The sequence below is a fragment of the Rhinoraja longicauda genome, chromosome 14 (assembly GCF_053455715.1).
Source record: "Rhinoraja longicauda isolate Sanriku21f chromosome 14, sRhiLon1.1, whole genome shotgun sequence".
Taxonomy (NCBI): Eukaryota; Metazoa; Chordata; class Chondrichthyes; order Rajiformes; family Arhynchobatidae; genus Rhinoraja; species Rhinoraja longicauda.
Genome location: NC_135966.1, coordinates 11,719,499 through 11,863,677, shown reverse-complemented (window position 1 = coordinate 11,863,677; position 144,179 = coordinate 11,719,499). Strand labels below are relative to the sequence as shown.

The 144,179-nt window shown below is 41.9% G+C and overlaps 2 protein-coding genes across 4 annotated transcripts in view; one reads left to right on the top strand and one right to left on the bottom strand.

Moving 5' to 3' along the window:
* Positions 1-20,606, top strand: part of LOC144600054 (rho GTPase-activating protein 26-like) — a 133,790-nt gene extending 113,184 nt beyond the window's left edge. For both annotated transcript variants that reach the window (XM_078411415.1, XM_078411416.1), the window contains exons 23-25: positions 7,996-8,100; positions 16,629-16,720; positions 19,002-20,606. In XM_078411415.1, the coding sequence (XP_078267541.1) occupies positions 7,996-8,100; positions 16,629-16,720; positions 19,002-19,090 (286 nt within the window). In that variant the 3' untranslated portion in view covers positions 19,091-20,606. The remainder of the gene's footprint in view (positions 1-7,995; positions 8,101-16,628; positions 16,721-19,001) is intronic.
* A 7,211-nt stretch (positions 20,607-27,817) lies between these two features.
* LOC144600053 (glucocorticoid receptor-like) lies at positions 27,818-95,217 on the bottom strand. 2 transcript variants are annotated; one of them, XM_078411413.1, is made up of 9 exons: positions 95,081-95,217; positions 89,486-90,492; positions 55,395-55,567; positions 50,494-50,610; positions 44,662-44,934; positions 43,362-43,506; positions 38,532-38,662; positions 37,147-37,304; positions 27,818-33,047 (listed from the first exon to the last, which is right to left on the bottom strand). In XM_078411413.1, the coding sequence occupies exons 2-9, from the start codon at positions 90,466-90,468 to the stop codon at positions 32,892-32,894; spliced, it is 2,136 nt and encodes a 711-aa protein (XP_078267539.1). In that variant the 5' UTR covers positions 90,469-90,492; positions 95,081-95,217; the 3' UTR covers positions 27,818-32,891. The 2 variants fall into 2 exon arrangements, with proteins under 2 accessions (XP_078267539.1, XP_078267540.1); XM_078411414.1 differs by lacking the exon at positions 95,081-95,217 and adding an exon at positions 93,959-94,092.
* Positions 95,218-144,179: the final 48,962 nt, after the last annotated feature.

Genomic DNA, 144,179 nt, shown 5'->3' with positions numbered 1-144,179 from the left:
ACTCTCTTGCCCCGTCTTCCTCTCTTCCCCCCCTCTTCCTCTCTCTTTCCCACCTCTTCCACTCTCTTGCCCCCTCTTCCTCTCTCTTTCCCCCCTCTTCCTCTCTTCCCCCCTCTTCCTCTCTCTTACCCCCCTCTTCCTCTCTCTTACCCCCCTCTTCCTCTCTCTTACCCCCCTCTTCCTCTCTCCCTCTCTCCCCCCCTCTTCCACTTTCTCTCTCCCCTCTTCCTCTCTCTCCCCTCTTTCTCCCTCTCCCCGTCTTTCTCCCTCTCCCCTCCACCTCTCTCTCCCCCTCCCTCTCTCTCCCCCTCTTCCCCCTCTCTCTGCCCCCCTTCCTCTCTCTCCCCCCCTCCCCCTCCCTCTCCCTCCCCTCCCCCTCTCTCTCTCCCTCTCTCTCTCTCACCCTCCCCCTCTCTCTCCCCCCTCTTCCTCTCTCCCTCTGTCCCCTTCCTCTCTCCCCTCATCTCTTTCTCCCTCCCCATTCCTCTCTCCCCCTCTTCCCCTCTCTCTCCCCCTCCTCCCCCTCTCTCTCCCTTCTTCCCCCTCTCTCTCCCCATTCCCCCTCTCTCCCCTCCCACTCTCTCTCTTTCCCCCTCTTCCTCCCCCCCTCTCTCCCCTTCCTCTCTTTCCCCATCTTCCTCTTCCGCTCTCTCCTCCTTTTCATCTCTCTCCCCCTCTTCCTCTCTCTCCCCCTCTTCCTCTCTCTCCCCCTCTTCCTCTTTCTTCCCCTCTTCCTCTTCCCCTCTCTCTTCCTCTCTCTCCCTGCTTCCTCTCTCTCTCCCCACTTCCTCTGTCTCCCCGCTTCCTCTCTCTCTCCCCCACTTCCTCTCTCTCTCCCCGCTTCCTCTCTCTCTCCCCGCTTCCTCTCTCTCTCCCCGCTTCTCTCTCTCACCGCTTCCTCTCTCCCCCGCTTCCTCTCTCTCTCCCCCCTGCTTCCTCTCTCTCTCCGCTTCCTCTCTCTCTCCCCGTCCTCTCTCTCCCCGCTTCCTCTTTCTCTCCCCGCTTCCTCTCCCCCGTTTCCTCTCTCTCTCCCCGCTTCCTCTCTCTCTCCCTGCTTCCTCCCTCTCTCCCCGCTTCCTCTAACCCCCCGCTTCCTCTCTCTCTCTGCTTCCTCTCTCTCCCCGCTTCCTCTCTCTCTCCCGCTTCCTCTCTCTCTCCCCACTTCCTCTCTCTCTCCCCGCTTCCTCTCTATCTCCCCCTCTTCCTCTCTCTCTCCCCGCTTCCTCTCTCTCTCCCGCTTCCTCTCTCTCTCCCCACTTCCTCTCTCTCTCCCCGCTTCCTCTCTATCTCCCCCTCTTCCTCTCTCTCTCCCCGCTTCCTCTCTCCCCTGCTTCCTCGCTCTCTCTCCCCGCTTCCTCTCTCTCTCCCGCTTCCTCTCTCCCCCTCTTCCTCTCTCTCTCTCCGCTTCCTCTCTCCCCTGCTTTCTCTCTCTCTCTCCCCGCTTTCTCTCTCTCTCCCCGCATCCTCTCTCTCTCCCCTGCTTTCTCTCTCTCTCCCCGCTTCCTCTCTCTCTCCCCCGCTTCCTCTCTCTCTCCCCCACTTCCTCTCTCTCTCCCCTACTTGCTCTCTCTCTCCCCTCTTCCTCTCTCTCCCCGCTTCCTCTCTCTTTCCCCGCTTCCTCTCTCTCCCACCGCTTCCTCTCTCTCCCACCGCTTCCTCTCTCTCTCTCCCCCGTTTCCTCTCCCTCTCCCCCGCTTCCTCCCTCTCTCCCTGCTTTCTCTCTCCCCCGCTTCCTCTCTCCCCCCGTGCTTCCTCTCTCCCCCCCTGCTTCCTCTCTCTCCCCCGCTTCCTCTCTCCTTCCCCCTCTCTTATTCCTCTATCTCGTCTTCCTCACTCCCTCACTCTCGTTCCTCTCTTCCTTCCTCACAGAAGCTGCATTACTAAGCCCATTTACTGTTTTGCAAGACAACATTATATTGCAGAAAGTCATCATATTGTGTTAGAGCAGATACAAGCTACATATGTCCACTTTTATTTTTGCTTCTAATTTATTGAGACATGGCATTGTTACCTTTTATTTTCTTTCTTATAAACTGGAGAATATCTGAAAAATGTGTACATGTGTCATCAGTAATATCATCCCCTTGCCATATATATTAAAGGAATGCAGCCAACTATAAAGGCTTAACTATAAAGTTTGATTTAGGATATTGCCATCACTTTGGAAGTTCCACACATATTTCAAGTGCGGACATGCCTAATATTCTGCATAGTTGTTAAAAGAGGCTCATACTTACTGTTTTGGTAATGCGCAAACCCAATAAATATCTCAACTAATTGAATGCAGGTGACTTTTATTAATATTCACTGAAACAGAAAATTAAGAGCTGTTTTTTAATATCTACTTGTCAGTACTCAGTTATAATGTATGTATTTTTAAACATTTAAATAGAAACAATGTAGTTTTGTTTACACTAGTCATAGATAGAGCCTAAAACAGACCCTTTCTCCAACTTGTCCTGCATGACCCATATCCATCCAAAACTTCCCCATTCATGTACATATTCAAATGTCTTTTAAATGTCATTATTGTAACCACCTCTACCACTGTCTCTGGTAGCTCATTCAATGTACACATCTTCTCTGTGCAGAACTTCCCCCTCAGGTCCCTTTTAAATCTTTCCACTCTCACCTTTAATCTATGCTCTCAAGTTTTAGATTCCGTTCCCCTGAGGAAACAATTGTAACTATTCAATATATCCATGCCCCTCATGATTTAAGATAGCTCTATAAGGTCACCCCTCAGCCTCCTACTCTTCAGGGAAAAGAGACATAGCCTATCCAGACTCAAGCCCTCCAAACCCGGTAACATCCTCGTTAATCCTTTTTTGCACTCTTTCCAGTTCAAGGACTTCCTTCCTGTAGCAGGGCGACCAGATCTATGCACAGTACAACATAAGCAGCCGTACAAACATCTTGCATTAATCAAAATCTGGCTGAACGTCTGCCAGATGGCAGGCCTATTTACCAATTAATGAATAAAGGGTGAAAATGTAACATTTTAGTAGAAATGGGTAAACCTACAATAACTTTCAGTATCCCACTCTGAGCTGGAATAGGTTATGATGGCAAATTCCACTTATATGCTTGGGAATCAAAGTATGATTGAGATAATGCAGGGATGATAAACCCAGTGCCATCTGTCTAGCAATAAATCTTGGACTTCTGCACTTGACAGTATGTTTGCAGATGTCCATGGCTTAGGTTTAAACAGCTGAAAGCCAGAGGTTCCAACAGGAACCACCAATTCCAGCCAGGAAGATTAGCCCCGTTCTACACTGTGATTTTCTAAGTTAGTTACTTATTAAAACTGAGGAATAGGTTATATTGGGTCCATGCAAGCTCTCAACAGAACAATCAAGTCCTCCTTAGTTCCTTGTAACCCCACAACATATTCTCGCTTGTTTCCCCATTCATTATTTTACCACTTGCCTACACTGTTTTACAGTGACCAGTTAAACTACCTGTACAACTCTGGAAGGCAAAGGGAATTCCCAAGCATATACATTAATGACTTGGATGAAGGGATTAAAAGTACCATTAGCAAATTTGCAGATGATACAAAGCTGGGTGGTAGTTCATTGAACTGTGAGGAAGATGCTATGAGGTTGCAGGGTGACTTGGACAGTTTGTGTGAGTGGGCAGATGCATGGCAGATGCAGTTTAATGTGGATAAGTGTGAGGTTATCCACTGGTGGTAAGAATAGGAAGGCTGATTATTATCTGAATGGTGTCAAGTTATGAAAAGGGGACGTACAACGAGATCTGGGTGTCCTAGTGCATCCGTCACTGAAAGGAAGCATGCAGGTACAGCAGGCAGTGAAGAAAGCCAATGGAATGTTGGCCTTCATAACAAGAGGAGTTGAGTATAGGAGCAAAGACGTCCTTCTGCAGTTGTACAGGGCCCCAGTAAGACTGCACCTGGAGTACTGTGTGCAGTTTTGGTCTCCAAATTTGAGGAAGGATATTCTTGCTATTGAGGGCGTGCAGCGTAGGTTTACTAGGTTAATTCCCGGAATGACGGGACTGTCATATGTTGAAAGACTGGAGCGACTTGGCTTGTATACACTGGAATTTAGAAGGATGAGAGGAGATCTTATCGAAACATATAAGATTATTAAGGGGTTGGACACGTTAGAGGCAGGAAACATGATCGCAATGTTGGGGGAGTTCAGAACCAGGGGCCACAGTTTAAGAATAAGGGGTAGGCCATTTAGAACGGAGATGAGGAAAATCTTTTTCAGTCAGAGAGTTGTAAATCTGTGTAATTCTCTGCCTCAGAAGGCAGTGGAGGCCAATTCTCTGAATGCATTCAAGAGAGAGCTAGATAGAGCTCTTAAGGATTAGGGAGTCAGGGGGTATGGTGAGAAGGCTGGAACGGAGTACTGATTGAGAATGATCAGCCACGATCACATTGAATGGTGGTGCTGGCTCGAAGGGCTGGATGGCCTCCTCCTGCACCTATTGTCTATTGTCTATTGAACTGAAGCGCGAGGAGAATGTGCAACCTCCACACAGATGATACCCAAAGTCAGGCTCGAACTCTAGTCCTTGGAGCTGTGACGTAACAGTGCTAACTGTAGCACATTGTTACTGGATCAAGGCGATGATATCAGTAGACTTGTGTTGTCCTCCCAGTTGACAGGAACATTATTCTCAAAAAATTAAAAGCTGCCAATGATTGAAATACAAAATAAAAACAGTGTTTACAACATTTATGCAGTGCTTATAGAGAGGCAAAAACAATGATGTTTGGATTATGGCCCCTTCCTCAGCATCTGAAACAGTAATGTCTGTTTACTCCATACACACCACTTCACCTTTACTGCTTGTGTTTCAGAATTCTACCATCTGATTTTTGTTCATGTTGTTTAATTCATTGCCATTTTTCTTCCAGGAACGCATGCCTTGAAATGCTGTTCCTTACTTTGCTTTGGCTTCTATTATCTGTTTGCCGTCAATACTCTCTTTCATTTCTAGTGCTTTCATAACCATCTCTGCTCTCAGCACGTATTTCCAGCTCTGACTCATTTTGAATTAATTCTCCTTTGTGCATCCTTACTGTAAAAACATACCACATACTGCTTCTGTGCGTTTTTAGAATCAGCTTTCACCTCAACTTTATCAGTCTCGAACATTCTCATTTCAATATTTTCCACAGGATAAAATTTGATCTATCAAAAAGTATTATATTCCTTTAACTTATTGTCACAAGGGACGAGGGATTTAACATTCCAACATGTTCTCTCACCAGTAGGTTCCTTTGTATTTATCTATGATGTATTGTATGGATCTTTGCAAAGATGTAATTGATTGGCTAGTTCCTCTGAACCAATACTGTTTCTTTGTTGTTATGACAACAACACAAAGAATAACATAAAAATCCATCACATATTTCATCAGGATTACATGCTCCTCACCTACCTCTTAATTATTTAAAGTCACTGATTCAATGTTTTGACTTTGTGCTTATTTCTAATTTGTCTCAAAAATAGGAAACACTGGAACTACTCATTGGGCGAGGCAGCATTGGTTACCATTTACTATAAATGCTGAAATATTAGCTTTGATCCTTTCTCTTTAGATGCTGCCTAATCTGCTGAGAATTTCTAGCATATATACTGAACTTTCCAGTTTCTGCAAAGTCATAATTTATCACCTGACCATATTAAAGAAAATGTCTTGCATTACACTCCTGACACAATCCTTTCTTCACTTTGAAATTCCAATTTTTTGTTGTTCCCATATACATGTTTTGCAGTTGTCAGGTAATCTTTAATACTAGTCTTTTATTTTTTTTAAAACACCATCTATTGTCGGTCACATCCACACTTACTCACCATTGATTATTAGCCCTACTTTGAAGATCTGATCATCCTTCTTTGAAGTTCTACCCACTTCCTTTCAGCTTTGTTTTGTCCTTTGTTATACACAAGAAACACTGGTTAATGTCATTCCTACCCACCAGAGGAATTTTGAAATTTCTTTGCTTCTTCCTGACTTAATAGAAGCTCTTTCACAACCTCAGATAATCACCCCTCCTTTTTGTACCTATCATACTTTGATCCAGTTTCTTTTAATCCAGAAAGCTTGCACTTTCCTCTGTAATAAACCCAATTTAGAAAGTCCAAGGAATGCCTGTACACAATGCTCAGAAGAAATCATTGTCACTTCAGAAAGGATTCACCTGGATTTTGCAGTCAGTAGTAAACAAGCAAACCTTGTGCTGTCCACATAGGTCTTGTCTTCCCTGACATGGGCTTCCTCCTACCTAGCATTGGTAGGTCAGGTATCCGTTCAAGGAATCCTGGCATGTAGCAGCATGATCTCATGAACCTCTGGACCAATGCAAAGCGCAAATCAAAAAGGACAATTTCTAATTATTTAAACATCTTAAACAACTTCCATTAAATATGGATGGAGGTTTGTATATGCACACAAACACAAGTGATTTCATAAGCAATACATTTTTTTAAAATGTCTGGTAATTTAGTTATGGTTTAGTACTGCTTTTAAAAGCATAACATGTAATGTTTTCAGCATTTCATAATATTGACCAGTTCTTAGATGCTTTTATGTTCTCATTAATTTAAGTGATGATCTTGATTTTCTTGGAGAAGGCTGTAACCAATGCAGCTTGTGGCAGAGGGGTGAAACATTAAATGCACAATTAGAGCTTGTGTGTTAAACATACAAGTGGAAATATTTGATCAATTTTACATCGTATTTATGGTAAACTATGTAAAGCCATAATTATTAGTTATGATTTTTTAATGCCCAAATAAATTAATTTGTGAATTTTTAGCTTACTTTATTGTTGCTGATTGTAATTATTGAAACTTCCGCCCTTAATAACGTTGTGCGAATAGTTTTAATCTGAAGAACTACAGTGCACACAAAGGCGGCACATCATTATGTTCTATCATATCATATATATACAGCCGGAAACAGGCCTTTTCGGCCCTCCAAGTCCGTGCCGCCCAGTGATCCCCGTACATTAACACTATCCTACACCCACTAGGGACAATTTTTACATTTACCCAGCCAATTAACCTACATACCTGTACGCCTTCTTGAGCATAGTGGATGGACAGTAAATGTGGCTCTCAACACAGAGGCCCAGATCGTGAAAAATGACTAACAAAATAGAGTCATGGCTTCTGGTCAATACTGCTAAAACGTCCAATTATTTTGGTTGTGCCATGTTATTTAAATCACTGCTACTATTGGAGGGAGCATTCTCTGATTCTTGGTCTCTCTGCTTTGCTATTCATTAGTCATCCGATACATAACTAAATTAATTTAGTATTTCATTATTTGAAGAAATCTGACCTAATAAGAAAATACTAACCATTTCTGTTTCGGGCCAGTTTTGAGTCTACACCCACATTGGGGAGCTCAAGGCAGAGCTTGTCAAATTCTCTGGAGTAAGTTTGTTCAAAATGCCTCCAACTTTCCTAAAGATCCAATCATGCTAGAGTATTAGAATTGTCTTATTGTACTCTTAGGAAGAATCAATGTTCTAAGACAGTAGTTGCGAACATGATGGTAAGAAGACAGCTTTGTTGTATTGCTGTCAGTGAGACGTTTCACAAGATAATGAACAAATGCAAACATAAAGGGGACAATCCCAAATGCTTCCTTTCCTTCCCCTTTGATGCATTAAGCAAATAATAAGACAGTGTACTGGTGGTAATTGTAATAACCTTTTCTAATAATATTTTGGATCAGAAATTCCAGCAAATGAGCAGTTAACATGTGATTCATGCTCTGTGAATGTGTCTTTGGACCATATTTGGAGCTCAGTGTCCTGTTGAAATTAATCATCGTTTAGGCTGCAGTGAGAAGTCATCAAGATGGGATGCAGTCAGAAAAAGTCCTTAATTAGGCAGGCTAACCCGAGTCTTTTGCTTGATTCCCTAAAGCCATATCCAGTGCTTGCTAACATTATTTTAATTTGTTTTTCAGTTTTTAATACTCTTGCTTATTTTCTAGTCCTCTTCCTCCCAGTCCCAGTTCACCACTATCACCCACATCGCCTATGGTTTCAGCACCCTCAAGTCCAGTTCCTGTTTCCTCCAGCGACTCTTCCCCTCTCAGGTTTGGTACCAGTTTATTTTATTTTCAGCTTTGTTAATTTTTATGCACTGGGCAAAACTCAACCTTCTTCCAAAAATGTTTTTTTTTAACAGTTTTGTTCAATTCTGCACTTTGGGTTATAGTTTTGCATTGATATTTTCTGTCACAGAAAGTTAAGCTTGTCACTTAACGGGAAATGTCTAAACTATAACATGGTGCATTTTACCTAATTTATATTATCTTCAAGATTGAGATTGTATTTAAGTGGAAACTTTTGGCGATTTACATTCAAATATTTATGACTTATTCATTATTGCAGTTAAATCTTCAGTTCAGTGTCATAAATTGGTTCAGAAACAATTTCTAATTATATTAAAATACCTTGTTTGATAATGTGCTCTTGTTTTAAATTTCAGGTTGGATGTACAAAGAAATTAGCCTTAAGCTTTCTTACCACTAATTTAATACATGTTGGAATTCAATCAATTTCACAGCAACCTTTTCACCCTTGAATCCTCCACGTGTGCATAAATTAGGGAATAAAGAGTTTATTTGTACAAGCATTATTTCAAGTGTAGTTGTATTGTTATCAATGACATTCTGCAGTTGGTCTCTGTGGCAGTCATATATACCCTTGATTACTAAATATTCATTCTGTGCAATTTTGCACACTATATTAGAATGCAAGCTGTTTGTTAAAATAAGCACATCTGGCTGTCATTCCATCTGCAGGCAATTCCTGTTTGTAACATTCCTGCAGAGTGCCCTCTGACATTGTGTTGTTTTGTGTTTATATATGTCATCTTTTCTGTGCGTTTTGAAATTATTTAAAAATAAGCCGAAGAGTGATTTAGTTAGAACACTTGGTGGGTATATAGAACAAGCTGCCGGATGAGGTGCTTGAGGCAGGTACTATAACAACATTTAAAAGCCATTTTCAAGAGTCAAGAGTGTTTTATTGACATATGTCCCAGAGAGAACAATGAAATTCTTGTTTGCTGCAGCACAACAGAATATGTAAACATAGTAAACAATATGATAACTGAGAAAGAAAAAAAAGGTCATTTATACATATATACACACGCACACAGAGGTACACACAAAAAACAAACAATAGTAGTGCAATAATAACAATAATAATAATAGTCTATTGTAGTTCAAAGCAAGCTTATTTGAGGTTGTAGTGTTTAATAGCCTGATGGCTGTAGGGAAGAAGCTGTTCCTGAACCTGGACGTTACAGTTTTCAGGCTCCTGTACCTTCTTCCTGATGGGAGGAGTGAAATGAGTGTGTGGCTAGGGTGGTGTGGGTCTCTGATGATGCTGGCTGCCTTTTTGAGGCAGCGACTCTGATAAATCCCTTCAATGGTGGGGAGGTCAGAGTAGGTGATGGACTGGGCAGTGTTCACAACTTCTTGCAGTCTTTTTTGCTCCTGAGCGTTCAAGTTGCCGAACCAGGCCGTGATGCAACCAGTCAATATGCTCTCTGCTGCACACCTGTAGAAGTTCAAGAGAACCCTCTCTGACATACCGAATCTCCGTAATCTTTTCAGGAAGTAGAGGCATTGATGTGCTTTATTTATAATTGCATCAGTGTGCTGGGTCCAGGAAATGTCTTTGGAAATCTGTACGCCCAGGTATTTGAGGTTTTTGACTGCACCATCATCCTGTCGATATAAACAGGATTGTGGATCCTCATCCTTCCTCTTCCAAAGTCCACAATCAGTTCATTGGTTTTACTGATATCCAGAGCCAGGTTGTTGTGCTGGCACCATTTGGTCAATCGGTCGATCTCACTTCTATACTCTGACTCATCACGATCTGTAATTCGTCCAATAACGGTGGTGTCATTGGCGAAGTTGAAGATGGAGTTCGCACTGTGTCCGGCTATACAGTCATGAGTATAGAGTGAGTAGAGCAGGCTGAGCACGCAGCCTTGAGGTGCTCCCGTACTGATTGTTAATGAGGAAGAAGTGTTTCTGCCAATTCAAACAGACATCAGTTCTGCAGTGGATGTTGCTAACAGAGTTTTGAATTTTTTTAAGGTAGAGGTACATACTTGATAAGCAAGGGAGTGAGAGGTTACTATGTGTAGATAGAAAAGCAGAGTTAAGTTATAGTCAGATCACCTATGGTCTTATTGAATGACAGAGCAGGCTGAGGGACCAGATGGTCTCTTCCTGCTGCTAATTTGTACACACATATGTATCTTTACCTTATATCTGGACCGATCTAGTTTCAAATCGGCAGCCTGGTCATAGATTGGAGGTTCTTTCAATATTCTCGGTGGTAATGAAGATAAAAGAAACTGAAGATGCTGGAATCTTGAGCAAAAAAACAATCTGCTAGATGAACTCAGCAGATCATGCAGCATCTGTGGAGGGAACGCACAGATGGCCTTTGGGTCAGGGCCCTTCTTCAGACAGATGGAGCTGTCAGAGTAGTGATAGGATCTACAATTACTTGCCAGACTTTGTCCAATCAACACCTCTCTTTTCCAGCTTTCTCCCCCTACTGCATCAATCTGAAGAAGGGGCCCAACCCAAAATGTCTGTCCATTCCCTCCACAGATGCTGCCTGACAGATTGTGTTCTTCCACCATTTAAAAAAAAACTTCTTTCAGACCATGTTTTCCATTTGCAGAATTCTGAAATTCCTTGATTTAAGAATAAAAATGATAGACCTTGAGTGAATAAAGTATGAACTCATAGAACTCACTGTGAACTCTATTCTCAGTGGTAATGAAAAGCAGCCAACATCACAAGATTTTGCATTTATACATACACGTAACACTTTTTGCAGTTTTTAAACAATATTTCTCTGATGGATTATCTTTTCAAAAAAGTTCATGTTTCATGAATTTATTTTGATTTTTAAATCTCTTTTCTGGCGTACCATTTTAACATTGTTCTTTATAAAGTTATGTATGCAATATTGAGTTACTTAAAGCTGTATATTCTGAACCCTTGCCAAAATAAAATATTAAAGAAATATTGATCAAGGCAGCAGAATAGTTTTTTTTGACCAAGGCTGCAGACAAGTTTCCTGATCCCTTTAGAATTTTTTCAGTCTACTCGAACAACAGATGGAGCCTGGGATTAATTTTCCATTGAATATGGCAGCTGTAAATGCGTAATGTTCCTTTATCACAGCAGCAACATGTCAGGTCAGGTTTTGGACTCTGACTTGAACTCAGTCCATTCTGTTTCGGAGGTGGGAATGCTGAAAAAAAAGCCAATCCTTCAAAAGGAAATAATAATAATAATTTTGGTGCATGTTTGTTAATAACATGCACTGTGGCTTTTGATTTTTGATGGTATGCCATAAGAATATTTCTTGTAACATTATATTGTAAGAAAAATGTTCTATGTTTCTTGTTTAGAGAAATGAAGGTAAAATAAGCCTTCTCTCTGTAAAACCCAATAGGAAATAATGTCTATTGCTCAATATCAATCAAGGTATTTTTACATGAAAGGACATATTAACAGAATAGGACATTTCACAACTTGCAAGGAAATAAGTTCATAAATTATAGGAGCAGAATAAGGCCATTCGGCCCATTGAGTCTGACATTCAATCAAGGCTGATCTATCTTTCCTCTACCCCATTCTCCTGCCTTCTCCCCGTAACCTTTAATGTTGAAACTTTGAGAGTCATCATAAGGGTTGATCTAGAAACAGATCTTAAACTAAATAAATGTTCAGGAGTGGTGGTAAGAGTCATTAGCACTTCACTTTGTACCTCAATCTGAGTTATAAATAAGGCTCGCAAATGATGACCTTGCTGAATCAATACACACTGGGCTGAGTCTGGGATTAGGGGCCATAGTAAAACTGAAGGTCATAAGACTCGGAGGAAAAACTCTCTATTACCTGGAGCCAAGCCGTGAACAATAATAATAATAATAATAATAATATTCATTTATTGTCATTGCAACGAGTACAACGAAATTAAAAAATAGCCAATCCTGACGGTGCGTACAAACATATATGCAATAAATGCAAAAAACAAATAAATACATAAATACAATTAAATACAATTATATGACCGATTTTTTAACGGTGTTGCCTAGTGCAAGGTAGTGTTCAGTTCTCGTATGGCCCTGGGGTAAAAACTGTTCTTAAGTCTGTTTGTTCGGGATTTGATCGACCTGAAACGTCGACCAGAGGGCAGATGAACAAACAGACGGTGGCCAGGGTGGGATGGATCTTTTATTATTTTGCCTGCTCTACTGAGGCAGCGTAGGCTGAACAGGTGCTCCAGGGAGGGCAGTGAGCAGCCGATGATTTTCTGGGCCGTCGTGATGACCCTCTGAAGGGCCTTCCTGTCCTTTTCTGAGCAGCTGGCATACCATGTGGTTATACAGTATGCCAGCACACTCTCGATGGTGCAGCGATAGAAGGACAACATGAGCTTCTCCTGCAGGTTGGTTTTCCTGAGGATCCTCAGGAAGTGGAGTCTCTGCTGTGCCTTCTTTACTGTGGTGATGGTGTTGGTAGACCAGGTGAGATCCTCTGCGATGTGCGTACCCAGGAACCTGAAAGCTGGTACCCTTTCCACACAGACCCCATTGATGTAGAGTGGGTCGTAATCTCCACTGGTTTTTCTAAAGTCAATTATAAGTTCCTTTGTTTTGGAGGAGTTCAGGACCAGATTGTTCACTGAACACCATGCTGCCAGCCTTTGGATTTCATCCCTATAGGCTGTCTCATCTCCTTCTGAGATGAGTCCAACCACAGTCGTGTCATCCGCGAACTTGATGATGGTGTTGGTGGGATGGGTGGGGGCGCAGTCGTGAGTGTAGAGGGAGTAAAGGATGGGGCTCAACACACAGCCCTGTGGTGAGCCGGTGCTCAGTGTAATGGTGGAGGAGAGGTGAGGGCCTATTTTGACTGTCTGGGGGCGGTTGGTCAGGAAGTCCTTGATCCATTGGCAGATGGTTTGGGAAAATCCAAGGTCGGAAAGTTTGGTGACCAGTCTGCTCGGGATGACCGTGTTAAAGGCAGAGCTGAAGTCGAGGAAGAGCATCCTCACATAGCTCCCCTGGTGTTCAAGGTGGGTCAGTGCAGTGTGAAGAGCAGTGTCGATGGCATCCCCTGTAGACCTATTTGCTCTGTAGGCAAACTGGTGTGGGTCGAAGGTGGGTGGGAGGCTGGCTTTGATGTGCTGCAGGACCAGTCTCTCGAAGCACTTTGTGATGACCGGTGTGAGTGCTACCGGACGGTAGTCGTTAAGACCGCTGATGACAGACTTTTTCGGCAGTGGGATGATTATGGCGGACTTCAGGCAGGGAGGGATGGTGGATTTTAAAAGGGACAGGAAGATGGTTATAATTTTTCAAACATTTCATTCTTAGGATATTGCCCTTGTACAGGGAGCTGCTGTAGAACCTTCGACGAGACAAGTAACCTGTTTAAAGATTAATATTTACTTAACAAGTATCTAGTAATGGCAATTTTCATCAAGAGGAAAGTGCAGTATTTATGTTGATAGCCTAGTTAAGTTTCTTGCCTGGAGTAGCATCCAAACTTTTATGGTGGAGATATTGAAAGTCTTCGTTACTGTCAAATACTCCTCCATAAAAGCTAGGCTTTAGTCTGGGAAAGCAACGGTAGCGCAGCGGTAGAGTTGCTGCTCTACAGCGAATGCAGCGCCGGAGACTCAGGTTCGATCCTGACTACGGGTGCTGCACTGTAAGGAGTTTGTACGTTCTCCCCGTGACCTGCGTGGGTTTACTCCGAGATCTTCGGTTTCCTCCCACACTCCAAAGACGTACAGGTATGTAGGTTAATTGGCTGGGTAAATGTAAAAAATTGTCCCTAGTGGGTGTAGGATAGTGTTAATGTGCGGGGATCACTGGGCGGCACGGACTTGGAGGGCCGAAAAGGCCTGTTTCCGGCTGTATATATATGATATGATATGAACTTAACTAGGCCATCCACATAAATACTCTGCTTATTGGAGAAGTGTATTTGATGTATTACCTACTTCCTAACACTGTAAACCTTTACGTCATTGACAAAACAATAGGAGTATACAAGAATCAAGTCCACTAATAGGTTGATTGTAATTGCCAACATTTAGTTGAGTTCCCTCCAGCACAAAGCAGCTGGATTGATTACACATCTATCATTTAAACATTTACTCGCTAATCTACCAGTGCAATATTGTTGTACTGTTTGCTACCATCCAATGCTCCGTGAAATCCACCAAGACATCTTTGAAAACTCCTACCAACCCGAGGCACTGGCTTGTAAATATATTTTCCAAGATTTCAAAGTCATTATGTGGCCACCTTTGCTAGCTGCTGATCTATGGAGTGAGAATGGACTTAATCAGTTTGATTTCAGCAATTTGAATTTATTAGATGAAGACGCTATCTCAGTAATGATGATGCTGATATAACTGAAACATCAGATGTGAGCCATCAGATGCGACCATGTTTCACCCACAAAACTGCTGAGGAAAATAAACTTTAAAATTCAGCCTAACTGCACCCATTGACTGAACAGGCTGTTGAAGCGAATGAAGGCTAGAAACATATAAAATTATAAACTCTTGAAACAAGAACAGTTCAGAATATTAAAACAGTAAATGTCTAATATTTTCTTGTAATTATTCCTTCCTGTTCAAAAATAAGCAGCTATTTTATCTCCACATAATTGCCCATCAATACTTAGAACTTAGACCACATTTTAATGGAGAGAAGAACCAATTAATTATTTATAAAAAATAACTGAGTGCTCGGATGATGGTAATGCAGGTTTCAGTTGACGAAGTTGAATGCTTTTGTTAATTGTGTTTAGTGTCAGAGCAGCTGGTAAATGTTTTATGGGTCATGATGAAGAATATTATGCCAATTTCTCTTGTTCATGCAGATTTGGTTATAGACTTTGTATAGATAGTGGAAAGATATTTCATGATTTTACAATAGACAATAGACAATAGGTGCAGGAGTAGGCCATTCAGCCCTTCGAGCCAGCACCGCCATTCAATGCGATCATGGCTGATCACTCTCAATCAGTACCCCGTTCCTGCCTTCTCCCCATACCCCCTCACTCCGCTATCCTTAAGAGCTCTATCCAGCTCTCTCTTGAAAGCATCCAACGAACTGGCCTCCACTGCCTTCTGAGGCAGAGAATTCCACACCTTCACCACTCTGACTGAAAAAGTTCTTCCTCATCTCCGTTCTAAATGGCCTACCCCTTATTCTTAAACTGTGGCCCCTTGTTCTGGACTCCCCCAACATTGGGAACATGTTTCCTGCCTCTAATGTGTCCAATCCCCTAATTATCTTATATGTTTCAATAAGATCCCCCCTCATCCTTCTAAATTCCAGTGTATATAAGCCTAATTGCTCCAGCCTTTCAACATACGACAGTCCCGCCATTCCGGGAATTAACCTAGTGAACCCACGCTGCACGCCCTCAATAGCAAGAATATCCTTCCTCAAATTTGGAGACCAAAACTGCACACAGTACTCCAGGTGCGGTCCTACAAATAGTATCATATGTATAACATGAGGTGATTGGGAAGTTTAGTTTAATTTAGCATGGAAACAGGCTCTCCGGCCCACCAAGTCCGTGCTGACCAGCAATCACCGATACACTAGTTCTATCCTGCATACTAGGGATAATTTACAAAAGCCAATTAACCTATAAACCTATACATCTTTCAAATAGGAGAGGAGAAAACCCACGCTGTCAAAGGGAGAATGTACTGACAGCACCCGTAGACAGAATCAAACCCGTGTCTCTGGTGCTGTAAGGCAGCAACTCTACCGATGTGCCACTTTGCCTCCCAAGTTATTGGAGAAAATTCAGAGGGAAAGGATTAATGATCACTTGGAACAAAAGGGGCTAATCAGAGAGAGCACACATGGCTTTGTCAAGGATCAATATGTTTAGTTTAGTTTAGAGATACTAAACAGCGTGGAAACAGGCCCTTTGGCCCACCGAGTCCGCACCAACCAGCGATCCCCGCACTTTTAGCACTCTTCTACACACATTAGGGACAATTTAAATTTATACCAAGCCAAACCTGGCTACAAAGTGATAACAATGTGTTGGTGAAATGAACTGAGAAATGGCAAAAAGGTAAATGTGAGATGATACATTTTAGAATTACTAGTGAAGCTAAGACACATAACATTAATAATAGGGTCAAAAGGAGCATTAATGAACAGAGGACCTTGGAGTAGAAGTCCAGAGTTCCACAAAAACTGCAGCACATGTAGAGAAGTGATTCGGAAGGCATATGGGATACTGGCCTTGGTTAGTTAGGGCATTGAGTACAAAAGCAGGAAGTGCATGCTCCAACTTTGATCATGGACAATGAGCACTTCAGCACTATCCAGCCCACAACACAATGGAAGTACATTCATCACGATCGAAGGAGACCTACAATCTTCTGGGGGAAATGTTAATTTCCAGTCATTACTGGCTTTCCCGATATTGGAATGGATCAGAGTGAACATGGTGGGCTGGTAATTCAGCAGGTTACGATTAGAATGATATTTTATAATAATACTACTACCAATATTATTTTACAGTACACAAAATCGCAAAGCTAGAGCCCTGTATGCATGTCAGGCAGAACATGACTCGGAACTATCCTTTAGTGCTGGAACCATCTTTGAGAACGGTAAGTGAAGTCAACTCTACTGAAATGAAGCTCGGGTTATTCATTCAAATTTCTTGAACACAGCTGTTTTAAGAGCAGTAAGACTTTACCATAAAAAGAATATACTATATTTTAGCTGAATATTTCTTTGTAGTTGAGTTTCTGCATATTTCTAGTAGAGCACTCTAAATTAAGTAGAATCAACCAAACTGGCATAAAATAGAGGAAATCTGAAGATGCAAAAGTTACATTTTAAATGTACAAAGAAATTGAATGCCATTGAATGGGAATTTTGCACTCGTGTGAATTTTGTACCAGGTTATATTGTTTTTCAACAATTGAAAAGCTTCCAATTGATTTCCAACCTTAGGCCTTGCACTCCCTAATGGCTGGGATAGGTTATATTGAGTATGATGAAATAGAAGACAAAAATTGTCCTGGCCATCTCCTAATTTACCATAAAAATTGCTGCAGGCTATAACATCATTAACAGATGTTGTAGAATTTTTCATTGCGAGTGGGAAAACAATGTTGTTTTACAGCTGGTGTCACCAACAAAGTATGGAAGATAATTAAGTTTGATTTAGGAAATGAAAACATAAACAGGGCTTTAAACACTTTCACCTCAATATTTCTGAGAAATGCTACTGCTTCCCTGTTAAGTGTGAGTGGTGTCAGGATTTCTGCATGTACATGCGTCAACAGGGAATTCTGAACTTCTACCACTGCGTTTTTTTGATTACACATTGTCATTGGACTCTGTGGATTTTTTCATTCTACTCACAAAACATGCACTAGGTTAGATGGGTGCAGTTACAGTTGTCCTGTTCATTTTAATGAGCAGACTGGATGCAGGGTGAGTATGATGTGATCGAGGGACATGAGATTGCAGGTACTGGAATCTTGATCAAAGCACAAAGTGCTGTAAAAACTCAGCAGATCTGGCAGCATCAGGAGAGGGAGTGGACAGACAACGTTTTGGGTTGGGACCCTTCTTCAAATTCAATATAGAAGGCGGCACAGTGGCAAGGTTGCTGCCTTGATGCCGACTATGGGTGCCCAGTTTAGTTTACAGATTCAGCGCAGAAACAAGCCCTTCGGCCCACCAGGTCTGCACCGACCAGCGATCCTTGTACGTCCGGAGAAAACCCTCAAGGTCACGGAGAACGTACAAACTCCATGCAGACAGTACCCATAGTCAGGATCGAACCCGGGTCTCTGGCGCTGTAAGGCAGGAACTCTACTGCTGCGCCACCGAGCCTGTACAGAGTTTGTATATTCTCCCTGCGACCACATGGGTTTTCCACGGGCGCTCTGGTTTCCTCCCACACTCCAAAGACGTACAGGTTTGTAGGTTAATTGGCTTTGGTAAAAATTGTAAATTGCCCCTAATGTGTAGTGTGTGCTTTGTAAATGTTATTTTAAATTATAAATGACAAATCTGTTTATATTGTTACCAATAGACGAGCCAGTTAATCCAATAAAGTAGTTTAGCTGGCAGTCAAAATGTTTCCAGTACTTTTTTATAATGGGAAGAACTTGCTGACCCGGCCCATTGTCGTATTTACAGCTGGAAGGCAATTTGTTGAGCCACAATGTGTAGCAAAGCTGCTTCCATAAGAAGGTTGATGCCAACAAATGCACACAAGTGCAAGGTAGCTGTTACCTGAATATACAGTAGGAATATAGGAAACAAATTGTAATAGGAGGTGTTAAAGATGATCTAATGAGCCAGTAATGTGGAGGGAGGGAGGGAGGGAGGGAGGGAGGGAGGGAGGGAGGGAAAGGGAGGGAAAGGGAGGGAAAGGGAGGGAGGGAAAGGGAGGGAGGGAAAGGGAGGAAGGGAGGAAGGGAGGGTCGGTCAGATCAGATGATTATTTGGTAACCTCACTTGCCATATCCAGCTTAGGCTGCTAATGAAACCATATTATTCCCAAGAGTGCAGTGTCACATTTGGGCCCTTGGTCAATGTGGTCAAGTTCTGCAATGCTTTAAAAGAAATCACTTCATGCACTCTGGACCCAAAGACCCAGCAATGCTCTACTCTGGGGACAAAGCTAGTGGGTAACACTTTTCAGTTGCACAATGCTGAAAAACAAAGATATGCAATTGAATTTCCAGTCGATCCTGCCAAAGGTGTTGTGGGTCTAAATTAGGAGAAACAATATGGTTCGTTGCTATTGTAAATGTGGTATATTTTATTTTATTGAAGCCCAGACTCATTATAAAATGATTTGTTTGGTTATGGTGTTGACCTAACAAAGCATATCTGCTTCTTTAATAACTGATGTGCATTTTTCAGTTCATTCATCTAGGGAACCTGGTTGGCTTGAAGGGACACTGGATGGAAAGACCGGTCTAATTCCAGAAAATTATGTTGAGTTTCTATAGCCAAAGGCATGCAACGTTGTTACTGAGAATTACATGGTATCCATGACAATCAATGAAGATATGAACATTATTTTAGTTTTTGGCATTTTATTCTATTGCAGAAATGCAATGAGGACATTGTAAGAACCGGAAATGAATTTCAACTCAAGATTTTAATGGCCTGTTTGGATAAGATGCACCATTAATTTATCAAACCAGAGCCTGTAATTACTTCTTAAGGATTTTGTTTTTAATTCAAACACTTAAGTTTCTGAAATTCTGATTTATTTTATCTGTGGTAGGTAGTAGAATGTATAAAGTGTTGATAATCATTCTACTTAACTGTTGCAAATATCTGTATGATGTATGTATTATATGATATGGGTTTTTTTAATTAGGGGAAGTGTATTATCCTTAATTTTGCAATTTCTTCCACCTAAAGTATTGAATTATACAATTGAAATATTGCAACACAGAAGGGACTTGACAATGGTGACATTAATGGCCAAATTTTAATGAAGATGTTATTGTCGATATTTGTTTTAATGTTAATCATTGACATTGGAAGCATTACCTCTATATTTCTCAAAATAAACAGTAATTTGGCAATAAAAAAACTTGACATAAAATTGACATGATGCAAAGGAAGAAATGGATTTTAGGCATAAGTATGCAGGTTTGAATGGAAGTGTTTCTTAAAATTGACAATGAGAAAGCAAGTGGAAGACATTTCTAACGACCTTGCCATTTCACTGTTGAATAAAATGCTTTGAGAAGGTAGCAGCACACATTTGCAATAACCACTATATTTCCTTCAGCAGCTAATACTGATTTGTAAAGGTGAAAACTGCTCAGAACTGATCAAATTTAACACAAATGTTGTGCTTTCAACAAATCACCTTTTGATTTTAATCACCTTGAAGCTTAGAATTTCAAATCTAACAAACATTTGTATTATAGAACATTTAATGTATTCCAAAGTTCAAATGCAAGTAGTACCAAAGGTTATCTACGAACAATTGTTGAAAAGCTAAACCTGCTGCCTTGGTTTGACTATGTGCGTTGAAACAAGCTTCTTGCTTATCTATTCATTCTTGCATATTTAATGTTTTCAGGGGACAACAGATTATCTGCTGCTGGTTGGAAATGATTTGCTTTGAAACAAACAAAATACTTGTATCCAGTAAAACAAAGTTTGGCTTTTTAAATTTTAAATCTAAAATGGTTATTGTGTTTTAAGAAGTGGCTTTGCTTTTAATTTTTAAAAAGTCATTGCTTCTAACTTAAACTACTAAGGCTATTGAAGCTAGTGGATTGTGATAATGAAATACTTTTGGGGCAATGGTTGATGTACATCTATATTATTGACTGTAACAAATTGCAGCCTGTTAGATCATCTCTTAACAAATTGTTTTAAAATATATATTATCAGATGCCAATAAAAATGTTTTTTTGGTAAGTGATAATTAGTTTGATTTATGCAGCGGAAGAGGATTCAATGTTCCTGATCAGGGCAGCAGTACAGACTCAGAGTCTATCTTTACTCAGTCATTTAAGTAGCATTACTCATTACATTTTTTTAAACATTGAAATCCTTGCTCTTTAAAAAAGTTTGATGATTATTATATATATATATTTATATTATATTATATATATATATATATAGCACCATTAACAGATGATACAAAGCAGCTAATTATGGGTTGCCAAGTTGGAGGATTGTAGAGCTCGTACAGATTGTAGCTCTTAGAAAAGTTGAGGAATTTGAAAATAAGTATGAAAAAATTAAAAATCACTGTGTGTTTAATTGGGAAGGGGCATGAGCAGGCTAACACAAAACAAAATTCAGCCTCTGTAGGTGAGTTAATGTGACTTTACCTTGATGCTGGAAAGACAAAGTGCTGGAGGAACTTGGAGGATCAGGTAGCATCTCTGGAAGGAATGGATAGGCCACATTTTGGATGTTGCAAAATGTGAATTTCAGGTTTGTATTAATGGGTACAGCTGAAAAAAATCTTGTGTGTTGTTACGAGATCTAAAGTATGTTTTGATTTACAAAACTTGCAATTCCTAGGAAAAAAATGGTATCTGTAATGTAATTCATTGGTGTTGATGCACAGGATGAGCTATAACCATACCGAGGGGCAGAACAGGTTTGAATATACGCATAGCCTACTCTAACCTAATAAATTCTTCAAAATGAAGTTACATTTTAAAATATGCCTACAGATGTTTCATATCTTAAGCAAATATATGTATTCAATCTTTACCGAACAGTTTACATAATCTTTACTTAATAAGGTTGGGAGAATGTGAGCTTCCCACTCACTTTTCTTGAGGCATCTGAGCTACTCAATGTGGCAAATGGCATCAGCATCCCTAATCAAGTGCGCAATGTCCTTAATTTTCTCTGCATGCCTAACTCCTTCACACAAAAATAGATGATTATGTCTGGGTTATCAGTAAGTGAACCAATTCAAGTGTCAAATGTGTAATTGTCATATACACTTGACAACAGAAAAATAAAATTCTTACTTGCAGCAACTTAACACATAAGTGCAATACACACAGATAAAATATAAAACTTTTTCAAATTCAATAAATTAATAATCGCAATACTAGGTAGCCATAACAGTGCAATAACCAAGGTCCATAATGCAACCAAAGACACGGTAGAAAAAAATTCAAAGTTACTGAGGTTGGTTTTCCAGAGCCTTATGATTGCTGGAAAGAAGCAATTTGTGAACCTGTTGGTTACAATTTTCAGGCTCCTGTATCTTCTTCCCAATTGCAGGGGCAAAATGAGACTATAGCTAGGGTGGTGTGGGTCGTTGATGATATCAACTGCCATTTTGAGGCAGCACTTCTGGAAGATCCCTTCCATGGTGGGGAGATCAGTACCTGTGAAAGACCGGGCAGTCATCAAAAGCCATCCAGGTTATTTCTCGTGCTTGTTCATTTTACCACTTTGGATGACTTACTGGAGTCCAAATGCTGAGTAGTATCCTAAACAAGATACACATTCACTTTGCTCCTTCCACCTTTCATTTGCTTGGTCACAACTTATTATCAGAAGCAAGACTTAACATCCCAAGCTGGTGTGTTCTAGAGTCCCTGCTGAGAAACAAGATGCAAGTTCTTAAGCAGAATTAGGCCATTCAGCCTATCAGGTCTCCTCTGCCATTCAATGATCTATCTCTCCTTCTCAACCCCATTCTCCTGCCTTCTCCCCATAACCCCCGACAACCGTACTAATCAAGAATCTACCAATCTCCACCTTAAAAATATCCATTGATGGCCTCCACAGCCCTCATTGGCAATGAATTCCACAGATTCACCATCTAACTAAAGAAATTCTTCCTCGTCTCCTTTCTGAAGGCACATCCTTTTATTCTGAGTCTATGTCCTCTGGTCCTAGACTCTCTCACTAGTGGAATCATCCTCTCCACATCCACTCTATCCAGGCCTTTCACTACTCGGTAAGTTTCAATGAGGTCCCCCATTGTCGTACTAAACTCCAGCAAATACAGACCCAGTGCCGTCAAATGCTCATTATATGTTAACCCAATCATCCCTGGGATCATTCTTGTAAAAGTTTGCAAGTTTCCTTTTATTTTGCAGTCAGCTGTGAGATTTCAGCTGTTGTACTTTCCTGGGTCGGGACTGATGTGTGGAAATGATGACCTTGGTCATATGGGACCAAATCCCTTTGCTTGAGTGTAAATGAAACCCCTTTCATTTAGGACAGTTGGCAACCTGTTGTGCAGCAGGAACAGGAAGTGGTAAATTAATCATGTAATCCAATTATTTTAACTTTGAGATTATTTGAAGATATGCATTGATTCCTCCTCAATGCTACCCAAGAGTGCTCAAGACCAAAGGTGGTGCAATGAGCTTGCAACCCTAAATCAAAGGATATAGTACTCCTAGTGAGCCAAATCTGAATGGGTCCATGGGATTTGGAAATTCTAATTCCCATTAAAAAACCTAGGGCCCAGATTCCACCTGACAGTTTTGTCAACTTCTCTTGTCTTGAGAAAGCTGTGGATGTGAATCAATATTGTTAGTTTCTCTACCAGCTGTTTTCAATGTCCAATCAAAAAATAGATGTCTTTTAAGGAATAAATAGATGTCTTTTAAGAGAATAAATAATGTCTGCATATTATGCATTACAAACTTGTAAAGAATCATAATTTATATCCCTGAATGTGATGTAATGGACCACATTTTTTTCTGGAGGAAGTTACTGAGGTCACCCCTGCCCACACTTACCACACAGCTTTTCCACATCCAGGAGTCCGGTTTCATGTCTTTGATGTCCTACAGCCAAGTTCCCTGGCTATTAACACCAGAAGGGCTTTCAATGTTAAATAATCTTGTGCCAACAAAACATTGTAGTAGCCTTTAACAGCTGGCAAAAACCTACCGCCAACTTTGGCATTTATCAAAACAGTTTCAAAAGTTTATAATTGTTAAAAGCAAATCTATTAAATAAAATAATTAGTTAAAAAAATAAAACCACAAAGTATCATTTAAATAGATGAGCTTACAAAACAAAACAGGAGCAAGAGAAAGACACTACACTCCTCAAATCTACCCACCATTAACTATGATCGCACTACTCCCCCATAACCCTCTATTCCTCCATCCTTCAAAATATTTATCTATCCGCATCTTAATTATAACTAATGATTTGGCCTCCATCACCCTAAGAAGTGAATTCCAGAGTCACTGCCCTCTGAGACTTCAACGCACCCGTTTTAAATAACTGACCCCTTATTTTGTAGCCTCCCCTTGTTTGTGACTCTCCCATTTGTGGGAACATCTCAGCATCCACCTGTTGAGACATATTACATGTTTGAATAAATCACCTGCGATTCTGCGACACTTTAAGGAATACAGGCTCAAACTGTCTAGCCTCTCTTGGTAGGACAACACTAGGCATCCCAGGAATTAACCTAGTTAATTTCCTTTGTCCCCCAAATTAGTAGATATAAGCCCTTCAGCCCTGCTTGCCTATGCTGACCAAGATGCCCCATCTACACTAGTCCCACCTGCCTTTGTTTGGTCCATATCCTTTCAAACCCTTCCTATCCATGTACCTGTCAAAATGTATTTTAAATGTTGTGATAGCACCTGCCTCAACTACATCCTCTGGCAGCTTGTCCCATACACTCACACCCTTTGTGTGGAAAATGTAGTCCCTCAAGTTCCTATTAAATCTTTCCCCTCTCACCTTAAAGCTATGTCCCCTGGTCTTAATTCCACTATTCGGAGTAAAAGGCTCTGTGCCGTTACCCTATTCCACACTATTCTTCTTTTTTTTAAGGAAGCGGACCAAATTTCTGCACAATATGCCAGACGTGGCCTTACCTTGAATAACTTTATCTTGCATAACTTTAACAAAGCCACGGTGGCACAACGGTAGAGTTGCTGCCTTACAGCGAATGCAGCGCCGGACTCAGGTTCGATCCTGACTACGGGTGCTGTACTGTAAGGAGTTTGTACGTTCTCCCCGTAACCTTTCTCCGAGATCTTCGGTTTCCTCCCACACTCCAAAGACGTACAGGTATGTAGGTTAATTGACTGGGTAAATGTAAAAAATTGTCCCTAGTGTGTGTAGGATAGTGTTAATGTGCGGGGATCGCTGGGCGGCGCGGATTTGGTGGGCCGAAAAGGCCTGTTTCCGCGCTGTATCTGAAATATGAAAATAAAATATATTCTTAAATTCCAGCTCCATGCAGTGAAGGCCAACATGCTGCTTGCCATTTAATTGCTTATTGCACCTGCCAGCTAATTTATTGTGATCATGCAGCAGATCCTATCCTCATTCATTTGTAGTTACTCTCCATTTAGATAATAATCTATTGTTTGATTCTTCTTGCCACAGTGAATGACCTCTCCATTCTCCACATTAAATGTCATATACCAGGTCCCACCACCTCCCATAATCTCCAATCTCTTTATCCATCTATATGTCATTGTAGAAACACAGGCTTATGGATCGTTCACCAGCTTCAACTTTGCACAGGATCTGAGCAGAATCCCCAGTGTAAATGTCAGGGGAAATCTCATCAAGCTGCTCCTCTCCTGGATACTAGCAATGGAGCACAACTTGGAATTTGTTGCAATTTCAAGCCTTAATGTTTTGCAGGAGTGCTAATGCTTGGCCTTGTAACCTTTGTACTTTATATTGCAGTTCCTTGTGCCTACTTTATTGATGGCTTTACATTATTAATACACTTATGTATTTTAATGGTATCACAATATCTTTTTTCTTGATAATTATTGATATTTAAAAAAAATTAATGGTTTTTTAAACCTTTATTTCGTGAACAATGCATTCTCGGCAGGGATATATCCAGGATAATTCCCAAATGGAACAAAATTTTACTAACTTACCTGACAACCACAATCAATCAATTCAATGTCTGACCAGATGATGAAAATATCATTAATAAGCACAGAAAAAGATTGCATGTACATTGACAACCAATATAGTTGCAATTATTGATGAAACAAGGAACTGCAGATGCTTATTTACACAAAAGAACACAAAGAGCTGGAATAACTCAGCAGGTCATACAGCATCTCTGGAGAACATGGGAAAGGTGATGTTTCAGGTCTGGACCCTTCTTCAGACTTATGATCAGTCTGAAGAAAGGTCTCAACCCGAAACATCACCTATGCATATTCTCTAGAGATGTTACCTGACCTGTTGAGTTACTCCAGCATTGTGTGTCCTTTTACGATGCAGTGATTGTTATTTCTAACATTGTCTTACAGATGTTAAACCATAGCCCAATTTGTTACCTTGGACCTCAATCCTATTATTGTATTTTGATTGTGCTTTTTGTGTCTTTCATTTGGTCATCCCGTTGAACTCAGATTGGTGTATTTAAAAGCAAACCAATTCGTTGGTCACTATTTCCTGCCAGACTGGGCAATAGGCTAACAAAAGATGTGCAATCCTCTCTGAATCTCGTCATTTCTTTTGATATGTTATTGAGTAGAGGATAATTTCCTGCTGTCCTGAAGATGCACATAGTTCACCTGCACCCCATGAAAGTTCATTCTTAGTTAGCGCTGTCCTACCGATTGCAGGGGCAGTTTGTTCATCGCACATAACTACTGTTCTAATCATTCAGAGATTTATAACTCACACTGGCAACATGCCAGATGATCATATTACAGGTTTATATATCAGCTCTGCATTTTGGCCCAATAAAGCATTCTGAACAAATCACGATACTACAAGCATGTTGTAGATAACTATACAGTAAAGTGCACTTTGTCAGATTTTAATAAAGGCCATTTTTACATTTTGGTTTCACCATGCAGAAATTACAGCAGTGTTTATACATAGGGCACCATAATGTTTGGGACACAGCAATGTCATGTAAATGAAAGTAGTCATGTTTAGTATTTTGTTGCATATCTTTTGTATGCAGTGACTGCTTGAAGTTTGCGGTTCATGGACATCACCAGTTGCTGGGTGTCTTCTCTGGTGATGCTCTGCCAGGCCTTTATTGCAGCCGTCTTTAGCTTATGATTGCCCCTTCAGTTTTCTCTTCAGCATATAAAAGGCATGCTCAATTGGGTTCAGATCGGGTGATTGACTTGACCATATTTTAGCTTTGAAAAACTCCTTTGTTGCTTTAGCAGTATGTTTGGGATCATTGTCTTGCTGTAGAATGAACCGCCGGCCAATGAGTTTTGAGGCATTTGTTTGAACTTGAGCAGATAGGATGTGTCTATACACTTCAGAATTCATTATGCCACTACCATCAGCAGTTGTATCATCAATGAAGATAAGTGAGCCAGTACCTTCAGCAGCCAAACATGCCCAGTCCATAACACCCCCACCACCGTGTTTCACAGATGAGGTGGGGGTATGCTTTGGATCTTGGGCAGTTCCTTCTCTCCTCCATACTTTGCTCTTGCCATAAGTTAATCCATCTCATCTGTCCACAAGATCTTTTTCCAGAACTGTGGTTGCTCTTTTAAGTACTTCTTGGCAAACTGTAACAGTTGATTTTGGTAAGCCTAAGGTTTGGCTGATGTCTCTAACAGTTTTAATCTTGTTTCTCAGTCTCATAATGGCTTCTTTGACTTTCACTGGCACACCTTTGATAAACAGCATGTTGATAAACAGCAATAAAAGTTTCCAAAGGTGATGGAAAGTCTGGAGGAAAGACTAGGTGCTGAGAGCTCTCTTATACCTGCATTAAGCAGGCAATTAAACACCCCTGAGCAATTACAAACACCCGTAAGGCCATGTGTCCCAAACATTTATGTGAAATGGGGGGGAACTATGTATAAACACAGCTGTAATTTCTACATGGTGAAACCAAAATGTATAAAAATGGCCTTTATTAAAATCTGACAATGTGCACTTTAACCACATGTGATTTTTTCTATTACAAATCTCAAATTGTGGAGTACAGAGGCAAATAAATAAACAACGGGTCTTTGCCCCAAACATTATGGAGGGCACTGCAGATTAGTGGGTGGGCATTATGGCATGGGCGGGAGTCACGTTCACCCTGCATGGAAAATGTCTTCTTGACATTTGCAGCATAAAGTATTTGCTAAACATTTGAGCCGGGATATTGGGACGGAGTCAGATGAGAAGTGGACTGGGAGGGAAAGAGGTAAATGAAAGGAACAAGAGGTTAAAGACATTTGCTGATAATCCTCCATCATAAAATTGGTACATCATTTTATTGTTCCAATAATGCATCTGAAGCTTCTACAAATTAACATCAAGGATTTTGTAGGTAGGAAAGTATCCGGACCAAGTAACAACAGTAGGCAGTTAGTGGAAAAGCAAATTTATTATCCAATTTCTGTCCATTATCTGCATTGTTGAAAGCTATTCACAATTATTGGACTTTAACACCTGCACAATTATGCAAATTTCATCTGCAACACTATTAGTAAATGAGACATGACTCCAGAAGTACCACAAAGCATAATAAGGGGAAGCAGGACCTTGGAAAAACATTCTAACAAAAACACTTGCCCGTCGGATTTACACAAGTCAAATAAAACCAGAAGTTTTTAAAGAAAGCCACATACAGTTTTTAATCCTACCGATTGGTTTTCTGACATTGAGAAGATGAGAGATCATGGGAGGATAAGCAACCTCGCCATAACATTCAGCATATTTTTTTCTACTCTCAAATGATGAAATTGGTAATATTTGTTCATTCTTTCCCTCCATATTTTAAAAATGGCACATCATGAATGAACTATTAACACAATCCTGTATATAATCTACACAAACAAATTTATTTGAGGTAATAGAGCCACATTTGATTGTCTGGTCTTTACATTATCTCAGTGCATGCACATTAAAATTATACAATCAAAATTAGACAATTCTGAAAAATATTGAATTTAAAACTCTACAAGATGGACTCATGTTCTTCTGTCCTGTAAAAGGCACACTGTTAGCATTTGAAGTGACAGTGTCCTTATTTTATGTTTATAGTATTAAAATTTAGGAAAGTATTAAATTATGGTAAATCATTTTTAATTAATCTTACCAAAATTGGCACCATTTCTGAAGGACTTTACATCCTTGTAAACCTGATTATGTCAAAACAATGCAATTAGTCAGATTATAGAAACTAAAGTCATATTAACAACTTATATTATTCATTTTCTTAAAAAGAAATATCTGAATCGATAAGCTGTATTAAATTTATTCACTGAATTAAATTAAGCGTTTAAAGATTTGACTAATTTATTTAATTCTTCATGATGTATGCGTTCTATGTTTCTAATAATGTTTTTGTGAGAATATTAATCCATAAACTTGCATGGATGTGCACATAATTTTATTAAATGTAATTTTACATCCTCCAGTTCCACCTATTTACTATTTGAAAGGTGTAACTGTGTTCTCAGAACACATTCTGCAGCACACCTTTGAGTGGTCTGTCTTGTGCTGTTTTATCTATAATTTGTTGGTTTTTTTTGTATTGTGACAATGACTTTCCAGTTGTCATCAGAATTAATGAACAGACTTAACTAGCAATTTGTAAAACTAATTTAATTTTGTGAAGCCAGGTAATGTTAAAAGCTCTTATCATCTCCTCCCTCCATGTACCATCTCAAACCCTTACAAATTTCTTCCTATTATTTCCCATGGTCTCATTCAAATTCAATCCAAGCACAAGATGTTTTTATTGTAGTATGTTGTTATAAAATACTGTATATTTTTTAATTTCATTAACACCAGATGCACTTCCTTTCAAAATTTGTTCCTTGCTACTTGGCCAGAAACATTTGAATTATCACTCACTTTGAATTAAATCCAAATCATTTAAGATTGGTCAATTCCATGTAGAACTGCAACAACCTAAGTTACACATGGTTTGAGGGCACCCTATGTACTGAAATAATATCAAAAAGCTTTAGTTTCTGTGAGAAGCTGGGTACATTCAACTTTGCTTCATAATTACAACTCGTATAAATCCTCCACAATTATCCTTGTTAAAGAAAGTACGATGCGCAAAGATATTGTTTCTAAACTGATAAAGGAACTAAAATCAGCCTATAACACCAGAAACTGCATATTTAAAGGATCTGCTTCAAATTTGAAAAATATATCTATGCATTTGTTACTTGGTTATCTATATATATTGCGTAGCTAAATACAAAGACAAGGTTATGGTTGTATTCACGAGACAGCATCCAAAAAGAACTATGTGATATTTACTCATCTTATTTTAATAGAGGGATGTAGTGACATGGTCTGGAATTGGCTGGTGTTAGAATATATTTTTGCTTTTGCTCAGTGATAGCTAAAATAGAAACACACCTGTTTGGTGCTGTAGACATAATTCCCCTGTTTCTCTTAAGTTGCAGAGGGCAGAAATAAAAATATATATGTTGTTCTCCTCTCAAAGGGTTCAGCCCAAGTAATATAATTTTTTTTAAATAAAGCACCTTTTGCAAAGAAAAACCTTGATTAAAAACAGCTGGGCTTTAAGTATTTCTCCTATTATTCTGCATCCTGGCAGGTATGGTGCAGAGTAGGTGTCAAATCTTACATGAAAACTATGAATTGTCAGCAACTTTGCACCAACATGCAAAACTATTTAAAATCAGGCCTTTGCCTGCAGTATAGGTAAAATGGTTAAAATCACGAGTCACAAACTACACTGAAAAACTGTAGCCATATTTCTTTCCTAATAAAAGTACAACCAGATATTAAAAGAGCAAATGTTTTTGGTACTTACTATCATCATGGAATCCGATTTATCTAATTGTCCATAAAATATAAAATCCTCAGAAAAGGACTAGCTAAATAGTAGCCCATACATCCATCTTAAATAATACTTTCATCCCAGCTATGAGCTATAAATACTCTACTCATTTTTACTGGACTCTTCAAGTCACAGAAAACCAGGTCAGCACCACTTTGAGTGGCTCAATAGCAGAAAAACCAAATAAACAAACATCTCTTTCCACTTGTTTAATGGCAAGGGCTACTTACAGAATGGGACTTCCACAGCACCAGGCCCAATTCATTATTACACACAGGCTATTAGTGCAGCAGTTTGCTGCAAATATAGGTGACTGGGGATCAGAATTTTTTAGGTTTAGTTTTTAGAGATACAGTGGAAACAGGCTGTTCGGCCCACCGAACCTGCACATTAACACTATCCTACACACTAGGGACAATTTACATTTATACCAAGCCAATCAACCAACAAACCTGTACGTCTTTGGAGTGTGGGAGGAAACCAAAGATCTCGGAGAAAACCCACGCAGGTCACGGGGAGAACGTACAAACTGCATACAGACAACATTCGTAGTCAGGATCGAACCCGGGTCTCTGGCACCATAAAGCAGCAATTCTACCGCTGCACCACCATGCTGCCCCATTGTTAAAGAGCAATGGTTCAGGGAAAAACATAAATTAAAAGCTTAAATCTCTGGCATTAGAATGCAGTGAAACTTTTACTTTTAATTATCTTTTACTCAATATATTGTGCTAATATACAGGATTGATATTTTTCTAATCCCTCCTCACTCAAAGATACCACTTTGTTACACCACAAATGTAAAATTCATACATATGCTACAGTTGGACATACTCACCAAAATGAATTGTGGTTACATTATTGCTGGCAAACCAGCAATGTGGAATTTTGTTGTAGTGGTGGAAATGATGTCCAACACACACATCACCACCCCATCTCCTACATTCAACTCTACCAACCTCTCATGCCAATTTTCCAGGCTGATCACCACTGTATCACAGGAATCAAACAGTTTTAAGGGTTTTATGGCTAGTTTTACATGATGATTTAAATGACCTAAACAGGTCCAAATCGATTTAAACACACAATTTCAACATTCTGTTAGCTGCAGTTTGAGCTCTTGGTCAAATCAATGAATAGGATTGGTATGCCAGATTTTGATGAAAACAGCAAGAAACAGATTTAAATTATTTTGTCTGAACCACGTTTGATGTTCAAGCACAACTGATTGATGTATAAATTCTAGGACAGAGCAGAGAACAGTAGTTTATAAATAAGAGGGGATATTTATTTCACCTTTTTCATTCTCTGGTTTCTTTCCAAAGAGTTCCTCACGATTTCACCAAGTCTACAAACTTAACTGCAATAATAATTACAATATCTTGAATTACCATCCTATCTGAGTAGAAAACTCAATTTCTCTGCATTATGGTGGTATTGTCTCCAATATATTCCAAACACTACACCCAACAGAACCATGAACATGACTGACAAATCAACTAGAAATTTACTGACTACATAATGTAACTGTAATCTACCTAACTGTTAAAAAATTGAAACTTTGTTTAATCACCAGAATTAGTTCTATTCTACTGCCTCTTTAAACGCGATAAGATGCTTACATTAAGGAATGCGTCATCCCCGCAGAAACTAAAAGGAGATTTTCCTAATTAATGTCCTGGAGTTAATCACAGAAGCCATGTTGGCTCCATTATGGAGCATGAACATAAAACTATCAGCGTTGATGAACCAACAAGCACAGGAACTGAACAAAATAAAGTTATAAAATATCACATTGCCAAAGGCAATTAATTGACACGTTGTCAAATATGGCCACTGTAAATTCCTATAAGTAATGTAACACAGGCTGTATTTTCATAGAGCATGGCACACATTATCCACACTCCACAAGTCAAATAATTTCCAGAAATATGTTTCCCTCTCAAATCACACACCAGATTATTTTTTTTAGGTAGTTCAAACACCAGACCATTGATCAGTATATTACAAAATGATCAATTTTTACACATTTACATTAGAGCAATGGCCAAGTTTACTTGTACAACACAGAATTCAATGATGGTTATAAAGTAAAACTTAATCAGGCTCAAATTCCACTTATATATAAAAAAACATACAGATAAAGAAAATACTAAGCATGTTACCAGTTCTCCTGCATTAATAATAGAGTAAACTGTCCAAATTGGCTACATTAAAAAGCTTAAAAAAGGCACAATTTTCCCTTTTCTGATATACACTGTAAACTTCTCATTAGAATACATGCATAAAATCAAACTGGTATCACAGTACACAAAAATAAAAGTTCACCACAAAATACATGCAGAATTTTCCAATATACAGTCGTCAGGCTGTAAAACTGCTTCCTTTTCACTCCAGCCCAGTCCTAACCCTCTGTAAACCACATGTAGTGCATATGATATAATGGCAAGCATTTGTAGGACCAACATTTCCAAAATTCCATCACATTGCGAAGAGCTATGGTGGGTAATTTTAAGGCAATTTGCTTTCCTGTTTTAAGGCAGTCACTTGTGGTGAAACCGGAGGTGTTTGGCCATTCCAGCCACGACTTTTGGTAACTGGTTGCTAATAATCTCCACCAACATTTCAGGGAACTCCACGCTGAGTGTCTTTGATTGCATAAAGGTATAAAAACAAAACTGCAAGAGCCCTTCAACCAACTACAAGAGAAAATAACAAGAATATTAGCAAAACAAAACACAGTACGCGTGAAGTCAACAGTTCTGAAGGGGGATTTTAAATTGTGAAAATGCAAAAAGTATTACACAGTAGACCTGCTAACAGTGGACATGCTGGATTCCTGAGGTGTTGTAGTTTGGAAAAATATCTTGAGATAGAGAACACCTGGTGAGCAATCTTATTAGATTGATTGTAAAATACATGGAAGCAGGCCCTTTGGCCCACCAGGTCCATGCTAACCATCTATCACATCATGTTATCTCTTATTAAAAAAATGATCTGATGTGCTGGCTCTGACACTTGGTGATTTACAGTAACTACATGAAAAAACCCTTCTTTATATTCGCCACCCTGATCCTAGTCAAATTTACCATTTTGCTGTGTGGAAAAAAGAAAGTTTCACAACACAACTTAAAATTCACTATTCCGTTTGATGCTAAAATTCATTAATTGCATTATTGTCAACTCATTTAATGCTCACATCTATAGATTATAATAATTTGTATGTTCAACCCCACCTGTTAAACTAAGTGAACATTAAAATTGTAAAAGCATTTTTTGAAGGAGAATGGCAGTATTTTAGCAGGCACATTAACCAATCAATGCCAGCATTGGTGATTTTAAGATACACAGTGATATAAAGTAGTAAACCTTATTGAATGTTTTGATGACAGGATAAGGAATGAAGCGAATACATTATTTTTTGTGTAGCTCCGAGGCCAAAATGGTAAAACTTTACCTCATGAAACAGAGAACAATGCAGCAGATGAACAGGCCCTTTGCCCACGATGTCTGTGCCAACTGTGATGCCAATTTGAATTAATTCCATCAGAATGCACATGGCACTTCATAAATGCTGCTATTGTTTGTTTCCACCACCTCCCTTGGCAGCACGTTCCATGCACATACCACTCTTTTCTTAAAAATTTGTCTTGCAAATCTCTTTTAAACCTTCTCCCTTTCATCTTAAATTTATGCCCTCTGGTATTACACATTTCCACCCTCGGAAAAAGACTATCTACCCAATCTATGTCTGTCATACACAAGTATACATCCATTCGGTTCCCCTTCAAACTTCGACACTCCAGGGAAAACAATCCAAGTTTTCCAACCCCTCGTTGTCGCTAATTTACATATCATTCAGGTGAACCTCTTCCCCACCCTCTCCATAACCTCCAAATCCTTCATGCAATGTGGTGTCCAGAATTGCACTCAATACACCAAATGTGGCCCAACCAAAGTTATATACAGTGAGATTTTTATTTACAAAGAGTGGTGGGTGCCTGGAAGGCGCTGCTGGGGATGATGATTGAGGCAGATAGGTTGGTGGCATTTAAGAGTCTGTGGATAGGTACATGGAAATGCAAGGAATGGAGGGATATGGTTTAGGTGCAGGCAGATAAGAATTGGTCTTGCATCGTGTTCGGTACAGACATGGTGGGCTGAAGAGCCTGTTCTGGTGCAGTACTGCCTTATGTTATAAAAATACAACCACTGCCAGAGAAAGAGAACACAATTTGGCAAGGCTGAGGCAGTGGAGGCTCAGTGGATGGTGAAGCTGAGGCAGTGGAGGCCCAGTGGATGGCGAAGCTGAGGCAGGCGGACGTGCACATGTGAGGGGCAAAGCATGAGGTGGGGGAGGGAAGAAGCAGAGACAGTCATGAGGGGTAGACAACCACCTTGAACAGTGCAGGTGCAAAAACAACACAAGAAGCTTGACACCAACTAGGAAAAAGCAGCCTGCTTGATTGGTACCCCATTCCCTTCACGCCAGCTTACAATGGCTGCAGTTATGAATGATCTAAGATGTGCACTGCAGTTCCTTATCCAGCTCTGCCATGGACAAGGGCAGCAGGTGGCGGGGAACACCACCAAGTTCCCCTCCAAGTTGTTTATCATCCGGACTTGGACATTTACTGTGGTGGTGGCGGATTACAGGAGGGAGAGAGAAAATAGGAAATTATAGACCAGTTAGTCTGACATCAGTGGTGGGGAAGATGCTGGAGTCAATTATAAAAGACAAAATTGTGGAGCATCTGGATAGTAGTAACAGGATTGTTCCGAGTCAGCATGGATTTACGAAGGGAAAATCATGCTCGACTAATCTTCTGGAATTCTTTGAGGATGTAACCAGGAAAATTGACAGGGGAGAGCCGGTGGATGTGGTGTACCTTGACTTTCAGAAAGCCTTTGACATGGTTCCACATAGGAGATTAGTGGGCAAAATTCGAGCACATGGTATTGGAGGTAGGGTACTGACATGGATAGAAAATTGGTTGACAGACAGAAAGCAAAGAGTGGGGATAAATGGGTCTCTTTCAGAATGGCAGGCAGTAACTAGTGGGGTACCGCAAGGCTCGGTGCTGGGACCGCAGCTATTTACAATATACATTAATGACTTGGATGAAGGGATTAAAAGTACCATTAGCAAATTTGCAGATGATACAAAGCTGGGTGGTGGTGTGAACTGTGAGGAAGATGCTATGAGGTTGCAGGGTGACTTGGACAGGTTGTGTGAGTGGGCGGATGCATGGCAGATGCAGTTTAATGTGGATAAGTGTGAGGTTATCCACTTTGGTGGTAAGAATAGGAAGACAGATTATTATCTGAATGGTGTCAAGATAGGAACAGGGGACGTACAACGAGATCTGGGTGTCCTAGTGCATCAGTCACTGAAAGGAAGCATGCAGGTACAGCAGGCAGTGAAGAAAGCCAATGGAATGTTGGCCTTCATAACAAGAGGAGTTGAGTATAGGAGCAAAGAGGTCCTTCTGCAGTTGTACAGGGCCCTAGTGAGACCGCACCTGGAGTACTGTGTGCAGTTCTGGTCTCCAAATTTGAGGAAGGATATTCTTGCTATTGAGGACGTGCAGCGTAGGTTTACTAGGTTAATTCCCGGAATGGCGGGACTGTCATATGTTGAAAGACTGGAGCGACTAGGCTTGTATACACTGGAATTTAGAAGGATGAGAGGAGATCTTATCGAAACGTATAAGATTATTAATGGGTTGGACACGTTAGAGGCAGGAAACATGTTCCCAATGTTGGGGGAGTCCAGAACAAGGGGCCACAGTTTAAGAATAAGGGGTAGGCCATTTAGAACTGAGATGAGGAAAAACTTTTTAGTCAGAGTTGTGAATCTGTGGAATTCTCTGCCTCAGAAGGCAGTGGAGGCCAATTCTCTGAATGCATTCAAGAGAGAGCTGGATAGAGCTCTTAAGGATAGCGGAGTCAGGGGGTATGGGGAGAAGGCAGGAACGGGGTACTGATTGAGAATGATCAGCCATGATCACATTGAATGGTGGTGCTGGCTCGAAGGGCCGAATGGCCTCCTCCTGCACCTATTGTCTATTGTCTATTACCATGCCTTCTCAGGTATGGACAATAAACACTGTAGTTGTTCAGGTCCCGAAAAAATAAAAGCTATTACATTTCCAATTTTCATTGAGGTGAACAACCTCAGCTACTTGCAAGCCTGCTGGTGGTTTGATAACCAAATAATGGGTGTCTTATTACTAGAAAAAATATTTGAATTAACAATAAAAAAAAGTAGAGTTAGAAGAAATGCTGAAGCTGGTTTACAAAAAAAGAAAGTGCTGGAGTAACTCAGCGGATCAGGCAGATCTCAAGAGAACATGGACAAGCAACGGTTCTGGTCAGGACCCTTCTTTCAAATACTTTTTTGGTATATGTAACCTATGCAGCAATCATATCCCTTTCTCATCAGTTTGTTGTGTAGGAAGGAACTGCAGATGCTGGTTTACACTGAAGATGGACACAAAAAGCTGGAGTAAATCAGCAGGTCAGGCAGCATATCTGGAGAAAAGGAATAGGTGACATTTCCGGTCTAAAGAAAATGGTCTCGACCAGAAATGTCATCTATTCCTTTTCTCCAGAGATGCTGCCTGACCCGCTGAGGTACTCCAGCTTTTTGTGTCTGTCATCAGTTTTTTTTTTGATAAACGTTTTAATATTTGGTCTGCCTCTGCAGGAAATGTTTACTCAACCAATAATTTAATTGATGTTAGCATGTCTGCTGGGATACTTGAAACATTTACTTTTCCCCAGAATTTTACTTACATCATGCATTGAATCCAGAAGTTTAGTCAGCTGATAAAAACGATGCCAGTTTTGACTCGAGTTTCCCTCTTTCTTCACTATGGCTTTCCCCAGCTCTTTTATGTACGAGGTTCGAATCTCATCAAATGTAGCCTGGCTCCTCAAGCCTTCTGTTGGTACTGTGGGGGAGGAAAAACACCTTTTGTGAATTATGCAGTGAAAGTAAGTATAAGCCATAACATGTCAATAGATTATATGGGAAATATAGACTCGGTGGGCCGAAGGACCTGGTTCCATGGTGTATCCATCCATCATTAATCAGTATTAGCTAAGTCCAAGTGCTGGAGTGTGGCTCCAATCTATGTCCTTCTAACGTAGACCCAAAATTAGTGTTATTGAACCAAATTATGAATTGACTAAACCGACAAATTTAGTTTATTACATTGATGTACACAAACTTTCTATTTGTGTACAATTACTTTAAGGTGTTGATTGCACACTAACTGATTATTTATGTCCAGGATATGGGCACATTGCTAGCAACGTTACCAAATATTGCCCATCACAGGTGCCCTCAAGGTGGTGGTGGTGAGTCACCTTCAATAATCGCTGCCATCAAGTGCATTTAATGGATGCAACTTGAGAAAGCTAGTTATTAGGATAAATTGCCCAGGGCACTCATTAAGTAGTTGTGACCTTGTCGTGATTCGGTGCTCGATCAAGCATGAACAGAAACGGCATGAGGATTTTTGTTTGGTTTGTGGGTAAATCTAATGGCAAGATCACTGTGGGAATTTTAAAGAGGAAATAGATCAGGCAATTTATGCAAGATCAGGAATTTGAGAGATGTGAAGAATTGGCACAGAAGAGGCAGTGTTCAGGAGCAGATGAGTATGATCAGAATGATGGCAGGAAAAGTTGAAGGGGCCAAATGGCATACTCCTGCTATTTTCTTATGTTCTTGTATTCTCTTTATAGTTTTTCTTTCATGGCATTACAAAATTAGAAATCAGTTCAGTTCAGTTTATTGTCACATGTGTCGAGGTACAGTGAAAAGCTTTTTGTTGCGTGCTAACCAGTCAGCAGAAAAACAATACATGATTACAATCAATCCATTTATAGTGTACAAATACATAGGGGGAATAACGTTTAGTGCAAGGTAAAGCCAGCAAAGTCCGGTCAAGGATAGTTCGAGGGACATCAGAGGTAGAAATCATCAAATAATATTCAGATAATCATGACACAATGTACTGATATAAGAAACTGGCCACGTTGCCTTAACCCTTAATAGTTTATATATATTTATAGCTTCGTGGATTTGCTGCACTGAGACTAACATCAAAAAATTAACTGAAGGATTCACATGATGTGCCCAATCTAGTAATATTACCAAGATAAATACCTACTTGTGCCAAGCAGCAATAATGCCTTCATGCATAGATATTCTTCATAGGCAACCTTAAGGTTTCTGAAATCTACTGCAATGTTGCTCATTCCTTTGCACAAACTGTACATCGTTGACTGCTGCATCCGCTCCCTTTAATTAAAAAATGGCAACATGTACATCATTCCTGTTACATTTGTCATTGAAAGAATTGCATGTTAAGTTTTTTACCCTGAGGGCTTTTTATATTCAATATTTAGCTGTTCATGTCCTTTTATGCAATGATAATAGTATGTTTGCTGCTAAACCCCTCTTGTGCCAAGAACATGTTATTAAAGATGTGATAGCATCACATTTGGAAAGTGGTGAAATCATCGGACAAAGTCAGCATGGATTTACCAAAGGCAAATCATGTCTGACGAATCTTATAGAATTTTTCGAGGATGTAACTAGTAGAGTGGATAAGGGAGAACCAGTCGATGTGTTATATCTGGACTTTCAGAAGGTCTTCGACAAGGTCCCACATAGGAGATTGGTGTACAAACTTAAAGCACACGGTATTAAGGGTTCAGTGTTGAGGTGGATAGAAAATTGGTTGGCGGACAGGAAGCAAAGAGTAGGAATAAACGGGTCCTTTTCGGAATGGCAGGCAATGACTAGTGGGGTACCGCAAGGCTCAGTGCTGGGACCCCAGTTATTTACAGTGTATATTAATGATTTGGACGAGGGAATTGAATGCAACATCTCTAAGTTTGCGGATGACACGAAGCTGGGTGGCAGTGTTAGCTGTGAGGAGGATGCTAGGAGGCTGCAGTGACTTGGATAGATTAGGCGAGTGGGCAAATGCATGGCAGATGCAATATAATGTGGATAAATGTGAGGTTATCCACTTTGGTGGCAAGAACAGGAAAGCAGAGTATTACCTGAATGGTGACCGATTGCGAGAAGGGGAGATGCAACGTGACCTGGGTGTCATGGTGCACCAGTCATTGAAAGCAAGCATGCAGGTGCAGCAGGCAGTGAAGAAAGCGAATGGTATGTTGGCATTCATAGCAAGAGGATTTGAGTTTAGGAGCAGGGAGGTTCTGCTGCAGTTGTACAGGGCCTTGGTGAGACCGCACCTGGAGTATTGTGTGCAGTTTTGGTCTCCTAACCTGAGGAAAGACGTTCTTGCCTTAGAGGGAGTACAGAGAAGGTTCACCAGATTAATCCCTGGGATGGTGGGACTTGCATATGAGGAAAGACTGGATAGACTGGGCTTGTACTCGCTGGAATTTAGAAGACTGAGGGGGGATCTTATAGAAACATATAAAATTCTTAAGGGGTTGGAGAGGCTAGATGCGGGAAGATTGTTCCCGATGTTGGGGGAGTCCAGAACCAGGGGTCACAGCTTAAGGATAAGGGGGAAGTCTTTTAGGACCGAGATGAGAAAACATTTCTTCACACAGAGTGGTGAGTCTGTGGAATTCTCTGCCACAGAAGGTAGTTGAGGCCAGTTCATTGGCTATATTTAAGAGGGAGTTAGATGTGGCCCTTTTTGCTAAAGGGATCAGGGGGTATGGAGAGAAGGCAGGTACAGGCTACTGAGCTGGATGATCAGCCATGATCATATTGAATGGCGGTGCAGGCTCGAAGGGCCGAATGGCCTACTCCTGCACCTATTTTCTATGTTTCTATGCTGTTTCCCATTGTCATTTGTCTGGCATTAAGGCATCAATCTAAGAACAATGCATTTCAGATATTGTGATGATATCAAGTTGGGCTTGAGTTTATTCAAGAATGATCTCAGGCAGCTATCCAAGAAGTACAACACAACTTTCAACTTGCGGTTTAATTATTTTACTGAGTGTGAAATGAACACTGAAACATGCACATTGAGATAAAAAATCTTAAATAGAAACATAGAAAATAGGTGCAGGAGTAGGCCATTCGGCCCTTCGAGCCTGCACCGCCATTCAATATGATCATGGCTGATCATTCAGCTCAGTAGCCTGTACCTGCCTTCTCTCCATACCCCCTGATCCCTTTAGCAAAAAGGGCCACATCTAACTCCCTCTTAAATATAGCCAATGAACTGGCCTCAACTACCTTCTGTGGCAGAGAATTCCACAGACTCACCACTCTCTGTGTGAAGAAATGTTTTCTCATCTCGTACCAGTCTTGCAATTAAGGGTCTCAGCCCGAAACGCCACCCATTCCTTCTATCCAGAGATGCTGCTTGTCCCGCTGAGTTACTCCAGCATTTTGTGTCTATCTTCTTGTAATTAATAAGTCACTTAACTATAAAGATCTTAACCATTTTTATGTCCAAAGAGAAATTACAATGTCTCTTCAAATACTGTTTTTATCAAAGAGATACTGTGCCTTGTTACTGACTAAATATTGGCAGCGTTGTGCAAGATTAGTCAAGATCATCTAAAACTAATCTACTGATGATTCACTGTAATTGCATGAAGCACTGTCCTTAATCATACCACTCAATTCATTAACAGTGAACAGAAACATCAAGCAAAAAACAAAGTGCTAGATGAACTCAGCAGATTAGACAGCATCTATGGTGGACTAAACAAGGAACTGCAGATGCCGATTTACAAAAAAGACAAAAAGTGCGGGAGTAATTCAGCGAGTCAGGCAGCATCTCTGGAGAACATGGATAGATGACATTTTGGGTCACGTCTATTATGTCTAAAGAAGGGCCCCAACACGAAATGTCAGCCATCCATGTTCTCCGTTAGATGCTGCCTAACCCGCTGGAGGGAATGGACAGACCAAGGTTCAGACTGGGACCCTTTCTTCAGACAAAGACTAGGGTGAGAAAGCTGAAGCGAAGTAGGAACGAGGCAAAGCCTGACAAGTAATTGGTTGATTGGTAGATCAGTAGAGACAGTGACAAAGGCTAGAGGTGTAAAGGAGACAAAATTCTGTCAGATAGGGAAAGAAGGGGTGAAAACAAACTTTCCCCTGGCCAGAACTAACCATGGCTATCATTAGAGGCCATCAGCACCTTTATCAGCCCTCAAGAAGCAATGATAAAGCAAGGACAAATCCAAGATATCTTTGTCCTCATCATTCTCCCTGCTGATTGGCACAAAAATTGATGAGGACACATGATTTTGGTGCAATTGCTTAAAAGGGAAAATTATATTGCGAGAATTATGCATGGTTATTAACACTGCAACATTCTGGAAGTTTCACAAGAGGATGTGGTAAAATTTTGTGTCACCATTCATTAATTATATCTCTATTGTGTCCTAAATAGCAATCAAGACTTCCATGAGAACGCACTTTTGCTACCAATCTGTAACATTCTGATGACGGCATATGATAGACTGCAAGCTTGCATCTCTTTTCCTTTACAATGGGGCAAAGTGGATCCTGGCCAAAATAGGATATTCATCAGATTTTAGAAATGAATAGGAAACCATTGGGTCCCCTGTTCCATATATTTACCACCTTTCAGATGAAGTTAGCCAGCTTAGATTGATCTGAGTGCAAGTAATAATCCACATTAAAACTAGTCTATGGTTTATATTTTTTGTAATTATGCATTCCACCAGTTCTGTTATACCAGGGTACACAAGCATAACTTCCCTTTGAATCTTAACCCATTTGCTTTTTAAATTCTATCTGTAGAGCTTTGTGAGCCGGTTTATCTCATTGCTTTATCTCATTGCTAAAGTGATCTTGCGGTTTTTCACTCCTTTGCAAAATTTCCCTTCTCTTTCGTCACAGAGCTGTACAGTTTGGAACGCAGCAAGTTACTACCAAGTAACCTCCAAACTAGAACATGAACTATAATGATTGGAGCCATCTTCTTTTCCAATATCCTTCCTAGCATGTAACACAACTATCTGTTCTGTTGAGGGCGTTTGACCTGAAACACAAACTGTTTTTCTTTCCACCTGACCTGCTGGATATTAAACACTTTCTGTTTTTGTTTCAGATTTCAGTAAAGCACATGGTTTCCCTAATCGTGAAATTCTTCTGAAATACCACACAAGCTTTGTTTCTTTTCTCCTGTCTGCACAGATCACCTCCTCCAAACGAAGCATTTTGACAAGCCTAGCAAAGGGTAAATATCTGTGTGTCCTTGTGTTCCATCCCATTTGTATTTCCCTTATCCTGCACATTACCAATCATGTCAATCTTGTTCTGATCCTTCATCTTTGTACATGGACCATGGTGTTGGTGGAACGAGGGTAAATTACTGACATGGATTGAGGGATTAAATCCCTTATTTCTAGGTTTGGCAGACAGCGACACATGGTGAACCATAAGTATCTGTGCTTGAGCCTGAGATGTACACAATCTGTACACTCAAGTAACAGGCAATTGAACTACAAGGTAATCAAATGTATGGGGAGAGCACAGGGGAACTGTTTTAGAGATTGGGTTAGCCATGACCACATTGAATTGCGGAATGGGATTTAGAGATGATGACACAAAGTGCTGGAGTAACTCAGCGGGTCAGGCAGCATCTCTGGAGAAATAGAATAAGTGACTTTTTGGGTCGGAACCCTTCTTGAGACTGATTCAGGTGATTGCAAGTCTTTTTCCTGTTTCTTTTGCAGATTCACGTCACTTGGATCCCATTTCTCCTTTTCATAAACAAAATGCCACTCTATAGTAAAAAATAGAGTACTACCACAACTGTGCGATGTACCGTCAGCTATCCATTGCTGTCACTACAAAGGGTGAAGCCTACTACTGCCCAGCTCAGGTATGCAGCAATATTATGTTTTAATTAAAATAACTATCACCATATCATCATTTTGTTCTTTAGAAGGCAATTTTTTGGAATTGTGAATATTTTTTAAGAATCACCTATGCCATCTTGTGATGCAGTACTTACTCATTGAAGATGAGATCCGGTGCAAAGAAGAGCATGCTACTATTGGAGTGTTTGTAAGATCTCCAAGCAAGACTGAAAACCATAAGGGACATCCAAGAATATTGCAGTAACATCATTTGGTCATCCAGGTGTAAGGATCTGAATCCTGCAGAAAGAAAGCAATACTCTGCATGATTCCTCTTGGATATCTGTTAACATTATCGGACACTATCTTAGGTATGATCTTCTAACAAAAAGTTTCATTTCCCAAACACTGTTGCTCCAACAAAGTTAGAAATCTATGGATACCATCTTAAAAACCTGCGTCACAGCTTCAGATTAGATTCCACTGGATGTACTAACTTATTCCTAACAGGTGCTCCAAAACAAAGATGGTCAGAGACAGTAGAATAGTCATTAATAAAAACGCAGGTAGTTCAGAAAATGTTAACACAATAAACCAGAGCATGATGGAATTGTCTCCTCTTATTGCCTGAGTACAGCTCCAACAATACTCGAATAGCTCAACACAATCCATAACAAAAGCAACTTGTTCGGCGACACATTTAGCAGCCGCAACATTAATTCCCTTTGCCACTGATGCACCATTGCTGCAGTAAACACCATCGTCAAAATGGACTGTAAATACTCAGCTAGGCTACTCTGACACACAACGTCCATCACCAAAGATTGATCTAAAGAGGATCTTAGCATGACCTTTTGAGGTGCATAACGAAGCTGGACCATTTCAGGAACAGTGCTCCCACAATTTTCTATAATTCTCTTCTTCATGGTCTCTTTTAGACATTAAAAGGTACAACGCAGAAACAGACCCTTCAGCCCACTGAGTCCATGCTGACCAGCGATCCCCATATACTAGCACTATCCTACACACTAGGGACAAATTATAATTTTACCAAACCTAATCAACCTACGTCTTTGCAGTGTGGTAAGATACCAAGGCACCTGGAGAAACTCCATAGTGACAGGAAGAATGGACAAATTTCGTACAGGCAACACCCGTAGTCAGGATCAAACCCGGGTCACTGGCGCTGTGAGGCAGCAAATTACCACCTCACCAGTCAGGGCTCGCAATCTTTAAAAATAATAATTTATGTGCCTATTTCACAACCCACATACACAATTGTGACAATCTTTGTGATTAAATAGTTTATAAGCACCTGGCTGTTGTGAATCACAAGCATATGTTAGTCATTCAGATGAAGTATGACAAATGGTATCCATGAAAAAGTATGCTGGTAAAAGGACTTATTTAAGAATGGCTATGCCTATTTTCAAAGCACAATGCATTATCACTTACCTGGTAGCGTTTTTGCCCATTTTACAACCGAAATCATCTGTAGCCCACCCAAGTTATTCAATCCTGACAGCAGACGGTTAGGCGTATCGGGCAAAGAGCTGTCATATCCTGCATACAACAGATCTGGCTCAATCATCTCAAGGATCGAGGTTACAGATAGACTTAAACCAGGCAATGCAGGGCGCACTAGAGAAATGTCCTGTGATACTGCCTTTGTTGTGGTTTCTGAGGTGCTGGTATGTGGTGCCTTCATCTTCTTCTTTGTTTTCCGAGCTATAAATAAAATTTTAGATTTACTGCAGTGTTTCAAAATATTTAATCCCAAAGAGGTGTCCCATCTGAGAGCGAAATCTTATTGGAAAGGCCATTGCTGTGACTGATAACATGGTATCAATCGATTATGGTTTAATTATGAGATAGAGTCATGGTCATAGAGCGTGGAACCCTTAAGCCCAACTTGCCCACGACCAAAATGCTCAATCTACATTAGTCCCACCTGCCCACGTTTGGCCCATAATCGCTCCAAACCAATCCTATCCATGTACTTATCCAAATGTTTTTTAAACATTGTGATAGTACCTGTCTCAACTAACTCTTCCAGCAGCTCATTCCAAATACCTACCATTCTCTGGGTAAGAAGGTTGCCCCTCAGGTTCCTATTGAATTGCTGAATTGGCGGCGCCTAACGGCTGCGGCTCGCTAGCAGTCTGTTCGTCTTTTTTCCTTTTTTTTTTGTTGTGTGTCGGTGTTGGGATGGGGTTTTTTTTTTTTTGGTTGTGTATGTGTGTATGTGGGGGGTGGTGGTGTGGGTGGGGGAAACCTTTCTCTTTTAGGTCTCTTCCTCACGGCGCGGGGTGCGGCTCGGCCGCGGGGCCTTCCATCGCCCGGTGCGGCTCGGCCGCTGGACTTAACATCGCCCAGCGCGGCCGCTGGACTTAATAGTGCCCGGTGCGGCTTGGCCGCGGGGCCTTCCATCGCCCGGTGCGGCTCGGCCGCGGGGCCTAACATCGCTGGTGCGGCTAGGCCGCTGGACTTAACAGTGCCCGGTGCGGCTCGGCCGCAGGGCCTAACATCGCTGGTGCGGCTCGGCCGCTGGACTTAACAGTGCCCGGGCCGCGGGACCTAACATCGCCCGGCGCGGCTCAGCCGCGGGACTTTTCATCGCTGGTGCGGCTCGGCCGCTGGACTTAACATCGCCCGCTGTGGCTTGGCCGCGGGGACTTCCATCGCCCGGTGCGGCTCGGCCGCGGGACCTAACATCGCCCGGCGCGGCTCGGCCGCGGGACTTAGCTGCGCACGGCTCGGTCACGTGGCCTTCCATCGCCCGGTGCGGCTTGGCCGCGGGACCTAACATCGCCCGGCGCGGCTCGGCCGCGGGACTTAGCAGCGCACCGTACGGCCGCGGGGCCTTCCATCGCCCGGTTCGGCCGCGAGACGTCTCAGCGCCCGGTGCGACTCGGCCGCGGGGACTGTGCGGGTCGGTCGGGGACGCGCTGTCTGTCCGTGGGCGTGGGGAAGAGAGTGGAAGTTTTGTTGCCTCCATCACAGTGAAGGGGTGTTTGGAGTCACTGTGATGGACGTTTGTGTTGGGGTCATGTGTCTTGTGTTCTTTTTTGTGTGTGACTGCTATGTAGTTTCGTTCGGTACCTTGGTACCGAATGACAAATAAAGCTCTGTTGTTGAACTGTTGAATCTTTCCAACCCACACCTTAACCTATGTCCTCTGATTCTTGATTCCCCTACATTAGGTAAAAGATTCTGTGCATTTACACTGTCTATTCCTGTGATATTCTTATACACCTCTATAAGATCACCCCTCATCCTCCTGCTCAGGACTTTGAGTTCCAACATCCTCGTAAATCTTCTCTGCTCCCTTTCCTATTTAACAACATCTTTCCTATAACGGTAACAAGGCTGAACATAATACTCTAAATGTGGCCTCACCAATGCCTTGAACAACTATAATGTGACCTCCCAACTTCTATACTCAATACTCTGACAGACAATGGTCAAAGTGCCGAAAGCCTTCTTGACCACGCGATCTACCTGTGATGCCACTTTCATGGAGCTCTGTACCTGCACTCCTAGATCCCTCTGCTTTACAACACTCCCCAGAACCCTGCCAATTATTGCATAGGTCCTGCCCTGATTAACCTTCCTAAAATGCAACTCCTTGCACATCACTATATTAAATTTCATCAACCATTCCTCAACCCACCTACCCAACTGATCAAGATCCTTCTGCAATTTTTGACAGCCATCTTCACTATCTACACCACCACCCAGTTTAGCACCATCTGCAAACTCACTAATCATGCCTTGTATGTTCAAATCCAAATCATTTATATAGATGACAAACACTAATTGGTTCAGCAATGAACCCTGAGGCACACCACTGGTCAAAGGCCTCCTGTACGAAAAACAACCTTCCACCATTACCCTTTGTTTTCTTCCATTATGCCAATTTTCTCTCCAGTCGTCTATCTGTCCTTCGATCCCATGCAATCTAACCTTCCAGAGCAGTCTACCATGTGGAACCTTATCAAATGCCTTGCTGAAATCCATATGTCTACAGCTGACCCAACAATCGTTTTGGTCACATCTTCAAAAAACCCAATAAGATTTGTGAGACATGATCTCTCATGTACAAAACCGTGCTGTCTGTCCCTAATCAGCCAGTATCCATCTAGAACAGCAATGGCAGGTATTCCTGGGAATATTGCAGAAGTTGCAGGATTAATTTATCCCAAAGAGGAGGAAAGATTCTAAGGGGAGTAAGAGGCACCCGTGGCTGACAAGGGTAGTCAAGAACAGCATAAAAATAAAAGAGAAGTATAACATAGCAAAGAAGAGTGGGAAGCCAGAGGATTGGGACTCTTTTAAAGAACAGAAGATAACTAAAAAGGCAATACGGGGAGAAAAGATGAGGTACGAGGGTAAGCTAGCCAATAATATAAAGGAGGATAGTAAAAGCTTTTTTAGGTATGTGAAGAGGAAAAAGATAGTCAAGGCAAATGTGGGTCCCTTGAAGACATAAGCAGGGGAATTTATTATGGGGAACAAGGAAATGGCAGACGAGTTGAACCGATACTTTGGATCTGTCTTCACTAAGGAAGATACAAACAATCTCCCAGATGTTCTAGTTGCCAGAGATCCTAGGGTGACGGAGGAACTGAAGGAAATTCACATTTGGCAGGAAATGGTGTTGGGTAGACTGATGGGATTGAAAGCTGATAAATCCCCAGGGCCTGATGGTCTGCATCCCAGGGTACTTAAGGAGGTGGCTCTAGAAATCGTGGATGCATTGGTGATCATTTTCCAATTTTCTATAGATTCAGGATCAGTTCCTGTGGATTGGAGGGTAGCTAATGTTAGCCCACTTTTTAAGAGAGGGAGAGAGAAAACGGGAAATTATAGACCAGTTAGTGGGGAAGATGCTGGAGTCAATTATAAAAGTCGAAATTGCGGAGCATTTGGATAGCAGTAACAGGATCGTTCCGAGTCAGCATGGATTTACGAAGGGGAAATCATGCTTGACTAATCTTCTGGAATTTTTTGAGGATGTAACTAGGAAAATTGAGAGCCAGTGGATGTAGTGTACCTTGACGTTCAGAAAGCCTTCGACAAGGTCCCACATAGGAGATTAGTGGGCAAAATTAGAGCACATGGTATTGGGGTAGGGTACTGACATGGATAGAAAATTGGTTGGCAGACAGAAAGCAAAGAGTCGGGATAAATGGGTCCCTTTCAGAATGGCAGGCAGTGACTAGTGGGGTACCGTAAGGCTCGGTGCAGGAACCGCAGCTATTTACAATATACATTAATGACTTGGATGAAGGGATTAAAAGTACCATTAGCAAATTTGCAGATGATACAAAGCTGGGTGGCAGTGTGAACTGTGAGGAAGATGCTATGAGGTTGCAGGGTGACTTGGACAGGTTGTGTGAGTGGGTGGATGCAGTTTAATGTGGATAAGTGTGAGGTTATCCACTTTGGTGATAAGAATAGGAAGGCAGATTATTATCTGAATACTGTCAAGTTAGGAAAAGGGGATGTATAACGAGATCTGGGTGGCCTAGTGCATCAGTCATTGAAAGGAAGCATGCAGGTTCAGCAGACAGTGCAGAAAGCCAATGGAATGTTGGCCTTCATATCAAGGGGAGTTGACTATAGGAGCAAAGAGGTCCTTCTGCAGTTGTACAGGGCCCTAGTGAGACCGCAGCTGCAGTACTGTGTGCAGTTTTGGACTCCAAATTTGAGGAAGGATATTCTTGCTATTGAGGGCGTGCAGCGTAGATTTACTAGGTTAATTCCTGGAATGGCGAGACTGTCATATGTTGAAAGACTGGAGAGACGAGGCTTGTATACACTGGAATTTAGAAGGATGAGAGGGGATCTTATCGAAACTTATAAGATTATTAAGGGGTAGGACACGTTAGAGGCAGGAAACATGTTCCCAATGTTGGGGGAAGTCCAGAACCAGGGGCCACAGTTTAAGAATAAGGGGTAGGCCATTTAGAACGGAGATGAGGAAAAACTTTTTCAGTCAGAGAGTTGTAAATCTGTGTAATTCTCTGCCTCAGAAGGCAGTGGGGGCCAATTCTCTGAATGCATCCAAGAGCGCTAGATAGAGCTCTTAAGGATAGCGGAGTCAGGGGGTATGGGGAGAAGGCAGGAACGAGGTACTGATTGAGAATGATCAGCCATGATCACATTGAATGGTGGTGCTGGCTCAAAGGGCCAAATGGCCTACTCCTGCACCTATTGTCTCTCGATGCTTATATCTTATAAATAACGCTCAGAATACTGTCCAGTAACTTTCTGACCACAGATGTTAGACTCACTGCCCTGTAGTTCCCAGGCTTTTCCCTGCAGCCCTTCTTAAATAGAGGCACAACATTTGCCACCCACCAGTCTTCTGGCACACTCATCTTTATTTAATGACTCACAAACTTCAAGCAGGGTATCTGCAATTTTCTCTCTAGCTTCTCAGTGTCCTCCGATATATCTGATCTGATCTTCCCCACATTTAGACCATTTCCTCTGTGACCTCCCCCATTTCCCTCTTCCACTCCTACCAACACTCACTTCCCTTCTCACAGCAGCTTCAGATGCAACTACATGAGATATAACACCTATCCTTTACTTCTTCCGACTAATCAGGGATCCAAAGATTCTATCCGAGTGAAACAGTGACCCTCTTGTGCCTCTTTCAACTTTGTGAACTCATTTTGTGTTCACAATGTGCAGTGCAAAATATATTTGTTCAATCTGCAATGACAACCATGAGCCTCCAAGTTAATTCTCCATCTCACCTTTCTACCTTTGGTCTCCTACACTGTTCCAAAAAAGCCCCACATAGGTTCAAAGAACAAGCTGCAAGAGAAGGAAGTATTGAGTATTCTTGTCAGATCAAAAAGCAAAGTGCCAGAGGAACTCAGCAGATTAGACAGCATTTGTGGAGGGGAATGGACAGTCTGGTTCAGAGAAAAGCTCTCAACCCCTAACATTAACAGACCATTTCCCTCCACAGATGCTGTCTGGTTCCTCAGATGGTTTGTTTTTGCTTCAGATTCGAGCATCTGGTCTTTTGTGTCTCTACTATGTTCCTATATAATTTTAATAAAAAAGCTTTGTTCCTTTACTCCAGTCCCTTCATTATCAGGATCACGTCATTTGTTTTCTTAATAGGTTGCTAAAGCGATGCACTACATTTCTCTAATTTTAATGCAAGGACAACCAGATATCTCCAATTATCAACTTTTCCCATAACTTCACCATTTACCCATTTGATCACAATAGTCTTAATGGAGATAGTTTAACCAAATTTACCATCAAGGTTCATCCCAGCTTGGAGGCACTTTCTGAAACGACAAGCTGGGCAGTTCTTTCGGCGAATCTTGTCAATGATGCAGTCATTCCTTCCAGCACAGAGGTAGTTATGCTGCCCTACAAGGAAAAGTGTATACTTACATGAAAATATAATTGGCACATCTAACATTAGAACTTTCCAATGGTTCAGAGGCAACACACTGCAAAAGACATGCACTTACTTTGGACAAGACAGAAAGATAAACATTTCAAGCTGTACTATTTTTGGAAGACTGCGAAATTTTGAAAAAAGCAAGAATGGTAATATCACTAAATGACACTTATCTCAGTAAAACAATGGAACTTTCAGTTTGAATGATCAAGGAATGGAAACACCAGGAAAAGGATTAAAGATACACAAAGATGCGAGACGTGTAGGAAAGAACTGCAGATATAACACATATAACATATAACAACTACAGCATGGAAACAGGCCTGTCCGGCCCTACCAGTCCACGCCGACCATTCTCCCTGACCTAGTCTCATCTACCTGCACTCAGACCATAACCCTCCAATCCCCTCCTATCCATATACCTATCCAATTTACTCTTAAATAATAAAATCGAGCCAGCCTCCACCACTTCCACCGGAAGCCCATTCCATACAGCCACAACCCTCTGAGTAAAGAAGTTCCCCCTCATGTTACCCCTAAACCTTTGTCCCTCAATTCTGAAGCTATGTCCCCTTGTTGGAATCTTCCCCACTCTCAAAGGGAAAAGCCTACCCACGTCAACTCTGTCCGTCCCTCTCAAAATTTTAAAAACCTCTATCAAGTCCCCCCTCAACCTTCTACGCTCCAAAGAATAAAGACCCAACCTATTCAACCTCTCTCTGTAGCCTAAGTGCTGAAACCCAGGCAACATTCTAGTAAATCTCCTCTGTACCCTCTCCATTTTGTCGACATCCTTCCTATAATTTGGCGACCAGAACTGCACACCATACTCCAGATTCGGCCTCACCAATGCCCTGTACAATTTCAACATTACATCCCAACTTCTATACTCGATGCTCTGATTTATAAAGGCAAGCATACCAAACGCCTTCTTCACCACCCTATCCACATGAGATTCCACCTTCAGGGAACAATGCACAGTTATTCCCAGATCCCTCTGTTCCACTGCATTCCTCAATTCCCTACCATTTACCCTGTACGTCCTATTTTGATTTGTCCTACCAAAATGCAGCACCTCACACTTATCAGCATTAAACTCCATCTGCCATCTTTCAGCCCACCCTTCCAAAAGGCCCAAGTCTCTCTGTAGACTTTGAAAATCTACCTCACTATCAACTACTCCACCTATCTTAGTATCATCTGCATATTTACTAATCCAATTTGCCACACCATCATCCAGATCATTAATGTAAATGACAAACAACAGTGGACCCAACACAGATCCTTGGGGCACTCCACTAGACACTGGCCTCCAACCTGACATACAATTGTCAACCATTACCCTCTGGTATCTCCCATTCAGCCATTGTTGAATCCATCTTGCAACCTCACTATTAATACCCAACGATTTAACCTTCTTAATCAACCTTCCATGTGGAACCTTGTCAAATGCCTTACTGAAGTCCATATAGACAACATCCACAGCCTTGCCCTTATCAATTTCCCTGGTAACCTCTTCAAAAAATTCAAGAAGATTAGTCAAACATGACCTTCCAGGCACAAATCCATGTTGACTGTTTCTAATCAGGCCTTGATTATCCAAATAATTATATATATTGTCCCTAAGTATCTTTTCCATTAATTTTCCCACCACAGACGTCAAACTAATAGGTCTATAATTGCTAGGTTTACTTTTAGAACCTTTTTTAAACAAAGGCACAACATGCGCAATGCGCCAATCTTCCGGCACCATCCCTGTTTCTAATGACGTTTGAAATATTTCCGTCATAGCCCCTGCTATTTCTGCACTAACTTCCCTCAATGTCCTAGGGAATATCCTATCAGGACCTGGAGACTTATCCACTTTTATATTCTTCAAAAGTGTCCGTACCTCCTCTTCTTTAATCCTCCTAATTTCCATCACTACTCTACTTGTTTCGCTTACCTCACATAATTCAATATCCTTCTCCTCGGTAAATACCGAAGAAAAGAAATTGTTTAATATCTCCCCCATTTCTTCCGGCTCAGCACATAGCTGTCCACTCTGACTCTCTAATGGACCAATTTTATCCCTCACTATCCTTTTGCTATTGACATATCTGTAGAACCCCTTGGGGTTTACTTTTACATTACTTGCCAAAGCAGCCTCGTATCTTTTTTTCGCTTTTCTAATTTCCTTTTTAAGATTCCTTTTACATTCTTTATATTCCTCAAAAACCTCATTTACTCCCTGCTGCTTATATTTATTGTATATCTCCCTCTTTTTCCGAACCAAGTGTCCAATTTCCCTGGAAAACCACGGCTCTTTCAAATTATTATTCTTTCCTTTCCACCGAACAGGGACATAAAGACTCTGTACTCTCAAAATTTCACCTTTAAATATCCTCCATTTCTCTATTATATCCTTTTCATAAAACAACAATTTCCATTTCACTCCTTTTAAATCCTTTCTCATCTCCTCAAAATTAGCCTTTCTCCAATCCAAAATCTCAACCCTTGGTCCAAATTTGACCTTCTCCATAATGATATTGAAACTAATGGCATTATGATCACTAGACCCAAAGTGCTCCTCAACACATACCTCCGTCACCTGACCCATCTCATTTCCTAACAGGAGGTCCAACACTGCCCCTTCTCTGGTAGGCACCTCTACGTATTGCTGCAAAAAGATGCAGATTTAAAGGACCATTGAAATCGAAGGTAGTCACAAAATGCTGGAGTAACTCAGACTTGAAGAACGGTCTCCACCCAAAACGTCACCCATTCCTTCTCTCCAGAGATGCTGCCTGTCCCGCTGAGTTACTCCAGCATTTTGTGCCTACCAAAGATACAAGACCATTGCAGAGTAATCCACGGTCTTGATAGAAGTAATGTAATGGTTATAAAATATGGAGACTAGAAGAACAAGTAGGAACATTTTTTTTGTGAGAGATTGCAATTTCAATATAGGACAGGGAAAATCTGAATAGCTTAGTTCTTATAAGCACCAAAAATATGAATGCGCAAAATGAAAAAATGCTGGAGAAATTCAGCGGTCCAGGCAGCATCCATAAAGCCAAAAGGATAGTTTTTTGGATGCAGTCATGCATCAAAACAAGTTGGTAGAATTGGAAATTGACTCTTTATAGACAAAAGAACAACCATATTCTGACAAATAACTTTACCAATACGAGGCAAGGATTGAGTCCATTCAAATCTTTCCCCAGAATGTTAATTTTATGCATAGTGGCAGTCAACTGGAGTTCAGAGCATGGAAAAGTTGGGCTGAAGGGCTGATGTTTCCATGGCTATGACTCAGAAATACACTCAAGCCATTTTAGTCCCTCAAGCCTATTGAAACATTCAATGAAACAATTGATGACCTTGTCTTCTAATTAATTGGAAATTTCATAATTCATATAGTGACGTGAATGGACAAGGCCCTGCCAAAAGTACTAAAACAAATAGTATAGATACACTCAAGGAAAGCTAGATAAGTTCAAAGAAAAAAGGAATAGAATGGGTAGGTCTGGAAGACAAGTAAGAGAAGCTTGAAGTAAACAAAAAATCCAGCAGACTCAGCCAAGTCAGGCAACATCTGTGGATAGAAAAAAACCCAGCTAATGCTTCAGGTCAATGATCTCTTATTAACCCCATTTCCCCATCTGATCTGATGAGTATCTATTTTTTCTAGTTTCATTTCAGATTTTCTGCAGGGTTTTTTTGTTTCAGTGAAAAGAGGCTTGTATCAAAGCTACGTGGGTGGATCAAATGAGTTAGACTGGATGCATGCTTCTGTGCGGTAGACATGCGGTAGACATAAATATATGGGATGTTGAGCCAGTTTTGCAATTAAATTATGGAATGAGTTGATGGAAGAGTGTTCTTAAGCCGCTGTGTGTTAAGTAATAAGATACCAGTGAGAATGCAGGCTTTTCTAATACTTGACTGACGTGTTAAATCCTAAACAGGTTGCACAGCTATTGGTATTAATAAATGCGCAGTGTTGGAAGAACTCAATGGGTCAAGCAGCATCTATGGAAGGAATTGACAAACACACATTTCAGGCCTGAAGAAGGGTCCTGACACAAAACGTTGTCTGTCCATTCCCTCCATAGATGCTGCCTGACTTGTCGAGTTCCTCCAGCACTTTGTGTTTTGTGTAAATTTGCAGACTTAGCTTTGCATTTAGTTTCCACATGGCAATAATGACACAACTTGGTTTTGGTGAAATTATCCAACAGAGATAAAGCTTCTACGTGAGGGATTAAAGGAACCACCAAGAAGCCCACCTATTATTTTTCTGTAGAGATGCTCCCTGACCCGCTGAGTTACTTCAGCATTTTGTGTCTATCTAAGGAATTGAGAGGAGTGGCGTGAATATGGAACTCACCAACAGAGTGTGAGGGAGCAAATTGTATAGATTTCTTTGTGGGGAGGTGGGATAAAGGAATAGAAGTTTACATTAATAAAGTATATGAGGATAGTTGGGAGAATGTTCAAGTGAACCCTTAAATATTGAGGTGGACTGGTGGAGCCAAACAGCACATTTCCATAATGCATATTCTACATAATCCTAAATAAGCAGAGGCAAATATCACTATATCGTTTAATTTCTTTCCGCAATATGGTTTCATTTCTTTCCGTAGTTCCTTCTTTACACTTTGGCACAGGATGCACTGATGAATTTATGAAAAGAAAATTTAGCTTTTACCCATCTTACCTATAATATAATGAATGTTAAAACACGTTAATACTTTAAAATCCTTACCTTCTACAGCTCTCTTGAAAAAAACTTTGCAACTTCCACAAGTAAGAACACCATAATGACATCCAGATGCTTCATCCGAGCAAACTAGACAGACTTTGGCAGGTGGGCCTGAGGAGGCATTGGAGGTGGAGGTGGAGGTGGTTGATAAGCATCCATCAGATTTCAGAGCAGAGCTAGAGGAAAAAATATATAGATCACATAAAATATCATATCCGACACACAAATATCCCATTGGTATTTACATTTAAACAGTCAACTGTGATATTTATATTGCCTGGCGAAGCATTTCATTGGTAATTATATAATTTCGCTCTCTGGAAGCATTGGTCCAACTGTAAGTCTTCTCCTAGGCTAACCAAACAATACTGGTAAATTGAAGGCAGCATCACAATGATGCTTCACAAACTTAAATTCTAATTGTATGCCTTAAATGCAGTGAGTTTTTTAAGACTTATCTATAGAGTGTGCCACTGTATTATTTTCCCGCTTTCAATATGTTAATGTCTTGCTTTTAAATCCGCTGAGTTATTCCAGCATTTTGTGTCTATTATCTGATTTGATTGGGTAGCACACAAACACAAGCTTTTCACTGCACATGGCAATAATACACCTAAACCTGTGGAGTCATGTGGTGATCAGAAATGCATGCAGTACTCCAGCTGAGGTCTGACCAATGTTTTTTAAAATTGGAACATTACTTTCCTGCTCTTGTATTCAATGCTCCAACTAATGAAGGCCACTCTCATGTTTCCTTAACCATGTTATCTTCTTACACTACCTTGTTTTAGTATCTGTGGACTTGTACACCACTCTGTTCTTTAAAACTCCCGAGGACCTTTCCATTCACGGTGTATGCCGTGGGCTCAATAGCACTCCCAAAATGCATAATTTTACATTAATCTGGAATAAACTTCATCTGCCATTCCTCAGCCCCATTTCACCAACACATTGATATCACCTCGGGGAGATATAACCTAGGAGGACTACCCTCCACGATATCAACATCTCAACCAACCATTGTGTCATTTGTGAACTCACTACTCATGCCGCCTATATCCACATCCAAATCATTCACATATACGAGCACTCCCCAACCTACATAATAGATGAGTTACGTAAACACACTTATGCTAATAATTCACAACAGGTGGTCTCATTTCCTGAATGGCCTGTGTGATTGCAACTGGAGGATGGTGAGGGCTATAAAACAGTCGCCCGGGCTCGGTGCAACATTGGGAAAGGGAGCGAGAACGAGGGAGGCGGCAGAGAGCACGTCCCGGCTGAGTTGCACAAGGTGCATCACAAGGTGCATCACAAGGTGCATCAGCGAGCCCTTCTTCACCAGCTGCCGATACCTTGATTGCTGGGAGGAAGGAGGCAGTGGCGGTGGAGGGGGAATGGATAAAGCGACGATCAACAAGAAGCGGTAGCTGGAGAAAAGGGAAGGAGTCCCATGGTGACAGAGTACGTCTTGTGACGACGGCCTGAAGCAAGTGCTGTCAGCCAGGGGCTAGAATGCGAGCTGCAACAACAGCCAGGTCAACCGGACAGTGCAGCAACTGGTGAATAAGGGCTCTTGGTTTTAAGGTGAAACAACACAAAGTGCTGGAGTAACCCAACAGACTGAATCAGTCCGAAGGAAGTTCCCAACCCGAAACATCATATATCCATGTTCTTCAGAGATGCTGCCCGACGTGCTGACTTTGTGCATTAACCAGCATCTGCAGTTCTTTGTTTCTACTTTGTTTTAAGGTAATTCCCACTTGCACAAGATCTAAGTTATGCAAGGGTTTACGGAACATAACCCTTAAGAAAGGGAATGCCTGTATTACAAACTAAGATTCCCAGCTCTGATAATTGAGGAACACCACTACTCACAAGCATTGAATCATAAAAATAATCCTCTACCATTACCCTTTGTCTCCTATTCCCAAGCCAATTTTGGATCCAATTTGCTCTGGATCCTTTGGGCCCTAACCTTTTGAACCAATTTCCCAAGAAGGAACTGCAGATGCTGATTTAAGCTGAAGATAGACACAAAAAGCTGGAGTAACTCAGCAGGACAGGCAGCATCACTGGAGAGAAGAAATGGGTGACGTTTTGACCCTTCTTCAGACCATGTGGGATCTTATCAAAGGCTTTATTGAAGTCTATGTAAACCTCATCGACAGCACTGCCCTCTACTGCAATTTGTTACCCTCTCAAAAATTCAAACAACGTAGTTATGGAGACTCTTGCTTTTATTTAATGCCATGGAAACTGGAAAAATATTTGAGAAAAGGCAGTGCACCCAGAAGTAAGTATTTCCTCTTGAAGTAAAGCACTGACATGAATGTCATGCCAGTTAAGTGAAATATTGTTTATTGGCACCCTTAACATCGTCTTGCAACTGAAGTTCATTCAGAGCCAGCAATTTATGCATGTCTGGGAAAATCTAAGGGTGTTTCCTCCATAAGAAAGCCAGAATTCCAAATGTTTCAATCACTGACTCAATTTTGACGATTTGAAAGGAAAAAGAATGACACATCTACAAAGAGCCCTCACAGCCCCTGATCACACAATGCTCTGTCTCCGAGGCTGATGTCAGAGCATCCTTCTTGGAGGTGAATCCATGCAAAGCATCTGGTCCAGACAGCATACCTGGTCATTTATTACAGACTTGTGAGGACCAACTCGCTGGAATATTCAAGGACATCTTCAACATCTCGTCTCTGCAGTCTATGGTTTCCACCTGCTTCAAAGGGGCATCAATCCCAAGTAGAGCATGGTGACCTGTCTCAACAAATATTGTCTGGTAGCACTTAAATTCACCATAATGAAGTGCTTTGAGAGGTAGATTATTACCAGAGTAATGACCTGAATCTGTTTCAATTTACCTATTTCCAAAACAGGCCAACAGTATGAATGAATATAACTTTATTGTCATTCAAAAACTATAAACCAGACGTGTGCATATTTGAACGAAATTCCGTTGCATCTCACTGGCTCTCCTCCCTGCCTTGGACCACCTGGATATCAAGAACACATGTCAAGCTGCTGTTCATATCATATATATACAGCCGGAAACAGGCCTTTTCGGCCCACCAAGTCCGTGCCGCCCAGTGATCCCCGTACATTAACACTATCCTACACCCACTAGGGACAATTTTTACATTTACCCAGCCAATTAACCTACATACCTGTACGTCTTTGGAGTGTGGGAGGAAACCGAAGATCTCGGAGAAAACCCACGCAGGTCACGGGGAGAACGTACAAACTCCTTACAGAGCAGCACCCGTAGTCAGGATCGAACCTGAGTCTCCGGCGCTGCATTCGCTGTAAAGCAGCAACTCTACCGCTGCGCTACCGTACTGTTCATTGACTACAGCTTGGCGTTCAACACTATCATCCCTCTAGCAGATCTCCCAACATTTGATTTGACAAATTCAGAATTTTGATGTCCAAAATTCAGAATTTTACATCAAAATTCATAATATGGCGCGCAATGCAACTTTTTAGCAAAAAAAGTATGCATGCCAAATGCGCGTATGCATTGTGCTACATTCATGTGTGAAAAACGAGTATTATTTCCAACAGTCTGTAATTCTTGGACTACATGTACAATGTCAGGCCTATCATGAGTATATTCTGCTATTTATAGAAAGGTTATTGAACAGAAATACTTTTTACAACACAAAGAAAAAATTGTATTGTTTTGTTTTCTCTATTTTGCTTTTTCCTTACACAAAATGTATGACTAAGTTATGAAGAGTTTCATTTAAAAATGCACATACCTAATTTCATTGAAGACATACTTGCTCCAGTGGTCTTCAACAGCAAATCACTACAGTCGATGTCCCCCCCACCCCCCCACTCCCATTCTACCCCCACTCCCGACCACTCCCATTCTACCCCCACTCCCGACTCCCCCCCTACTCCCCTCCCACAACTCCCGCCCTCCCCCCTTCCCCCCCCCACTCCCGCCGTCCCCTCCCCAACATTTCCCCCCACCTCCACTCCCCCTCTCCCCCAACCATCTTTCCCCACCCCCCTCCCTTCCTCCACCCCCCGGACCCCCACTCCTCCCTCCCCTGACCCCCTCCCCAGCACCCCATCCCCTCTAAACATCAACGGGCCTCGCGCTACGTAGCGAGGCGAGTCGGGGCCAGCGGCGAGGCGAGTCGGGGCCAGCGGCGAGGCGAGTCGGGGCCAGCGGCGAGGCGAGTCGGGGCCAGCGGCGAGGCGAGGCGAGTCGAGGCCAGTCGGGGCCAGCGGCGAGGTTCCCATCACAATTTTAACAGTAGAAAATATACTAATTTGGTAGCATGTTTTGTTGTGTATAGTAGATTGCCGCAAAGTCATTGTTTTCTTCAATCCAATGGCATAGCTTTAGGCATTTCTAGTGCACAGCAGATTTAGCCACATCTAAGTCTGTGGAAGTGTCCCAACCCAAAACATTACCCATCCTTTTTCTCCAGAGATGCTGCCTGTGTCCATCCATAACTTTGTGGTTATTTTAGCCTCATCTAGCACTGGCATCATTCAGAAAAGCAAAGTCCTTTTCTCAATTACCAACTACCCCTCTACCATTATGAATAAACAAGTCCAAAATCCTCAATGACATTCCTCAAAACATAATGGATGGGTTTGCAAATTAAAATTTCCAAATGCTGGTAAAAAACAGGATTATCATGTAAAATAAAATTCAATCACATGATAACAATCATAGCATTCAGGCACATAGCAGCAGGGCACAGAATATGTCTCCTCCCCATCTTTTGTTTCTTCGCCCTGTACACCAAGGACATGGACATTTTGAAGTGTGATAATAAGCCGGATATCTGCCATTCTCATTTTGGGAATAGTGTCAGATGCAGATTCAGATAGAGCAGACTTTTTTTTTTAAACAAAAAAATAATCTATACCTATCCAGATGATAAACAGGGGAATCGAGAATGCTAAATGGCAGTAAAATAAGTGACCACCTACCAGAATTATAGGCATTTGTGTGTGCAGTGTGCAATATGATTTTAAAAGAGGTTGAAAGGAAGGAATACAAAATATTGCTGTTTTTACCAGGGTTATTTTGAAAAAATCTGGGGGAAAACCCAGAAATATAACTGGCTATCTGAAACAATAAAGCATAATTAGAAGATATTACCCATGAATCAAATCAAATAAAACAATCCATTAACATGGTCCTTAACAAATGTAGCTAGAGAAAGATTAACATCCATTTATCATTTTGAAAATATGAAAACTTAAACACTGATATTAAAAGCCCAACAACAAAATTAATTGCTTGCATAAAATGGCAGCTACCACCATTTGGAAAAAAATGTGCGATTTTCACAGACAAGCAGCGGAGCGCATTTCAGTCTTGGAATCTCTCCAGGTCTGAATAGTTTCAAGGACAAAGGCGGGAGAGTTTATAATATAGCAAGACTAATCCCATTCCATCACCCGAATACCACATGCAGACAACCTGTAATAAGCATGTAGTTGAAGAAATGCACACATCTCAATATTTGAAATGGCATTATTTGAAATAAGGAACGTCTCTTTTCGTCTTTTGCAACCTTGATCTTCAGCAACACATTGATAAAGTGAAATCAATGAGCTGATAAAATCACAAAGCATTCTTCCAAGGTATTGTAAAAAAAAAAACAGATGTTCCACGAGATATATATATATATAAATATAATATAGATACAATAAACATAGCACAAAAAGTAAGGAAATTTGTGTTTGGTAGATTATTTCTTTGTTGTAACAATGCTTCTTGGCAATAAATCTTATACCGTTGGAAAGCCTGTTTATTTCCCTTTTAAATGGTGCCACATTTGTAAGGAACATGCATTTGTGGAATGAGCAGCAGAGCTGAGTATATGGGTTGCGCCCATGAAAAATTTGCCAAATCTTCTCTGCCAATGCCAAACAGCTTATTCTGCTGTTGCTATTGACTCTTGTTTTGAGCTTCTGGTACCCCCAGGTGCTGACAATCAGGTGCCTGATTGGCACCTGATTGGCAGCATCTGTGAGCATGGGCCCTGCTACGGTGGTCAGTAGGTGTCTGCTCCAAGAATCGGCATGCCACGTTTGACTGATCTGGATAGGGCCCGTGCGATAGGGCAACTTCAAGCTGGTGGTCCGCAAAACCAAGTTGCGGCATTATTTGGAGTGAGCCCTAGTACCATCTCCAAAGTGAAGGCCAAGTTCCATATAACGGGGGATGTCAGAGACAGGCCGCGAAGTGGGCGTCCCAAGAAGACGACACCCGAAGAAGACCGTTTCCTCACCCTGTCAGCACTTAGGAACCGTAGGTTGTCTTCTACAGATTTGCAGTCAAGGTTTGCAGGACGATATGGCCGACGGCTCTCTGCCCAGACAATTCGGAACAGACTGCACGCAGCCGATCTCCGGTCTCATAGGGCTGCCCGGAGGCCTGCCATGACTGCCCTTCACCGTCAGGCCCGTTTGCGCTGGTGTCGGCAACACGTGCACTGGAACCTGAACATGTGGAGGAACGTTATGTTCAGCGATGAGTCCAGATTCTGCCTACGGCAGTTGGATCATAGGGTCAAAGTGTGGAGAAGACGCGGAGAACGCTATGCTGATTGCTGCACCGATAGAGTAACATCTTTTGGTGGAGGCAGTGTGATGGTGTGGGGCGGCATCTCCCTCACTGGAAAAACGAGGCTTGTCATCATTGGAGGCAATCTCAATGCAGAGAGATATCGAGATGAGATTCTGCAACCAGTGACAATCCCATATCGCCACAGTCTGGGACCGAACTCTATCCTCCAAGATGACAATGCTCGCCCCCACAGAGCAGGGTTTCTCAGAGACTACCGCCAGAATTTGGGAGTGGAGAGGATGGAATGGCCTGCCAGAAGTCCTGACCTCAACCCCATTGAACACTTGTGGGATCAGCTTGGGCGTGCTGTTCATGCCAGAGTGACCAACACAACCACGTTGGCTGACTTGCGACAAATGCTGGTTGAAGAATGGGATGCCATCCCACAACAGTGTGTGACCAGGCTGGTGACCAGCATGAGGAGGAGGTGCCAGGCTGTTGTGGCTGTGCATGGTTCTTCCACATGCTACTGAGGCTCCTGTTTATTAAATGAATAAATTGTTAAATTGCCAATATGTCTTGTTTCTTCAGACTTCAATCATCCAATCCACCAAACAACACCGAACAAGAGTCAATGGCAGAATAAGCTGTTTGGCATTGGCAGAGAAGATTTGGCAGATTTTTCGTGGGCGCAACCCACATACTCAGCTCTGCTGCTCATCCTACAAATGCATGTTCCTTACAAATGTGGCACCATTTAAAAGGGAAATAAACAGGCTTTCCAACGGTATAAGATTTATTGCCAAGAAGCATTGTTACAACAAAGAAATAATCTACCAAACACAAATTTCCTTACTTTTTGTGCTATGTTTATATAACTTATGAATGCATTATTCTATTGATTCCAATTAATAATTGCTTAAAGCTAGACCATTTTGGAATGAGGACTTATTAGTCCTGCCTTTTTTTTTCAAATCACAATTTTCAAGCTGTGCTTCACATAACTTTCCCCATTTCAAAATGTGATTGAAACTCTTTAATGAGTGTATCCTGCGCCATTTCAGGCCTCAGAGCACATAAATCTTAGCATCGTTGATTGCACAAAGCTAAGCCAAATTAGTTTTTTATAGTGGAAATCCAATTACGTAATTGAGGTAATTAAGGTCCTTTGTTTTGGAAGTTGTGCCAATGAAGTGGCAGTGGATTAGTTTGATTGATTGAAAGATACAGCAACAAAACAGTCCACCAAGTCGACGCTGACTATCGATCTCCTGTTCACACTATGTGTGGGAAAGAAATGCAGATGCTAGTTTAAATTGGAGAGAGATCTAAAATGCTGGAGTAACTCAGTGGGTCAGGCATTCCTTCTCTCCAGAGATGCTGCCTGTCCCACTGAGTTACTCCAGCATTTTGTGTCTATCCTATTCACACTAGATCTACGTCATCCCACTTTTGATTCACTCACATGGGATGTGGGAGGAAACTGGAACATCCAGAGGAAACCCACATAATCACTGGGAGAACATGCAAACTCCATGCAGACAGCACTTGAGGTCAGGGTCAACCCTCGTCTCTCATGCTGCAAGGAGCAGTTCGACCAACTGCTCCACTGTGCCCTTAGGGGAGAGTCTGGATAGACAGAGTTAGTTTTCCTTAGAGCGAAGAAGGCCGAGGGATGACCTGATGGAAATATACAAGATTGAGGCATGGATAGGATAGTCAAAATCCTTTTCCCATAGTAAAGGCATAAAAAACGGAGGGTATAGTTTTAAGGCAAGAGATAGGTTATTTAAAAGGGCATCTTAGGGGGTAGGTCTTTTCCTAATAAGAGTGGTTGATATCTGTAATGTGCTGCAAGAGGTGTTAATGGAATCAGATCTAATTACTACATTTAAGAGGCAGTTACATGGATACTTAAATAGACACGGCATTAAGGAATATGGTCCTAATCCAAGCAAATTGGATTTGAGTAGATTGGCAAACAGGTCAGTATGGATGTAGTGAACCACAGGGCCCATTTTTGTACAATTCTATGATTTTCTACAGTTATGCTGCCATGATGGTGGGATTTCAAACTTTAATGCCAATCATTTACTGAGGATGTGTTGGAATTGCAATCAAGTATTTCATTATCCTCTGATGTTCACTTGTGAAAAGATTTTGGGGAGTCAATATGCCAAGGGTTTAAGACCCAATCTCTGATATGCTCCTTGCAATCGCAAAATTTATACAGCTAATCTTGTTAAGTTTCTGGCCTCCAAGAACTACAACCCATATTCCTTTTAGTGGAAATTTTCACATCCACAATTCCCCAAATATTTAGTTTTACTCAGATTTCTTTGGTGCAACCAATTAGTCAAATGCTTCTTTGATGCAAAGTGCAACAGCTCTCATCCCCTCCACTGGATGTCTGCATGATTTCCTGTCATTTGTCAAGCATTTTGTTGATGTTCTGCACAAACCGTCTGCTGTATTTCTTATTATAGGTATAATTCACCGGAAAGGTACTTTTTGCTTCCTACTCGTGAAGTGAACTGCATAATTTAATCGCCAATTTCCCTTTCACTCACTTTCCACATGGCACTTTTCCAATTCTTCCTTTTCCTTCCTCAACCTCTCACCTCCATTTCAGGTGTCATGCTACCAACCATGGTCTATGACTCTCACAACTAAAGTACACTTCTCTCTGTTACATCTAGACTGACAATGCACATTCTGCATGAGTATTACTGATATACCTCTCATGGTTCCACACACCCTTTCTTGATTAGGACATGTCCTCATCTTCTAACCTACCAGCTTCCACATTCAATAGCCAATGACCAACACCAACTACTAAGCATATCTTCCCTCCTTCCTCACAGGGAACATTCCATAGAGATACTCCTTTCAGGATATGTCTTTTTCTCTGTCAAAAATACCCATTGCCATCTCATGGCAATTTATGTGGAGTTTACGATGGATCATTTTTTCTGGGAATATTCCTGATCAGATTCCAGTCTCACTATAGCAGCTGGTTCAAATTACACTAATCAAATTGTTTGTTAGAAACTGCTTTCAAATGGAAAAACATTTGCAGGCAACTGGAAATACTATTTTGATAGACTTTTGAAAGCATATTAAAAACAAATCAAATGCCTAATTCTCTCATCACCTCTCAATTTTTTGTGCAGTTGCTGATATACCAATGAACAGAACATCTCCAATTAATAGCTTAAAAAGCTTGGATCATAGCAACAATTTGGACACTAAACCTTGCTGTGTGATTCACAGGTTGATTTACAATTAATTAGAGAAATCTATCATTGCACTCCAGGATATCTGCACCAGTAACCACCAGTATGTGGGATGTTATTGGTGAACACTAAAGATGAATCACAGGACTTGACTAAATAACATTTAATCTTTAACAACTGTCAACAGAAAAACAATTTTAAAAATGTATATCCTTTAAATACCCTAAACTGCAAAACATGACTCACCAATATTACCCAGAAAATTAAAATGTGAACTGCAAGCCACACTTGAAAAACGGAAACTAATTTCTCACCTGTAAAGCATAAAGACTATACTCTTCTATTTAACCCAGTTTGCTATGTATAACGCCAAGAAGACTGCATACTTTAAAAAAAAGAGTTATTAACCAAGCATGTAAGTGGGGTTAATAAAAGAAGAAAAGAGCTGAGCGCTTGCGCGAGGCATACAGCGGGAATCAAATAATTGGGAAAAATTTACACACAAAATTACCAGTTTCAAGCCTCTTTTAGTGCAATTCAAAAACAGACATCACAAAATAATGTGAATATGTCACTGTATACTAATAACATTTAAGTAAATTCGCACATTAATTGATAATCAGTCCAAAAAGGTGGTAATTGGCTTTTCTGCTGTGTTTTATATTTTAACCCCGTCTTGATTAATTTAGTTATATAATCTTGCACTTAAATTTAATATTCACCAATTACAGTTTCACCACCGATTTTCTAGCACTCTTGGTTCCAGAGCTTTGCTGATTTATTTAGCTGGCCAAGGAAGTCGGCTATGGGGATAGACGTGCTGGCTCCAGCTGGGCTGGAGTTCCAGAGCCCCAGCCGCAGGTTGCAAATTCAACCCACTGATCGGCCGTGGAAGTCCCAATGAGGTCAAGATTGGCTGCCTTGCCCAGCCTCGGGGAGACTTCCGTCGAGATTGGCTGCCTTGCCCAACCTCGGGGGGACTTCCAGGACCTAGGGGATTTCTCGCGGAACCCCTAGTGACCTCTAGCAGTGTTCGTTACAAGTCTATACATCGTTTATTTTCTTTTTTTTTCCGATCCGATTTCTCCGTTGGTAAACGTGATTTTGGCAAAGTGAAAAACACAGAAATCATGCAAAATGCGCGGAAAATAGATTTTAAAAACGCGGAAATCCGCGGAAAATTCACATGCCTGTTAACTTTGCCTGTCACCTTCAAAAATGTGAAATGTAAATCCGATGCTTCTTACAGCCATGGCTTCCGACACCAACTCCGGCCCGCAAGGTGCACTAGCGAGCCCACCACACGGACCAGTTGACACAGCTGTTGTCGTGGGTCATGTTGTACCCCCTGGGGACAGTGCTTGGTCACTGTGAGGCACCCTCCCCTCTGCTGCCGCTTCTTCCTGTCGCTATCGCTTTGTCAGTTCCCCGCTCCACCGCCGCTTCCGCCTCATCTTCCCGTCGCTCATTTTAATGTTGTTTATAATTTTATGAAAACAGTTTGAATTCAAGATACACAATTCTAGAAGCTAACCGTGACAGGAAGGTGTTGAAGTAAAGTAATGTTTAACAAGATATCAGACGATACATAGTCAAGTCAAGTCAATTTTATTTGTATAGCACATTTAAAAACAACCCACGTTGACCAAAGTGCTGTACATTTGATTAGGTTCCAATAGAAAAAAAATGAAAACATACAGTAGCACGCAAACAGTTCACAGCGCCTCCTCAATGAGCCTCAAACGCTAGGGAGTAGAAATATGTTTTGAGCCTGGACTTAAAGGAGTCGATGGAGGGGGCAGTTCTGATGGGGAGAGGGATGCTGTTCCACAGTCTAGGAGCTGCAACCGCAAAAGCGCGGTCACCCCTGAGTTTAAGCCTAGACCGCGGGATAGTGAATAGCCCCAAGTCGGCCGATCTGAGGGACCTGGAGTTAGAGAGGGGGGGTTAGAAGATTTTTGATGTAGGGGGGGGAGTGTCCATTTAGGGCTTTATACGTGAATAGGGTATTCTATTGTTTCATTTCTAATTTTACAATGGAAAATCCAAGGTGACCAATGAAATCCTTACTTGTAGCAGCACAACAGATATGCAAACATAGTACTGTACTCAGTAGACACCATAATAAACAACAAAAAGTAATTCCATATATCAGAATGATCCTATGTCTACTGCCAATTACTGCATTAATGAATGAGCTAGAGTATTCACATGGACAAACAATGTGGTGTAAACCACCAGAAAGCAGAAGATAAAGACCAAAGACACAGTATGCATGAAAATGCAGACGCCAGGGGGCCTGGATATTACATAGAAACATAGAAAATAGGTGCATGAGGAGGCCATTTGGCCCTTCGAGCCAGCACCACCATTCATTGTGATCATGGCTGATCATCCACAATCAGTAACCCGTGCCTGCCTTCTCCCCATACTCCTTGATTCTGCTAACTCCAAGAGCTCTTTCTAACTCTCTTTTAAATTCATCCAGTGAATTAGCCTCCACTGCCTGCTGTGGCAGAGAATTCCACAAATTTACAACTCTCTGGGTGAAAAAGTTTTTTCTCATCTCAGTTTTAAATGGCCTCCCCTTTATTCTTAAGACTGTGGCCCCTGGTTCTCTCCCCCAACATTGGGAACATTTTTCCTGCATCTAGCTTGTCCAGTCCTTTTATAATTTTATCTGTTTCTATTAAGATCCCCTCTCATCCTTCTAAATTCCAGTGAATACAAGCCCAGTCTTTCCAATCTTTCCTCTTTTGACAGTCCCGCCATCCCGGGGATTAACCTCGTAAACCTACGCTGCACCTCCTCAATAGCAAGGATGTCCTTCCTCAAATTAGGAGACTAAAACTGCACACAATACTCCAGGGCCCTGTACAACGACAGAAGGACCTCTTTACTCCTATACTCAAATCCTCTCGCTATGAAGGCCAATATGCTATTGGCTTTCTTCACTGCCTGCTGTCCTTGCATGTTTACTTTCTGTGCACCTCCCTTTTTTGCTAATGTGACACCATTGAGATAAAAATCTGCCTCCTTGTTCTTGCCGCCAAAGTGGATAACCTCACATTTATCTACATTATAATGCATCTGCCCACTTACTCAACCTGTCCAAGTCACCCTGCAACTTCCTAGCATCCTCTTCGCAGTTAACACCGCCACCCAGCTTTGTCTCATCGGCAAATTTGCTAGTGTTACTTTTAATTCCGTCATCTAAATCATTAATATATATTTCAAATAGCTGCGGTCCCAGCACAGAGTATTGAAGCACGCCACTCGCCACTTCTGCCATTCTGACAGGGACCGGTTAATTCCTACTCTGTTTCCTGTCTGCCAACCAATTCTTTATCCATGTCAATACCCTACCCCCAATACCATGTGGTCTAATTTTGTCCACTAATTCTCCTTTGTGGGACCTTATCAAAGGTTTTCTGAAAGTCCAGATACACTACATCCACTGGCTCTCCTTCATCCATTTTACTTGACATCCTCAAAAAATCCCAGAAGATTAGTCAAGCAGGATTTCCCCTCCATAAATCCATGCTGACTTGGACCAATCCTTTTACTGCTATCCCAATGTGCTGTTATTGCTTCTTTAATAATTGACTCCAGCATCTTCCCCACCGCCGATGTCAGGCTAACTGGTCTATAATTCCCCGTTTTCTCTCTTGCTCCTTTCTTGAAAAGTGGGATAACATTAGCTACTATCCAATCCACAGGAACTGATCCCGAATCTACAGAACATTGGAAAATGATCACCAATGCTTCCACAATTTCTAGAGCCACCTCCTTGAGTACCCTGGGATGCAGACCATCAGGCCCTGGGTATTTATCAGCCTTCAGTCCCATCAGTCTACCCAATGCTATTTCTCACCTACTGCAAATTTCTTCCAGTTCCTCTGTCTCCATAGATCCTCTGTTCTCTAGTAAATCTGGGAAATTGATTGTGTCTTCCTTAGTGAAGACAGAACCAAAGTACCTGTTCAACTCTTCTGCCATTTCCTTGTTCCCCATAATAATTTCACCTGTTTCTGCCTTCAAGGGACCCACATTTGTCTTTACTAATCTTTTTCTCTTAACATACCTGAAGAAGCTTCTACTATCCTTCTTTATATTCTTGGCGAGCTTACCTTTGTACTTCATCTTTTCACCCCGTATTGACCTTTTTGTTACCTTCTGATTAGCCTTGGAATACTGCTGCTGCATTTTATTGACACGAGTACTGTTTTGAGTTGCAGATATAGCTGTGCCTTTGATGTTTTCAAGAGATAATTAGGTTTAGCTCTTAGGGCTAAAGGAATCAAGGGATATGGGGAAAAAAACAGAAACGGGGTACTGATTTTAGATGATCAGAGTGAATGGTTCGAAGGGCTGAATGGCCTACTCTCTTGGGTGGGCCGAAAAGGCCTGTTTCCGGCTGTATATATATGATATGATATGATATGATATTTTCAAGACTGAATAGTTTGTCAACCTTGTGTAACAAATTGAAGCTTTTTTAATTTTCTCATTGTTCATTCCCTAGAATTAGAATAATGTTAAGCAATGATACCATTCCTCCATTTTAGCCAATATCATATTATTGCACAACTTTAGCATTTTTATCATTTAGACCAAAGAGCACCATTATTACAAACTGAAATAGGTGTTAGAATCTAATAAATTAGGATGCAACCAATTCTGTCAAAACTCATGTATTGTCGTTTGTGTCGCTCTACATTTGGAGCCATTTCTGTCCATTCATAAGGATTACAAATCTATCAGATTAGCTACTCCCTAGCTAATCTGATCTCAACCAATTGGATTTCCACATGGAATCAGGAAGAACATTTCTATGTCAATAAAACATGTGTTTTATGTTACATCTCCTTTTATCAGTGGGGCAGACTGTTAACGTCTGCCATTTAATGAAACAAATTGACAATATAGCAATAATTTTACAATAGGCTTCATCTAAGTGCTTAATAGTGTTTATCTATTCTCAAATGAAAACAGAAAATGCTGGACAAACTCAGAAGATTATACAACATCTTCAGACAAAGTAAGGAACGCTTCAGGCGGTCCAGGTTCGGAAGTATTAACCGCATTTTTTTAAGCAGATGCTGCCTAACCTGTTGAACATTTCCAGTAATTTCTCTCTATTTCACATTCTCAATATCTGCAGTTTTAAATCAAAATATTCACTTGTCTTTATTTAGTCTTTAAGCATTTTATCTTTTCATGGTAGCTCAATGAAAACAGGCACATGGCACATCATACTTTAAATTACACAATTTACTGAAATGAACAGATAAGAAAAACCAAGGAGCTTTTGCATATTAATGCTTCATGTTTTTCATTATCAAAGCTCCAAGGAGCTTTTCCACATTCCTGAAACATTTAACACAAGATGCACAATATTAAAATACCTTAAGAGAAAATTTATATTGGGAGCTTTTTGTTTTAACACTACATTCAACTTTTATTGCTGCAGTATTGCTCATTTCATATCCCACCGCTTCCCCCATGGCCGAAGCAAACAAAAAGGACAGATCTGGCTCTGCGTTCCTCATCTCCACATTAGTACCTAGTATGTGCTGCCGTGGTGGAGGCTGATACAATAGTGACATTTAAGCGGCTTTGAGATAGGCACATGGATATGTAGGGAGTGGAATTATGTGCAGGCAGATAAGGGTTGGTCTTGGCAATATGTTAGACCAGACATTGTGGGCTGTAGGGCCTGTTTCTGCGTTGTACTGTTCCATGCTCTATATTCTGCTACTCCATTTTTAAGTTGTCACTTCTCATGCTATATATCAATATTTTATATTAAATGTAACTGGCCTTTTAACTAGTGTAGGAAAGAACTGCAGATGCTGGTTTAAATTGTGTATTTTATATATTTTGTGTCCACCTGCCTTTTAACCACTTTGTCTGTGCAAATCTCAACTCTGAGGACTGTTAGAGGTACATTTTCTCCCCCAACCATCATAGTCAACCAGGTTATTCCACTTTGAAGAAGGGTCTCCACCCAAAACACCATCTATCCATGATCTCCAGGAATGCTGTCTGACCCATTGAGACACTTCAGCAATTTGTGTCTTTTTTTGTAAACCAGCATCTGCAGGTCCTGGTTTCTATATTCCACTCCTCCTTGCCGGAGAAAAGCAGCATACAACCATATATATGCATTTTGGTTTTCTGCAGCCCACGTACAATAAAACAGACGGAAAGGACCGTAAGTGCAAGAAGCCAAGTAAATCTACCAACCACTTGAAACAGCAGAACAAATATGAAACAAATCACTTTTTCCTATTTACAAATACATATGACCAGGTTTCAGAACAAAGTCTTTTATTCAGGCAATTGCTGTGTTATGGTCATTCAGATTATGGAAATTTGTCCTTCCAGAATTCACAAAGATTTAATATGGAATAAAATTCACTCTCAGACTTTAAATAAATAAACAAAAAATATATTTAACACACACGCAGGTAACGTGGCTCCCCATTAGGGAAAATCATGATACACACAGAGAGTCTAGGAACGCAATCCCCTGTAACTTGGAGGGTCACCTGTACTTTTCAATGATTAAACGTGAATGTAAAATCAGACATACATTTTTAATCTAGTCCACTTTCCTTGCTCAGTCTCAGATTATGCGAATGGTATGTTAGCATTCATAGCAAGAGGATTTGAGTATAGGAGCAGGGAGGTTCTGCTGCAGTTGTACAGGGCCTTGGTGAGACCGCACCTGGAGTATTGTGTACAGTTTTGGTCTCCTAATCTGAGGAAAGACATTCTAGCCTTAGAGGGAGTACAGAGAAGGTTCGCCAGATTGATCCCCGGGATGGCAGGACTTTCATATGAAGAAAGACTGGATAGACTAGGCTTATACTCGCTGGAATTTAGAAGACTGAGGGGGGATCTTATTGAAACATATAAAATTCTTAAGGGGTTGGAGAGGCTAGATGCGGGACGATTGTTCCCGACGTTGGGGAAGTCCAGAACCAGGGGTCACAGCTTAAGGATAAGGGGGAAGTCTTTTAGGACCGAGATGAGAAAACATTTCTTCACACAGAGAGTGGTGAGTCTGTGGAATTCTCTGCCACAGAAGGTAGTTGAGGCCAGTTCATTGGCTATATTTAAGAGGGAGTTAGATGTGGCCCTTGTGGCTAAAGGGATCAGGGGGTATGGAGAGAAGGCAGGTACAGGTTACTGAGCTGGATGATCAGCCATTATCATATTGAATGGCGGTGCAGGCTCGAAGGGCCGAATGGCCTACTCCTGCACCTATTTTCTATGTTTCTATTACACATATATTTAAACCACAGAACAGTAAAGCACAAGATCAGTCAGAAGAAGGGTCTCGACCCAAAACGTCACCCATTGCTTCTCTCCCGAGTTACTGCTGAGTTATTCCAGCATTTTGTGTTTACCTTCAATTTAAACCAGCATCTGCAGTTTTTTTTCCTTACACAAGAATAAGCCCTTCAGCCACAATGTTGGTGCCGAACATAATGCCAAGTCCATCTCTTATCTGCTGGCACATTATCTATATCCCTCCAACCCCTACATATCCATATGCCTATCCAAAAGTCTACCACCATCCCTGATAGCACATTCCTGGAGAAGGCAAAATGGGGTTGAGGAGGAAATATAGAACAGCCATGATTGAATGGTGGAGTAGGCTCCATGGGCTAAATGGCCTAATTCTGCTCCAATGTCTTATGGTCTTATTGCCTGCAGAATCAAAATTCAGTTAGTAATCTGAAACCAAAAAAAGTAATAGACATCAGTATTGACCACCAAATTACTGGGTCATTAATATCCTTCAGGGGAGGAAATCTGCCATCCTGAGAAAGAATCTAATGGAGTGGAGGTGTAAGAATGTGGTTTATGAGGATTTTCAGCAGATTTTGATAGAAGTTCCACATGGGAAGTTAGCCACTGTTTGAAAAGGAAATCAAAACCCTGGTGTTCTTAAACGACATAAGGGACTTTTGTGGGAATGTCAGGAAAAAAATTGGATTATTTTCCAAAGAAGGATAAGGGATCTAAAGAAGGAGAAAGGATAAGGTGCTGCTGGCTCAGTTTCTCAATTTTGGTAGATCCATGGATAAATAAAAACTGCAAACTCAATCTGCATACGATGCAGAGTAGTTTCAATCAAGATTAAGGTTAAAAAATATTCATTAAAATCCCCATGACACGTTATAACATACTTGTTGCTGCATTCTAACACAAAAAAGGGAAATTCAATGAGATTCAATGAGATTCAATGAGATTATTTTTTTTCTCTCTCTCCCAAGGTTCAAGGAAAAACCAGGAATCAAAGGCGATTAAAAAAATATATAAACCATTTCATTGTAATTTCTTTCCCTTTGCCCTGCGCCATGTTTTCATCAAGAATATCAGTCAATGATCTCCTGTTCTCGCATGGTAATTAGATCTGGATTCAAATGGATTATTGAACAATGCGACAATGCCACGTTCTCTCATATACAGTATGTTTCCTTGTATTGTGCACTGACCCCCAGATAATGTTTGTCATGTGATTTTTCCACCAAATGTTTAAAAAAATGTAAAAACTAAAATTTACACACCAGTTTTTAAAATTTATTAAATGCATTCATATGTTTTCAGTTGCTGAGTATTTTATTTCCAAACTCCATTTCCAAGCAGTATTTTTTTTTAAAATCAACACATTGGACTACTGATTGTGTTGTGTAGTCTTGGACTTGGAGACAATAAATAGATTTGCAAGTTTGACTAGATATATATATATATATATATATATATATTGCCTTGAAGACAGCTTTAACAGAGAAATGTCAGGAAATTGCAGGCTCAATCCCCACACCAGACACTTTAGCATTGAAAATTCAGTACAATTTACAGCAATGTGTTGCCAAGCCAGAGGTGCTCCTTTCAGTTGAAAAGTTGAACTGTATCTCTGTCTAGGTCACGGGTGGATGTAAAAGATCCCATGGAACCATTCCTTGTGTACAGATTAACATTTTATTCCACAATTACAATATTTTTAGGGTCCGAGGTATATGTTTACATAGTATATTTTCAAATAGTATAAAAATGATCACATGTTGAAAAGTAATTATTTTTTACGCACTGGTGCAATTGATTTCATGGACATCCATTCAAAAATATTAAATTTGGTACAGATTTCAGCCTTTCCAAAGTTTACTCATTCAGCTGACATCTGCCTGAAAATGTTCATTAAATGGTTATCATTCCTCTATTTGTCAGTGGTGAATGAACATTTATTCATGTGAAGGAAAAATAAAATCAGTCCAGTGTTGTTACCATATCTATACAAAGTCATGACAAGTTTTCAATTTTAATTGGTGGGTTAAGAAGCAATTGGAAGTCTGTCATTTCAAGTCAAGTACCAGGTTTCTATCAATGGCTCGAAAGTTAGGGACATGTTGATGAAGCCAACACCATTCCAAGCTAAGGGAAGTAATTTGTAGTTTGCTATGAGTTTTCAAAGAAATCATAATTTTGAATGAAGAACAATCTGACTTCTGCATATGATATTGCTCTTAGGAGAGAGAAACACATCTTCACATTATCCTTGAGGAAAGCATCAGCAGCACAGAGGACTGACAAAACCTTGGTTGAAGGGATGAATTTACAGGAAGGTGTTTAAAAGAACACACCAAAGAAAACACAAAATTTAAAAGGAGACTCCTGTGATATTAACCAAGTTAATTCCCAAAATCAGAGCATTGTCAAATCATGAGACACCAAATAGCTTGGGCCAATATAGTTTAGAAGAATGAGGGGTGGCCTTATTCAAACATACAATATCCAAAAGGCCTTCATAGGGTAGATATTGAGATGTTTCAATAGCGAGAGTCTAAAACAAAGGGGACCATTAGGTATGGGGACTGTCATTTAAAATTGAGGTACATAGAAATTTCTTCTTGTAGCGGGTGTAGAATGTCTGGAATATTTTGTTCTAGCGGTTGGTGGAAACTGAATCATAAAAAATATTTAAACTGGAGTAGATATAGTTTGAGTAATGAGAGAGAAATAGCACAGAAGAGGAGTTGAGGCCAGCATAGATCAGCCATGATCATATTAAATGGCAGGGCCGGCTTGAAGCGCCCGATTATCTTGTGTTCTACTAATTCGTGTTGTGAAGGGAACTGGAGCCCCAGCATGTTAAAAGAAATGCAGTATTCAGCACCCTTCAAGTAGATGTCAAACTATAGGAATTTCCAATTGGTTGGTTAACACACCAGAGTTTTACTACAATTTTCAATTATTCTGCAATACACCATTAATAATGCAACTTCCTTTCACAGGAGATGATGATCCCCAAATGTTCACATCATTAGAGAGATGTTGCAACTTTGTTCACCATCATCCCTGGTCAATGGAGAAGCAAGAAAGTGCCACAATGTTTGGGGGGAATTCTTTGCAAATTCCCACACAGGTTACTCATGACTAATGTTCCACTATTTCAGCTGTGATTTTCCAAGCATTAAAACTGGATTTCAATTGGATGTGAACAAAATGGCTAAAAATAAATCATATACAAGTAATATACGCTTTCTTTTAGCATCTTTTCTCCCCACCATAAATACAAAGGATAACCAGTCATGAATCCCATTGTTCCAGCTATTGTCCTTGACGCTATTTTTAAGGCAGCCGGAAAGCAGAAGTGTAACACAAACCATCCTCTTCCATCTTTCTTTAATCATACAATCTTTGCAGCAGACATGTGATGTTTTTGCTTGTTTGGTTGAAAATTTAATTTTAATACTATTTTAAAGATATCCCTCAAGTTACTGCAGATTTAGCCAAGTTATATGCCTTTGTTTTTGTCCTTAATGCAAGTGGTTTTTTTTGGTTTTAAAAATAAAATCAGGTGGACAAACTGAAATATTAACACCTCTGCACTGTTGGTGTAATCTAACCTATTTTGACCATTTTCTGTTTTAATATCAGACTTCCACCATGTGCAGAGTTTTGCTTTGAGTCAATCACAATCTCATAGTTGGAGAATCCCAGAAGTGGGGTATTTTGTCAGCAAATGGACCAGCAAGCTCTCAACATGACTATACAGTGCTTATAGAAACCAAATCCTAACTTCACACAGACATCGTCCATCATGTTGAGTGGCACTGCTATCTTTCCAAGTGGAATGAATTTAGAACAGTGTTGACATCTCAAAATTGGCCGTCCCTAAGACAAGTGGATCATCAACAGCACAGTGTCGTAGCGGTAGAGTTGCTACTTTACAGCTCCAGAGACCTGGGTTTATTCCTGACTACAGTTGCTGTCTGTACAGAATTTGTATGTCCTCTCTATGACCATGTGGGTTCTCTCTGGGTGCTCCGGTTGCTTCCCACATTCCAAAGACGTGCAAGTTTGGAGGTTAATTGGCTTTTGTAAATTCTCCCTAGTGTGTTAAACAGAACTGATATGCGGGCGATCACTGGTCGGCGGGGACTTGGTGAGCCGAGCGGTCTGTTTCTATGCTGTATTACTAAACTAAAGAGCATGCTGAAAGGAATATCAATTATGCCTGAGAATGTGTCAACTGTACAAAGCTGCAATACAAAGCACTAAAAGCAGAATCATAATACAAAATAAAATTGGTAAAGTAGCCGGATTTTAATGTGTGCAAAAGCCTTGGATTAGTGAGAAGGCAACAGATTAGCACTGGAATATCAAGATGGTGTCCCAGAGCTAATTTATGGGGAACTCAATGGCACAATGCAGGCCCTCAGTCATTTGCATATAGCCAATCGGAAACTTTGCACTCTAACTTAGATACACACCAAATTTGATTACCCAACTTCAGAGCAGAAAGTTTCATTCGGGTTGGCAGTTAAGGGAGTCACTGCCATCTTAGCTTCTGAAGATTTGGTCCAAAAATAGTTACTGCACAATTTTGACCTTTGGAAAATTAGATGGTAGGACGCCACAAATTTCTCATAAAATGCAAAGCACAATAAACCTAAATGGGAATTTGCATTTGAAATCTTCACAAACACAGCAATGATTCAGTTTGATTTTTACATCAATATAATTGCATTAATACCTGTTGCGTTGCACCAAGAGGAACTTCAGCCAAGGAGGTCGGTCGGTGCATGCAATTTGTCAGGAACTATTTATATACTGCAGGAAAAATGTTCCCAGTGTTGGGGACTCCAGAACCAGAGGTAACAGTTTAAGAATAAGGGGTAGGCCATTTAGGACTGAGATGAAGAAAAACATTTTCACCCAGAGAGTTGTGAATCTGTGGAATTCTCTGCCACAGAAGGCAGTGGAGGCCAATTCACTGGATGTTTTCAAGAGAGAGTTAGATACAACTCTTAGAGCTAATGGAATCAAGGGATATGGGGTGAAAGGAGGAACGGGGAACGGATTTCGGATGATTGAGCCATGACTATATTGAATGTCAGTGCTGGTTCAAAGGGCCAAATGGCCCACTCCTGCACCTATTTTCCATGTTTCTACATGAAAACCTATTAATTAAACGACACACATATGGAAACAGACCCTTCGGTCTACTGAGACCACGTCAACACTAGTTCTATGTTTTCCCATTCTCTTATCCACTCTTTACACACCAGGGGCAATTAAGAGAACACAATTAACCTACAAACCTGCATGTCTTTGGAATGTGGGTAGCAACCAGAGCAATCAAAGAAAACCCTATACGGTCACAGAGAGAACATGCAAACTTCACAGACACCACCCGAGGTCAGGATCTGTGCTGTCCCTCCAGTTATGTACACCTGATATTTCTGAGAAACAGAAGCAACTTAATACCAGAATCAACAAAACAAAAACGGTAAAGTTTCTGTTGAATTACAGTTGAGTTTTAAAAACATTTTATTCTTCCTCTCCAATAGTTGTTTTGTTGGATTGTTACGTATATTAAGCAAATTGTCAGATAAACATCAGAAAACAATGAACCTTGGTAACCCGAATATTCAGAAGCTTAAAGGGCACCTGACCTGCTGGAAAAGTACCAATTAACAGTATCCAATCAACCATTTTCCTACTGGGCTGTTATTATAAAGTAAACAACAGTAAATTTCTACAGTCCTAAAGGTCAGAAGGCAGCCACAAATCAATCAAAAATGATCTGATTGATTCCAGAATTCATTGCAGACAGAAATGGTGGTTATTTTCAGGTCTGCACATTTGCATCAAGGAACACCTCGATTCTGGCTACTTAAGAATCAATGAAAAGAAATTTGTAAATTCCTCGACAATCTCTATTAGCTATTTAAAAATAAGTCTGCACATCGTGCGTGCATGCTACAAGTCCTGTACGACATGTTTTAAACTGTTCAAGTCTTACTCGGAACCCCTACTTTATCTTTACTTCATTCTTCGGTACCTGCACAACTCTCATTTGACTGTCAGCATAATAGGCATTTAATATCTAAATGTCAGTTAAAATTCTGCAGAGCCACCAATATTGGCTCAGATAATGCGAAGCATTAGTACTGCTGTAAATTGCCTGCAATTAAGATAGGAAATGATGTCGTTAAAAATACAGCTGAGGCACTTAGCATAAATCTAGGCTTCAAGGTGGACTTTAAATAGTTATACATCAGCAATTTAATACCCTTTGGACTTTTGCTATAGAGCAGCACTACATTACATTGAACAGTGTACAATACACTGAAACAATGCAATACAAAATCAATTGTTACTGATAACTGTGGTTTATTTAGATATGAATAACTTTGCCAATTTTGAGTCTCAAGAAATTCGCATGAAATTATTTGAATTTATGTATTATAAATCCCAATAGCTCAAGCTGGTTTGTAACTTGTCTGTTCTGCCTTGACCACATATCATTTGATATCTTCAGTTAAGCAAAGCCTATTAAACTCAAAGACTCAAAATTAATAATTAATCTAGCTTCAACTGCACTTTCAAAGAGTTCCAAACTTACTGTGTGAAAGTGTTTCCTATCTTTATTCCTGATAACAACAACTTTTTTTAGCCCCAGAATTCTCAAACCAGCAGAAATTACTCTTATCTGTCTAGCCTATGAGTTATATCAACATTCTGTAAATTTTCATTCAAGTCACCCCCTAATCTTCCAAATGTCCAAGAGTAACACCTTAATTTGATCCAAGCATCATTTTAAGTTTATTTTTACTCCCTTTAAGAAAAATACAATTTCCCCACGAACATGGTGCTCAGGACTGAACAAATTATCCCAGGTGTAGTCTGAAAAATACTTTGTATAACTGCAGCGAGACTTATACCCAATGGCATTCTACTCCTCTCGATACAAATTTGTTTATAATACAAAAATGACCCTCTAATGCAAATCAAAGTGGGAGACACCATCTGCTCAGCATCCCTAATCCATTTCTGATTATTCACCCAATTTCCTAATCATATCAACAACTTGCATTCAGTTCCATAAGCTTCAATTTTACCAAGGAATACAATCTCAAACAATGATAGGGAAATAGAGTGCATTGGGGAAAAAAATTCTGCATCTAGGATAAAGGATTTCTGTCTATTAACTGTGAGAACACGATTTGTGCACCTCTTCAAATTTTGGCATTTGGTTGATAATGACTTCTTATTTTCTTCCTCCCCAAATTAATCAGTTCACTTTTCTTTAGGCTAAATTTCAGCTGCAATTCATCAATTTCACTGCTAATTCTCCATCTCTTAAGGAATAAGTATTCAATCACAATAAAGAATGTGTGCCACTGTATTTCAGGAAGGAAAATCCATCATTTTAACCCAGGCCTACATGTGCCTTTAAGGTGACAAAATGCTGGAGTGGTGTGCTCAGCCCCCTGCTCTACTCACTCTATACTCACGACTGTATAGCTGGACACACTGCGAACTCCATCTTCAAGTTCGCCGAAGATACCACTGTTGTTGGACGAATTACAGATGGTGATGAGTCAGAGATCGATCGAGTGACCAAATGGTGCCAACACAACAATCTGGCTCTCAATATCAGTAAGACCAATGAACTGATTGTGGACTTTGGAAGAGGGAGGATGAGAACCCACAATCCTGTTTATATTAACAGGACGATGGTGCAGTCAAAACCTTCAAATTCCTGGGAATGCATATTTACAAAGATCTTTCCTGGTTCCAGCACACATGCAATTATAAAGAAAGCACATCAACACCTCTACTTCCTGAGAAGATTACGGAGATTTGATATATCAGAGAGGATTCTCTTGAACTTCTACAGGTGTACAGGTGTACAGTAGTGAGCATATTGACTGGTTGCATCAGTCTGGTTGGCAACTTGAATGTTCAGGACCGAAGATAGCAAAATGTTGTGAACACTGCCCAGTCCATCACCAGTTCTGACCTCCCCACCATCGAAGGGATTAACTGGAATCGCTGCCGCAAAAAGGCAGCTGGCATCATCAGAGACCCACACCACCCTGGCCATGCTCTCATTTCACCCCTGCCATTGGGAAGGTGGTACAGGACCCTGAAAACTGTAACGTTCAGGTACAGCTTCTTCCCTACAGCCATCAGGCTATTAAACACTACAACCTCAAATAAGCTCTGAACTGCATAGACTATTCTTGTTATGACACCATTATTGTATGTTTTCTGTGTGTATGTGTGCATATATCATACATCAAACATATGATATATATATATGATCTATATACATGTGTATTTGTGAGTATGTGTATATGTACACACACACTGAACTTTTTTTCTCTCGTTTATTATATTGTTTACAGTGTACTATGTTTACATATTCTGTTGTGCTGCTGCAAGTAAGAATTTCATTGTTCTACCTGGGACATATGACAATAAAACACGTAGGAAAGAACTGCAGATGCTAGTTTAAATTGAAGGTAGACACAAAATGCTGGAGTAACTCAGCGGGACAGGCAGCTTCGCTGAAGAAGGGTCTCGACCCGAAATATCACCCATTCCTTCTCTCCGGAGATGCTGCCTGTCCCGCTGAGTTACTCCAGCATTTTGTGTCTACTGACAATAAAACACTCTTGACTCTAACAGAGCAGGTCAGGCAGCATCTCTGGAGAACATGGATAGGTGACGTTTCGAGTGACGTTGCTGCCTGACCTGCTGAGTTACTCTAGCACGTTGTCCTTTTATGTATTAACCAGCATCTGCCTACGTGTGCCTTTGTATCCACAGCAACATAGTTGATTCTTAAATGTCCTTCAAAATGGCCAAGAGAACCACTTAAGGTTTGTAGAAAGTAGATCATTATTTTCTCAAGGACAATTAAAGATCATAGAGGATAGTCTTTGCAGCAATGCCCACATATTTTTTCAAATCGAAGCTATACAGGTACATCCAATAACCTGTTCTCTAAGCTGGGTCTGGGACCTGTTGTTCTGCAAGTTCTGATTTGTGCAGATGCATTCTCTGATATCTAATTCTCACACATCAATTGGCTTACAGACATAAAACTCAAAGTTAGGGTGACCTGGAGACCCTGTGGTCATCCCAGAGGATCCAGAAATCATTAAAAAATGTATCAATGAAGGCATTGGGTAAATGTCGGAGAGTTGCCAGATAAGAAAACAGGTTTTCTTTCCCTGCCATAATCAGTCTAGACTGGTGTCTGAAAGAAAACAAACAAATTTTCTACGAAAAGAGCCAGTTACAGATTAATGAGAGCTGGAAAAGCACTAGAATAAAACTACTAGAATCTGGAATTATTACACCAATTTTCCATTATTCACCCGAGCTGCACCCTCTGACAAATATGCATTTCTACAGCATAAAAAATGTTGAAGGTGGGAAAAATGATTGAGAAGTAGTTTGACTTCAGATAAATCACTTTAGCAGCTGTTATTTATGCCAAGTACAGTGTGGTGGAAGTCATGTGACAACGAGAATGCTCTCCCTGCCTTGTATTCTACTTAAGATTTCTTTTCAGCTGTACACCCCGACCCCTTGTCCCCTTCCTGAATGTGAGGATTCGCAAAGAAGTTGCAATCTATGTAAATGTGTGGTTGTTGTTTTGAACTTCGGAACTTCCCCGCTGGTCACATCACTGGTGGTTACAGGTTTTGGCAGGTTGTCAACTGCGTGAGTTTGTTGGCTCTGGCAGTAGCAGTCATTTTTGCCTTACCAATTACTTAAAAATGCCTGGGAAACACAGCAACACAAACTTAAAAGACCCGTCAGAATTGTGTCTAAGGATGATACAATTATTTGCAAAAGACACGCATCACAAATAAGTTTTTAAATGAAAAATCCAAGCCAGTTAAACCTGAATTTGTTTTTAAACAGATTCCAGCTGCAAAGCTTCCTTGAGAAAGTCAACATCCCCACTACAATCAGTCAACATCCCCGACCATTAGTCTGATGAAGGGTCTCGACCAGAAACATCACCCAGAGATGCTGCCTGTCCCACTGAGTTGCTCCAGCGTTTTGTGTCTATTCCCACTACAACCTCAGGTCCACAAGTGAAGCAGCAGCATTTGGGTTGATTCTGAGAATTTTCTGTCCATGCATAAGAAGCATAGTGTAGAAGAATGCACCACCTTCCAAACTATCCACATCTTACTTGATGAACTTTCTGTCTCATCTGTAGATCCCAAATGGATCTTGTCAGTCACCGGTGAATAGAAGCGACAGTAAGACATTCCCAAGATGAATTAAAGTGCTTTGTGAGGTTTAAACCGGTAAATTCATGTTGCCCTCCACTTCAGCATAAAGTGTTTCTCTGATAAATTTTAGCTGTTATAATAAACGCAAGCCAAATGACTTTCTTATCAATATCAAAAATGTTGAGAAGGGAGCTGTACATCTTTACTTATTTAAATGTTTATCGCCAGTATTGAGAAACAAAGAGATGAAGGCCAGAGGAATGTAGTAAGGTGCAAGAAAGTAATCTTAATTTGTTCACAAGTAATCTGTAAATCTGTATCTTATCTGAACATAATAATTCACTAATTTTCATGTCACTTAGCTAATTTTATATCTGCTGTCGCAGCCTCTTCTATTCTATGGATTTTAAGCTTGACAATGTTTATTACCTATTTTACCAATTATCTTTTGAAAATCCATAAATGCCACTCTGACTGCTTTCCCCTCATCTATCCCATTACAAAAACTGATCAAGCCAGTTAAACCTGATTTTTCTTTCACAGATTCAACAGGTCAATATAAATGTTTCCACCACCTTAGTTAAGCTGACTGCCCATTGTTGCTGGGTTATCCTTACACCCTTTACTGTACAATTTTTTGACAATTTTCCTCTCCATCGACACAACAATTGCTGGGAAAGTATGTCCTATATCACTATTCTTGCTATCAGCACCCTAGGATGGACGAGATAACATGTCGTCTTTAAGTACAGGGAGTGTTTCTAGTGCCAACTTTGTATCTAGTTTTACGCCATCCAGTTTCTCAACTCCACATTCACGGACGGATTTAAAACTCCAGTGGCATCATCATTTATTAGAAGGACCAATTCACTTGATACCCCAGCGTAGTCCTCTCCCTCCATGAGCAAATTTCATTCTGGGTCAATGGCAAGCAATATATTTCCTTGCGTTATCTACAAACTTGAATGTAATCAAATTTCCTTTGATATTTCCTTTGATATTTGGTGGTGCTCTCTCTTTTGTTTTTTTCTTCACGAACAGCTTTGTTTCCATTTAGATTAAATGCTGAGTTGATAACATTTGTCCGTTTTTGCAGCTTTATTACACTGCCCCATAAAGGCTGTCCATTGTTCATAACTAGTTTTGCTTGCAAATGTACAATTCCAATGTACTCAGTCCAGATCCATTCTTATCCTATTGACAATTAGCTGTCCACATCCTTCTCCATAGTTATTTTGACCATACGATACTATAATTGATACCATGATTGCTCATCTGCCAGAGTTTAACTTTATCCCTCACCATCTTGGTAACTTCCTCCAATCTACAATCCTACAGAAAGTATATGCTCATCTATTTCTGGGCAACTTTTCCCTTAGTTAGACTATAAATTCTGGAAGTCCCTCCATGAATCTTTCTAACTTTTTTCACCACCTTCCCTTTTCCAAGTCTTTGGCATGCTTTTAGACAACAGCCCTTTTCTTGTCCTTTGACTGGGTGACAGTATCTTATGATTATATTGTGCAGTGTCAAGGTATTTTCTAACAGCGGGTTAAAAAAAAAACCTAGTCGCTTATAAATTGTTCTGCGATAAATTCGATGTGATTTCAACCTCATTTTGCATATGGTTATTAAAGATTTTTGGCAAATGGAATGAACACTTAGCGCTCTGCTTGAATATATTCAAGTTATGTGTTTACTAGTAGGAAACAGTCCAAAATAACATGGGAGCCATATTACAGGGTCACCTGGAAATTAGGTTCCTTTGAACAAATATTAAATTGGTGCAAAGATTTGGCTGCAAAATATATATTTTTCACTGATTAAATAATCAACCAGTTTTTTTCAGTTATTTTGGTTTTAAGAACAGAAATAGATTTTGTGGGAATCATATATATTTACAATGGCCTTCATTTCTTTTAATTCTATTTTAATACAAGACTATTTAAAAAGAACCCATTTTTAAAGTCTGTAATGCTAAATTCCACTTGCCTGCGTCTGACCGATATCTCTCCACTCCTTTCTTATCCATGTACCTGTCCAAGTATCTTGGAAATGGTGTAACTGTAGCTCCCCCCTCCCTCCCCCACATCAGTCTGGAAGCTCTGTCCAGCCAGCAGCTCTGTGTGAAAAAGTTGCCCTTCGGTTCCCCTTTAAATCTTTCCCATCTCATCTTAAACCTATGCCCTCTAATTTTAGGCTCCCTACCCTGGGGAAAATTATGTAACAGTTCACATTATGTACATCCCTTGTGATTTTCTATACCTCAATGTGGTAACCCCTCAGCTACAGAGAAAAAAAATTCTCAACAATCCAGACCCTCCTTAATACTCAAACTGACCAGACCCAGAGATATCTGATCCTATTTTGCACCCTTTCCAGTTTAATTACATCCTTCCTATGGAAGAACAACCAGAACTGTACACAGTACTCCAAATATGGTCTCACAAACATCTTGTACATCTGTAATGTACTTAGTACTCTAACTGATGAGGGCAAACATGTCAAACATCTTTTTCACTACTCCGTCCATCTATGTTGCTGCCTTCATTAAAATACGTAACTGCACCCCTAAGTTTCTTTAGTCTATAACACACCCAAGGTGTTTTCCCCTTATCAACTGCAAGCCATAATGAAAATATTAATATGAACAGAATAAACATACTTTGAAATTAATTCTAAACCGTACATTAGCTTCAGCAAAAGTCAGATGATCAAAATTGTTTAAACTGTACACAGTAATCAAAAACGGAAAATCAAATAATTCCAAGATAAAATGTAAACCTTCTCATGAAGAATGTCTGAATTACAAACGTAATTGTGAAAGATAAAGTACACGATGGATGTTTGCATATGAAGGATCAACTATGATAAGAGTGGCAGGGTGACACTCTTCACCAGAATATGTACTTGGATTTGTATCTCCTGAGAGAGTAGTGGAAGCAGACTTGCTGACAGCTTTTAAGAAGTGTCTAGATGAGCATTTGAATCGCCGAGACATAGAAGACTATGAGCCAAGTGCTGGAAGTTTGGTTTAATATGGATGGATGCCCACCAGTTGGCTTGGACATAATAAGCTAAAGAGCAACTTTCCATGCTATACGACTCTCCAACAACAACATACAGTCATTGCTGCAATTTATAGACAAAAGACAATAGGTGCAGGAGTAGGCTATTCGGCCCTTCGAGCCAGCACCGTCATTCAATGTGATCATGGCTGATCATTCTCAATCAGTACCCCGTTCCTGCCTTCTCCCCATATCCCCTGACTCCGCTATCCTTAAGAGCTCTATCTAGCTCTCTCTTGAATGCCTTCAGAGAATTGGGCTCCACTGCCTTCTGAGGCAGAGAATTCCACAGATTCACAACTCTCTGACTGAAAACGTTTTTCCTCATCTCCGTTCTAAATGGCCTGCCCCTTATTCTTAAACTGTGGCCCCTGGTTCTGGACTCCCCCAACATTGGGAACATGTTTCCTGCCTCTAACGAGTCCAACCCTTTAATAATCTTATACGTTTCAATAAGATCCCCTCTCATCCTTCTAAATTCCAGTGTATACAAGCCTAGTCGCTCCAGTCTTTTATACAAGCCTAGTCGCTCCAGTCTTTATTACAATTTATTATAATTTTTTTCTTTATTACCCAAAACTTTGCATTCCCATAAAACTAAGTGTAATCTTTGAACTGATTTAATATTTATATCTCCAAACAGCAAGAAATAAACACAATTCCCTTAATTTTTTTGTTGTATTTTACTTTTCTGGTGATCAACTCTGTACCAAGGCACAATTTTGGAGCTGTCAAGTGACCTCTCGTCATCATGTTCGTGCATGCAATATTGGAGTTTTTAGACAATTGGGTAATAGAGATCAGTGATTTCTCCCACTATGTCACCTTGATCCAAAACAAACGTGCACTTTGAACAAGCCTCGAAATGGTGATCATGAATAAGAATCCTCCTGTTTACTGCTGAATTTCCCCTTTGTAGTCTGGCGAGTCCAGAGCACCAATATTGATCCTTACGATTTCTCTCACCTGCAAGAGTTCAGCTGCTGATAGGATAAAATCATTGAGCAACTGGGTAAGAAAAAAGTTTTATTTTCTGCTACCGAAATCGCTTACCATGGCATTTCCGTAAACCATTAAGGCAAACATTTTGGAAGGTTCTATATCTTTTAGCTGAATAAAGAAATTAATTTGATTAATTCCCAAAATGAGGCATGACAGTTTAATTGACCAACCAGAGGCAAATGGGAGATTTGATAAAATATGAAGGGTTTGGATTGAGTAACCAGACAGCATTTTTGAGCTCCGGAAAGGGTCAATAACAATATTAATGATTTACTAGCAAACGTGGGGTAACATGAGAAAAAACTTTTTTGCCAACAAAAGAACAGGATTTGGACTAGCATGCCCAATAACAATGGAGAAACATATTCAATTGTGACTTTCAAAGGTGATTGGAGAAATAAATAAAGAAAAAATAGTAGGGACGTGGCAGAACAGGATTACTGGTTTGCTCAAAGAATTAGATGGAACAGATTATCTTTTATTATGCTATTCTATAACTTTGTGTAAAATTTCTGTTTCACCTGAAAACAAATTCTCTGAGATATAGATTTTTCTTCCAAATATAGATGCATCTAAAGAGTTTATTTTATTTATAGAAAACCTTTCCTGATGCACACAACCCAAATTTGTTATTAATAAAGACAAATACAGGAAAATGTGAATATTTGGCTTGGTCAACAGAAAAAGGAAGTCAAATTTATACTACTGCGTCTGTGGAGACGAGCAGAAAACCACGGCAGAGTTTGCCAACGTTGAGCAACTCTCAACGAGGGAATAATATACATGACAACACGGCAATAAATGACAGCAATCCCAACCTGTGATGTAAAAAATAGCCTATAATACAAAATTTACATCTACATAACCATTTGTCTGAAACAAATATAAAGGCCTCAGAGCTGCTGATCTAGCTGGAAAGATACCACAGACCATTTGCATCATAACTATTTACAAAGTTGGAATATTTCTACGAAAGAAAAGCAGAAAGAAGTTCTCATTCTTAAAGAAAGATATTGGCACAATTAAACGTGTGCATATCTTGATTTATTATGATCACTTGGAGAGAAACTGCTTTTGTTTCCGCCACGTGTTTTAACTTAAAAGGACAACACAATCAATCAGAAAAGCCAAGCAAATCTGACTCAAAACGACCAAGTACAAAACATGAAATGAGAGAATCTGGAGAGCAACATTCACCATCATACATGCCCTTTCACACCTCACAAAGCTCTTTATTTTTTCATTAGTATCCTGTTTAAATGCCACGGCTTACGGAAATTTGTCCTCTTCCTTCATCTTTTACATGATGGTATGCACATTGCGACCTTAATCCATGGGTATACAATAGACTCAAAGTGCAGAGTGCTCTCAAGCAAATCTCTTATCACCCCGATGCTTTTCTCAATCTTTCTTATTGCAATGTAGTACCTCACATCTAACAGGTTTCTTTCTGTATCAGAACTGGTCATTTCTGTCTGTTATCATTTTGGATCATTATTTTTGTCATTTTATTTGTTCAGTATCTGGGCTACTGAACATAAGCCACAACCTTACCATTAACAACATTGCACAGCCAAAGATGACTGAAGATGGGTCTCAACCCAAAACGTCCCTTATTCCTTTTCTCCAGAGATGCTGCCTGACCCGCTGAGTTACTTCAGCTTTTTGTGTCTGTCTTGGGAGGGTATGCAGATGCTTCCTGACCTACGTGGGAGTATTATGTAGGACCCATGTGGGAGCATCCATGAGCTCACAGGTTTATGGAAATATTAAAACAAGTTTTCTTAACCAAAATGTTTATTAACTTTCCACTGAGATATTATCCTCAAACTAAGAACGGTAATAAGATAAAGAAGCACCCAAGTTTCTCAACAAATTTTGATTCACTTCAATATATATTGTTTGAATTTGCCAACCCAAATCTACAGCCTGTGAAAAGCAAATTTCATAAATCAAATGAGCCCAAGTTCCTTTATCAGGGTACATAATGACGCATTCATGCCAGTTTTGTGGAAGCAGAATAACATATTGCAGGGTTACTTTAAACTTTTTCTTGGTTGAATGATTTTCTTTCTCATTTTGAGCAAAGCAATTTTTGGCAGGGCTAACACAGTGGTTCAAAATTAGTTTTGATGAAATAAAAACAAAAATATTAAATGCTTCACGATTATTCCATGTCCTTTAAGTCATTCATAAACACATATACATACTAGTTCATCTGTCATGGCATTACACATGGATTTAAAAAAGTGAAACCATTTTCCTGGAAAATTAAGTTACAGAACTAAGCTGCAGACATGGTTCTGTTCCAAATTTTCAGTCAAGTATTCAGTAATTGGCATGTAAAACACTGGAAGAGGAAAAAAAGTTAGTGTAGCGTGGCTAATGGTCTGCATAGAAAACTGAGGCATTATAAATTCCAGGCAGATATAAATGCCACACACAGGGACTTACATTCCCATTAAAATGTAGATAACGGAACTTAGAAAAAGAGTGTGCATTTTATGACATTAAAGCGTGGTAAGAATTTCACTTTCAATGAAGTGCTATTTTATTTATATTTCTGCCAAGGTGTTTTGTTCTTACCATAACACATTTTCCTTTCCCCACACAGAAAATCATGCCTGTTTGAGAGTGTAACAACAATAACGACGCTTACCTATTGCGCTTGGCTGGTAAAGCTCCTCTCACAGAAGAGAGATCCCCTGCCTTGCTGCCAGAATAAATTGGATTGGGAAGCTGGCACGCTCCCCAGGTTTGAGTTCCAGTTGAGATAGCCGGAATGAAGTCGAAGATGGGTCTATTATTGCCGCTGGTTTGAACCGGTTCCGTACTGTATATATAAATGGGATCCTTGACTGCACTCTGTGCTAATGATGATCCATTAGCAGCTCTGCAGTAATCCCTATTGACTTGCTCCTGTTTGATGACTCCGGGAGTGACCAACCTGATGTAGCTCTCCTGTTCTTGCTTCATCTCCTTCGAAACAGAGGCAATGGGTGGCAACGGAGCCCAGATGTTCTTACTTTCTGCAGTTGGCCAAGAGATAGTACGATCCTCGATAGGCTGTAGTTCCAACGGATTTCCCACAAGTGGGGCTGGCTCAGAGGACAGGGGCGACAGCAGGCCTGACTCGTCATCTCCACAGAAACCAGTCAGGCTCCAGGGGCTGCCCTGCTGCTTCTCCCCCTTTGGAGATGGGAAAAACTCAAAATCTGGCAAAAAATCTACAGAGCCACTATCCCCAAAGACCTCAATGAGATCGTCGTCACCGGTACCCGAGTACAGGCCTATTTCTCTCTCGCTTTTTGCTCTGAACCCTGGATCCTGCAATTCATTTAAAGCAGCAAGACTTTGCTCCAGCTCGGACAGGTCATTGGCCGCCTGGATAAGGTGCTCCTGTTGCCCACTTGCTCCATTTGGGATCTCAACTCCAATCAGTTGCTGCTTGTCGCTACTGCCACCACCAGATGGTAGAAACTGCATCAGGGGTGCAGGCATGGCTGACAGCATCACCCCATCTTCTATTACTCCTTCGCAGTCTTTCAAATTATAATTTCCTCCACCTAATCCATCATCAGCCACATTCCAGGTCTGTTTTCCCAGTTTCATGTTCACATCCTCTATTAAATTCGCCATCATTGGGGTGGATACTTAGAGCAAAACCTGCAACAAATTGAAGGATAATTCAGCTGGGACAGTGATTACAAAACAGAGAAAATGAAACATAAATAGCTTTTGACATCTTCCAAGTTACTTCAAATATTCTCCAATTTGATTTAAATTGTGTACACCCCTAATTTCCAATTTCTCCATTAATCACTATGTAATGTGAAATTCTTAACACAATTTCTCCACATATGTCACAAATTCGGACCTACAAGATGAAGAATTACTTCATTTTGTAGAGCCCGGTCATGACTTTCATAGCTCACACTTAGTCACTTTGTAACTGTTGATTTTATACTTGCTATTTACCCCGTGCCCCAAGCCCAAACCAACCCTGCACCCATATGCCTTTCCCCAATCCTGCATTTTTTATTTGCTTTGTACCCATCTCCTTTCGCATTCCCTCCGATCTCACCTTAGCAAGAACTAGTGAGTCAGCCTTGAACCCATTTGTCACCATGTGCTAAACACTCAACTTTCACTTCCAGTTCCCAATGCTCAATGGCATCACAGATGGTTTCCTCTCCTCTCGTTTCACTACCACACATATCCTCCAAAAACAAAACCCCACCTCAACTCTCCAATTCTTGCAACTGTTGCCCATCTCCAAACTACCTTTCCTCGCCAATGCACTTTAAAATATTCTCTTTTCCCAATTTTCAAGCCTACAAGAAACACCACCTTCTGTGACAGTGATTTCACAAAGTCTCCATTCTTATCCTCTCAACGTCCTCTTTTACCAGCCTCTGCACTGTTATCTCTAGAGTTGCCAATGATCTATTCTTGGGAGACTTCATTTCCGCAATTGTATACTGCTAAAAATGTCACTGCAAACATTATCTTTGTGCACATGAATCACTTCAAAATAAATATATTTTTAAATGAATTTTAATTCAAAGAAATACAAGTATTATGGTACAAATATATAATTTACTTCTTTAATTATTCAACATCTTTCAACAACTGTGCACCTCTGGTGAGTAATAGTCCGAAACATCCATGAAACCTGCAGGACACCACGCACCTTTTATATATAGTTACTTAAGTCACAGAAATTGTCTAACTGGAATAATTTTCGTTGAACTTGGTTATAACAACTACCAAATCTAGTAAAAGAATTTTATGCTAAAACATTGATTTTCAGCCAGCAATCATTTGATAACCAACATTGGTGAAGTTATTGTTGTGCATATTGCTTTGCATGATCTCAATTTTACCACTGTATTCATACTTTGGTGTGCCAATGATTTAAAGTAGGAGATACAACTGTAATATAACCTCCCAAATTCTTTACTCAATACTCCGACTGATGAAGGCCAATATGCTGAAAGCCTTCTTGACCACACTATCTACCTGTGACACTACTTTCAAGGAACTATGTATCTACACTCCTAGATCCCTCTATACAACACTCCCTGGAACCCTTCCATTCACTGTGCCCTGCCCTGGTTTGTCTTCCCAAACTGCAACACCTCGCGTTTCTCTATATTAAACTCCATTAACCATTCCTCAGGCCACTTGCCCAACCGATCAAGGTCCTTCTGCAATTTTTGACACTTCGCCTCTACAACAGCGCACACTTTAGTGTTATCTGCAAACGTAATGTATCCCTGAATATCAACTTATGTTTTCTAAATAATCTTTTTGTTTATTTTCCAGTCAACAATGCTTTTCAACAAACAAATGTCATTTAAAATGGTCCTCTTGAAAAACACATGGTTTTAGTATAATTCAAAACAAACCATTAACCAATTTAGGAAAACAAACTGTGGAAGGATCAAACCACTGTGGTTAATTAGAACAATCTGGCCATATGCAAAATAGGACTACAAAATATTGAAATGCTGGCGTGAACCAAAGGGAAAATAGTCAGAATTTTATGCTGACATATGTGAATGTTTTAATAATATTGGCTTCCTTCTCTTGTGTTCATGTGCTTTGAATTTTAGCAGCACACTGCTTCTAAATCCAACATTAAATCTCAATGCATCTGGGGATATATCACAAAGAAATGTGCTGAGTGATCGATATCAACTTGAAGCTAGGTTTAGTCCATTCATAATCAAATGTGGTCAGAACCTGCGTTGAGCAGCCAAATTCCATAATGTGGGGATAGTCTTTGTCACTTAAATGCTGCAGGCAGTGCTATCTTTAGGATCTGCTGCACTAAGTGACATCTGCACATCAACTGTAAAAAGACAGAGAAAAGGGGGAGGAAAAAAATCACAGATACTGTCAAATAAAGCACAAACTATGTGCCTTCTAAAAAATGAATATTCAATACTTTAGATGATCCCAGATCTGTCAAAGTCGATCAAAACCCGAGACCTCTGAGATATTTTTTCTCGTTCTATGTAAAACTACTTCTGCAGCAGTCCCTCGATGAGCAAGGACGACTTGGTTCCATTCCAATTTTGTGAATTCTGAGATGGCTGAATGTGAGAACCACACAGACTTTCACAGAAGGGGTAGGTGGAGGCTGATGGGCCTTACAGTTGTGGAGTTAACAATGTACACCGTTCCTTCTGCCACTTACCCCAACGCAATTTTGGTTGTGTTGCAAACATTTCAGATTTTAACCCTGACTTGGATCCACTGACAGTTAAGTGATAGTTTCCGTAGACAATGGGTAGGCCCCCCCATGGGAACTCCTGCAGCAACTTTGATTATTCGAGAGTGACTTAAAGCCACACGTGGTGCATGCGTGTGTTTATGCACGTTCACATGTGCAACCCCTACACAAATTATGCAGGAAGGAACTACAGATGCGGGTTTACACTGTAGATAGACACAAAATGCTGGAGTAACACAGTGGGTCAGATAACACCTCTGGAAAAAAGGAATAGGCAAAGTTTCAGGTCAATACTCTTCTCCAGACTATCCTTATACAAATTAGCCAAATAAGCTTTAGATCGATTATTGTCACGTGTCATCGAGGCACAACAAAAAGCTTTTGTTTTTGCATGCTATCCAATCAAATCAGACAATACTGTACATAAATACAATCAAGCCAAACTCAAGTACAATTGGTAGAATGAAGAAAAAGGTGTTCAGAGGAACTGCAGATGCTGGTTTATACCGAAGATGGACACAGAATGCTGAAGCAACTTTGAAGGACAGGCAGCAAAGGTATAGAGTGCAAAATATACTTTCTCAACATTGCAGCGTAATAGTTCCAGGGAAAGAGTCCAATGTCTGCAATGTCAGGTGGGTTAAATAGTCACAGTGAGGGGGGTGGGGTGGAGGCGATAGGACACAGAGGCCGCCACTTGGCAGTCCCCAAGCCCATGGGGCACAGAGCCGCTCTCCCTCCTCCCCTCCCCTCTCCGTCCTCCTCCTCTTCCTCTCCCCTTCTTCCCCTCCCTCCTCTCCTTCCCTTCCTTCCTCCTTCCATCCCTCTCTCCCTCCACCTTCTTCGATGTAATTTCCGAGCCCCGTCAACCGACCGAGATCGTCCGCTCACCTCATGGCGCCGGAGCTTCCCCGCCGCTCCTCCCTCCCTCCCTTCTTTCCCCTGAGTTGTAGTCGCTCGGTCAGCGAGGAAGCCGCTCTCGCCTCAGGCCGCCCGCGCTCGCGCTCTTCACTCCCACTATCTCCGCTCGCTCGACGACAACCCCGCGGGCGCGCGCGGCCACGCAGCGCTCCCGCCCAACCGCCAGGGCTCGCTCCCGCCCAACCGCCCGCCGTGCCCGCTCCCGCCGTGCGCGCTCTCCCCCCCCCCCCCCCGGCACGTCCCGGCGCCCCCTAGATCAGCTCCCTTAAAGCGGCGCCGCCACCACCTTCCATCCAACCGAATTAAAAACCTCCCCAAAAAACGACTAGCAAACAAGATTTCGCGAAAGAAAGACATGCATCTGAAATCACACCTTTCTCTGCGCTGTCCTCCCCCCCTCGGGGAGGACACGGTTATATCTTGCAGACGGCCGGTCTGGAATAGTGAAGTGTCAATGCACGGGTGTGGAGGGGGGGGGGGCAGCACCGCTTTAAGAAATGTATCCGTGGAACTTCTATGCGGGTTTCATGAAAGATACTCGGGATTCCTGATTGCCCGGGATCCAAACACTCGCCCCACACATGCCCAACACCGCCCAACACTGCAACCCCACGCTATCTCTGACTCTGCCGAGTTTTCCGTCGATCCCTTCGCTGGGAGTGGGTGTGGAGACTTGCACACACGCAACAACCCATTCGTATATATATATATATATATATATATATATATCTTTATTTTTTTTAAAAGCCCTCTTCAAGACCGAGCCTCCGTCGACATAAGGGCTGGCGGAAAAAGGAAACGGAGCAAGAAAAAAACAAACACCAAAACTTCTTGCCGCAAAAGAATAAGATCTCCAATCCTGTCAATAACTCGGTCTGTGTCAAGGCCTCCACCCTCCAACTACGTAAAATTCCCGGTCCGTTCGGGAGGAAAATGCTTACAAAAAGAAAGATTTATAAAAGAAATATGACACAAGAGGGGGGTGTGTCAATAGTTAGGTGCCGGGTCAGCAGTTAACTCAACCAAAGAAAGGGTTGGGGTTTGACTGTTTTTGGGGGGGGGGTTTGTCGCGCGGTGCGAATTGAAACTTACGTCCACAAACATTCGGTCCCACTGCACATTACAAATCATCGGTGGCAAAAAGGAAGAGCGGGGTGTCTGAGAATTGACACCTTCCAGTGGATCCCGAAGCGGGGGCCAAAAAACGTCTTCAGAACCAGCAGGCAGGCGCTCACTGAAGTTGTGTGGAGAGCTCCGTGCAGTCGCCCACTATCGGCAGTGGCCTGCAGATGGAGCAACGAGAGAGGGTTGTTGCATTTTGCACCCGCAAAACCCGTCCAAAGACGTTTCCTTACCCTTGAAAATTAAGCCCACCCATTTTCAGCATTGAATTTACACAGCACAAAACTAAGTTTTCATTCCACCTTGCTCGTTTCTCCCTCCCTATACATAAACACGATTGCAACCAGACGATCTGTATAAGTGAGGTTTCTCCATTTGTTTATTTCTGCTATTTCCATACCTTATCTCTGCCCCCCCCCCCTTTTATCGCCATAACACCTTGTTTCGCGCGCATTTCCCCCCCCCCCCCTCAAATTTCCTTCTGAGTGAATAATTAAGACCTGTATTGATAGCAAAGGTTACGGACATAATTTGTAATGACATTCAGCCTGTCTCTGCTCCTTTACCGTGCGATGATAATTTATTTCTATTTCATTCCTCTAACTACTCCCTTTAAAGTACGTACCATTTCCACTCCCCGTGCCCCTCGAAACACTCGTTGTAGTATCATTTATTTGATCTTAAACCTCTGTTCGCTCCTTTAACACACATTTCGTCTGCTGGACGATGGGTGGAAAAGCCCAGATTCACCATCGACCACAGTGTCAACAAGTTGCTGGAAAAATACTAAAATCTGAAATCAACATAGAATGTTGAAAGTAGCCATTAGATCAGAGAGCATTCTCTGTATACATTTCAGTTTAGTCTCTCACCTCCTTATCCCTCTTTGCTTTCAAATATTTTGTTAACATCGAGCTATAATGATAAAGAGTAATGCTGATTTACCAGAGACTGGAGTAACTCGGCGGGCCAGCCTGGAGAACATGGATAGGTGACGTTTCACCTGTCCGTGTTTTGTAGAGATGCTGCCTGGCCCGCCGAGTTACACCAGCATTTTTGTATCTTTCTCTAGAATGATAAAGAAATTGACTGTCCTTATTTTTGCCAATAGTCTGTCAATTTTCCGTACTGCTGGTTAGAATTGGGCATACATTATGGATGATAGAGACTTGCCAAATATATCAGGGAAATCTCTTAAATTTGTGTAGGTCCATATTGTCCATATTGTTCGAATATTTATTTAACACCTCCCGCGCACCATTTATTTAGCTGGATTCGCCAACACAGACTAACAGTCCACTGTGTAAAATAATATCTTACACATGCCCTTTCAATGTTAAACCAATCAACCACTGGAAACAAACAGTTTTTCCTTCGCCCATAATTATTTCTCCATCTCTTCTCGGAATCGTGACCTATTTTTAACTGATGTAGCAGCAAGCTGTTTCAGAGTTTTTCACGTCCTTTATATTTGCACTGACTCCCATCAGGTAGAAAGACGCTGTCTCTGATGTCAGATATGACTCATCCATTGCTCAATCCTGCATCAGAAATTTGTTGGCTTATCTTCCACTCTGGAAGCATAAACATTCATTCAATGTTTGAATATTGTTGCACAACAGTCTGCACTGGCTTTCATGTGCAATATTTTATGAGACCCCCACTAGTTATTTAGCAAGCCACAAGGACCCCATGACACCAGCTGGCAGATATCTATTAACCTTCAAAACTGAAAGCTATGGCAATTAAAAAATTTATTTTTTGCAGCTTTCAACAAATAATCGAGTAAGTGAGAAACTTGAATAGAACCAAGGAGCACCTGGAACAAACATTAGAACTTCTACAGATGTACTGTAAGATGGCAGCATGGTGGCACAGCAGTAGAGTTGCTGCCTTACAGCGCCAGAGACCTGGGTTTCGATCCTGAATACAGGTGCTGTCTGTACAGAGTTTGTACGTTCTCCCGTGGGTTTTCTCCAGGTGCTCCGGTTTCCTCCCACACTCCAAAAACGTACAGGTTTGTAGGTTCATTTGCTTCATTAAAAATTGTAAATTGTACCTGGTGTCTAGGATAGTGTTAGTGTACAAGGATCACTGGTTGGCGCGGACTTGGTGGGCCGAGGAGTTGGTTTCCAAGCTATACATCTAAACTAAACTAAACTATAGATCATATCGATTGTTTGCTTCACGTGCTGGTTCAGCAACTCGAATGCCCAGCAATGAAGGAGATTACAATAAGTGGTGGACACTGCCCCGGTCCATCAGGGATACTGACTTCTCCACTATCAAAGGGATCGATAGGAAGCGCTGGTTCAAAAAGGCAGCCAGCCAGCATCATCAAGGGCCCACACTTGCCACAATCTCATTTCACTCTTGCTACCAGAAAGAAGTCTGAAAACTCTGACATCAAGATTCAGGTACAGCAGCTTCTCAACAACCATCAGCCTCTTAAAAACTACAAACAGCAACTATATTTCAAACTATGAATTGTCTCGGTTTCACTAGGAATTTCAGGCTTTTGCTTTGTTTTGCACTGATATTGTTTTTTTAATTTATTAAACTTTTATTTTGGTTTGAGTTTGAGTTAAGTTTGTTATCACATGTACAGTGAAAAGATTTTGTCGCGTGCTCACCAGTCAGCGGAAAGACAATACATGATTACAATCTAGCCATCCACAGTGTACAGATATATGATAAAAGGAATAACGTGAATAACATGTAGTGCCTGTAAAGTCCAATCAAAAATAGTCCAAGGGTCTCCAATGAGGTAGATCGTAGCTCAGGACTGCTCTCTAGTTTTTGGTAGGATGGTTTGTTTGTTATATTATGTTATCTATTGAGTATTGTGTTTACAGATATATCATGCTGCTAAGTAATAATGTCATTGTTCCGGATCGGTACATATGACAATTAAACACTCTTCTTGACTCTCGACTCTTAAACCAGCTTTAGAATAGGACTTTATTCTTCAACTCATCCACAAAATTCAAAGGCCCCCGCTGTGGCTGGCACGATTGAAAGAAATCACACTGCAGCACAGCAAAGGCCCTGTCTTCAATTTTGTGATCATTCTTAAGAATTCCACTTTTCCACGCAACAAGACTTCAATGAAATAATAACAAATGTAAAAGAGAGGCCTGACAAAAGCCCTGATAGATGCAAGATGAAAACGACATATTTTCCTTTCAAAATAAATTTCATTCAGTGTCACGTTTGGAAGAATGAATTCCATAGAATCACGACCTTCTGGTAAATAAATGCTCCTCATCTATATTGAGAGGCTGTGCCCTCTAGTCCTAGATTTTCCCTCTAGTGGGAACATTCTCTCCACATCCATTCTACCTAGGCCTTTCGGTAGGATTCAATGAAATCCCCCCCCCTCATCCTTCTACTCTTGACATCCTAAAATCTTGAGGGAGCCTGTGCTGCAGTGAATGATGTGCCGAAGTTAAATAACCATATTTCTTGACATTCATGTAGGAAGGAAATGCAGATCATGGTTAATAATGAAGATGGACACAAAATGCTGGAGTAACTCAGTGGGTCAGGCAACATCTCTGGAGAAAAGGAATAGGCGACATTTCGGGACACCGAAATGTCACCTACGCCTTTTCTCCAGGCTTTCTTGACATTTGGATATTAATGAATTAATTTGCCTATTTAGAGAATTAAATGTGCTCAGGTTTTTATTTATGAATTGTAGCTTAAATGGGTATCCAATAGTAATATATGTGTAGGAAGGAATTGCAGATGCTGGTTTAAACCAAAGATAGACACAAAAAGCTGGAGTAACTCAGCGGGACAGGCAGCATCTCTGGAGAGAAGGAATGGGTGACGTTTCGGGGTCGAGACCCTTCTTCAGTCTGAAGACTGAATAGTGATATGTGGTGAGTACTGGCAGGGTGTAGCTGCTACACAATGGGTTTGGCAGAGGCTGCCAAATAATATGCACTGGTAATTGAAGCATTAGTTTCATTATCGTGATCGCTTTACTCAAGTCGTGCTGTTATTTTCGTCCGCCTGTTTTGTCGACTCTGTAGGTTGTGTGCACAGCTTTCAGAATTGCCTTTACTCGCTGCTAATTAGGACAGATCGCTCCTCTCTGCAAACAGCTTTCTGTACATCCATCTCACGCAAGAGAAAGAGCAACACCTTTTAATCAGCAACCTAACCAAAAAAAAAAGTTTGAGTCGGCAGCTGTCACTCCACTGAAACAGCCACGGTAATAGACCATACGGCGTTTTAAAAGGTTGAGCAGCAGGCTCTAAATCGGGTTGAAGAAGAAATAAATTTCACTCATCAGGTTCGAGATTCCACAGCTCCACTTATGGTCAATTTAAACAGGTTTGCTTGCCTCTTTAATTGGTTTTTTTTAAAGATCACTGTATTCCACAGCACAATAACATAGCACACACATACTCCAGCACTCTACCAGCCACTGGAGAATGCTGATTACTTTGAAATGTGTAGGACGGAACTGCCGATGCTGGTTTACACCAAAGAGCCTGAAGGAGGCTCTCGGCCAGAAACATCACCCATTCCTTCTCCAGAGATGCTGCCTGTCCCGCGGAGTTACTCCAGTATTTTGTGTCTATCTTCCATTTAAACCAGCATCTGCAGTTCTTTCCTACACCTTCAGCCAGCGATGTATGTGCCGAGCATAATGCCAAGACTAACTCTTATCTGCCTGCATATAATCCATATCCCTCCATTCCCAGCATATCCATATGCCTATCCATATTTGCCTCCACCACCATCCTTGGCAGGGCGTTCCAGGCACTCACCTCTATGTAAAAAACTTGCCCTGCACATCTCCTTTAAACTTTGCGCCTCTCACCTTAATGGTATGCCCTCTAATATTAGATTTTTTCACTCTGGGGATAAAGATTCTGACTGTCTATCTTTACCTCTCATACTGTTATATACTTCTATTAAGTCCCCCCTTAATCTCTGACATTCCAGAGAAAACAATCCAAGTCTGACCACCCTCTCCCTGTAGCAAATACATCCTCATCTAGGCATCTTTCTGGTAAATTTCCTTTGCACCTTTTCTGAAGCCTCCACATCCTTCCTGTAATGGGATGACCAGAACTGCATGCAATACTCCAAATGCGGCCTAGCCAAAATCCAATAAAGCTGCATCCTCTCCAAATGTTCCACATCCTTCCTGTAATGGGATGACCAGAAGTGCATGCAATACCTCAAAGGCAGCCTAACCAAAAACTTATAGACATGGAAAATGTACACAGAACAGCACTGGAACAGGGTCTTCAGCCCATAATGTGGGAGGAAACCAGAGCACCCGGAGAAAGCCCAGGCTGAGAAGGTTGTTGGCTGCAACCTTCCCCTCATTGACGAATTGTACACCGCAAGGGCCAGGAAGCGAGCAGGCATCTCTGACCCCTCTCACCCTGGCCACAAACTCTTTGAAGCACTTCCCTCTGGAAGGCGACTCCAGACTGTCAAAGCAGCCACAGCCAGACATAAAAACAGCTTTTTTCCCACGAGTGATAGCTCTACTCAATAACCAAAGTCTGTAGTCTCTTTTTTGCTCTGGTTTATTTTTCACCCACATGGTTAGACCGTAATGGTGTATCCTTATTGTTTTGATGTGTTTATGCTTTATTGTTAATTGTTAACTGTATGTTTGTGTTGTCATTTGTGAGCGGAGCACCAAGGCACATTCCTTGTAATGGCATACTTGGCCAATAAACTTATTCATTCATTCATTCATTCATTCATTCATTCAGTCACAGGGAGAACATACTAACTCCATTCAGAGAGCACCCATAGTCAGGATCGAACTCGGGTCTCTGGTGCTCTCCCGTTGTGCCACCGTGCCGCCACTTTTGCATTTTATTCCACTTTTGCATCCACTCCCTGTGCACTAGAGGTGATTTCCAGAGGCTACTTAATCTACAAATCCTGAATCCTAAGATATTCAATGGTACACATCAGGCAAAAGGACAATTTTTATTAAGCTTAACTCCCATTGTAAAGCGTCCATTAGCAAGACCATAAATCAGAAGATATGACGCAGAAGTCAGTGTATCTTTACATAGCACTTTTGATTATCAATGTTAATATTGGAATTGGTGACCACGAGCCTTGCCTTAGAGAATTTACCTTTCATGTTACAACCCTCACACAACCCTTCGTTAGATGATCAAATTAGCTTACAATGATTTTGTAACAGATTAAATAACTCACAGTAAAACCGAGAGAAAATAGATTAATAGAATCATAATTGATTTGGAGGCAGATAAAACTGTTTTTAAACGTGCTTTGATAAAACTATATGTCTCTTTGTTGATTTTCACCAGCAATTGTTCCAAAGAGAAATTTCAAGGGAACAGCAAAATGTGAGATATAAATCAATGAAGCAATAATGGCAGCTTCTAAATTGACTGAATCCACCTGGTTCACTTTGAAAAGGAAATAGCGCTGAAGTTACCAATCTTTCATGTCCAGGTACATTATTTGCAATGGTAATTTTAGGCTTCAATGGAAGGCTAACCTTCGGTACCTTAATGTGATTTATACTATCTGTACACACAGAGGATGGTGGGTATATAGAACAAGCACTTTTAGGCACTGGTCAGGCCGCGTTTGGAGTATTGTGAGCAATTTTGGGCACCATATCTGAGGAAGGATGTCTGGCCCTGGAGATTTGCAAGAATGGTCCCAGGAATGAATGGGTTAACATATGATGAGCGTTTGACGGTACTGGGCCTGTACTCACTGGGGTTTAGAAGAATGAAGGGGTGGGGTACCTCTGAAATGTACCGAAAAGTAAAAGGCTTGGATGGAGTGGATGTGGAGAGGATATTTCCAGTAGTGGGAGAGTCTAGGACTAGAGGTCATAGCCTCAGAATTAAACGGGATTCCTTTAGAAATTTCTTTAGTCAGAAGGTGGTGAATCTGTGGAATTCTTTTCCACAGAAGGCTGTGGAGGCCAAGTCAATTGATTGTTTTAAAGCAGAGATAGATAGATTATTGATTAGTACATGTGTTAGGGATTATGAGGAGAAAGCAGGAGAATGGGGTTAGGAGGGAGAGATAGATCAACCATGATTGAATGGCGGAGTAGACTTGATGGGCCGAATGGCCTGATTCTGCTCCTCTCACTTATGACCTTATGAGCTGCCAGAGGGAGTTGTTGAAGCAGGTACTATTACAAAATGTAAAAGACATTTGGACATTCAGACACAATGAGAAAAGGTTAAGAGGGATATGAGGCAAATGGGAGCAGGTGGGACCAGTGTAGATGGGGCATCTTGGTTGGCATGGGCAAGTTGGGCTGAGGACTCTGTTTTCTTGCTGTATGACTCTATGACTCTATGTATACAAAATCCAAACAGGCATATTTATTACATAGTGAGATAAATGTCTACAGGGCATAGAATTAGGATTTCCTGGTGGCGTCTTGATTATGTTGGCACAGCAGGCTGCTGAATGAGATCACCTGATGCCAGGAGTTCCCTGTCTGCTGGCAAGCATACAAAATGTTGAGTTGACGCTCTTAAATATACTTAAGTTCTGAAGAAAAACAATAGTGAAAACTGAATAATCACACAGCATCATTGGCACAGGTGAGGTGTAGAATAGCAAGCTGGACAGATCGGGGAACAAATATGGAAAACAAGACGACCCGAGGACCCATTGGGTCCCGTTGTTACTAAAGGTTCTTCACTGTCAGTTTCGTTATTTGAACTAAATGTTGCAATCGAAAGTGCTTCAACAATTGGTTGGGCAGAAAGCAGCCAAAATGGTACACGATAGCGCAACAATTTGAACGAAACACAACCCGTGGACCCGTTGGGTTCCGTTGTGACAGCCCGGGCCGGGGGCGGGCGAGGGGGGAGAGGAAAGGGGAAAGGGAGCCACTCATCCTGGCCCTGGGTGGCCATCGCGGCGGCCAGCAGCAGGAGAGCGGCCACAAGGCATTGCCCTATGTTCGTCCTGCCGGCGGCCATTTTCTTTGACCTCCTCTCTGCTCCCGCGCTGCACTACGGGAGGAAGGTCAGGCACGGGCCACGCCGAAATGGGCGCCGGTCCTCCCAGTGCTGCTGCGTAGGCGCGCCGCCGCCGGGCCCGGCAACCCTCCCCAAGATGACCTGTGGACCCGTTGGGCTCCCGTTGTGACACAAGATAGTTCAAATTCCGTCTCTTCGTTCTTTCTGGCCGCGCCGTCGCCGGGCCCGGTAACCCTCCCCCAACTGAGCACGCACAGATACTGGGCCCGGCAACCCTTCCCCAACTATGCATGCATGGATACTGGGCCCGGCAACCCTCCCCCAACTGTGTACGCATGGATACTGGGCCCGGCAACCCTTACACAACTATGCACGCACAGATACTGGGCCCAGCAACCCTCGCCCAACTGTGCACACACGGATACTGGGCCCGGCAAACCTCCCCCAACTGTGCATGCATGGATACTGGGCCCGGCAACCCTTCCCCAACTGTGCATGCATGGATACTGGGCCCGGCAACCCTCCCCCAACTGTGCACGCACAGATACTGGGCCCGGCAACCCTCCCCCAGCTGTGTACGCATGGATACTGGGCCCGGCAACCCTCCCACAACTATGCACGCACAGATACTGGGCCCGGCAACCCTTCCCCAACTGTGCATGCATGGCTACTGGGCCCGGCAACCCTCCCCCAACTGTGTACACACGGATACTGGGCCCGGCAAGTGGGAGCGCACTGCGCAGGCGCGACTGCTGGGCCGTTGAAACTTGTCCCTTTCACAGTATAAAGTTTATTAAAGTTTATAAAGTGAATTACTTTTAAAATATAATGAAACTTGATACTGCATACTGCATGCGAATTGTGAGTAAGGTGCCCCTAAAATTGTTGCGATAACATGTACCATTTTGGCTGTATTTCAGGAACATATATACATACATACAAGATGAGAGTTTTAGATGGTGAATCTATGGAATTCTTTGCCACAAAAGGCTGTGGAGGCCGTCAGTGGATATTTTTAAGGCAGAGATAGATAGATTCTTGATTCGTATAGGTGTCAGAGGTTATGGGGAGAAGGCAGGTGAATGGGGTTAGGAGGGAAAGATAGATCAGCCATGATTGAATGGCAGAGTAGACTTGATGAGCCGAATGGCCTAATTCTACTCCTATTCCTTATGACCTTATGAACAGAACTTGCCAAAACTGACTTGTGAAGTGTATGTCTTGACAGATATAATGGCATAAAAGAATGACAAATCCCTGGAACCAAATTATTTCCATTCACACCATTTCTGCCTCTGATATACCAATTTTCAGAGCCGTTCCCAAGATTGGAAAAATATGCTCAATTTTCCACTGTAAAAAGGGATCTATTTTACCCTGAAGGCTTTGTACGAAGAATCTGTTAGCTTCATTATACAAGGAGAATTCCATTGAATGTGACGACACACAGGACTGCAAATGCAAGAATCTTGTGCATAAATCAAAGCACTGAGGAAATCAGTGGGTCAGGCAGCATGTGTAGAGGGAAATAGACAGACGATGATTCAGAAACATTGCCTGTTCAGTTCTCTTCACAGATGCTGTCTGGCCTGTTGAGATCCTTCAGCACTTCGTTTTTTGCTACTGAATATGATGTTGCCTGTGAAATGCTTGTTCCTTTCTACTCACTACCAAAGTGCATTGTTTAATATCTTGGTATCACAAAAAGGCTGGAGTAACTCAGCCGGTCAGGCAGCTTCACAGGAGAGAAGGAATGGGTGACATTTCGGGTCGAGACCCTTCTTCAGATTGATGTCAGGGGAGCGGGCGGGACAAAGAAAGAATGTGGTTGGAGACAGGAAGACAGTGGGAAGGGGGAGGGGAAAGAGAGGGACAGAGGAGCTATCTGAAGTTAGAGAAATCAATGTTCATACCCTGGGATGTAAGCTGCCCAAGCGAAATATGAGATGCTGTTCCTCCAATTTGCGGTGGGCCTCACTATGACAATGGAGGAGGCCCATGACAGAAAGGTCAGACTGGGAGTGGGAGGGGGAGTTGAAGTGCTGAGCCACCGGGAGATTAGGTTGGTTAAGGCAGACTAAGCGAAGGTGTTGAGCGAAATGATCGCCGAGCCTGTGTATGGTCTCGCCGATGTAGAGAAGTTGACATCTGGAACAGTGGATACAATAGATGAGATTGGAGGAGGTGCAGGTGAATACAATAGATGAGGTTGTTTGATGTCTTAATCAGAATGTTCAGGTTCTGGATAGATTCCCATTAACAAACACCACCCATTGAAGGTCTGGTGAGCGGTACTTTATTGACTTTGGACTTTATACTTTAGACTTTATAGACAGTGTCTACTTCGGCCCACCGAGTTCGTGTGAACGAACACTTCGGCCCACCGAGTTCGTGTGAACGAGCGATCAACCCATACTGAAGAAGGGTCTCGACCCGAAACGTCACCCATTCCTTCTCTCCTGAGATGCTGCCTGGCCTGCTGAGTTACTCCGGCATTTTGTGAATAATAACCCATACACTAGCACTATCCCTCACACACTAGGGACAATTTCCAATTTTACCAAAGCCAATTAACCTACAAACCTGTAGGTATTTGGAGTGTGGGAGGAAACCGAAAACCCACGTGGTCACAGGGAGAAATACAGCACAAATACAGATTTGCGGCTGCAGCGAAGATGAGTGGGATGTAAAAGTACTGCCAGCTCTGCTTGGATTAGTCTGGAAGGATATTGCATTAGGCAGCTGCACAATTCTGCAATAGAATATGGATAGCGTAAGTGGGCAACAGACTGGACTTTAATGTGGAGAAGTGTGAGAACATATATTTCTTTAAGAGAAGTCGAAAGGCAAATTATTATCAAAATGGAGAGAGACTGCAAATGAGTGACGAACAGAGGGATCTAGTTATACCGGTGTATATATCACAAAGAGCCAGGAGGCAGGTTCATCAAGCAGTTAAAAAAGAAAATGGCATTTTGACCTTCCGAGCAAAAGGATCAGATTTTAAGAATAAAGTGGTTTTGTCAGTCAAGGCCACACCTAGAATACTGTGCACAATTTTGGTTCCCTTACCTAAAAAAAAATAACATTGGAGGCAGTACAAACAAAATTCACCATATTAATACCTGGGATGAGAGCACCATAGTTACTAGAGAGACAAAATACCTGATGCCACAGGTTGCAAACCTCAGTGCTCCACTCTCTACATTCATGTGCAAACTACTATTCTCTCCTGTAGAAGCCCCAGCTGCTGAAATTAATGCCGGTCATAATAAGGTCCACGGTTTAGTTTAATTTAGTTTAGAGATACAGTGCGGAAACAGGCCCTTCGGCCCACCGAGTCCACACAGACCAGCGATCCCCACACATTAACACCAGCCTACACACACTAGGGAAATTTACACATAACAAACTAATTAACCTACAAACCTGCACGTCTTTGGAGTGTGGGGGGAAACCGAAGATCTCGGTGAAAACCCACGAGGTCACGGGGAGAACGTACAAACTCCGTACAGACAGCACCCTTAGTCACCAGTAGGGCAGCAACTCCACCGCTGTGCCACCGTGCCACCGCCCCACAGTCCACAGTTTCATTCAATCTGCTACGATTCAGGAAATCTCCAAAATGTCGAAAGCAAACTCTCCTCAGCGGTGCTGTGTGCATTTCCTGCCAGTTACGAGGTGCTTGTTTAGGCCTGGTATGCTACCGCATTTGTAGGAGTTTGATTCAGTCTCTTCAAATGTTAAAGTGCTCTTGTTGTTGCTGATGAGTTTGCGTATGCGTGGGAAAAACCTTTGGCAGCAGCATTAAATTTGAATCAAAATATTACTCCACTGAGAAGTTAAGCAGTCTTGTCCCCCATGAGGATTCAGTGCAAGCAGTCAATCGCCCTCAAGGAGAAAGTGGAAGCTGGCAACTAGTAGTGAGCATTCCTATTCTGGCCAGTTATAACCGCCCACTGATACCTAAATCCACGCAACCTTCCTGGTTAAATTTCCACCCCATCACTGCCTTTCTCCCACTTGGCAACGTGTCAATGGGCCTTTCAGTAAAACTGGCAAACTCTTTTAACTCTCTTCCTCTTTTGCGTAACTCTTTTAATGAAGTGGTGACGTTGAAACTAAATATTTGGCCCTCATTTCATCAGTTTGTGATAGCACAAGTTGGCTTGCTTGTGTTCAGCGCATCTTTGCAAAGCATGTTGTTTGCCTGGTTAAACCTATGGAAGTGTGTGTTTTTTTCCACAAGAAAATATAATATAATATTTTCTGTTAATTAATTAATTAATTAATATAATATAATATTTTCTGTTATTCAAAACCCACAAAACTGGTTATTTCAACAGGAGTGCTGATTTACAGAAAGGGAATTTGGTGTAAGTACACTAACCTTTACTTTAGACTTTAGAGTTACAGCGTGGAAACAGGCCCTTCGGCCCACCGAGTCAGCGCCGACTGACCATCACCCCATACACTAGATCTATCCTACACACTAGGGACAATTTACAATTTACAGAGGTGGCAGCCTTAAAGCGTCAGAGACCCGGGTTCGATCCTGACCACGGGTGCTGCCTGTACGGAGTTTATAGATTCTCCCTGTGACCGCGTGGGTTTCCCCCAGGTGCTCCGGTTTCCTCCCACATTCCAAAGACGTACAGGTTTGTATCTTAATTGGCTTCTGCAAATTGTCTCGAGTGTGTTGGTATACGGGGTGATCACTGGTCTGAGCAGACTTGGTGGGCTGAAGGGCCTGTTTCCGTGATGTATCTCTAGACTAGACTAAACTAAACTAAACTAATCACTGTGTCTGTCCATAATAGGGGAGTTTGCCACATAAAGATACTATTCTAGAACTGCGACAGACCTTTTAATATTGGAACAAATTGTTTCAGGTTTGGATTGACTATTCCAAATCTGCTTTGTTTTGTTCAAATCCGATGCTAAATGGTCTTTTTGGTTTAATTCTTATTATAGTTGAACATAGCTATTTGCTGTAGCCAAGTCTCTTCCTTTGACGTTTCAGAGGGTATATATCTGTAAACCACATTGCTTCTGGTGTCATACACAGCCCTGTCCAGATAAAGTAGACTGATGGAAAGTATTGAATCAGATGGGGGTTTTTTTGACTACATGGTAGTTTTGTGGTCACCATTACTGCTAATGGCTTATCACTCCAGATATTTAACTCAACTGAATTTAATTTTTATGGCTGACGGGACTTGAATTAACATACTCCTGTGAAAAACGCACCACTCTACCAAAGCCTCAAATAAAATCAACTCTGTTAGTGTTCAATGCGGGGTTTAATATTTAACAGTATTAAACCCCATACAACAAAATATTTGTCAATTTTATATCCAAAAGGCACTTGAAAAATCACTTACATGTTCAGCTCTTGGAGAAAGGTGTACACAGCCTTTGGCATCATTTAATGCAGCTGCTTCTGAATCTTCTTGGACTCTGTTGACTTTAGCATTACAGAGGGTTCCTTCCAGATCTCTCCCACAGCTGCACTGAGGTCAATTCCTCAGTAGGACTGCAGAATTGTGAAGTAACATGAAGATCTTAGTGATGCATATGATTTGGTACAAGTATTTTTACACCGAGGGTGGTGAGTGCCTGGAACATGGGTGTGGTGGTGGAGGCAAATACGATTGTGACATTTAAGAGAATTTTGAATAGACACATGGAAATGCAGGGAATGGAAGGATTTTGATTATGTGCAGGCAGGCAAGAGTAAGTCTTTTCTGATTGGAAGATACAGTATGGAAACAGGACATTCGGCCCGCCTAGTCCACCTAACCATTGAACATTCATTCACACTATTTCTACATTATCCCACTTTCTCACCCACCCTTTAATCATGAATGGCGATTTTACAGACTAATCAACCAACAAACCCATACGTTGTTGGAGCGTGGGAGGAAACCGGAGCACCCAGAGAAAACCCACGCGGTCACGGGGAGAATGTACAAACTCCATACAGACAACACCCGAAGTCAGGATCAAACTCGGGTCTCTGGTGCTGTAAGGCAGCAACTCTACCGATCTCTTACAACACAGAAGAAAACCATTCAGCCCTTACGAAGACAATACCCCTCCTTTCCTCTTTCCTTGCAGATTTTCTTTGTCACAGATGCCCAACAGCTTGCCATTGATTCTATTTTTTCTATTTACTTACATTAAGGGGTCATTTGTAGGAGTAAGTTAACCTACCTGCGATATGGGAGGAAACTAAAGCACCCAGAAAGAACCAGTGGAGAGAATGTGAAAGTCCTAAATACAGCATCCAGACCAGGGTCATGTTGGGTCCCAGGTATTACCTGCTGCATCACCATGTCACATTTTGGGGAGATACACTTATTAGAAAACACCCATTCATAAAGTCATAGAGTGATACAGTGTGGAAACAGGCCCTTTGGCTCACCTTGCCCACACCGGCCAACATGTCCCAGCTACACTAGTCCCACCTGCAAGCATTTGGTCCATATCCCTCCAAACCTGTTCTTTTCATTCATTTGTATAGTCTGATTGTAATCATGTTGCAGCATCTCAGACAAACACACAAAATCGAATTACATGTAAATCTTCTAAAAGAACGAAGACTGCAAAATGAAAACCTAGACATTAGTGCAAAGCAAAATTAGAAATAAAATGGGTGGTAATGTGAGAGGAGGATTCTAGTAATCTGTTGACGAAGTAGGATTAGGATTGTGCAGGCTAGTTCAAGAACCTGATGGGTGGATAGTAACTGTTCCTGAACCTGGTGGTGTGGAACTTAAGGCCTCTTTACTTTCTGCCAGAAGGTAGCAGGACAAAGAGGGTATGGCCCACAAGTAACCAATGATGGATGCCACCTTCTTGAGGCAGTGCCTCATGTAGGTGCTTTGATAGTGGGGAGGGTGATGCCCGTGATGGACTGGGCTGAGTCCACCACTCTCCGTGGCACCTTGCGTTCCGATGCACTGGAATTGCCACTTGTGGGCATGATGCAACAGTCAGGATATTTTTTTTGTTTAACGATACAACATGGATACCGGGCCTTCGGCCCACCGAGGCCGTGCCGAACGAGTTCCGTCCTACACTCTAGGAAGAATTTACAGTGGCCAATTAACCTACAAACATGCACATCTTTGTAATATGGGAGGAAACCGGAGCACTGGGAGAAAACCCACATGATCACAGGGAGAAGGTACAAACTCCGTACAGACAGCACCGGTAGTCAAGATTGAATTCTGGCGTTGTAAAGCAGCAGCTCTACCACTGCGCCACTATGCTACCCTTTTCTACGCTGCTGTTTGTTAGACGTTTGTTAGAATATCTGGTGATATGTCAAATCTAGGTGTTGGTGAAGTATTTGGCCACTGTAAATTGCTTCTAGTGTGCAGACGAGTGGTAGAATCTGGGTGAAATTGATAGGAAGGTTGGGAGAACAAACGGGATTAGTGTAAATGGGATCAGCACAGGCACAATGAGCCTGTTTCCATGCTCAATTATTCTGATAATGGCATCATGCACCATTGAGCAGGCTTTTGGTTCACCCCAATCAGTACTTTTGTATGCCCTCAAAACAAAAGATAGGACTGTTTGACATTTTTCAGTCACATTTCCTTCATAGTTTTTGATAATCCTGAGGCATTTGACAATACAAAACCAATCCTCTCCACCACCCAATCCACATCCCTATTTATATTCCTACCAGTGCTCTCAATGCACACCTCCAGATTCAGGGTCAGTTTCATCCCAGCTGTTAGCAGGCAACTGAATCATCCTACCACAACCAGAGAGCAGTCCTGAACTACTATCTACCTCATTGGTGATCCTCAGACTATCCTTGATCGGACATTTCTAGCTTTACCTTATGTTATTAAACGTTATTCCCTTATCATGTATCTATACACTGTACATGGCTTGATTGTAATCATGTATTATCTTTGCACTGACTGGATAGCAGGCAACAAAAGCTTTTCACTGTACCTCGGTATACGTGACAATAAACTAAACTGATATACATTCAGTTATATCTAGAACATTTCCTGTACCAACTGATACCTACAAAATCTTTTATCTGATACACAGGCCCTGCTAACCTTTCTCTTAATTGAAAAGGCTAGACATGTTCTCTCATTGAGGTTTGGCTTTGCATTCTGTCATGTTCACCCAGACCTGTCAGGTCAATGTGTTGGCAGAATTACACAGTTAAATACAAATACAAATTTTATCAACTGTTAATTGTTCACATACAAATAAAAAATGTTCCGATACGTATAATTTGCTTCTCTATTTACATAAGCATTATTTTGCTCTTTGCTGTTTAGCTCTTGTCTTAATCTCAACCACTGCTGTGTTTATTAGAAACAATAAGCTGCAGCAGATGATGTTTACAATGAAGACACAAAGTGCTGGAGTAATTCAGTATTTCTCCCTTCCCCTCCCCTTTCACCTACATTCCTTCTTCGAGCTTCACAATTTGCAACTCTTCAAACCTTTTGTCTCACACCTTCTCTCGTTTCATCCCAGGGCTTTGTCCAACCATCAACATTTATTAAAACAAACTCCTCCTTACCCCTATCAACCTATTACCTGCCAGGCTTTGTCCTGCTCCTCCACTCTTCCAGCTTTCTTTCACTCCCACCCTGCCCTACAATCAATCTGCAGAAGGGTCCTGACCTGAAAAGTTATGTATCCATGGTCTTCTGAGATGCTGAGATGCTGCCTGTTCCACTGAGTTACTCCAGCACTTTGTATCTGAAGTTCATAACCTGTAGCGAGAATCTGGCTTCAAGAACAGAGACGGCACAAGTCACGAAGAATGCCCATTGGCATCTGTTGAAGTGAAAGGTCAAGGCATACAGTAGCTATGGCTTGGGTGTGTTTCCTTCACCAGAACCAAAAACCTGGTGGTAGACAACCATTTTGGTCACAAAAAAATAAAGAGAGTAAGTAGATGAATTTTGTTTCATTTATTCAGTTACAGGATACGGACATCACTAATAAAGCCATTATTTATTGATCATTGCTAATTGCCTGAAAAAATGAGAAGAAAATGTAGAGTTAGCCATGGTGATGAATCTGAAGTCATTTATGGGCCAGATGAAAGGAGGAAATTTTCTTCATGGATGGGTGTTAGAGAATCAAAATGGGTTTTTGTGACCAGCTGGTAGATTGCGATGGCTATTCCCGAAACTAGTTCCAACTTCCAGCTTTCTTTGATGACTTGGATTTAAACTCCCTGGCTGCCAAGTGAAACTAGTCCCAGATGTGGAAATCAGGAGGTACATGAATCTGTTTCACAGAGAATCGGCAGGTCATGCAAAAGATTGTCAGTTGCATAGTTTAGCTTCACACATGGAACAAAAACATGTCCATACAAAGAAAGAAATGCCAGAGTAATTAAAACCATCAAAAGTGTGGAAAAAGATGGAAATGTAAAGGGCAGCACAGTGGCGCAGCGGTAGAGATGCTGCCTTACAGTGCCAGAGACCTGGGTTCGATCCTGACTACGGGTGCTGTCTGTACGTAGTTTTTTACGTTCTCCCCGTGACCGCATGGGTTTTAGGATTTCGCCCACACTCCAAAGACGTACAGGTATGTAGGTTTGAACCAGGTTTGTAGGTTAATTGGCTTTGGTCATGTTTGTAAATTGTCCCAAGTGTGTAGGATAGTGTTAGTGTACGGGGATCGCTGGTCAGCGTGGACGTGGTGGGCTGCAGGGCTTCTTTCCACACTGTATCTCTAGACTAAACTAAACCAAACTAAAAAGAAGAAAATAATGTGTAACAATATTGGCTATTGCTTCCTCTGGATGCAGCATTAATGGAACATGAACAAGAATGTCCAAGATATGCTCAACATTAAGGGCTGAGCCTCTTTTCAACAGTTCACTGAGCCGGCATCTGTTGTAGCTGGCTTATTTCAGCAGAATGAGCAGGTGGTCTTCTGCCTTGGTGGTGTCAGCCCTTGACTAAGTCCCAAGTGGACAATTGGCATGAATCCAATCACAGTTTGGCAATAAAATCAAAAGGAAGCACATATGCTGGAATCTTGCACAGAACACAAAGTGCTGGAGTAACTCAACCGGTCAGGCAGCATCTCTGGAGGACATAGTGCAATGACACAGTGGTGGAGTTGCTGCTGCACAGCGCCAGTGACCTGGGTTCGATCCTGACTACGGGTGCTGTCTGTACAGAGTTTGTCCATACGCCAGCCCATTTCCTGTCAATGTGCAGGCAACACGATATGCGATGACAATAGACAATAGACAATAGGTGCAGGAGGAGGCCATTCAGCCCTTCGAGCCAGCACCGCCATTCAATGTGATCATGGCTGATCACTCTCAATCAGTGCCCCGTTCCTGCCTTCTCCCCATAACCCCTCACTCCGCTATCCTTAAGAGCTCTATCCAGCTCTCTCTTGAAAGCATCCAACGAACTGGCCTCCACTGCCTTCTGAGGCAGAGAATTCCACACCTTCACCACTCTCTGACTGAAAAAGATCTTCCTCATCTCCGTTCTCAATGGCCTACCCCTTATTCTTAAACTGTGGCCCCTTGTTCTGGACTCCCCCAACATTGGGAACATATTTCCTGCCTCTAATGTGTCCAATCCCCTAATTATCTTATATGTTTCAATAAGATCTCCCCTCATCCTTCTAAATTCCAGTGTATACAAGCCTAATTGCTCCAGCCTTTCAACATACGACAGTCCCGCCATTCCGGGAATTAACCTAGTGAACCTACGCTGCACGCCCTCAATAGCAAGAATATCCTTCCTCAAATTTGGAGACCAAAACTGCACACAGTACTCCAGGTGCGGTCTCACCAGAGCCCGGTACAACTGTAGAAGGACCTCTTTGCTCCTATACTCAACTCCTCTTGTTATGAAGGCCAACATTCCATTGGCTTTCTTCACTGCCTGCTGTACCTGCATGCTTCCTTTCAGTGACTGATGCACTAGGACACCCAGATCTCATTGAACATCCCCTCTTCCTAACTTGACACCATTCAGATAATAATCTGCCTTTCTATTCTTACTTCCAAAGTGAATAACCTCACACTTATCTACATTAAACTGCATCTGCCATGTATCCGCCCACTCACACAACCTGTCCAAGTCACCCTGCAGCCTTATTGCATCTTCCACACAATTCACACTACCCCCCAGCTTAGTATCATCTGCAAATTTGCTAATGGTACTTTTAATCCCTTCATCGAAGTCATTAATGTATATCGTAAATAGCTGGGGTCCCAGCACCGAACCTTGCGGTACCCCACTGGTCACTGCCTGCCATTCCGAAAGGGACCCATTTATCCCCACTCTTTGCTTTCTGTCTGTCAACCAATTTTCTATCCATGTCAGTACCCTACCCCCAATACCATGTGCTCTAATTTTGCCCACTAATCTCCTATGTGGGACCTTGTCGAAGGCTTTCTGAAAGTCGAGGTACACCACATCCACTGACTCTCCCCTGTCAATTTTCCTAGTTACATCCTCAAAAAATTCCAGTAGATTTGTCAAGCATGATTTCCCCTTCGTAAATCCATGCTGACTCGGAATGATCCTGTTACTGCTATCCAAATGCTCAGCAATTTCGTCTTTTATAATTGACGCCAGCATCTTCCCCACCACTGATGTCAGATTAACTGGTCTATAATTACCCGTTTTCTCTCTCCCTCCTTTCTTAAAAAGTGGGATAACATTTGCTATGAAAAAACTTGTGTGGCTCAGCGCTCCAATCAATGATATGAAAAATATTGCATGCAAATGTGTACAACCTACTGCACCTGTGCAGAAAATGGGTCCATAAATCTTTCCTTCAAACTGAGTTTTGTTGGCGATTCTCCTGTTGGAGAAAGACGACTGATAGAAAAATACTTTTCATGAAAGACTCGGCTGTTTTGAAGTTTGCCAATTGGCAATTAGTCTGAAACTAGAGTTCACCAGTTTGTGAAATAATCTTTACAAGAATTCTAAAATGTAACCTGTCCGAAATTTAGATTCAGTTTATCAAATAGCGTGCAGAATAAATGTTCAGACTCTTTATTTGCCTTTTGTTGCCATAAATTTGTGTTTTAGAATTAAACAATGACATGCAAGCACATGTATTGCATAAGGGAATAGAGGATCAGGTAATCAGAGGATCAGAGGAAATATTAAGCATATTTTTTTGCCATAACTGAAAGTAGTATTTTCAATAAAATGTGAAACTAAATTTTAAAAAACTGATTAATGATCCTTCAGCAATCATCAAACAATGAAGGATAATTTAACAGCTTTTGGAATTTATTTTCACACCAGCGATTTTGTTGGAAATACTACTCACAGTTATGGCAAAAAATATGCATAATCTTGCCTCCTTTAATGTGTGACATAATGAATAGATGGTCAGAAAAATTCAAAGTACTCTCAGGAGAAAAGACTTGAACTAAATTGAAGGGAGAACATATAAGAAGAGGCATATTTAGAAGAAACTTTACCCACGTTTGTAGACCCCAGAGGAGTATACCTAATATTTCTGGTCAATTAAGCGTAGCACATAGATCATAGAACAGTACAGAACAGGTCCTTCGGCCCACGATGTCTGTGCCGAACATAATGCCAAGTACTTTATGCTTAGTGTAGGAAAGAACTGCAGCTGCTGGTTTAAATCGAAGATAGACACAAAATGGAGTAGTAACTCAGAGGGACAGGCAACATCTCTGGAGAGAAGGAATGGGTGACGTTTCGGGCCGAGACCCTTCTTCAGACTTTATGCTTAGTGTTCTCCTTCAACCATTTATGTAGGCTGCTGTGTATTCCCAATGAATGGGTTTCAGCTTCTCTTTGCTGAAGGCGTCTCCATTTTAGAGCAGTTGTGGAATAGTGATTCCCGAGAATTGGTGGGTATATTACAGTTTTTAAAGGATGAGTCAAGAGACTCATGGTTAAGAGTGTTTTATTATCAGTTTAAACAGTTGTAATGTTTAGTGGGCGGCTCGGTGGCGCAGCGATAGAGTTGCTGCCTTACAGGGCCAGAGATCCGGGTTCGATACTAACTATGGGTGCTGTCTGTATGGATTTTGTACATTCTCCCTGTGACCACGTGGGTTTTCTCCGGGTGCTCCGGTTTCCTCACACACCCCAAAGACATACAGATTTGTAGGTTAATTGCTGTCTGAAAATTGTAAATTATCCTTAGTGTGTAGGATTTATCCTTAGTGTTTATATTTTAAGAGGAAAGCATTTGATAACCTGTCCACTATTGACACATTAGGATGATTGAGTCAGGATATCTAGGCTTTTCTTTGATTTTTTGATAAGATCACTTAGAAACATGGCTTGTGTTGGTGACACATGACTTGATATTGGTGTAACAGTGTGCGTAGAGCTACAGTCAAGTCAAGACAAGTCAACTCGGGTTTAATGTTTTAGGCGTAAGTATAGTGAGGTACTAAAAAGTATCAAAGAAAAATCTTGCTTACAGCTGCATCATAGGCACATAGACTCAGCGAAACACATAAAAATATTACACATATATTCTGTGTAAACTTTCTTCAGGATAGAAGGCTATGCAAAAAAAAAGACATTAATACAAAAACAAATTAGAAAGAAAATCAAGTCCACTGTTGTGCAAGCCGTGGACAGTAGTGTAGGAAGGAGCTGCAGATGCTGGTTTACACCAAGGATAGACACAAAATGCTGGAGTAACTCAGCGGAACAGGCGGCATCTCCGGATAGAAAGAATGGGGACAGTAGTGTTTCATTGTTGATGTAGAATTAGGGTTGTGTAAATTGGTACAAGAGCATGATACCAGTCGGAAAGTAGCTGTTCCAGAACCTAGTGGTGTGGGTCTTCAGGCTTCTGCATCTCCTGCATCACGTTAGTAGTGAGAAGGGAGGATGGCTTCGATGTATAACGGGTGAATGAACTAGCACTTGAAATTCCCACTTATGCTTCCACTTCCTACACAACTAGGGGCTATTTAAAGAGGGCGAATTTGTACTGCAGAGCAGATGTTGGACAGCGCATCATCATTTTCTATTTATTAGTTTGCCTTTCAAGACACGGGCAGCACTGGAAATATATCTCTTCTCCCTAATTGCCTTTGAGATGTGGTGGTCCTTCTGATGTGGTTATTCCAACATTGCTGTTGCCCAGGGAGATTTAGTGACGATGAAGGAATTATGATATGCTTCCAAGTCAGGATCGAGTGTGATTTGATAGAATGAAACTGGAAGTGGTATTCCATGCTTCTCTTGTCTTTCTTGGTGGTAAGATAAAGTTTGCCTGCTTGGTGCCTGCTGGCAAAAGTGTTTTGATGAACAACTGCAGATATTATGCATTATGGCCACTGTATGATAGTGGTCGGAGGATTGAATGTATAGGGTAGTAGATTGTGTGCCAATCAAACATGTAACTTTATGATGGCCATTAGCTTTAGTTTTAGTGGTGGAGATACAGCATGGAAATGGGCCCTTTGGCCCTCTGAGTCCGCGCTGTCCATCGATCACCCATTCATACTAGTTCTACGTTGTCCCACTTTTGCATCCACTTCCTACACCCTATGGGCTATTTAAAGAGGACAATGAACCTACAAACCATTAACCCACGTCTTGGCGATGCAGGAGGAAACCGGAGCACTTGCAGAAACTCCACAGAGACAGCACCAGAGGTCAGGATGGAACCCGGGTCTCTGGTGCTGTGAGGCAGCTGCTCTACCAGCTGCACCACTGGGCCAACATTATCAAGCTTCCTGATTGTTGTTAGAGCAATATTCTTCAAGGGAACCAGAGAGTATTCCATCAGTTTCAGGACCTTTTGCCTATTGGTGAAGGAAACGTTTTGGGGTGTCAGGAGAAAAATACTTGGACAGGATACCCACCCTGTACCTTGCTCAAAGTATTTATGTGACTATTTGTTTCATTTCTGGTCAATGATGGCAACCATGATGTTGATGGTGTGGGACCTAGTGTTGTTGAAGCCATTGAGTCTCAACGGCAGGTAGTTCAACTCTTGTTAAAAATGATCACTGCTTGGCACTTTGATGTCAAAAATGTTACTTACTATTTATCAATCTGTCCCAGAATGCAGCCATAAACTGCTACATTTGCTGAGGAATTTAATATTCCAATCACCAGTAAACTTCCCCAATTTTGAATTTTCAATCAGAGAAATTCCAGATGATTGAGCTGAGGACTTAACCTGAGGAACTTCATCGGAGATCTTCTGGGGTTGGGATAAGTGATGTCCAACAACCTTGGTATAAGAAAATAACTGCAGATGCTGGTACAAATCGAAGGTATTTATTCACAAAATGCTGGAGTAACTCAGCAGGTCAGGCAGCATCTCAGGAGCATCTCACCCCACAGCTCCGCTCTTGCTCCCCCTCCCCCCACTCGCAACAAGGACAGAATCCCCCTCGTTCTCACCTTCCACCCCACCAGCCAGCGGATCCAACGCATCATCCACCAACATTTCCGTCACCTACAACGGGTCCCCACCACAGGCCATATCTTCCCATCCCCTCCCCTCTCTGCATTCCGCAGAGACTGTTCCCTTCGTAACTCCCTGGTCCACTCGTCCCTTCCTACCCAAACCACCCCATCCCCGGGCACTTTCCCCTGCAACTGCACGAGATGCAACACCTGTCCCTTTACCTCCCCCCTTTCCAGGTGAGACAGAGGTTCACCTGCACCTCCTTCAACCTCATCTATTGCATCCGCTGCTCTAGATGTCAACTTATTTACATCGGCGAAACCAAGCGCAGGCTCGGCGATCGCTTTGCTCAACACCTGCGCTCGGTTCGCGTTGGCCAAATTGATCTCCCGGTGGCCGAGCACTTCAACGCCCCCTCCCATTCCCAGTCTGACCTTTCTGTCATGGGCCTCCTCCAGTGCCATAGTGAGGCCCACCGGAATTGGAGAAACAGCACCTCATATTTCGCCTGGGCAGCTTGCAGCCCAGTGGTATGAACATCGACTTCTCCAACTTTAGATAGTTCCTCTGTCCCTCTCTTCCCCTCCTCCTTCCCAGATCTCCCTCTATCTTCCTGTCTCCACCTATATCCTTCCTTTGACCCGCCCCCCTGACATCAGTCTGAGGAAGGGTCTCGACCCGAAACATCACCCATTCCTTCTCTCCTGAGATGCTGCCTGACCTGCTGAGTTACTCCAGCATTTTGTGAATAAATTCCAACAACCTTGGTGATCTTCCGTTGTATAAAATACAAAATACACGCTTTCCCTTTTGATGTCCATTGACCTGTTGACCCAGAGGTCCTTCATGGCACGGTGGCACAGCGGTAGAGTTGCTGCCTTACAGCGAATGCAGTGCCGGAGACTCAGGTTCGATCCTGACTACGGGCGGCGTCTGTACGGAGTTTGTACGTTCTCCCCGTGACCTGCGTGGGTTTTCTCCGAGATCTTCGGTTTCCTCCCACACTCCAAAGACGTTCAGGTATGTAGGTTAATTGGCTGGGCAAATGTAAAAATTGTCCCTAGTGGGTGTAGGATAGTGTTAATATGCGGGGATCGCTGGGCGTCGCGGACCTGGTGGGCCGAAGGGCCTGTTTCTGCGCTGTATCTCTAAATCTAAAAAAAAAATGTCCTGATGCCTTGAAGTCACACTTGACCTCTGGAATTCAGCCCTGTGACCCAAGTTTGGATCAAGGCTGGGCTGAGCTATAGAATAAAGTGGACCCTGGAAAAACCCAAACTGGTTATTAGTGAGCAGCTTCTGGGTGAACAAAACTTCTCTCTCACAATTTCAGAGCTTCAGTTGTTTCAAGCACTATTTCTCTGCTTTGACCAGTCCCTGTGGCACTAAATAGTCCATATGTTTCTAGGGAAATAAGATGGTTAACAGATGGGTTGTATCTGGAAAATATTCAGGAGGGCCAGCAATGCATTTGTTTTTACGATGGCAATCATGTTTTTAGTGAATTGGGACAAAGTTCTATGTGTTAACTCAATTTGGGCACTGGAAAAGCTGGTAAGTATGCTATCTGCGAACCCTTGCATTGTTTTGCTGCTGATTGAGAGTGAACATAGAACATAGGACAGAGCAGCACAGGAACGGGCCCTTTAGCCCACCATGATTGTGCCGAACATCATGCCATGTTAAACTAATCTCATCTGCCTGTACATGATCCATATCCCTCTATTCCCTGCTCTTTCACCTGCCTATCTAAAAGCCTCTTAAATGCCACTATTGTATCTGCCTCCACCACCACCCCCTGGCAGCGTGTTCCATCCCCCACAAGTAATGTCCCGTCATATCTGTTAGTCTTGTGTCATGTTCTGTGTTTAGATTCCCATGTCACGACATGTCCACGTCTAGTCCTTAGTTCATCAAGTTAAAATCATTCATGTCAAGTCTCGTGCTCACTTCCTGTTTTAAGGTGAAACTTACCTCTTATCTCATTTCAGGTCCCTTGACTTCCTGCCATTGTAATTGTCAGCCCCGCCTTGATTGTTTCCACCTGTGTGCCCTTACCTCATGTGTATATAGTCCACGCCTCCCTTTGTCCTGTGCCAGTTCGTCTTGTGCTCTCGGCCATTGATGAGCGACTTACCCGCATTGTTTCCAAGTTCTTGTCAAGCGTAGTATAGTTAGTGAGTATCCTAGTAAGTATTTTTGTAACTAATGTTTTTGTAGCTAAGTAAGTTTAAGGTTTTGGTTTGTATCGCAGTGTTCTTTAATTTGGAAATTAAAGAACGCCTTTTTTTTCTCCAAATTGACTTGTGTGTGAGTCGTGCGTTTGAGTCCAGTTCCTGTGTGCCTCAGAACCTAACACCACATTCCCCTGTGTAAAAGACTTGCCCTTCAGATCTACATTATATCTTCCTCCTCTCACCTTATATCTAATCGCCTGCAGGTACAGCAGGCAGTGAAGAAAGCTAATGGCATGGTGGCCTTCATTGCGAGAAGGTTTGAGTTTAGGAGCAAGGAGGTCCTACTGCGGTTGTACAGGGCCCTGGTGAGACTGCACCTGGAGTACTGTGTGCAATTTTGGTCTCCTAATTTGAGGAAGGACATTATTGCTATTGAGGGAGTGCAGCGTAGGTTCACCAGGTTAATCCCCAGGATGGCGGGACTGACAAATGATGAAAGAATGGGTCGACTGGGCTTGTATTCACTGGAATTTAGAAAGATGATAGGGGATCTTATAGAAACATATAAAATTCTTAAAGAATTGGACAGGCTAGATGCAGGAAAAATGTTCCTGATGTTGGGAGAGTCCAGAACCAGGGGTCACAGTTTAAGAATAAGGGGTAGGCCATTTAGGATTGAGATGAGGAAAAACTTCTTCACCCAGAGAGTTGTGATTCTGTGGAATTCTCTGTCACAGAAGGCAGTGGAGGCCAAGATAGAGTTAGAGTTAGTTCTTAGGGCTAAAGGAATCAAGGGATATGGGGAAAAAGCAGGAATGGGGTACTGATTTTCGATGATCAGCCACGATCATATTGAATGACAGTGCTTGGTCGAAGGGCCGAATGGCCTACTCCTGCACCTATTTTTTCCATGTTTTTTTTCTATGCTTCTATCTATGCTCTCTAGTGTTGGACATTTCACCCTGCCCTGGGAAAAAGGTTCTGACTGTCTACCCTGTCTTTTCCTCTCATAATTTTATGTACTTCTATCAGGTCTTTCCAAACCTCAAACTTTGACGTTCCAGTGAAAACAATCCAACTCTATGCAACCTCTCCCTGTACCTGAAATCCTCTAATCCAGGCAGCACACTGGTAAACCTCCTCTGCGCCATCTCCAAAGCCTCCACATCTTTCCTGTAATGGGATTGAATGGAAATTAGTTGGACACAGTTTTTCCCACTTTTATGAACATGACTCAACCAATCTGACCAATTTTCAACACAGCAACATCTTGGAAAGAGCATTACAGCTGGAGTGTGGTGAGATTTTGCTTGTTGGTTCCTGAGGAGGATCTACCTACATCTAAGACAATCGTCCCACTCTTTCAAATCGCTTTCCACTACTTATTGTACTTGAGTTTTGCCTGATTGTATTTATGTATGGTATTTCATGATTCGATTGGATAGCATGCAAAACAAAGCTTTTCACTGTAACTCGGTACACTTGACGAAAATAAGCTTAAACCTAGACAAGAAAGGGTTAAGCCAAAGATAGACACAAAGTGTTGGAGTAACTCAGCAGGTCAGGCAGCACCTTTGGAGAAAAGAAATGGGTGACGTTTTGAGTCGAGACCCTTCTTCAGACTGAGTCAGAGGAGAGGGAAACTTAAGGTATGAAAAGGTACAAAGAACATGAGAGAAAGGGTGAATTATACTCAGGAGGGTGATATTATAAGAGTGAACTAATATGTTAATTTATGATACTAATTAGAGAGGAACATACTTGAATGTTTCTGTAATCGAAGCAGTTAGAAGGGTTTGGGAACATTTAAATGAAATGAAACATACATTTTAAATTTACAGATGGGTCTAAAGAGAATACCTAGTGATCCTATTTAGTTGTATCCAATCTATTGGCCACAACTGGGATTATAGGTTATTCTATGCATCTTTCTTCACAGTTGTGCAATTTGAATTTGGATTTGCATTTCAAATAGATTGCAAATCCAAAAATCTGCCCATATGAACTACAGGGGGACAGACAAGCACATAAATAAATTAATGCATAAATAAACAAACAGTTAACAAATAATTAATTAAATAAACAAAAAAACACATCAATAAATAAATGAGTAAATAACCAAGCAGAAAATCAACCAATAAATAAATAGATAAATAAATAAACAGGCAATGGAATGATGAATAAATGAACAAATACATAAATAATTAGATAAATAAATGAATAGATAGATAGATAGATGGATGGATAGAAAGATGGATGGATAGAAAGATGGATGGATAAATGAATGGATAAATGAATGGATAAATGAATGGATAAATGAATAAGTAGATTTATTCACAAAATGCTGGAGTAACTCAGCAGGTCAGGCAGCATCTCGGGAGAGAAGGAATGGGTGACGTTTCGGGTCGAGACCCTTCTTCAGACTGATGTCAGGGGGGCGGGACAAAGGAAGGATATAGGTGGAGACAGGAAGATAGAGGGAGATCTGGGAAGGAGGAGGGGAAGGGAGGGACAGAAGAACTATCTAAAGTTGGATGAATAAGTAAATGAATAGGAGATCGCAAATGAAAATATAATGTTTTATCCTTATTCCAGAGGGAGTCAGGGTGCAGCATTATATTTTTATTAGTTGGGCTACATTTTCATTGTCTTTCATGATTACGTTCACTAACCTTGCAAGGGTTAAACAAAGGAGCAGAACAGCCATCGGGAGGCCTCATTGATTTTTACTGCGCAGAAGGAAACCACTTTATCTGTGCACGCTCCCTACTAAAGTTATCCAAGAAGAATCTCATTGTCTTCTCTCCCAATAAGATCAGAGCTTCAGTTGAATCAAGCACCATTTCCTCCATTTTAACTAGTCCCTGTGGCAATAAATAGTCCTTAAGTTCGCAAGGAAATAAGATGGTTAGCAGATGGCCCGTATCTGGAAAATATTAAGGAAGGTCAACAGTGTTTTTTTTATTATGGTTCTCATGATGTCAATAGTGAATTGGGACAAAGTTCGATGTGTGAAGTCAACTTGGGCACTAAAAAAGCTGGAAAGTTATGTACAGTCAAAGCACTTGTTAATGTACAACAGGATGTCATCTCCAGAGAGAAATATTTTATGTCTCCTCCACAAGCCTGGAATTCCCAGATATTGGCATTTATTTACCAAGGCTAAAACTATGTGTGGAAGCGGATTATTTTAGTTAATCTTCTCAATGGATTTCCTGGGAACATTTGCACAAGCAAACATAACAATGGTTATGTGAAGGGCAGCAAAGTGGCACAGTGGTAGAGCTACTGCCTTACAGCGCCAGAGACCCGGGTTTGATCCTGACTATGGGTACTTATCTGCACGGAGTTTGTACCTTCTTCCCGTGACCGGCGTGGGTTTTCTCCAAGATCTTCAGTTTCCTCCCACACTCCAAAGACGTTCAGGTTTGTAGGTTAATTGGCTTGGTGTAAATGTAAAATTGTCCATAGTGCGTAGGATAGTGTTAACGTGCGGGGATCGCTGGTCAGTGTGGATTCGGTGGGCCGAAGGGCCTGTTTCCACGCTGTATCTCCAAACTAAACTAAACTAAAACTAAACTACACTAAGCATGGTGAATTGAGGACTTGCTGAATACAAGAAGTCAGACTTGGGAAATCTGGTATATTTTTTAGGAAAACATTTCCAATACCCATTTTCATACGAGTGTACGTTTTATTAATATGTACAAGGAATGCATGAGATTGTTTATTTTAAAAGCACATCATAAATGCAGCGTTTTGTATTCATTATGGAAGATAATTATGTACAAAATAATATACCTTGCTCTATTATACTCAAAAAAGATATGAACAATGGTTATTAAGTTTAGAATTAATATTAATTGCATGTTCAGCCAGATTTGACAGAACCCAATTTCCAAATTAGTACTGTACTAACATTTGGATCTAGATGTACAGTTTTGGTCTCCTAATCTGAGGAAAGACATTCTAGCCTTAGAGGGAGTACAGAGAAGGTTCACCAGATTGATCCCTGGGATGGCAGGACTTTCATTATGAAGAAAGACTGGATAGACTAGGCTTATACTCGCTGGAATTTAGAAAACTGAGGGGGGATCTTATTGAAACATATAAAATTCTTAAGGGGTTGGAGAGGCTAGATGCGGGAAGATTGTTCCCGATGTTGGGGAAGTCCAGAACCAATGGTCACAGCTTAAGGATAAGGGGGAAGTCTTTTAGGACCGAGATGAGAAAACATTTCTTCACACAGAGAGTGGTGAGTCTGTGGAATTCTCTGCCACAGAAGGTAGTTGAGGCCAGTTCATTGGCTATATTTAAGAGGGAGTTAGATGTGGCCCTTGTGGCTAAAGGGATCCGGGGGTATGGAGAGAAGGCAAGTACAGTTTACTGAGCTGGATGATCAGCCATGATCATATTGAATGGCGGTGCAGGCTCGAAGGGCCGAATGGCCTACTCCTGCACCTATTTTCTATGTTTCTAAGTCAGAAGCCTGTGTTTAGTTTAGAGATACAGCGTGGAAACAGGCCCTTCAGCCCACTGGATCCATGCCGACCAGTGTTCACCCATACATTAGTTCTATCCTGCACACTGGGAAAATTTACAAAAGCCAATTAACCTGCAAACCTGCATGTCTTTGAAATGGGAGGAAACCAGAGCACACGGAGAAAACCCACACAGGATGTACAAACTCCTTACAGCCAACACCCGATGTCAGAATCAAACCCAGATCTCTAGTGCTGTGAGGCACGATGCCACCCAGAAATCAGATTGCTTGCACCATGGTTTTGTACTTTGCACAAAGGAAATTTGTGCACCCACACAGTCACAGGGAGAACACACAAACACTGTACAGACGGCAACCACAGTCAGATTGAGCTCGGGTCTCCGGCGCTTTAAGGCAGCATCTCTACCCCTGCCACTGTGCCGCATTTGTGAGTTGCATTTTTTTTGTGTTGTAGTTCAATTCATGACATTATCATAAATCATTTAATGCATTATCGTCGAATTGATTCTGCACTGCTGTGCACCCCACATGTCAACAATAATGGCAGAAAGAACATTGTAGTTCACAGCATGTGAGTGCTGGTTTAATAAATAAATGCAAATAAATGGTGATTAGACCATTTTGACATCTCATTATTACAGTAGCTCACAAAGCCACAGTTTCCTATTATTCACCATTATTATAACTTCTTTTATCGAATTTACCTTTTCCATATTAGGCTTATCATTACTTTATTTAATTCTACGACTCAGGATTGCGTTACACGGTGCCTATTCTTCAAAGATTCCCCCACCAGGAGTTGCTTTTAATAGATTTTGTTTGGAAGACAAAGTCCTTGCGCACTTCCCAATCTTTCACTGATGCTTATCTAGGCCGCTTGTACGAAGAGCCATAAGGTTTTGCAATTTCCACTCATCACACTCTACCTCGATGGCCCACTGAATGTTTCCTGCAATTCAACTCTTTCTGCAGTTGTTTCTTTTAACCAAAAGTTTAGTATGTGCTTGTTTCCTGTAACCAGCAATTTGCTAGCAGAATTAAGATACTGAGTGGTGTTGGGATATGTGATTTTAAAGTACACAATTTTCTCAGGAGGATATTAGTTGTGGAACTAGGATGCAGAGAACAGTTTTCCATTAAAAAAGGCATTCCACTCTGTGTGCTCTTTAAGTTTTATAACTTCTCAAATTATTTCTTGCCTGTTCCCTCACTGTCAAAGTGCAACATAGGTGGGTAATGCACAAAGTACTGAAGAAACTCTGCGGGTAATTCATATCATATCATATCATATATATACAGCCGGAAACAGTTCTTTTCGGCCCATCAAGTCCGTGCCGCCCAGTGATCCCCGTACATTAACACTATCCTACACCCACTAGGGACAATTTTTACATATACCCAGCCAATTAACCTACATACCTTCAGTATCTCTTGAGGTCATGGATAAGTAATGTTTAAGACTTCCCCTGTCATCTTTCACCTTTATCCCTCCCTCTGGCTTCACACTTCACTCCTCATCTTGCCTAACACCATTTTGTCTCCTTTTCATCTGTGTCTTTTGTCCACCCATCTGCCAACAACCGGCACAGTGGCACGACGGTTGAGTTGCTGCCTTACAGCACTAACAGCGCCAGACACCCAGGTTCGATCCCGACTACTGGTGCTGTCTGTACGGAGTTTGTATGTTCTCCATGTGACCGTGTGGGTTTTTCTCCGAGATTGGTTTTCTCCCACACTCCAACGATGTAGATGTTTGTAGGCTAATTGGCTTGGTGTCCCGTGTGTGTAGGATAGTGTTAGTGTGCAGGGATCGCTGGACGGCATGGACTCGGTGGGCCGAAGGGCCTGTTTCCGCACTGTATTTCTAAACTAAACGAAACTAAACTAAACTAAGCTAAACTACATTAAAAGCAGTCGTCCACAGTAGTCTGTACGCAAAATCATGTGTTAAAATGGGACCTGTACAGTTAGCATCAGGAGTTGCCTTACAGGTTTCTCCTGCCCTATTATTGCAGTGTTGATGACTTGGAAGCGCATTTGACTTTAAAGGAGGTCTCCCATGGCAACCACCGAATAGTTGCACAAAAGGCTGCCATGGAGATGACAGAAAGCATGGGGGAGGTGAGGCACAGTGACTTCCTGTGTGCGTGAATGCCCTATTCAGAGCGGCAAAGAGAGTGCATGAGAAAAAATATAGTTGCCAACATCAATGGAAGCCCATGGCATATAAATTGTCAAAGGTTACTGCATAGACTAGTGGAGTCTATTAATGAAAAGTGTGCATGGATACAGAGGGCAGTTTTAAGATAATATTGTGTGTTTTGCACCTATTTTCATCAGGAAAGAGGGTGCATTCAACATAAAAGTGAAGGAAGAGATAGTTGAACTAGGTGTGTTAGAAATTAATAACATGGAGATATTAGAAAAGTAGGATAGAGGATTTAATTTTAAAAAGGGTACAGAAGCATATGGACCTGTGGGCATGAGTCATTGAAAGCAGCAGGAAAGTCATGCTCAATATTTTAAAATCACTGGTGTTGCCTTTACTTTTGTGTTTGATTTTTGACGTCTTATTATAGGAAGGACTCGGAAAGGAATGGATCCTGGGAAGAGGGAGTGGAATTAGATGGATTTGAGTGGCTAGAACTAACGTTTGAACAAAATGGAGAGGAGAGGAGGATATAAAATGGACAGAGTGGTTAGCATGGTTAGTGAACATACGATGAGCATTTGACGGCACTGGGCCTGTATTCACTAGAGTTTAGAAGGATAAAGGGGGGGACTTCATTGAAACTTACCAAATAGTGATCGGCCTGGATGGAGTGGATGTGTTGAAGATGCTTCCACTAGCGGGAGAGTCAAAGACCAGAGGTCATAGCCTCAGAATTAAAGGACGTTCCTTTAGGAAGGAGATGAGGAGGAATTTCTTTAGTCAGAGGGTGGTGAATCTGTGGAATTCATTGCCACAGAAGACTGTGGAGGCCGTCAGTGGATATTTTTAAGGCGGGGATGGATAGATTCTTGATTAGTATGGGTGTCAGGGCTTATGGGGAGAAGGCAGAATAGGGTTAAGAGGGAAAGATAGATAAGCCATGATTGAATGGTGGAGTACACTTGATGGGCCGAATGGCCTAATTCTGCTCCTTTCACATGAACTTATATACCAGAGGTCATGAGTGTAACATAAAAAGAGGGAAAGGTTTTGTGTTCAGCATGTGATTGGAGTCTGGAATGCACTGCCTGCAGATGTGTTAGAGGCAGTTTCCGTAGTGGTCATCAAGAGGGAACTGGATAAATATGGCAAGGAATGGTTTGCGGAGAAGCCAGTGGGGGTACTAGTGGTAAGCCAGCACAGACACGATGGGTCGAATAGAGTCCTAGAGTCACACAGCATGGAAACAGGCCCCTCAGCCCAACCCACACCAACCAACATGCCCCGTCTCACACGAGCCCCATCTGCTTGGCCCATATCCCTCTAAACGTATCCTGTCCATGTACTTATCCAAATGTTTTTTAAGCATTGTGATAGTACCTGCTCAACTACCTCTTCTGGCAGCTCATTCCATACACCTACCATCCTTTGTGTAAAAAAGGTGCCCCTCAGGTTCCTATTAAATCTTTCCCCCCTCACATTAAACCTATGTCCTCTGGTTCTTGATTCCCCTACTCTGAGTAAAAGACTGTGCATTTACCCCATCTATTCCTCTCATGATAGCCTTCTTCTGTATGTTTTTTTATGTTATGATTGCATCAAGAGCTTGCCAATACATTTTCCACTGATAAACTTTTTATTCTTCTGCATTGAAATTATTAAGGAAGCAATTTTTCCATGTATATTCTCTTGGAAGCTATGGAGAAATGTAGTAAACATTGTTCACTTTTAGCGGGTGGCACCAGCCTCACCAACAGTCTGGCTGTCCTTTCTTCTGTTTTTGTTATTTTATGTACGTGTTAAAGAGTATGTTTTAGTTTTCCTTGGTTTGTTTTATGTGGGTGGCTGGAGGAAACTTTTTTCAATCTCTTAGATCCGAGTTTTTTTCCGTATCGTATCTCCGTCCCCACTGCGGCCTAACATCGTGGAGTGGCGCGGCCTTTCCTGGAGACCGACCTGGCGCTTCAACCGCGGGCCCGGCGTGGACTTACCATCGTGGAGCTTGCAATCCCTTTGTCGGGGATCGACTGTGGGGAGCTCCAACCGTGGGCCGGTGGACTTTAACATCGTGGAGCCCGCGGTCCCTGGTTAGAGACCGATTTGGGAACTCCAAGCAGCGGAGAGTTTCAACTGTCCTGACGAGGGAATTTCGAACACCCCAACGCGAGGGCTTCGGATCGCTGGCTGCGGGAGCTTTGATGGCCCCGACTGTGAATGGTTCGACAGCCCCGACCGTGGGAGAATAAAGAAGGAGCAGATTGGACTTTATTACCTTCCATCACAGTGAGGAACGAGGGGAGCCACTGTGGTGGATGTTTAGGTTAACTTTTATTTTATGTGGCTGTGTGTCTTGTTGCTTCCTGCACCGCCGGAACCTCACTACCAGCACACGATGCCCTAGGGACGGCTGCTATGGAGAGGAGACGGTGGCCCACCTCTTCACAGAGTGTGGATTTGCCAAGACAGTCCGGAGAGGTTTGCAGGGGTCCCTGTCACGATTTATTTCGAGCAGCTCCGTCACAGGGGACTCTGATCTACGGACTATTCCCAGGGACGCATTCAGAGACTGACATCGAGTGCTGCTGGAAGGTCATCAACTCGGTGAAAGACGCTCTTTGGTCTGCCCGAGCTTTGTTGATCTCCCAGCGGAGCGAGCTGTCCGTCGGGGAATGTTACCGACTGGCCCGCTGCAAACTGCAGGAGTACGTGCTGAGGGACGCACTGCGGCCAATGCCAAGGCCCTGTGGTGGAGGACCACAGTCTAGGGTCCTTCCGCTGCTGGGCATAGGGGCCAGGGTGTGGTGGAGACACCCCTCCAAATGAGGGAAGGGATTCTGTGTAAATCTGACAATGAATATCTGTATTGAATGTGTAACCTCCGGGAATGTCGGATGGAGTTTTTGAAAATAAAATGTTTTGTAAATATTTATTACTGGAATAAAGTATTTTTTGATATTATATAAAGTGGACAAATGGGAGGGGTTTACATTGTGTAGCATATTTGTCATCCTTTGCCTTGGTGACCAGTTTTCCTTCTGCAAAGGCTTCCTGTGTGATGTATGTCTTTTCTTCATATACAATGGCCCACAATTTTCGGAAACAACGTCATGTTAAAATGTACACTCAATTCTACATGGACCTTGCCTCTGCGAACTTTATTTCCTGAAAGCTGTTCGCATTGACCTGAGTTTCAAAACAAATAGAAGATAGAATCTATTGAAAATGTAAAACTTAGACCCTGCTCATACTTTAAGGCTGTCTATCGGCATGAAGATTAAAGTAGCATTTATGTACCAATTAAGATCATAAACATGAAGTAATAGGTAGAATGACCGAGTCATACAGCATGGAAACTGTCCCAACTCATCCAAGCCGACCAAGATGCCGCATCTTAGTTACTCCCAGTTGCTGGCATTTGGCCCATATCCCTCTAAACCTAAATATGCTAGATGTGAATAAAAATGGAACAACCTCTTCCATCTCTGTGGTCAACAAACATTTCCCGATATTGCAACCAAGTGTATGGAACCCGCCAGTTGTGTTGGCTGGAACACTTGTCCTTAGTATATTCAAGGTGATACCTCCCCCCAATTGGGGTCATAAGTTCATTCATTCTAGGAGCAGAAATAGGCCATTTGACCCATCAAGTCTACTCCACCATTCAATCATGGCTAATCTTCTGTAACTCCTTTTTCCTGCACTTGCTGTTCATCATCTCCACTTCCCTTTGTAACCCATCCCAGCTTTTTAGTCTCCACCTCAACGTCACCATTAATAATTAACTGCAGAACTCTAAATAGTTCCCTCACGGGATATTTTCAGCCGCAGCCAAATACAATACATTTCCCATAGACTCCCTAAGGTGACCTAGCTGAATCCAATAGCATGAAAGCTTTATATTGTCCTTTATTCTATTAAAAGAACGTGTTCATTCCCAGCTGCTTTCAGAAATTCAAGCTCCTCTGTAGCCCACTGAATTAGGCAAGTATTTCCATCATATAAATGGACCAGACCTTCCTTTTAAAAGCCAGCTCTACCATTTACCCTGTTGTCTGATTATATATCTGAGTACAAGTCTCATGATGCTTGTGATGAATGGTGCTGGTTCCAACATAGTCATAGAGTCATGCAGCGTGGAAACAGGCCTGTCGGCCCAACTTGCCCACACCTACACTAGTCCCACCAGCTTGCGTTTAGCCCATAACTCTTGATACCTGTCCCATCCATGTACCTGGCCAATTGGTTCTTAAACGTTGCGATAGTGCCTGCCTGAACTACCTCCTATGGCAGCTCGTTCCATACACCCACAACCCTTGGTGTGAAAAAGTTATCCCTCAGATTCTCCTTTAACCTTAAACCTGCACCCTCTGGATCTCAATTCCCCTACTCTGGGTAAGAGACTGTGCGTCTACCTGATCTATTCCTCTCATGATTTTATACACCTCTATAAGATCAACCCTCATCCCCCTGCGTTCCATGGAATAGAGACCCAGCCTGCTCAACCTCTCCCTATAGCTTATACCCTCAGGTCCTGGCAACATTGCATTTATTTATCAATTGATTGATTGATAGATGCAGCTTGGAAACAGGCACTTCGGCCGACTGAGTCCATGCCATCTATTGATCATCTGTTCAGACGGGTTTTATGTAATGCCACTTTCTGTTTCAGTCCCTGCTGTAGAGGCAGCACCCGAGGTCAGAATCAAACCCGGGTCCCTGACACGTGAGGCCGCGTCTCTACCATCCGCGCCACGGTGCCGCCCAGTAATCAGATTGCGTAGCACCATGATTTTATACCCTCCACAAAGGAAATTTGTAGATTTGCTGTAAGTTTGTACGAAGTCCACAATTTACCTTCCAGGTTTCCTGTGCTAATTTGCTCAGACCCCAGACTGCAATCGCAGTTTGTCTGATATTTTGACAATTATATGTAACTAGACCAAATGGACCCATTGGGCCCAAACCTCTCCTGCATTGGTGCAGCACCCTGTCCTCCCCCACTCCCCTCTCTCCTCAACCCCGCCCCTCCCCTCTCCCCCTTTCCCCCCTTCCCCCCTCCCACCCTCCCCCTCCCCTCCTTTTAAACTTTAAAATGTGAATAACTTTAAAAATATAAGACCGATTTCAATAAAACTACTCGCATTATCACTAAAGTGACAATGGTGAGTAAGGTGGGCCTAAAATTGTCGTGCTATCGTGTACCGTTTTGGCTGAAGTTCAGTCACAAACAAGATAACAAACGAGTTTTAGTATATAGATGTGCACTCCACATGCTACCCCTGATGTGTGTGAATGCCCACAAGATGTTTATTCAGAAATAGGTCGTCACTATGTTTGTCAAAACTGCTTCAATATTACTTTGAGGGAAAGTATCTGAGCAGGTGTTAGACTGTGCAGATCTGCCTATTGTATTATGGATATACCACACCTGCATCATGCGTACCAGTGCCCCATCACCTATGATTCCTTCCAGACATTCTTCAAGGTCGGCCGCGGGAGGCATTGGTTGTGTGGGCTTTACCAGGCTTCTCTAAAGTGTACATTTATTTATTTTATTTATTTAGAGATACAGTGCGGAAACAGGCCCTTCGGCCCACCAAGTCCGCGACGCCCAGCGATCCCCGCACACTAACACTATCCTACACGCACTATGGACAAAAAATTTTTTTTTAATTTAAATTTCTTTTTACACACATTTACCCAGTCAATTAACCTACATACCTGTACGTCTTTGGAGTGTGGGAGGAAACCGAAGATCTCGGAGAAAACCCACGCAGGTCACGGGGAGAACGTACAAACTCCGTACAGATGGCGCCCGGAGTCAGGATCGAACCTGAGTCTCCGGCGCTGCATTGGCTGTAAGGCAGCAACTCTACCGCTGCTCCACCGTGCCGCCCTAGTTTGCCCCTACATTGTCCCTAGTGTGTAGGATAGTGCTAGTGTACGGGGTGATCACTGAATGGCTTGGACTTGATGGGCCGAAGGGCCTGTTTCTACACTGTATCTATAAAGCAAACCAAAACACTAAACTAGAATCCTTGTGTAAAATATTTTAAAGTACTGTACAGGTGAAATCAATGCAAATTGAATTTTTGCAGCTTATCAAGTAAGCTGTTAAATAAAAACTGTCAACGATATTTTATTAAGCACATGTATCTGGCAGTTTGTAGAACACACAGTTGCCAGACTGGCTTGCCAAAAATCTGCTTCGTCTTACCAGTCTCTCTAAGGTCTAAGTAAGAGCTCAAAACAATAGTCAGCTGTAGTTACGTTACACAATTAAAATATTCATCCGGATTTGGAAATTTGAAATTACCCCTTGCACCAGGCTGGTGGTGGTGAAGGAATACACAGAGGGTGACAGAGTTGGGGGTGGGGGCGCGGGGCAAGTTCTTCATTGTGTTTGGTTTCTTTAGTTTAGTTTAATCTTGTCACACGTACCGAGGTACAGTGAAAAGCTTTTTTGTTGCGTGCTGCCCAGTCAACACAAAGACTATACATGATTACAATCAAGCCACCCACCGTGTACCTTTACTGGATAGACGGTGGGGATCATTTTCATGAAAATCATTTTCACAGATTGAAACCAGTCCTGTGAGTTTGAAGATAGACACAAAATGTTGGAGTAACTCAGCTGGACAGGCAGCATCTCCGGAGGGAAGGAATGGGTGACGTTTCGGGTCGAGACCCTTATTCAGACTGAAATTGAAACCTGTCCTGATACTGTGAGACACAGACTTTTTTCCATGCAGAGACTGCAGCATCTCTCTGTGTCCACTATCACTGTGATACCCGGTCATTTTATGGCAACAATCAAAGGGCTGGAGGATGGCTCTGCTTGTCGAACGTTAAGGAGCACGGCAAGTCACGCAGCATCTGCCATTTTTCCTGAGGTTTAGTTTAGTTTAGTTTAGTTTATTATTGTCATGTGTACCGAGGTACAATGAAAAGCTTTTTTGCTGTGTTCTATCCAGCCAGCGAAACGACTCTACATGATTACGGTCAAGCTGTCCACAGTGTACAGATACAGGATAAAGGGAATAACGCTCAGTGCAGGATAAAGTTCAGGGAAGTCCATTTAACGATAGTCTGAAGGTCTCCAATGAGGTCGACATAGATCAGGACCGGTCTCCGATTGGTGATAGGATGGTTCAGTTGTCTGATAACAGCTGGGAAGAAGCCGGCCTAACTGGAAGAAAGGAACTGCAGATGTGGGTTTGCACCGAAGATAGGCACAAGATGCTGTAGTAACTCAGCGGGTCAGGCAGCATCTCTGGAGAAAAAGAATAGGTGACGTTTCGGATCGAGACCTTGCTTCAGAAGGGTCTCGACCCGAAACGTCACCTATTCCTTTTCTCCAGAGATGCTGCCTGACCCCTTCTTGTCCTAACTGGTAATTAGGACAATGGTCTTCCACTTTTCATTGCCTTTCTTATCTGTTTTCTACTTTGCCGTTTCTGGAGTTAATAACAGTACTATAACTTTAAGCAATCTTTCTTTTTGCAAACAGCTAATTCGTAGAGTTCTTAGGAATAATTTGATGGGGAGTCTGGCAAATACTCACAGTAATAAAAATGGAAAATAGGTATTGGCTCTGGGCCTGGGATATGGGCCAAATGCAGGCAAATGGGGTAGCTTAGTCATAAAACCTGATTGGTGTGGCTGAGGTGGGCGTTTCCAGTGTATGAGTCTTTGACTCTGGGGCCTCTGCTGAATCCCATGATTCTCTTCCTTCATGCAAAATTTAATGGGCTTCCGTTCAAATTCTTTTCCATTCCCCTGCCATTTCATGTTGTTGTTCTTTATGTTAAGTGAGTACTGGAGGAATAAAAGCTCAACTTTGACATGTGCAAAATAGGGATTTGTGGATTGGCCGGTTTTAGACTTCCCTCTCCTCGTTCCTTTCTGTAGAATTCAAATAACATTTAGGCAGCTAAATATGTTTGCCACTGGTTGCAAAGATCAACTCCTCCAAACGATGAGGTTGAACACCAAAGAGCAGACTGCCACTAATCCTGGCATCCACTCTGCTGAGTTATTGCAGGTAATGGAATTATCGTGCAATGAAAAAAGGACACAAAGTGCTGGAGTAACTCAGCAGTATAAGAAAATAACTGCAGATGCTGGTACAAATCGAAGGTATTTATTCACAAAATGCTGGAGTAACTCAGCAGGTAAGGCAGCATCTCGGGAGAGAAGGAATGGGTGACGTTTCGGGTCGAGACCCTTCTTCAGACTGAGACTCAGCAGGTCAGGTAGCATCTCTGGAGAACATGGATTGGTGACGTTTCGGGTCGGGACTCTTCTGCAGACTGATTTTAGGGGGAGGGTAAAGAAAAATGGGAGAGAGGACAGACAGGACAAAATGTGGCAGGTAATAGGTGGAGGATGGAACTGCAGATGCTAGTTTAAACCGAAGATGGACACAAAATGCTGGAGTAACTCAGCGGGGCAGGCAGCATCTCTGGAGAGAAGAAATTAGTGACGTTTCAGGTCGGGTCTGAAGAAGAGTCTCGACCCGAAACGTCACCCATTCCTTCTCTCCAGAGATCCTGCCTGACCCGCTGAGTTACTCCAGTTTTTTGTGTCTGTCTCAGGTAATAAGTGGACATTGGTGAGGGGGGGGGGGGGGGGTGATAGGCAGATGGTTGGAACAAGGGCCAGAGATTAAAGTAAAAGGTGTGTGATAGATGGACTGAAGAGTTGCAAAATGTGAAGCCAGTGGAAGGAATGTAGGAGGAGGGGGAGGGGGAGGGGGAGAAATACGTGTGAGTTCAGGAAGGGCACAAGGGAAAGGGGGGGGGAAGAAAGGATTGTTAGGGTTTACCTAAAATGGAGAACTCAATGTTTATACTGTTGGGTTGTAAGATATTCAATATGAGGTGAATATGAGGTGCTGCTCCTCCAGTTTGCGTGTGGTCTTACTCTGGCAATGGAGGAGACCCGGTTAGAAAGGTCAGTGTGGGAAGAGGAGTTAAAATGGTTAGCAACCGGGAGATCCTGTAGGCAAGTGTTCGGCGAAACAGTGGCCGAAGCTGCAGTAGATGAGGTGAGGTAATTTACTTTATCCAGTATTCCTGATGTGGCCTCCTATACATCAGTGAGACCAAGCGTAGACTCGCCGACCGTTTCACCGAACACTCGTACTTGGTCCATTAATGCTCATCGTGTGCTGGTCGTATCGCACGCCAGTTGGACACCAGGTTGGATTGGAATCCCTTTTCATTGTGACACATATCAAACTTGACGAGTGGATCAGCAATCCCACCAGTACCTGCTCAATGGGTTAGGTTCAGGTTCAGGTTCAGGTTTATTATTGTCACGAGTACTGAGGTACAGTGATCATCTTTGTTTTGCATGCTATCCAATCAGATCAGATAATACCATACATAAATACAATCAAGCCAAACTCAAGTACAATAGGTGGTGCAACGGGGAAGGTACAGAGTGCAGAATATACTTCTCAGCATTGAAACACACCAGTTCCACAGACAAAGTCCATTGTCACGGTTTATCCCGTAACTGAGAACTCTGTGATTTACGGACTGTTCCCAGGAACGTATTCGGAGATGGACATCAAGTGCTGCTGGAAGACCATCAACACTCCTTGGTCAGCCTGAACATTGTTGAACTCCCCACAGAGCCAGATGTCCACCAGGGAATGTTGCCGACTGGCCCACTCCAGACTGCAGGAGTATGTGCTGAGGGACGCACTGAGGCTCGGTGCAGCCAACGCCCACGCTCTGTGGGGGAGGACCGCAGTCTAGGGTCCTTCCGCTACTGGACATTGGGGGCAGAGTCCAGAGGAAGGGATATCACCCGGGGGGGACGGGACACATGAGTGGCAAGGGTGCTTTGTTTAAAGAAAGGTCCAAACACTACTGAGTGTGACACTATCGAATGCATAGACACTGAGAATGCATGAAGTGGTTTTGCAGTTTTTGTTTCCTATATATTTTTTATTCTGAATAAAGCTTATTCTTGGACAAAAGAAACGTGATTTCCTCTTGTGATGGATCGGACAGTAAATTATAAAAGGCTTAGAAATGCTTAGGAAAACTGTGTAGAAGCGAGAGGTTTAATGAAGTGCTATTTTCTCCATTACTCCATCTGCATGTTTTGACACCTTTAAAAATGTCTTTAAGAGTTTCCACCCAGTTGTTAACAGGAAACGGAATCATCCTACCACAACCAGCGAGGAGTACTGAACAACTCTCTACCTCTTTGGTGACCCTCGGACTATCCTTGATCAGACTTGGCCGGCTTTACCTTGCACTGAACATTATTCTCTCATCATGTATCTATACACTGTAAATGGATCGATTGTAATCATGTACTGTCTTTCTGCTGACTGGAGAGCACACAACAAGTTAGATTTAACTCTTAGGGCAAACGGAATCAAGGGATATGGGGAAAAAGCAGGAACGGGGCACTGATTTTGGATGATGAGCCATGATCACATTGAATGGCGGTGCTGGCTCGAAGGACCGAATGCCCTACTCCTGCACCTATTTTCTATGTTTCAATGTTTCTAAAAACATTTCATTGTACATGTGACAATAAACTAAAGTAAACTAGAAACTAAACTAAATTCTTGCGTGGTTTCTACAGGTCAGGAATACTTAGATCATGATGTAACAACTGTAATTTCTCCCAATTCCATTTGACAGAGTATTATGCCCTTGGTAATTGCAAGCTTCAGTCTGGATCACTCCACCCCATCTATAAATACCTCTTTAAATTTAAGTGAAGTTTTAGTTCATGGTGTTTTAGAACCATGCAAATATTTGACCACCCGTAAACGGCAGCTAAGTATTCATCTGTGCCAAGTCTGTGAAACAAGGTGAGTATAAAGTGAACACTATGATTGCACTAACCAGGGAATTACATTTTGTTGACACAATAATGCTGCCATTATATTAGGTCATATAAAGTGTCAATAACAATTAGGAGTTGGTAAAATCTTGGCAAAACAGACTGTTGGAATTTACAGTATTAGACACGAGGGTAAAATTCTATTGCCATATGCTGCAGTGGTTCAGTTCTTTACATTGGCCAAAATTGCCAGTGAGGCCACACGCAAACTGGAGCAACAGCACCTTGGGTAGCAACAGTGTCAATATTGAATTCTCCAATTCCTCCTCTCCCCTTTCTCCCACCTCCAGCCCCACCTGGATTCGTATCGATTTCTCCACTTCCCCTCCCCCTGCCCCTCCTTCCACATTCCTTCCTCTGGCTTCACAATTTGCAGCTCTTCAATCCTTCTGTCTCACACCTTCTTCTTTCATCTCTGGTCTTCGTTCCAACCATCTGTCCATTAAGCGCCCCACCCCCCTTCCCCACCTGTGTCCACCTGTTACCTGCCATGCCTCTCCTCTCTTCCAGCTTTCTACCCCCCCACCCCCCCCACTCCTACAATCAGTCTGAAGAAGGGTCCCGAACCGAAACACCACCTACTCATATTCTCCAGAGAGGCTGCCTGACCTGCTGAGTTACAACCGGTTGCTAAACATTTTAACTCCCCCTCCTATTCCCACACTGACCTTTCTGTCCTGGGCCTCCTCCATTGTCAGAGTGAGACCCAGCGCAAATTAGAGGAACAGCACCTCATATTTCGCTTGGGCAGCTTACACCCCAGCAGTATGAATATTGACTTCCCTAACTTCGTAACCATTGCTTTCCCTCTCTCTCCATCCCTCCCCTCCCCTTCCCAGTTCTCCGACCAGTCTGAATGTCCCTGATTACATTTTGTCTCTGTTTACATTGTTGTTATGTTCTCCTAGCTGACAATAATCTATTCTACATTTTCCTTCATCTCCACCCCTTTTGATGTCTCGTTCTCACACCTTACACTTCCTTATCTCTGTATCTCCCCCTCCCCTGACTTTCAGTCTAAAGAAGGTTCCTGGCCCGAAACGTCACCCTTTCCTTCTCTCCAGAGATGCTGCCTGCCCCGTTGAGTTACTCCAGCATTTTGTGTCTATCTTCAGTTTAAACGAGCATCTGCAGTTCCTTCCTACACATAAACCATCCTTTTACCAACTAGAAAGTGGTTATGACCTACCATCTTCGGGTCTCGGCCCGAAAAGTCACCTATTCCTTTCCTCCAGAGGTGCTGTCTGCCCTGCTGAGTTATCTAGTTTTTTTGTGTCAACCATCTACCTTATTGGAGATCCTTGGACCTCAGATTTTACTGGAACTTATCTTGCATTAAACATGATTCCATTTATCCTGTATCTATACACTGTGAAGAGCTTGATTGTAATCATGTACAGTCTTTCTGCTGACTGGATGGCAAGCAACATACTGTACCATATGTGACATGTGACTTTCTGTCCTGGGCCTCCTCCATTGTCAGACTGAGGCTCAGGGCAAATTGGAGGAACAGCACCTCATATTTTGCTGGTGCTGCTTACACCCCAGCGGTATGAATATTGACTTCTCTAACTTCAAATAACCCTTGCTCTCCATCCCTCCCCACTTCCCAGCTCTCTGACCAGTCTGACCATCCTCGATTACATTTTGTCTCTGTTTGCTTTGTTCTTATCTTCTCTTAGCTACATTTTCTTTGATCTGCATCCCCTTTGCCTCGTTTTCACACCTTACACTTCCTTCATTGTCTCTGTATCTCTCTCTCCCCTGACTCAGTCTGAAGAAGGGGTGTCGACCCGAAACGTCACCCATTCATTCTATCCGGAGATGCTCCTCCAGAATTTTGTGACTAATGACAATAAACTAAACTACATTAAAGTGAATTTAATGTCACATCATGTGGGCAGTCGCTCAGTGTCAAAGATGACTTGCTTCCAATTCTTTCTGAGATGTGGAAGATATCACTGCATGAACTAATGTTAACACCAGACACCCATAAAGCAATTGCTCACAACAACAAGCGGCAAGACTATTCATTATAGAGATATAACTGATTTGTATTTGAACTACAGCTATAAAAAATCTTTGCCAACTGGCTAATCATATTCTTGAAGCAAGTTGCTCATAATGTTCCAGCAATTTCCACTGTATGTGTCTTACTTTCCCAAATGTCATTAGTAATAGTAGATGTCGAACACCCAACCACAGGGATGTCATCGACCAAACTGAATAACAAATTAATAATGGAGCTCCAAGGCCTGCTCAACCTCTCCCTGTAACTCACATCCTCAAGTCCTGATGACATCCTTATAAATCTTCTCTGCAGTCTTTCCAGCCTAATGACATCCTTTCGAAAGAAGGGTGACAAAATCTGAACACAATACTCCAAAGTGTGGCCTCACCAACATTAAGGTGGCACCATGGCGCTGCGGCAGAGTTGCTGCTTTACAGCGCCAGAGACCCGGGTTCGATCCTAAATATGGGTGCCGTCTGTAGGGAGTTTGCACCTTGCTTCAAGAATATGATCACGTGGGTTTTCTCCCAGCTGGAGCTCCGGTTTCCTCCCACACCAAAAACGTTCAGGTTTGTAGGTTAATTGACTTCAGTGAAAGTTGTAAAATTGTCCTTACTGTGCAGGATAGTGCGAGCGAACGGGGTGATCGCCGGTCGGCACGGAGTCGGAGGGCTGAAGGGCCTGTTTCCGCACTGCATCTCTGAACTAAACCAAACTAAATAAATGTTAACAAAATATATAATGAACATATTCCCATAAAACCATGCATATATGGTTAACTACTTTTCGCACCAAGTGATATTGTTGAAAAATGGTTCTGGGTTTTCTGGAGAAAAACTGAGAGAATGCCTGAGGAAACTGCAAGCATGTTTTGTGCTTGGGAAAAATAATCATGTTATTCAAATGTGGAGCTTTTTGATCCACTCAATGGTGTAACGTAATACTTTTCACCTTCTCAAATGTTAACATTTTACTTAGTCTTACTGGCCACGTGGGTTTTCTCCAAGAACTTTGGTTTCCTCCCACACTCTCGATAATTGCCTTTTGGGCTCTTTGCCTGCATGTATAGTTAAAGTCAGATTTAATGTCTATAAATTACATGTCTTTTAATGGTAATTACTGTAGATATTGGATTACCTGGAGTCAAGCCACTTTCATTTATGTAATGATGCTGATTAATCCTGCATTGTTGCTAGTCTGGGAAAGAGAGCAAGTTCACCAATACATCCCAAGACTACAATCGTAAATAACACAGACATAAATCGAACAACACTATCATTTACATTTAATGTAGAAAATGATCGCCTATGCTTTGAGATTAATTTCTGGATCGAGTCTGTATTTAAGAGCCAGTAGCCTCAATTACTGCAAGATATAATCTTAACATCAGGGAATTATTTTTATTGATAGTCACAATGGCAATATTTATTGTGCAGTAGTTTAGTTAAGAGATACAGCGCGGAAACAGACCCTTTGGCTCACCGAGTCCGCGCCAACCAGCAATGCCCACACACTAACACTGTCCTACACTCACCAGGGATAATTTACAATTTTCCCAAGCCAATTAGCCTGCAAACCTATATATCTTTGGAATGTGGGAAGAAACCGAAGATCTCGGAGAAAACCCATGCTGTCACGGGGAGAACGTACAAACTCCGTACAACATATACAACCCTGCACCCACAGTGAGGATCGAACCCGGGTCTCCGGTGCTGGAAGGCAGCAACTCCATCGCTGACCCACCTGGGCATTTAAGTTACTAGCAATCAAATCTTGGAAAATATGAAGGTCTCTAAGTTATGGGGAGATTACTTTATGTAATTTTAGGAAGAAGAAATTCTACCAGAGCAACATTACCAGCCTGGCAAAAACTAGATGGGGCTCCGTCGGTTCATGGGCCGGTCCGGTCCGGTCGAGGACAGCGGAGGAAGGCTCTGCAGGAGCCTGGGGCTTACCTGTATCGGGAGCCTCTCCAGAAGACCAAGCAAGCGGGTGGACCGGCCTTTGGACTTTGGAGATAGCGCCAAAACATGGCGGCGTCAGCATGTGTAAATACTCAAAAAGCATTTCATTGTGTAGTTGCACATATGTTCATAAGTTCACAAGTGATGGGAGCAGAATTGGGCCATTCGGTCCATCAAGTCTACTCCACCATTCAATCATGGCTGATCTCTCTCTCCCTCCTAACGCCATTCTCCTGCCTTTTCCCCATAACCCATGACACCCGTACTAATCATGAATCTATCTATCTCTGCCTTAAAAATATACATTGACTTGGTCTCCACAGCCTTCTGGGGCAATGAATTCCACAGATCCACCACCACATGTGACTAATAAACCATCATTGAGCCATTGAAAAAGGCTGAGGATGTTTTGCCTTCTGTGGAGATAACTGCATGTGATTCTAGCTTCCATCGGCTTTTGTCATTGGATACTGCTAATTAAACCACAGATTTAATCCGGTGCAATCACCGGCTCAGTACATCCCAAATAGTCTGACTAATGACCAAATAGTCTTTCACAGTTCCTTCTCACGATTTGTCTCGGGAGGGTTTGCTTCAGTCTGAGTCCTTGGAGGAACTCTGTTTAGTCTGCACCTAGGTCTGGAACAAGGGTTCAAAACTTTCAAAGCAACCACCAGTTATAGTTTGTGTAAGAAGGAACTGCAAATGCTGGTTTGCACGGAAGATAGTCACAAAGTGCTGGAGTAACTCAGCAGGTCAGGCAGCATCTCCGGATATTATGGATAGCTGGCGTTTTGGGTCGGGACCCTTCTTGAGACTCCGTGGGCAACCGGGTGGTGCCGTCAGCGATGGCAGCCTCGCCAATGGTCTGTCTGTCTTTTCATCGTTTTTGTTATTTTTAGTGTGTTTGACAAAGTATGTGTTAATGTTCTCTGGTTTGTTTTATGTGGGGGGAGGGGGGGAAGGGGAAACTTTTTTTCAATCTCCTACCTTGCCAGAGATGCGATTGTTTTCCGGATCGTATCTCCGGTCGCTCTGCGGCCTAACATCGTGGAGCTGGCGGCCTTGCTCGGGACTGACTTTGAGTCCCACCGCGGGGCCGTGGACTTACCATCAGAGCCTGCGATCCCTTGCCTGTGATCGATGCTCCAAACGCGGCCTGCGGATTTCACCACCGAGGAGCTCGCAGTCTCGGGTGGTGACTGGTGTCGGGAAGCTCCAAGTTGCAGAAGGTTCGACCAGCCCCGACCCAGGGTCCGATCGCCCGGTGCGGGGGAGCTGAGATCCCCCCCGATGCGGGAGCTTGATCGCCCCGATACGGAGGGCCCGACGCTGGCTATGGAAGCCAGGATCGTCCCGTCAATGGAAGGCTCAAAGTCCCGAACCGCGGGAGAACAAAGAAGGGAAGAGATTGAACTTCTTTTTCTCCTTCCATCACAGTGAGGAATGTGGAGGAGTCACTGCGGTGGATGTCTATGTTAAAATGTATTTTGTGTGTCTTGTTGCTTTTTATTGGTATGACTGTATGGCAAATCAAATTTCTCGTATTTTGCAAAAGATATTTGGCTAATAAAGTATGATTATGATTATGAGAAGGAATGACTGAGCTGGGAGAAGTCTTTGCTTATCGGAGGCAGAAGAAGGGTCCCGACCTGAAACGTCACTGGCCATCAGGACTGTTAATTTTTATAACTCCAGGGACTAAATTTTGTCTTCTCTGTATTAACTTTAATTTATATGCTGTAACTGTAATTCTTTTTTTGGCACAATCCGCAGGCATTGCCACTTTCATTTCACTGCACATCGTGTATGTGCATGTGACAAATAAACTTGACTTGACTTGAAATGTTCTCCAGAGATGCTGACTGACCGGCTGAGTTACCCCAGCACTTTGTGTGTTTTCTTTTGTTTATCAACAGCTGCAGTTCCTTGTGTCTACATCATATTGATTAAACCTGGGTAGCATTGTGTGACTTAAAATGTGAGAGTTAACTTC

Coding starts and splice junctions, on each gene's coding strand:
- LOC144600053 (XM_078411413.1), bottom strand. CDS start 90,468: ATGATGGCGAATTTAATAGAGGATGTGAACATGAAACTGGGAAAACAG. Junction 55,568..89,485: donor TTACCAGCCAAGCGCAATAG/GTAAGCGTCGTT, acceptor TTTTTCCTCTAG/CTCTGCTCTGAAATCTGATG. Junction 43,507..44,661: donor ATGGGCAAAAACGCTACCAG/GTAAGTGATAAT, acceptor TTCTTTCTGCAG/GATTCAGATCCTTACACCTG.